Source organism: Chlorocebus sabaeus, chromosome X (assembly GCF_047675955.1).
Source record: "Chlorocebus sabaeus isolate Y175 chromosome X, mChlSab1.0.hap1, whole genome shotgun sequence".
In the NCBI taxonomy this organism is placed as follows: domain Eukaryota; kingdom Metazoa; phylum Chordata; class Mammalia; order Primates; family Cercopithecidae; genus Chlorocebus; species Chlorocebus sabaeus.
Window position 1 is genome coordinate 139464039 of NC_132933.1, and position 130736 is coordinate 139594774.

Genomic DNA, 130736 nt, shown 5'->3' on the forward strand with positions numbered 1-130736 from the left:
ACTTCAATGGAAACAATGGCCAGTAAATACAGAAAGTCTTGAGAATAAAAAAAACCACATGATGTGACTTATGCCTTTACCTTTTCTCAGTTTAGAGTGTTAAGATGCGTTTTTGTTGTTGTTGTATTGCAGGGTGCAAATTCAAGTGTCTCCATGGCAAGAAAGTGGCATAAATGAGTGAAGTTCTACCTATTATTGCTTTGATGGAGCGTCTGCCCATTGTGACAGCTTCTGATTACTCAAAAGAATCCAGAAATCTGTATTTTTATTGAAAGACTTCTAATTTTTCAATGTTAGCTCTTTTTAAAATAATTACATTGTAATAAAACACAACATTTAGCCATACTTTAATGGTCTACAGTTTGAGACCTAAGGGACTGAGATCTGTTAGACTTGGGGACTGATGTCCTACAGTTTGGGACTTCTGGTTCTTGGTTTTGTTTTCAGCACCATCTGATGTTCAGGCTGTCTCATATGTGAACGTGAGGAAAATTAACCAAAGTTTAGAGTTAGAGCCATCTGGTAAACATTTTACTGAGTTAATTGATGTGTGGGGAGGGAAGGGATGAGTTAAAAGAAAACTACCTCCCCCCCATGCCAAACCACTCATTTAGAATAGTTTGTCTTAGAGCAGCTCTTTTCAAGTGACTGCTATTGGCAAACGTCAGTTAGCAAGCACAATCTGAAATTCATATGTGATTATCTAATCTAGCTCTCTTGTTGGAGAATAATAAAGTAATTGGAAAAAAATGGCTTGATTTGATATGAGACAATCACAGATGATTGAAGTGATTTTATCTGAGGTATATATAGATGTTTTTCACATCCAGTATCCCCTTTCCTCTCTAGTTTCAATAATTTCCCCTTCATCAGTGAATTTAGTGCTTGATTGTTTTTCCATAAAAGAAAATGAAGTATATTATTCCACCTTTCCTTGAATGAAGGCATTATTTGGTTTCTTGAATTTCTAGCAGTCTGCTATAGTAACTTATGTAGTAAAAATCGTGTGTGGTGTGTGTATTTGTGTATGTATGATGCACACACACAAAGAGAAAAAGGGATAGAGAGAGACACAGAAAGAACTGAAAGACAGAAGCATACAATTGTGTTGGAGCAGTGAAGGTGATTTCCGTTTCTTCTGTAGGATGGCTGGCTGCTGCTGGCTTAGGTTTAAGTGGCTTAGGCCTTGCCTTGTCAGGTTACAGAAGTAGCATCATCATTTTTTTGCAATATACAAACTGAAGATACCATGGATCTTTTCATTTAAAAAAAAAAATCTGTTGGCCGGGCACAGTGGCTCACACCTGTAATCCCAGCACTTTGGGCGGCCAAGGTGGGCAGATCACGAGGTCGGGAATTCTAGACCAGCCTGGCCAACACGGTGAAACCCCATCTCTACTAAAACAAAATACGAAAATTAGCTGGGCATGGTGGTGGGCACCTGTAATCCCAGCTACTCAGGAGGCTGAGGCAGGAGAATCACTTGAAATCAGAAGGCGGAGGTTGCAGTGAGCCAAGATTGCACCACTGCACTCCAGCCTGGGCAACAAGAGTGAAACTCCATCTCAAAAAAAAAAAAAAAAAACTATCTGTAGGATTCAGTTCTTGAACTCAGAGAACTTGTGTTTCTGCTCCTGTTTTGTAACATGCATCTGCTATGTTTTGAATGTGTCTCTCAAAGTTCGTGTATTGGAAACTTAATCCTCAATGCAAGTGTTGTGAGGTGGGGCCTAATAAGATGTGATTAGGTCATGAGGTCTCTGCCCTTACGAATGAATTAATGTCATTATCATGGGAATGGTTTAGTTATCTTGAGAGTTGGTTTGTTATTAAAGTGAGTTTGGCCCCCTCTTGCTCTGTTGCTCTTGTTCTCCCGTGCTCTTCCGCCTTCTCCCATGGGATGATGCAGCACGAAGTCCCTTGCCAAATGCTGATGCCATGCTCTTGGACTTCCCAGCTTCCTGAACCAAACCATGAGCCAAATAAATTTCTATTCATTATAAATTACCCTGTCTATGGTATTCTGTTATAGCAACACAAAACAGACTAAGAAAATGTCTTTTAATCCTCAAGTTTTCTCATTCTTGGAGGTATCTAGTGGTGTGCCATTAAATGTTTAGGAACTGGCACTCAAGAAATAAACAACACAAACAACAAAGTAAATAAACGAACTATGTAGACTTTGCCAATTCTCATGGTATAAATGCTCACACCATGGATGATTTCAAACTACTAACATAATGTGACTGCTGAGCTCTGCGGAGACGCACAATTGGCTCTCATGAGTGGATAGGATCTGGCTCCATCACACTGGGTGTAGCCAAAAGAACACTAAACAGAATTAAGAAGACCTGGGACAGTGTCTCATCTGTAAAATGTGCATAAAATAACAGCTCAGATTACCTCATGGGGATATGTAGTCATTTTCAAGTGGAAATACTAAAGAAAAACTGTAAAGAACTTTGAAAATATTTATACAAATATAAATATCATCATTACCATCCTTGGAGAGCCCCAAATTGCTCAATACCCAAAAGTTTTTTTAAAAAAAAATGACTTGGACTGCATTAGGTACTGCTTTTAAAAATGTGTTTTGTATCTTCTGGTCATAAAAGATTCAAACTATGTGAAAAGAGCCAACAGCCCATTTGACTTTAAGTTAAGAACAATGAACTCATCAGAGTTATTTTTACATGTATTGTAGCTTGGCCTAGAGCCACTGGTCACAAGAAAGCATGAGTGTGTTCTGGGCAGCATTTCTGCCTTAAGCAGCTTCAAGGCAACACCTCCAAGACAAGGCGGTTCCCTTTGCAAATCTTTTCATGGTTTACAGAATTTTAACTAATTAATGTTTACCTTGGTTTTGTAAACAATATTACACAAAGAGAAACCCTCTTAATAGGGATATCCTCTCTAGAAGTGTCTTTTTTAGAAGAGTGCTGTCCGATGAAATATACTGTGAGCCATGCATGTAATTTTTCTTTTAAGACAGTCTGACTCTGTTGCCCAGGCTGGAGTGCAGTGGCACAATCTCGGCTCACTGCAGCCTCTGCCTCCTGGGTTCAAGTGCTTATCCTGTCTCAGCCTCCCAAGTAGCTGGGATTACAGGTGTGCGCCATCACGCCTGGCTAATTTTTGTATTTTTGGTAGAGACAGGGTTTCACTGCATTGGCCAGGCTGGTCTCAAACTCCTCACCTCAGGCAATCCACCCACCTTGGCCTCCCAAAGTACTAGGATTACAGGTGTGAGTCACAGCACCTGGCCATGCATGTAACTTTATTTGTTTAATAGTCACATTTAAAAAAGTAAAAGAAATGGGTAAAATTAATTTTAATAATATCTTTCATTTAACCCAATATATCTAGAATATTTCATTTAGCCCAATTTATCTGGAATATTATTTCAACATGTAATCAGCAGCAGGCATCCCTTACCTGGCCACCCCCACCCTTTCCCTCAAACTGCCTTTGAAAAATCTCTACTAAAAATACAAAAAATTAGTCGGATGTGGTGGCGGGCACCTGTAGTCCCAGCTACTCGGGAGGCTGAGGCAGGAGAATGGCATGAACCCAGGAGGCAGAGCTTGCAGTGAACCGAGATCACACCACTGCACTCCAGCCTGGGCGACAGAGCAAGACTCTGACTCAAAAAAAGAAAGAAGAAAGAAAGAAGAAAGAAAGAAAGAAAGAGAGAGAGAGAGAGAGAGAGAGAGGAAAGAAAGAAAGAAAGAAAGAAAGAAAGAAAGAAAGAAAGAAAGAAAGAAAGAAAGAAAGAAAGAAAGAAGAAAGAAAGAAAGAAAGAAAGAAAGAAAGAAAGAAAGAAAGAAGAAAGAAAGAAAGAAAGAAAGAAAGAAAGAAAGAAAGAAAGAAAGAAAGAAAGAAAGAAAGAAAGAAAGAAAGGAAGAAAAGAAAGAAAGATCCCTAACCTACAAGCTTTGGAAAAGAGTGATTTGAGTACTAACTCTGTATCCCACGTGGCGTGCCCAGCTTTGTGTCTATTAAACTCTCTGCTACACGCCATGGTCTTTCCTATTGCAGTGGGTAAGAAGAACCCCTTGGGTAGTTACAATAATCTCTTGATTCCAAGAAAACCCATTGTTTAAGGAAACTGTCTTATTCTGACTACAGGAGCTTTTGTTATGGGAATTGACAATGCAGGGAAAACTCTCTCTAACTTTTCCTTTTCCATTATCCATTAATTGGGTTGTCAGGGCAATCTAGATTGAGTGTACCTATAGTTTGTAGGATGACCAGCCATACTGATTTGCCCAGGACTGAGGGTTGTCCCTGTACATGGACTTTGGTGCTAAAACTGGGAGAGTCCCAAGCAAACTGGGATGAACTCATCACCGTAAATTTAGAGAAAATGTTTTAAGCACTGCTGGGAGAGCCTATGTGGTGTGTCCTTACAGCAAATATTTGGGTAACAATCTCAAGATTGCTTAAACTCTCCATGCCTCAGTTGCCTTCCTGGCCTCAGTTCCATATTGGTAAATAAAGATCATAAATATAACCTATCTCATCGGGTTACTGTGAAGATTTGACGTATATTTAAGGTGTCTAGAGAAATGTAAGTTGCTTTAAACAGACTTGGCAGATAGTCAGTGCTCAGTTCACGTTTATTATTAGATTTTTAATTTGTTTCTTGAGGTCAGGATGCACATCTAATATCTTGGCATCACCCCTTCCCCAAAATGCTTAATACGCTGCCGTAAGTAGAATAAACACTCATCAAATATCCATTGATGGCTGAGCCCAGCAATCCCAGTTGTCCTGGCTCTGGTCTGGATGTGGAAGCCAGTCTCTGAGGCCTCCCAAATATGGTCAATGTGGTGCCTCCCAGTTCAGAATAGGCACTGACTGCTTCAGGTCCTGGTTTCTGGCCTGTCTGTCATCCTGCTGTGAAATATGACATCATTAGATGGTGTCATCTCTGGCCAGAACCCGAGTACTATCTCGAATTGTTTTCCCATGATTATCTTTGCAAAGCCATTGGGTTCTGGCTTTTCCAAACAGCACAGCCAAAAAGAAGGCTTCAACATGGGATTTAAGCTATATGGCATCAAGACTGGTTACCTTCCCACTGCCAGCATCCTTCTGCTCTTTTGTTTCCAGCAGAACCTGCCTCCCATGCTGGAGACAGATAATGCCAGAGACTCACTTTCCCAGCTTCCCCTGTGTCTAGAGCAGGTGACCCATTCCTGGCCAATGGGACCAAAGAGAATACCTGCCAAGGGATTCTGGGACAAAGTTCCTCCCTCCTTTTCTGATATTTGCTACTTGGAGCTGAGGGGGCCATTGCAAGACCATGACAGAGAATCAAGAGAACTACAAAGAAGATGGAATTGGATGGAACATAAAGAACGAATATGTGAGTCACTGCTGCTTTGAAGTCATTTAACTGCTGAATTAACTAAGTCTGGAACCTCCTGCCTCCAGACCTCTTATTATGTGAGATTTATCAGTAGACCCCTGTTATTTAAGTCATTTTTAGTTGGATATTTAGTTTCTGCCCTGGAAAATATTCTAACTGACACAAATGAGTTCTTTGATGGCCCTAGGAATAATTGGTCCTTAATTAGGCATAATCCCATGTTCTTTCTTCAAGACCCCTGCTGCCAAAAGCCAAAGGTAATCTGTCACTTCTAGAACTTCTCTGGCCGGCCCCTGCAGACAGTATAGTTTGATGGTTATGCGCACAAATCCAGGAGTCAGATCTTGGCAAGTGTGAGCTTTGGCAAGTTACTTAAACTCTCAGTATCTTTATTTTCTTCATCTGTGACCTGGGACTGATGATAATAATGCATCTAACTTGTAGAGTTTTGTGTTAAATGAATAAACACACAAAAAGTACTTGCCTGGCTCATAATATGCACCATAGGTGAGAGCTGTTTCGCTTATTTACTATTCATTTTATGTAACCTTGTGCTGTTATAGATTTACACACACATACACACACACACTTCTTCCATTACTCTTTCATGTCTCAATGGTTGTACTTATCATCCATAAAGAGAAATTCCATTTTCTAAAACAGCACATTTCTAGGAGCCAGGGAATATGCTTTTTCACTCACTAGCTGTGCCATGAGCACTTCACTTATTTTCTCAGTATTTAGGTTTCTTTATTTGAAACAGAAAGCTGGCCAGGTACAGTGGCTCATGCCTGTAATCCCACCACTTTGGGAGGCCGAGGTGGGTGGATCGCTGGAGTCCAAGGTGGAAGGATTGCTTGAGGTCAGGAGTTCAAGATCAGCCTGGACAATATAGTGATACCTCATGTCTACTAAAAATCAAAAAAAATGAGCCAGGCATGGTGGCATGCACCTGTAGTCCCAGCCACTCGGGAGGCTGAGGCTGGAGAATCACTAGATTTAGGGAGGCCAAGTGAGCTGTGCAGTGAGCTATGATTGTACCACTGCACTCCAGCCTGGGTGACACAGTGAGACCCTATTTAAAAAAAAAAAAAAAAAAAAAAAAAAGGAAGAAGAAAGAAAAAGGAAGGTATTGTCTTTATTTCAGTTTCCCCCAGAAAAGACCCTGAAAAAGTGATAGTCATTTACTTGGGAGGTGATTCAAGGAAACTCCAATAATGGAGTGAGAAGATGAGCCTGGAAAGGAAGGAAAGGCAGGGAAGCCATTAAAAGGTACATTATCAAGCTACTTCCTGCTATGGACAAAGGGACAACAGGGCTTCATCCCACGAAGAGCTCTCAGCATAGACCACCCCATGCCTCAGAGGTACGCCCCCAAAGGAAGAGCCTGCTGGCTATTTAAGCACCATCTCCCTTCAGGCATTGGTTGAGAGCTGCTGGGGATGGTGGTGCATTCAATCTCAGGCTCTCCTCCCTCTGTGGGTGGGCTGAGCAGGCCCAGCCTCAAGAGGAAATTGGCAGTCAGCTGAAAGTGGGTCAGCACATACCACAATGGGAAGGTCTGAGGGGGAGCCTCTCTAGGCTAAAGTGGTGATTGATTCAACTCAGTAAATATGTTTTTGCGGGGGAGAGAGGGAAGTGGCAGAAGCTATTCTGTCCAAAGAACTTTGCTAGCTAAGCAACAGGATATGAAGATGAGTAAGAAATGGTTCCAGACTTTAAGGGTGTCACAATTCAGTGGCAGAGACAGGCATGTTAACAAATATTATGTTAACAATCTTTACCGTGTGAGGAGTCCAAGACTAGAAGTTTGTTTATTTTTACCTAACAGATTGGTAAATAGTGAGGCTATGGGAAAACAGACACTCTCATGTATGGTTGCTAAGAGGAACGATTTGCCAATGTTTTTCAAAAATACAAATGTGTTTGTTTACCCTTTGACCCAGCAATCCATCTTCTGGGAATTTATCCTATAGATCTGCCTGTACATGAACAAAATGATGAATGTACAAGGTGATTCACTGCAGCATCATTGTAATAACAAAAGGCTAGAAATAATCCAATCGACCATCAGGAGGGACTGGTTAAATGCAGTGGAGTAATTTGCAGCTGTATAAAAGAGTGAAGGAGTCTTCCCCAGAATATATTGTTAAGTTAAAAAAAATCAAAATGAAAAGGCAGAGTATATATGGTGAGATAGAGGATTCAGAACTGATCAAGGAAAGGACATGACCACAAAATGACAGTAGCACAAATGAACTTTGTTTGGGTGGTGCTTGGTTGGGATACCTGAGTGAAGTTCTTCACAGCAGGAGACCTTCTAGAAAGAGCAGCATGGAGCCACCACCCAGAAGAGGAGGAGAACAAGGGCATTCCGAGGGGAGAGGGAAATTGGAGAAGCGGCTCCTGCAGGTAGATGATGTTACCCAGTAACAAGGTGGGGAGTCTTTGGGTGAGAGAGCTTGAATGGGCAGCAGTGGCTTGGTGTCTTTCGTATCCCCAAGGTTCATCTTATCTATGGCTTGCAGATGTTGGGTACAGCTTCATGGGATGTGCAGGGCAGGCAGGCTTTAAATAGCTAAAAATATGGTTATTTGGGCTACATTTAAGGCAACCAGATGTATATGAATTTGAGTTTAGTGCCACAGGGCTTTGAGCTAATTGTCCTAGCCTGCTGTGAAGAAGTAAACAACATGGGGACCAATATCCAGGGTCCCCCACTTTTAGCCCATTTATATAACAGCATGTAACATGTTAGCTCTATGTAAGAATGAGGGAGAAATCAGAACATATATGTGTTTGTACATAGTTCCATAAAGAAACATTGGAAGCATATGCAAGAAACTAATAAAAGGAATGAGGCAAAAGGATGGAGGACAGACCAGCTTATGGATGCCAGTAAGATTTCTAAATATATTTTTATACCATTTTGACTTTTGAACCACGTGAAGGTCTCACTTTAAAAAACAAGTAAAATTAAAGCAAACAAAGAAGAGGGTTGTCCAAAGTTCACAAGCATCATGGAGGCAGGTGGTTAACACTGTTGGAGGGATGGGAGATTATGGTTTTAATGCAATCACATCATTCAGGTATTTATTTGCTGTCCACCTTGTCCTAAAACTTTAGTTCTGGCACGTAGTAGGCACGTGGCAAGTATCTTTTTGAATTAACAAGTAAGCAATGCAGAATTTGAGAAGCTAGTTTTCTGCATCTTTCTTTCTTTCTTTTTTTTTTTTTTTTTTTTGGAGAGACAAGGTTGCAATCTTGTCTAGGCTGGAGTGCAGTGGTGTGATTATAGCTCACTGCAACCTCAAACTCCTGGGCTCAAGTGATCCTCCCACTTCAGCCTTCCAAGTAGCTGAGACTGCAGGCATGCCACCATGCCCAGCCAATTTTTAAAAATTTTATAGAGAAAGGATCTCACTATGTTGCCCAGGCTGATTTTGAACTCCTAGCCTCAAGCAATCCTCCTGCCTTGGCCTCCCAAAGTGCTGGGACTATAGGCGTGAACCACCACACCTGGCCAAGAAGCTAGTTTTCAAGTTCAAATGCAATTTCTAGGGGCATTTTATAAAGTGTAAGTTGCTATTCAAAGAAAATAATTGTTTTCATGTTTCTTACATTCCCTACAGAGCTTAACAAAAGTATCCTGCACTTCTTAGACCCTAAGATATTTATTGAACAAATGATTTAATTAAGAAATAATTTCCAGATTTCTGCTGTGATGGTACTTTTCCACTTAAGAGGCTTAGTTTTAAGTAAAATTCAGTTTCAAAAAGCCCTTTTTTTCGATTATTAGTTTATTCAACAAATATGTGTTCAACGCTTACTATGACCATGACTGACTGAATAGCCACCAAATACATGATTAAATCTCAGACTCTTTTTTTTTTTTTTTGAGACGGAGTCTTGTTCTGTCGCCCAGGCTGGTGTGCAGTGGCGCGATCTCAGCTCACTGCAAGCTCCGCCTCCTGGGTTTACGCCATTCTCCTGCCTCAGCCTCCCAAGTAGCTGGGACTACAGGCTCCCGCCACCTCGCCCGGCTAGTTTTTTGTATTTTTTAGTAGAGACGGGGTTTCACCAGGTTAGCCAAGATGGTCTCGATCTCCTGACCTTGTGATCCGCCCGTCTCGGCCTCCCAAAGTGCTGGGATTACAGGCTTGAGCCACCGCGCCCAGTCAAATCTCAGTCTCTTATCACACATCAGATTTTCATATCATTTATGGCATATGTAGGTATGTCAGGCAGTAAAGAAAACCTGTAGAATTTATTCTTTTTTTTTTTTTTTTGAGATGGGGTCTGCTATGTTGCCCAGGCTAGAGTGCAGTGGCGCAATCTGGGATCACTGCAAGCTCTGCCTCCCGGGTTCACGCCATTCTCCTGCCTCAGCCTCCCGAGTAGCTGGGACTACAGGCGCCCGCCACTACTCCTGGCTAATTTTTTGTATTTTTAGTAGAGACGGGGTTTCACCATGTTAGCCAGGATGGTCTTGATCTCCTGACCTCATGATCTGCCTGCCTCAGCCTGCCAAAGTGCTGGGATTACAGGCGTGAGCCACCATGCCCGGCCAGAATTTATTCTATCCTTATGAACAGTGCTTGCTTAAATGTAATCCTGAAGTTTTTTTGTTTTGTTTTTGTTTTTTTTCTTTACTGAGTACAAAAGAATATTCGTTTCTGGAAGAAGATATTTGCAATACATATATCCAAAAAGGATTTATAACCAGAATATATACAAAATTTCTCCAAATCAATAAAAGAGGACAAAAAACAATTTAAAAATGGGCAAAAGATTTAAACAGGCACTTTATAAAATAGGATATCCAAATGGCCAATGAGCATGTAAATATGGTGTTCAACATAACTGTTAATAGAAAAATGTAAAGTAAAACTACAGCAAGATATCACTACATACATGAGAATGGGTAAAATTTTAAAATCTGACAATGTCAAGTGTTGGTGAGGATGTGAAGCAACTGGAATTCATATACTGCTGGTGGGAATTTAACATGGTACAGCTCCATGGAAAAATGTTTGGAAGTTTCTAATAAAATTACCACTTGACCCAGCTATTTTCAATGAAGACGTGTCTGCAAAAAGATTCATATATGAAGGGCAACAAAGGCCTGGTCCAAATGTCCCTCCCTCCTCTGGGCTCTTTGTGGGCATTTGTTTCATACCACTTTCACCAATACACTTGATTGGGTGTCTATTTCTTAGCTGGATTATGAATTTTCATAGAGCATAAATGTGATGTGTGTTAGCTACTGCAGCTACCAGGCATTCTTTTTAAAAAATCCCCAGAGTGTGGCCAGGCGCAGTGGCTCAAGCCTGCAATCCCAGCACTTTGGGAGGCCGAGACAGGTGGATCACAAGGTCAAGAGATCGAGACCATTCTGGCTAATATGGTGAAACCCTGTCTCTACTAAAAAAAAAAAAAAAAAAAAAAAAAAAAATACAAAAAACTAACCGGGTGAGGTGATGGGCGCCTGTAGTTCCAGCTACTCAGGAGGCTGAGGCAGGAGAATGGTGTAAACCCGGGAGGCGGAGCTTGCAGTAAGCTGAGATCCAGCCACGGCACTCCAGCCTGGGCGACAGAGCGAGACTCCGTCTCAAGAAAAAAATAATCCCCAGAGTTTAACTTATGGCCTGCTGCCTAGTAGGCACTCAATAAACGTTGAATTAATGAATCACCTCCATTTCAAACTAGTCATTTAAAAAAAGAGCCAGTGCCATGTTTTTACCCTCTGCTAGCATTGCATGTAGTGCCCCTTTAGGCTAGTCTGTGCAGGATGGGAGCATTTTCATTGAACTATATGGGTTTAAATAACCATATGCATGATGCAGAAATTAGAACTTGAAAGTGATAAACAGTGTCTGATTCAATACACAGTAGCCTAAATGTAAGCCAGTCATGGTGAGTTATGCCCTGTCATATACATACGTAAATATACATATACATATGTATGTAAAACGAAGCAGAATCAGTAGTTCTTATGGGCAGCTAACTGTGCTTAGCAGCTGCCAAAACTTCACTAGAAACCCCTGAGCGGTCAGACTCGTGGTGCCTGGAAAGCAATCCGAAGTAAATTAACTAGTGATCATACAATATTCTTATTCTCCCGGATCATCTGTTTGCTGGCGTGAAGAGTGGGTGGGAGGAATTGTAAAAGAGAGAAAAATAAAGCATCAGAAAAAGCTGTAGAATACAGCAAGAATATCTTTCCCGGAAGGTCTCTGGGCCCCATATCCTAATTATTTTGTTCCATCCTCCCCACTGAATACAGAATTTCTGAAATAATGCGGGAGTTCAGTTGGTGCAGTTTAGTCCAGCTTGAATTGAGAATAACTCTTTGTTCTTAAAAGACTCTACAGTGTACCAAGAACAAGGAAACACTTTGGAAATAACAATTCTGTGATGCCTCCCAGGAATAGATGATAATCCTAAAAGCATATTTCCATTTCTAACTCCAAGGGCACTTTAATAATGGAAGTCATGTAAGTAGCTAACCTTGGAACATTTAAAATCTGAGTACAATGTCTATGGCATATTCATATTTTAACAATCATTTTTAAATACTCAAGATTCTACCAAAGTCTATTTTTCTTTCTCCACGATTGGATTGTCACATCACGCTTCATTTATTTCACATATGTGTGAGATAAAATTAAACTCAGAATGATTTTCTGCTATTTATTGTTTTGACATACTATTTTTACATTTAATACTGAATGTGAAAAAAAAACCTCTAATGCCATTTTCTTTAAGAAACATCACACGATCTTGCTGAAATGTTCATTAATATTGGGTTAATGGAGCTTTGGATTAGTATCCTAAAAATTTCGCTGTTTTAAATTTTCAAAATGCAAACAACGACCTTTCCCCTTTGAGTATTTTCAAGAGATAGCTATGAATTAATTAGTCATTTTTATAAACACGAATGTTCTTCTCTAATTTGTAAGCCAAAGAAAAGTTACTTTTTTTTTTTTAACAAGTTCCAATCAACCATATGACTTCATACAGTTTTAAATTCGGGGCCCTAAATCTGATTCTCAAATTCTTGTTCCAGGGTATGTGACAGAGCTCCCTCCTGGTGGTTTTTAAAGATGCTGGAAAGAGTGGTGGAGACATGGAGGCCTTAGAAGAAGCCCTTGCAGTGTTGTCTTGCGCTTTCCTGGGGACTGTTGGAATCTGCTGCAGGGATGAGTGAGTAATTAGACTGTGTCTCCTCTGAGCTGTTTGACTGAGCTATACATTTTGCCTCGTTTCCAAATCCTCCTCTGTGTGGTGCGTGATGTGTACTTCCTGCTGCTTGGCCGGCCTGCCTGAAAACCACCACACCATCACAAACTACCAGTTTTAATAAAATTACAGAATTCAAGTGACAAGCACAACTGGCCTACACAGCTGTGGGAACAAATACAACTGATTTGAAGTAAGCATACAGCCCAACTGTGTGAGAGAGAAATGCTCAAGGTTGACAGAGAGAGTGGCCTATTGGCTATAGGTGTTCAGTGTTCTCTACCAGTGTGCAGAAGAGGGAATGGAGGCTGGTGAATCCCTGGTTTTGGTTTGGCAAAGTGTCATACCAGAGCTTCTGATGTACTTAAGGCAGGGCTGGTTTTGGAGAAAATTGTAAAGAAATGTGCTCACTTCATGTTTTGGGGAGTTTTATTGAGGTATAGTTCATAAATAGGGATTATATATATTTAAGATACACAACTTGATATTTTGATACATGTAGACATTGTGAAATGATCATTACAATCAACCAAATTCACTTATCTATCACCTCACATATTTTCTCTTCTTTCTTTCTTTTCTTTCTTTCTTTCTTTCTTTCTTTCTTTCTTTCTTTCTTCCTTCCTTTCTTTCTTTCTTTCTTTCTTTCTTCTCTTTCTTTCTTTCTTTCTTTTTTCTTTCTTTCTCTCTCTCTCTTTTCTTTCTTTCCCTTCCTTCCTTCCTTCCTTCCTTCCTTCCTTCCTTCCTTCCTTCCTTCCTTTCTTTCTTTCTTTCTCTTTCCTTCCCCTGGCCCCCTGCCCTCCTCCCTTCCCCTCCCCTCTTCTCTTCTCTTCTCTCCCTTCCTTCCTTCCTTCCTTCCTTCCTTCCTTCCTTCCTTCCTTCCTTCCTTCCTTCCTTCTCCTTCCTCTCTTTCTTTCTTTCTTTCTTTCTTTCTTTCTTTCTTTCTTTCTTTCTTTTTCTTTTCCTTCTTTCTTTCTTTCACTGAGTACACTTGATATCTATCCTCTTAGCAAATTTCCAGTATATAACACAGTATTATGACAACACAAGTAGTCACTCTACTGACTGTATACCTTTTAGACTCTGAGCACTTATTCAACTTGTATAACTGAATTTTTATCACCTTTGACCAATATCTCCCCACTTTTCCCCCACCTTAGCAACCACCATTCTACTCTCTATTTCTAAGAGTTTGACTATCTTAGATTCTACAAGAAACACGCTCAGTTGGTTTTGATGCCCTGATCTTGCAGCATTTCTCTGCCCACTGGCAGACACTCACAGTCCTTGAGTTCCCTAGCTTCTCAGGGCCTCCCACCAAGTCTTTGCACCCAGGACAAGACGCTGCCTCAATGCTTCTAGATCCCATTTCAGTGGATGGGATTTTAGGGCCTGAGAGTACAGAATTTTAAAAAATAAAGTAAGTGCAGAAGTATGAGTCTCTAGAATGCATTTCCTTGCAGTGTACTGGCTTTTGCTTGATCACCCTTCATTATTTGCTAGATACAGAGCTAAGTCCTCATACAAGGAAGAGTTGCAGAAAGAGAAAATGAAAGCATCCTTGCCCTTTGGTAGCTTACATTCTAAGAAAATTTGAAATGCATGTATAATTTCTAATTAACCTTTAGGAATAAAAACAAACGCGGAAACGAAGTGTGGCCGTTTTGAAATGCCCTTTTCTCTCAACAGTCCTTGTGATTTCTAGGATTATTGGGTTTTCTTCTTAGGCTATCCCATTAAACCATGCAAGGTAAGGTAATGGAGAACCAAAAATGTCCCAGTTTCTTCTTCAATAAGTGGGTCTTTGTAGGTTGAGTCCCAAGGACCTTGCCAACAGTAAATGATCATATACTTGTTGATGTGTATTATGATTGTGTGTGCTTATTTCTTTTAATCTTGCCTCCTCGGCTAGACTACTGTTTCTTTTTTTTTGTTTTGTTTTGAGACGGAGTCTCTGTCACCCAGGCTGGAGTGCAGTGGCACAATCTTGGCTCACTGCAACCTCTGCCTTCTGGGTTCAAGCAATTTTCATGCCTCAGCCTCCTGAGTAGCTGGGATTACAGATGCCAACCACCAGGCCCAGCTAATTTTTTGTATTTTTTAGTAGAGACAGGGTTTCACTATGTTGGTCAGGCTGGTCTTGAACTCCTGACGTCAGGTGATCCACCCACCTGGGCCTCCCAAAGTGCTGGGATTACAGGCGTGAGGCACCGCGCCAGGCCCTAGACTATTATTTTTCAATCATAGTACCTTTTCCATTTAGAGTCCACACAACTTCAGATCTTTGTCCCTAATAGGTGTATATTAAATGCTAATTTACATATGTTATGTATGTTATGGCAAACTGAGCAAGTATGGTCATTACAGGCAAATGCTTCACCTGTGGCTGTGATTTCCACATTGCTGTATACACAGCACATCTACTCCCGGGCTTGTTCCATTTTCAGACCTTGTGTGATGACCCTCAGCACAACAGAAAGTTCTCCAACTGGTAAACTTTCCCTATGTGACTCCTGACCCGTGCCAAGACTGGCCCAGAGACTATCGCCTGCCCTTTCTTTCTTTTAAGCCCTCCTAACAATGACCGTGCTGTCTCTCCTAGTATTCTGTGTGCTTCTAACATTCTGCTTTAGGAATACAGTACTGTCTTTCAAGAGGCTGATTAGAAGGAAACAGAAATTGGGCAGTTGAAGATGATTCCTAGTCATGTTCTAAAAATAACAGATTGTTGAGGCTGTGTTGGAAGTAGGCTTCTTGAAATGCACACACTGCCCTTGTCTGATCATTGTCTACTATGTTGAGTAAGGTGCTTTATGCACAAGAACATACAGGCCCAGAGAGATCCATTGCCACCATTTTTAGTTAAAGGTCATAATAGCGTAGCCCCAAGGGTTTCACTTTTGAGTCTGTCTCAGTGGAACTGATCTTGGAAATTGCTTCCTCTCACAGTCTTGTCATATCCCATTTTCAATTCGCCCTGCACACTGGCAGATAGCATCTCTTTGGAAGATGGATGGGGGCTGCAAATGGGTAGGGACTGCGGGCTGGGGGTGAGCCCCTTCTCTGAGCTCCTCTTGTCTTCACCAGGCTTTTAAAGTGCACAATCATTTTTTCTTTTATTATATAAAGGTGGCAGGTTTATGTACAGTTAAGGAAGATCCTTAGCAGGTGGCTAGATTTTTATTTCTGCTCGCTGCAGGTGGAATGGGGAGAACTAAAAGGATAACATAAATTAAAACCCAAGCAGGTGGTTTCATGCTCGGGGACCGAGTTGGAAACATTGCTACTTGGAGGTGATACAAAAATTAAAATAAGGAAACATGGACATGCTTCGATTACTGTGACAGATAATGTCAAGAACTTCTTTCCTGGCAGGGTAGATTCTGATGTGGACTAAAATTGATTTGTGTAGTTATTGCCTTATGGTCTGTGGAAAAGTAAACATCCAGACCAAAATAATCTCTCTACCTATGGATCCAGGAGTAGTGAAAGGAGACGCACCACCCCTGGCCTTTGGAATTGTGTGTCAGGTTGGAGCCACAGTCTTACTCTTGGGAGTGGGCAAACCCTATCATCAGGCCCTGTATGGAGGGAGTCATCTCCTCCACAACCCAGGACTCTTTACACAGGGAAGAATACCACCTTTTGGCAGAGGCAAGAGCACTTCATGTTAGTGACCCTTCATGTGATGGGGGATAAAGGGACAACACTCTTGTCTCCTGGCATCCAGTAATTTTCATCATGTTAGAATAAAAGGAAGATGCCATCGAGACAAACGAGGAATTATTCTTAGTTTTGGCAAGCCCTAAAACAGTGATATGGGGGCTGAAAAGTTCACATGGAGTAGAAAGTATTGCCATGAGATCCGGCCACTGCACTCCAGCCTGGGCGACAGAGCAAGACTCCGTCTCAAAAAAAAAAAAAAAAGAAAGTTATTGCCAAAGTAATTGATCGCACAGGCCCATGATCCCACAGTGCATAGATTGACTCTGTAATTCGGTCTCCATAGAAGTTGATTCAGCACCACTTTTGCACCGAGTGGGTGTGGCTGTCACAAAGAGAAAGCTAGTGGGAGCAGAGATAGTTGATTTATGTAACAACTTTCATGCCTCATAGAATGTTCCATTCTCTAGAAAAAATAATTACCTGCTTATGAGCAATTCTTTGGAGCAGAGCTCTGCTGCTTTTCTGCATAGTACAAACTGTATTTATTTCTAACTTTTGCCTCTGGGCCCTCAATTTGTAGTCCAAATATACTACAGAAACATGAGACTTTTAAGGCAGCCAGGCACAAAATGTCGAATTGAAGGAAAAAAAAAGCAAGTTTAAAAAAGAGAAATCATGAATTGTCTTCTTGAAAAAATGACATGCATAGCCCAATTATTCTTCAATTCCTCCATAGCAATTTGACCTGATACTCATTTTTAAAACACAGCTCTCATTCTGGGTATCCTCTCAGCTTTCTAGGATAGGTTCCTGAAACAAAAGCCAAACAAAAGCCAAACATTCTAATGAAACATGGCCACAAACACTGGTGCAAGAAGTCTCCAAATCACTCAAAAAAATGTATATAGCATGATTTGTAGGGAGTACTTTCTAGACGAATGAGCTTTGGGCTTGTTTTTGTCACTGGAAGGAAACGATTGTCTGACATCTTTGGAGATGGAACGTGGCTCTGAGCAATTAAATTATTTTTGACAGAACTGCTTAAGGCAACTTCATATGGTTAGGGGGAAGCCCTTTGAATTATTGAATTGCCTATTTTCCTGCACACAGAATTTCTCACATGAACCAGTTTACCATGGGGACAAATAAAGTACAAAACAGGAAAAAAAAAAAAAAAAAGCAGAGACAGTTTTTAAGAAGGAATATTTTCTAAGAACCTGGGTGCTGGGGTTTGGAGTTAATCAAGTTTACCAACTTCTCATCTCTGTTCCATGAGGGACTAAAAGCTGGCATTCATGAGATTACTGGAAATGATCCACACACAAAGGAATTTGATAAATGCTAGCTTGGTACCCACTATAATATGTGTTTTGGGTAAGAGAGGAGAAAACGGAGAGACAATGGCAAAATGTACAAAGTCAGCAGTTCTGACTAGGAAGAGGAAGCAATATTCATTCAGCTCATTTGCTGCTCAAAACAAAGAGATCTACTTCATACTAACAGAGTTGTATGGGGGCCTCCTTATCTCTGTGTCTCAGGAGTTGGGGTCTGGGGCCTTGGGTCTTTTTCTGCTCCAGCAGGAGATGCTCTGCTTTGGTTTGCAGCAATAGCAGACCGATGGGGAACCTGGTGCTGTTTGGGGCTCTGCCTGTTTGGTGGTAACTTCTCAGATGAACAAATGGGCTCCTCTCTGCCTGCAGAGAGCTGTTATCATATATATGACTCTCCAAGAGAGCAGCCAGGATAGGCCTTAGGCATCATTAAAAAAAAGAAGTTGGGGCTGAAGGTGGCTCATGCCTGCATTCCCAGCATTTTGGGAAGCCAAAGTGGGAAGATTGCTTGAGGCCAGGGGTTTGAGACCAGTCTGGGCAATGTAGCGAGACCCCATCTCTACAAAAAAAAGAACAAAAAATTTTTTAAAAAATTAGCCAGGCATGATGGCCTGCATCTGTGGTCCCAGCTACTCAGGAAGCTAGGTTGGGAGGATCACCTGAGCCCAGGAGGTTGAGGCTGCAGTGAGCTGTGATGGTGCCACTGCACTCCAGCCTGGCTGATGGAATGAAACCCTTTCTCCAAAAAAAAAAAGAAAGAAAAAAGAAAAGAAAAGAAAGAAAGAAAGGAAGAAAGAGAGAGAAAAAAATAAAATAAAAGAAAAGAAATGAAAGGAAAGAAAAGAAGTTAACTAAGTTGACTCTCACCCAGAGGCTTTCCCTTCCCTGTGGCCATTAGCTCTTTCTCCTAGCAGTCTATTAAGCTCATAGAGTATGTATTAGTCTGTTTTGCATTGCTATAAAGGAATAACTGAGACTGGGTAATGTATATAAAAAAAGAAGTTTAATTGGCTCACAGTTCCGCAGGGTGTACACAAAGCATGACACCAGCATCTGCTTCCGGTGAGGACCTCAGGGAGCTTACAATCATGGCGGAAGGTGAAGAAGGAACAAGCTATCACGTGGTGAGAGGGAGCAAGGGAGAGAGGGAGGTTGTAGTCTCTTTTTAACAACCAAAGCCTGCTGAACTCATTACTTGGGGGAGGGCACCAAGCCATTCATGAGAGATCCACCCCCATGAGCCTCACCTCCCACTAGACCCCACCTGCAACATTGAGGATCACATTTCAACGTGAGATTTGGAGAGAACCATATCCAAACAATATCAGAGTTTATTCTCATTCAATGGTTAAAGAAGGATTTCAAAACTTTGGCACTACTGACATTTTGGGCAGAATCATTCTTCGTTGTGAGGAACTTCTGTGTGCACTGTAGGATGTTTAGCAGCATACCTGGTCTCTGCTCACTAGATGCCAGTAACAACTAATAATTTATAAATCTGTGTCTGTCTCATGCAATATTTGGAACATAGATACACTAAATAATTAGTTGCTATTTATTTGAAATCTAAATTGAACTGAGTATCTGTATTTTATCCGGAAACGCTTCTTGGGAAATAAAAATTGCCTAGCTTGAGAACCACTGGGCTTAGGTATTTTCTCTTTGAGAGACCAAAGGAATCAATTTCTAACTGTAAAACTTCCACTTCCGCAAGATGGAGGGTGAAGATATAAAATGGCCAGTAAGTACACGAAAAGATGCTTAGTATCATTAATCATTAGGGAAATGCAAATAAAAACCATAGTGAGATAACACATCACACCCACTTGGATGGCTGTATTCAAATAGACAACAATAGCAAGTGTTGATGGGGAGGGGTAGCTGTTTGGAAAGCTGTCTCCAAACAAATTTTGCTCCTGGCCTCACAACACATACCTCTCTGGACTAATGACATGATGAAGGTTAACCTTCCCAAAATGGAAGAAAACATACCATGAGAACAAAACATGAACTAATACCTTCAGAAAAAATCTCTGCTACAAATCGAGCAGGTTCCCTTGCTTTCTCTGCTTCAAGTTTTCCTTGCTTCCACCCACCCTCCATATCGCTAAGACAGTGGTTTTTCTAAAACAGGAACCTGACTGTATGGCCCTACTCCTTGAAAATATAATGGCTGCCAATGACAATGGCAGCGTCCAAATGCCTTCCAATGGCAGTCAAGGTCTTCTGCAGTGTAACTCCAACTCGTGCTCCCAGTCTGTTTGTTAATAACAGTCTCTTTCGCATATAATTCGTGTAGCCTACAATTCACCCACTTGCAAGGTACAATTCCATGTACTTTTAGTGTGGTCAGAGTTGTGTAACTGTCATCCCAATCAGTTTAGGACACTTTCATCAACTCCAAAAGAAACCCCGTATCTACTAGCAGTCACTTCCCATTTCCCCCCAAAATCTTCCCCCCATCCCTTGGCAATCAATATGCTACCTTCTGTTTCTGGCTTCTTTTCATATATTTTTAATTAAGGTAAATGGAAATAGACTAACGCTTTTTGAGAGTTTTTCTGTACCTTTGTTCAGCTCAGCGGATCCCCTGGGAAGTCTGAGGGTAGGTTAGGAGGGACTGAAATAAACAAGATATTGTTTGTATTAAAGGTCAGACCTGTGTCGGCCACACGTCTGAAACATTTCACCCCCTTATCTACTTTTATCTCAAATATATGTACTTAGTGTATTTCCCACAGTTCTTATCAGTCCTGTACTAACTAGTTACCACTTGTAGGATTAATTATCTTGTCATAAAAGGCATTAGCTGAAGTAGAAATGTTCATAATCAAAACTCTTACTTTACAGCCAATGTGTAAAAATGCTAGCTTTAAGGCTAGCGTGAATTGATGTGATTTAAAAAGCTTTATTCCACTGTCTAATTGTGAAATAATATCGGCAAGGCTTGTTAAAAGCAACAAAAAAACAATTTGTAATCAAAAAAAGCATTTGTAATCAAGATCTCATTTCTGTGTGTTTTTCCCAACATAGTACAACAAATAATAGTAGAGGCCCTCTCTGGAGGCTTTCATAAACTTCTCAGCCTAGATTGTGGGAGACTGAGGCCTGTAGACCCGTCTCAAATCACAAAACCGTTCGACTGATTCTGGCTTAAATGGCTCTACAGCTGAACACAGAAGGAAACAAAGAGGAAAAAGGTTAGTAGTGACATCAAATGTGGAGTCACATGATTTTAAAGTTACTTATTCATTCAGTGTGAAATAATTACTTCATTAAAAGCAATCCTCCAAACATAATAGTATTAAATTACAGTGCTCAAGGCTCTACATGCTCCTGGGTAAATTGAAGACCCTCTAGATTGAATTCATTTTTCATCCTCTACTAGGTTTGTATTGGCTTTTTCTAGCCAGAGGACTAAGAGGAACAGAAGATAATGAAGGAGACTGGGAAGTTTCCATCTATATAAATTCTCATGACTTGCAAAGCTAGCTCTTTCAAAATTAAGACATGAAAGGTATTGAATAAGAGTTTACTCTTCTGTTTGGATATTCCCCAAACAGAAATTATATAAGGAGCAGCAGTATTTGCAGTGATCGCATCAGTGGTCAGCAATTTAAGTTTAATTTTTGTTAATAATGGTCATGTCTACCACTGACAGAAGAAAAGCATTAAGAGATCATCTTGTCCTGCCTTGAGGCAGGTAAATGTCTGAATCATCCAGAACAGATGGCCTTTCTTTCCTAAAGGTTCTAGGGGGTTAAGTGGGGGAGGGAAACTGCAGCTTAACTTGATGAACAAGAGAGTTTAAACAGCAATTCAACTCAATTTTTACCCATCCTTCACTTTTGTCTGATTTCTCTAAGTGACCTAAATTCCCTAAATGATCTTGTCCACCCAGCTGAGAGACAGAAAATAGGAACATGGAGTTATAGTGCACACTTTCTTGTGTTAAAAATGAAATTTCATTTTATTTAGGGTAGTTTTGCCTCAGGCTATCTATTGCCAGTGTTTGTAATTACGTTTCCTAGATGATATGATCATGGTAATGTCAGAGGTGTTTAAACCAGAGCAACTCCATCTTGAATAGGGGCCGGGTAAAATAAAGCTAATAAGTTAAGACATTTTAAATTACAGGATGAGACTGGAGGTCAGCACAACATACAGGTCATAAGGACCTTACTGGTAAAACAGGTTGCAGTAAAGAAGCTGGCCAAAACACACAAAAACCAAGATGGTGATGAGAGTGATCCCTGGTTGTCCTATACTCCCACCAGCGCCATGACAGTTTACAAATGCCATGCCAACATCAGGACCGTACCCTATATGATCTAAAAAGGAGAGGCATGAATAATCCACCCCTTGTTTAGCATGTAATCAAAAAATAACCAAATAGCAGCCCTCGAGGCTGCTCTGCCTATGGAGTAGCCATTCTTTTTATTCCTTTACTTTCTTAATAAACTTGCTTTTACTTTGCACTGTGAACTCGCCCTGAATTCTTTCTTGTGCGAGATCCAAGAACCCTCTCTTGGGGTCTGGATTCAGATCCCCTTTCCGGTAACAGTAATGTGACTGATCACCTGTATGAGAATATCCAATGTATTAACTATGAAAATAAATGTTGCTTAATAATAATACTTTAAAACATTAATATTTAATTTTTAAAGTGCTTTCCAGAATACACGGAACTCCTCCATATTATATTCATTTAATGTTCAGCAACCGTCTAAGGTATATCTGGGAATTCCAGTTGCATAGATAAAGAAAATGAAATCTCAGGAAAGTTAAATGACTTAGTAAAAATAACTCTGCTAGAAAATATCAGTACTCTAATCCAGGGATTAGCAAATTACTCAACTCTTTGGCCAAATCCAGCCTGTCACTTCTTTATGTATTGCCCTCAAGCTAAGAATCATTTTAACATTATTAAATTATTTTTTAACATTCTATGACATTGGACTATATGAAATTTAATTTCCGTGTCCATAAACAAAGTTTTGTTGGAACCCACATGCCCATTTGTTTACATATTTTCTATGGTGCTTTTTCATGCCACAATGGCAGAGTTGAATAGTTGTGACAGGGACCAAATGGCCCACAAATCCTAAAATATTAACTGTCTGACCCTTACAGAAAAAGTTTACCAACTCCTGCTATAATTCAACCTTAAATTGTGCCCTTGGATGACTTTTACTAGATGGACATATGGAAAACAATAATAAAAGAAAGACGGTTCTTTGGAATTGGCATTGACCTTGCTACTTTGTCAAACACGCAATCAAACCCATGAAATGATTTCAATAGTATTCAATGATCTTTTGCAAGATCACAAGACCATAAACTAAACAATTGTTATTTTCACTCTGTGTTCCCAGCTGCTCTAAAAACATTTGAATTATTTGGAGTCTTTTAAAAAAGACTATATCAACACAAAATCATCAATATTTCAGGAATCATTATGGAATTTTTAATATGCAAATCTGTCCATAGCATCTGTTGAGACTTCTTTGAGAGTGGTTTTTTATTATTATTATTATTATTATTTTTGAGATGGAGTCTCACTCTGTCTCCCAGGCTGGAGTGCAGTGGCGCGATCTCGGCTCACTGCAACCTCCGCCTCCTGGGTTCAAGCAATTCTCTGCCTCAGCCTCCTGAGTAGCTGGGATTACAGGTGCCCACCACCAATCCCGGCTAATTTTTTTGTATTTTTAGTAGAGATGGGGTTTCACCATCTTGGCCAGGGTGGTCTTGAACTCCTGACCTCATGATCCACCCACCTGGGCCTCCCAAACTGCTGGGATTACAGGCGTGAGCCACCGTGCCCGGTGCTATTTTTAAGGGGGAAATTAAGTATGCATGGTTTAGCAATTTAGCTTAACCCTCACTCTGCCTCTTGAAGTATTCAGTTGGCTACTTCTAAACAGCCCACAGGCCTTTCATTTTGTTCTTAGAAATACTTTATTCACCCCATTTGCCAAACCAACGGTACACATAGCTGGTTTAGAAAATGTGACATGAAAATGATTTTGTAAAATTGAAGGAAAATAATGCTTGCTTTTCATCACCACACGAGGGAAACTCCCCTCCCCAACACCCTCCCTCCCACTCCCTTGACCCGCTGCTGCCCCAGTTGAATAGTCCTCCACTTCATCAACACCTCAAAAGGAAAACCTCCAGGCCATTAGCATCATTCATCTCTGGGAGATAACTCTCATTCATCCTTACCGAGATAACTCAGTTTTGCTTGAGTAGAGTACTTGAGTTGCTAAAGAAATCATTTTACTGAGACATAATTTACTTACAATGAAATATACTGATTTTAATGTTTACTTTCATAAGTTTCACAAATGCACACATGCATGTAACCTGCCTCATCAAGATATAGAACATTTCTAATCACTGCAGAAAGCATCTCCCCTGCCACTTCGGGTTAGTAACAGCTACACCTCCCTACCCCCAACCCCAAGCAACCACTTATCTGATTCTATTACCACAGATTAGCTTTATCTGCTTTAGAGCTTCACAAAAATCCAGCGGGTTCATTTTGTCCACTGCCCAGACAGAGCCGATTTATCAAGACAAGGGAATTACAATAGAGTTTAATACACACAGAGCCGGCTGAACGGGAGACCAGAGTTTTATTATTACTCAAATCAGTCTTCCTGAAAATTTGGAGACTGGGGTTTTTTGAGGATAATTTGGTGGGTAGGGGGCCAGGGAGTAGGGAGTGCTGATTGGTCAGGTTGGAGATTAAATCATAGGGGGTCGAAGCTGTCCTCTTGCACTGAGGCTCCTGGATGGGAGCCACAAGACCAGATGAGCCAGTTTCTTGATCTGGGTGGTGCCAGCTGATCCGTCGAGTGCAGGGTCTGAAAAATATCTCAAGTATCAATCTTAGGTTTTACAGTAGTGATGTTATCCCTAGGAGCAACTGGGGAAGTTTAGAATCGTGTGGCCTCTGGCTGCATGACTCCTAAACCATATTTTCTAATCTTGTGGCTAATTTGTTAGTCCTGCAAAGGCAATCTGGTTCCCAGGCAAGAATAGGGTTGTTATCATCTTTATTTCAAAGTTAAACTATAAACTAAGTTCCTCCCAAAGTTAGTTCGGCCTATGTCCGGGAATGAACAAGAAGAGCTTGGAGGTTAGAAGCAAGATGGAGTTGGTTAGGTCAGATCTTTTTCAGTCATAATTTTCTCCTGTTACAATTTTTGTAAAGGTAGTTTCAGAATCATAGATTATAAATTCTTTTGTGCTTGTCTTTTTTTTTCTTTTTTGCTGAGCAGGTTTTAAAATTTGTCCATGTTGCTATATGTATCCATAATTTGTTCGTTTTTTATTGCTTAATAGTAAGCCATTGTAAGAATATACCACAGTTTGTTTATCCATTCTCTCGATGGACATTTGAGCTATTTCTTATTTTTAGCTATTATAAAGCTGCTACAAATATTTTTCTACAAGACTTGTTGTGCACATATGTTCTCATTTATCTTGGATAAATACCTATAGATGGAATTACCAGGTCATAGGGTAGGTATATGTTTAACCGTTTAAGAAACTGCCAAAGGGTTCCACAAAATGGTTGTATCACTTTAAACTCCTTCCAGCAATTTGAGAGTTCCATTTGTTCCACATCCTTGCTAACAGTTGATAATGTCTGACTCTTTAATTTTAGTCATCTTAGTGGGTGTGTAGTGCCATCTCATTGTGGTTTTAACTTGCATTTTCCCTGATGCTTAGAACTGTTGAGCATCTTTTTAAAAGATATGTTTATTAGTCACTTTTCTTTCATGAATGTCTGTCCAAGTCACCCCCATTTTTTATTAAGCTACTTTTTATTGTTAAATTATATGAATTCTTTATATGTGTATATTTTTTTGAGGCGGAGTTTTGCTCTTGTTGCCCAGGCTAGAGTGCAATGGCATGATCTCGGCTCACTGCAACCTCTGCCTCCCAGGTTTAAGCGATTCTCCTGTCTCAGCCTCCCAAGTAGCTGGGATTACAGGCACCCACCACCATGCTCAGCTAATTTTTGTAGTTTTAGTAGAGACGGGGTTTCACCATGTTGGCCAGGCTGGTCTCGAACTCCTGACCTCGTAATCTGCCCACCTGCCTCGGCCTCCCAAAGTGCTGGGATTACAGGCGTGAGCCACCACGCCTGGCTGAATTCTTTACATTTTTAACATGTAAGTCTTTTTCCAGTTTTATATGTTGCAAATATTTCACCCAGTATGTGGCTTGTCTTTTCATTGTCTCAGTAGGGTCTGTTGAAAAGCAGTTTTTAACTTTAATAAAGTCTAATTTATCAATTTTTCCTCTCATGGCTAAAGCTTTCTGTGCCCTCTCTAAGAGATCTTTACTTCCTGCATGGTTACAAAGATATTCTCCTGCCTTTATTTTAGAAGCTTTATAATTTTAGCATTTATATTTAGGTCTATGATTCATCTTGAATTAACTTTTTGCATGTGATGTGAGGTAAGAGTCAAAGTTCTTATTTTTAAAAATATGTACATCCACTTTGTGTAGTGCCATTTGCTGAAGATGTATTAGTATTTTCATTTGCATTATTTAGATGAAGAAATTGAGACTTGAAAAAGCCAAGCATTTTGCCAAGTCACATGGCTGTCCACGTGACTCCAAAATCTATATTCTTTCTCCCATCACAGCACTTTCTATGTCAGTTATCAATATGACAGGACGTCATCAATCCCTCTCATTCTGTCCCTTTCCTCCTGAGCAGATGAGAACAATATACTCTTCACTGTTTCACTAGTCCTTCTTTTGTGGCATCCCCAACCCCTATGACCAATTCTTTAAGCCTGGCCATGATGATCTTTCAAAATTTATTACATACTAAATGTAGTACAGTGAATGAAAGGAAAAACCCACTGAAGACACTGTGTCTGTCAGTCAAGAAAATGAACATCTTTATATGAGAGATTAGGTTGATAGGCATTAATTAGCCGTTCAAACTTTTCTGCAGAGATCCCATAAACTAGTACAAAACACTCAAGGGCTGAGAGGACGAATGAGGAAGAGTGGAATTTTGAGGACTTGTAGATTCCAATGTTATGTCTGCAGATGTTTGTGCTAACCCAAGTTTGAGAAATCGTGTGTTAAAAGTCAAACACGTCACACAGGCAGATCACTTGGCACCAATGCAATGATTAAGAGAAATGCAAACGTGCACCTTGAATTTGAATAGCAGTATGTGGTTGTATGATGGTTGACCAGGTAATCTAGAATATGCTATGTTATTATATATTTTTTGACATTTTAAAAATAATTTTTAGTTAAGCATTATAAATTAATAGAAAATAGGAAAAAAATAATGTACTATCCTAGATGTATTTTTTTTTGTTTTTTTGCAATTCTTTTTTTTTTTTACTTTAAGTTCTGGGATACATGTGCAGAATGTGCAGGTTTGTTACATAGGTATACATGTCCCATGGTGGTTTGCTGCACCTATCAACCTGTCATCTAGGTTTTAAGCCCTGAATGCATTAGTTATTTGTCCTAATGCTCTTCCTCCCCTTGCGCCCCACCCCTCAACAGGTCCTGGTATGTGATGATCCCCTCCCTGTGTCCATGTGTTCTTATTGTTTAACTCCTACTTATGAGTGAGAACATGCAGTGTTTGGTTTTCTGTTCTTGTGGTAGTTTGCTGAGAATGATGGCTTCCAGCTTCATCCATGTCCCTGCAAAGGACATTAACTCATCCTTCTTTATGGCTGCATAGTATTCCATGGTGTATATGTGCCACATTTTCTTTGTCTAGTCTATCATTGATGGGCATTTGAGTTGGTTCCAAGTCTTTGCTATTCTAAATAGTACTGCAATAAGCATACGTGTGCATGAGTCTTTATAGTAGAATGGTTTATAATCCTTTGGGTATATACCCAGTAAAGGGATTGCTAAGTCAAATGGTATTTCTGGTTCTAGATCCTTGAGGAATCCCCACACTGTCTTCCACAATGGTTGAACTAATTTACACTCCCACCAACAGTGTAAAAGCATTCCTATTTCTCCACAGCCTCTCCAGCATCTGTTGTTTCCTGACTTTTTAATAATCGCCATTTTAACTGGCATAAGATGGTATCTAATTGTGGTTTTGATTTACATTTCTCTAGTGACCAGTGATGATGAGTTTTTTTTTTCATATGTTTGTTGGCCACATAAATGTCTTCTTTTGAGAAGTGCCTGTTCATATCCTTCACCCCCTTTTTGATGGGGTTGTTTGTTTTTTTCCTATAAATTTGTTTAAGTTCCTTGTATCAGCTTAAGGAGTTTTGGGGCTGAGACGATGGGTTTTCTAAATATACAATCATGTGGTCTGCAAACAGAGACAATTTGACTTCCTCGCTTCCAATTTGAACACTTTTATTTCTTTCTCTTGCCTGATTGCCCTGGCCAGAACTTCCAATACTATGTTGAATAGGAGTGGTGAGAGAGAGCATCCTTGTCTTGTGCTGGTTTTCAAAGAAAATGCTTCCAGCTTTTGCCCATTCAGTATAATATTGACTATGGGTTTGTCATAAATAGCTCTTATTATTTTGAGATATGTTCCATCAATACCTAGTTTATTGAGAGTTTTTAGTATAAAGGGATGTTGAATTTTATTGAAGGCCTTTCTGCATCTATTGAGATAATCATGTGGTTTTTGTCATTGGTTCTGTTTATGTGATGGATTGCATTTATTGATTTGCATATATTGAACCAGCCAGGGATGAAGCCAACTTGATCATGGTGGATAAGCTTTCTGATGTGCTGCTGGATTCAGTTTGCCAGTATTTTATTGAGGATTTTCACATCAATGTTCATCAGGGATACTGGCCTGAAATTTTCTTTTTTTGTTGTGTCTCTGCCAGGTTTTGTATCAGGATGATGCTGGCCTCATAAAAGGAGTTAGGGAGAAGTCCCTCTTTTTCCATTGCTTGGAATAGTTTCAGAAGGAATGGTACCAACTCCTCCTTGTACTTCTGGTAGAATTCGGCCATGAATCCATCTGGTCCTGGGCTTTTTTTGGTTGGTAGGCTATTAATTACTGCCTCAATCTCAGAACTTGTTATTGGTCTATTCAAGGATTTGACTTCTTCCTGGTTTAGTCTTGGGAGGGTGTATGTGTCCAGGAATTTATCCATTTCTTCTAGATTTTCTAGTTTATTTGTGTAGAAGTGTTTATAGTATTCTCTGATGGTGGTTTGTATTTCTGTGGGGTCGGTGGTGATATCCCCTTTATCATTTTTTATTGTGTCTATTTGATTCTTTTCTTTTCTTCTTTACTGGGCTAGCTAGTGGTCCATCTATTTTGTTAATCTTTTCAAAAAACCAGCTCCTGGATTCATTGATTTTTTGAACAGTTTTTTGTGTCTCTATCTTGTTCAGTTCTGCTCTGATCTTAGTTATTTCTTGTCTTCTGCTACCTTTTGAATTTGTTTGCTGTTGCTTCTCTAGTTCTTTAAACTGTGATGTTAGGGTATTGATTTTAGATCTTTCTAGCTTTCCGTTGTGGGCATTTAGTGCTATAAATTTCCCTCTTAACACTGCTTTAGGTGTGTCCCAGAGATTCTGGTACATTGTCTCTTTGTTCTCATTGGTTTCAAAGAACTTGTTTATTTCTGCCTGAATTTCGTTATTTACCCAGTAGTCAGTCAGTAGCAGGTTGTTCAGTTTCCATGTAGTTCTGCAGTTTTGAGTGAGTTTCTTAATCCTGAGTTCTAATTTGATTGCACTGTGGTCGGAGAGACTGTTTGTTATGATTTACATTCTTTTGCATTTGCCGAGGAGTGTGTTACTTCCAATTACGTGACGAATTTTAGAATATGTGATATGTGGCACTGAGAAGAATGTATATTCTGTTGATTTGGGATGGAGAATTCTGTAGATGTCTGTTAGGTTCACTTGGTCCAGAGCTGAGTTCAAGTCCTGTATATCCTTGTTAATTTTCTGCCCTGTTAATCTGTCTAATATTGACAGTGGGGTGTTAAAGTCTCCTACTATTATTGTGTGGGAGTCTAAATCTTTTTGTAGGTCTCTACAAAGTTGTTTTATGAATCTGGGTGCTCCTGTGTTGGGTGTATATATATTTAGGATACTTAGCTCTTCTTGTTGCGTTGATCCCTTTACTATTATGTAGTGCCCTTCTTTGTCTCTTTTGACCTTTGTTGGTTTAAAGTCTGTTTTTATCAGAGACTAGGTTTGCAACCCCTGGCTTTTTTTTTTTTTTTTTTTTTTTGCTTTCCATTTACTTGGTAAATATTCCTCCATCCCTTTATTTTGAGCCTATGTGTCTTTGCATGTTAGTTGGGTCTCTTGAGTACAGCACACCAGTGGGTCTTGACTCTATCCAATTTGCCATCTGTGTCTTTTAATTGGGGCTTTTGGACCATTTACATTTAAGGTTAATATTCTTATGTGTGAATTTGATCCTGTCATCATGATGCTAGCTGGTTATTTTACACATTAGTTGATGCAGTTTATTCATAGTGTCATTGGTCTTTATATTTTGGTGTGTTTTTGCAGTGGCTGGTACCAGTTTTTCCTCTCCATATTTAGTGCTTTCTTCAGAAGCTCTTGTAAGGCAGGCCTGGTGGTGACAAAATCCCTCAGCATTTGCTTGTCTGGAAAAGATTTTATTTCTCCTTCACTTATGAAGCTTAGTTTGGCTGGATATGAAAACTCTGGGTTGAAAATTCTTTTCTTTAAGAATGCTGAATATTGGCCCCCACTCTCTTTTGGCTTGCAGGGTTTCTGCAGAGTGATCTGCTGTTGTTCTGATGGGCTTCCCTTTGTGGGTAATCTGACCTTTCTCTCTGGCTGCCCTTAACATTTTTTCCTTTGTTTCAACCTTGGAGAATCTGATGATTATGTGTCTTGTGGTTGCACTTCTTGAGGAGTATCTTGGTGTTCTCTGTATTTCTGAATTTGAATGTTGGCCTGTCTTGCTAGGTTGGGGAAATTCTCCTGGATAATATCCTGAAGAGTGTTTTCCAACTTGGTTCCATTCTCCTCGTCACTTTCAGGGACACCAATCAATCATAGGTTTGATCTTTTCACATAGTCCCATATTTCTTGGAGGCTTTGTTCATTTCTTTTCATTATTTTTTCTCTAATCTTGTCTTCACACCTTATTTCGGTAAGTTGATCTTCAGTCTCTGATATCCTTTCTTTGGCTTGATTGATTCAGCTATTGATACTTGTGTATGCTTCATGAAGTTCTCATGCTGTGTTTTTTAGCTCCATCAGGTCATTTATGTTCCTCTCTAAACTGGCTATTCTAGTTAGCAGTTCCTGTAGCCTTTTTTGAAGGTTCATAGCTTCCTTGCATTGGGTTAGAACATGCTCCTTTAGCTCAGAGGAGTTTGTTATTACCCAGCTTCTGAAGCCTGCTTCTGTCAATTCTTCAGTCTCATTCTCTGTCCAGTTTTGTGCCCTTGCTAGAGAGGAATTGCGACCATTTGGAGGAGAAGCAGCATTCTGGTTTTTGGAATTTTCAACATTTTTACACTTGTTTTTCCTCATCTTTGTGGATTTATCTACCTTTGATCTTTGAGGCTGATGAACTTTAGATGGGATTTTTGTGGGGGGGTCCTTTATGTTGATGTTGTTGCTTTCTGTTTGTTAGTTTTTCTCCTAATAGGCCCCTCTTCTGCAGTTCTCCTGCAGTTTGCTGGAGCTCCACTCCAGACCCTGTTCACCTGGGTATCACCAGTGGAGGCTGCAGAACAGCAAAGATTGCTGCCTGCTCCTTCCTCTGGAAGCTTCGTCCCAGAGCGGCACTGGCCTGATGCCAGCCAGAGCTCTCCTGTATGAGATGTCTGTTGACTCCTGTTGGGAGGTTTCTCCCAGTCAGGAGGCCAGGGGGCCAGGGACCCACTTAAGGAGGAAGTCAGTCCCTTAGCAGAGCTGGTGCACTGTACTGGCAGGATTCCTCTTGTCAGGATCAGCTGCTCTCTTCAGAGCCAGCAGGCAGGAATGATTAAATCTGCTGAAGCTGCACCCACAGCCGCCGCTTTCCCCAAGTGCTCTGTCTGAGGGAGATGGGGGTTTTGTCTGTAAGCCCCTGACTGGGGCTGTTACTTTCCCCTCAGAGATACCCTGCCCAGTGAGGAGGAATCTAGAGAAGCAGTCTGACCACAGCCACTTTGCTATGTCCATCCCAGACCTCGCAGCCTCCTTAGCACTGTCAGGGGAAAGCCTCCTACTGAAGCCTCAGTAATGGAGGATGCCCCTTCCCCCACCAAGCTCAATCATCCCAGGCCAACTTCAGACTGCTGTGCTGGCAGCTAGAATTTCAAGCCAGTGGTTCTTAGCTTGCTGGCCTCCATGGGAGTGGGACCTGCTGAGTGAGACCACTTGGCTCCCTGGCTTCAGCCCACTTTCCAGGAGAGTGAACGATTCTGTCTTTCTGGGGTTCTGGGCGCCACTGGGGTATGAAAAAATACTTCTGCAGCTATCTCAGTGTCTACCCAAACAGCTGCCCAGTTTTGTGCTTGAAACCCAGAGCCCTGGTAGTGTTGGGACACAAGGGAACCTCCTGACTTGCAGACTGCAAAAACCGTGGGAAAAGTGTAGTAACCCAACTGGGTAGTACAGTCCCTCATGGCTTTCCTTGGCTTGGGTAGGGAGGTCCCTGGCTCCTTGCACTTCCTGGGTGAAGCAACTCCCCACCCTGCTTCTGCTCGCCCTCCGTGGGTTGGATCCACTGCCTAACCAGTCCCATTGAGACGAACTGGGTATCTCAGTTGGAAATTCAGAAATCACCTGCCTTCTGTGTTTGTCTTGCTGGGAGCTGCAGACTGGAACTGTTCCTATTCAGTCATCTTGGCCCCTCCCTCCTGTTATTATATTTTTATGATGAATTTAGGATGAACAAAATTTAATAATTCCCATAGGGAACTTTGGGACACCTGAGCATATGTCCTTGGATGTCATCTGAGATAAACAGATTTAAGGGGAACAGGGGACAGAGTAATCCAAGAAGGGGAAACAAAAGACGAGAAGACCCTGGGAGTGGTGGTAAATCAATGTCTGATTGGCTCGTTCTGTTGTAGGAAAATCTGGATTCTTGTCACAGACCAGGAAAGATTAGGCTCACAGACATATAGAAGGGTGAAAATAAATGGATTTATTGGGCAGAAAGAAAAAAAAATGGGAAACAGGGACTCTCAGCAAAGTGAGAATCCTGCTAGCAGGTTTCCTGCTTCACTGCTTGAATCCCAGGTTACCACCCAGGAACAGGAGAAGCCAGGCTCTTCCCCCCTGCAAATGGCTTGAACTTTCCAAGGCTCCACCCTAGTGCGCACCTCTCCCAATGCAAAGGCTGGCTGGGGATTCTCCGGGATGCCCTTTTTACTTGGCTGTCTCAATTCCTTTAAAGTGAGTGGCGTGAGCCTGGGTTATTGTGGCTCTCTAATGAAAGAAGGTGACACCCAAAGACACAAGGATCTAAAGGAGAGAAGCAAGATGTGTGGAAAGGCAGTTCCATTGAGTCGACCTGTACCCATTTCCCCTTGCCAGCTCATCCCTCATCCTACCTGCCTCAAGAGGCAAAGAGATTTTTCTTTGATTCTACAGAGTTGATTCCTGTGTGTTTGGGTCAAACCTGAAGGCGTTCATCTCATGTATCAGAGGGCCTCCCTGCCTTTCACAGGGGACTCACTTAGTTCTGCCTTCCTTTTGAGCACTTGCAAAAACCTAACCCCTGCCTCAACTTTGTCCACTAAAGGTAGATGTGCAAATGTGAGCCATGTGTGCCATTTTAAATTTCCTAGGACCCATATTAAAAAGGTTAAAAGAAACAGATGAAATTGATTTTATTTTATGTTTTTATTTTATTTTAATAATATATTTTATTTAATCCAATATATCCATAATGTTATCTGTTCAACATATAATCAATGTAACAATTACTAAGGAGATATTTGGTATTCTTTTTTCTGATACAAAGTGCTCAAAAAGCCAATGTGGAGTTTATACTAACAATACATCTCAATTCAGACTGGCCACATTTTGAATGCTCAGCGGCCACATGGAGCTAGTGGCTTTGTCATAGACAAACTTCTCCTATGGATGAAAGGCTGCTCCCTTCTTCTCTCACATGGTCCTTTCTTCCTCTCTGAGCTGAGGAAGAGAAAAGAAGAAAGGGAATATTTAATATTTACTGGGCACCAGCTACTCTTTGTTAGGTATCATAACAGGGGACTTCTCATGTTCTCTCTTAGAAACCTCTTATCTTATTTATTTATTTATTTGAGATGAAGTCTTGCTCTGTCACCCAGGCTGGAGTGCAGTGGTGCAATCTCAGCTCACTGCAACCTCTGCCTCCCAGATTCAAGTGATTCTCCTGCTTCTGCCTCCCAAGTAGCAGGGATTACAGGCACGCACCACCACACCTGGCTAATTTTTGTATTTTTAGTAGAGACAGGGTTTCATCATGTTGACCAGGCTGGTCTCAAACTCCTGACCTCAAGTGATCCACCCTTCTAAGCCTCCCAAAGTGCTGGGATTACAGGCATGAGCCACAGCATTCAGCTTATCTTCCCGTTTAGACCAATAGGCAAGCCATGATTCCAAATTCCATATGTTTGGCTACATCAGTGGTAAATCCCAATAAACATTGGATCCCAGAGATCAAGGTCTTTGGGGCCTCAGTGAGGTAGAAGCAATGGAGGGCAGCCTGTTTTAGCCTTAGATTAGCAAAACTATGGTTTGGTTCCAGTAGTGTCTTGTCAGTCTCTTATGTCTGTATAAAATCACAAAGACCCAGGAAAGGCCAAAAGCCAAAGCCTTTGACAGTTCAATGTAATTATCCTGGTGAGGATTGTGTGGCTATGAATTGTTTCCCACAGGTGACTCTTGCATCCTGTCATGCGTCTGGCTATGTTTCGTTAAAATGTAAGACACTACATATTTTATGTATAATATTAACTTTGCTTGGTGGTCATTATCTGTAGTTTCTTATGCTCTTAGCTATAAAGTCTATTCATTATTGTTATGACCAAGTAATTCATTTATTTTTTCATGCTAGTGAGTCTTCAACAAGCCTTCCACATTTTAGCTGTGTTCCATAATGGACTTCTCATTTTTCATGCAGTGATAGCCACCCTACTTCAGAATCCTAGGGTGCTGGTGAAAATGCTCCAGGGATGGAGACATAGATAGTCAGGTGTCATTTCAGGAAGGCAAAAGCCATTTCATTGTTTAAGAGCTTTCCATTTTCCCCTTAGTTTCCTTGGTTACACTCAATATTTTGGGTTAATGGATGCTCCTGCTAATATGCTGACCTTTTCAATCAATACATTTAGCTTCAGGCATTCTTGAAGTCAGTTCTCTATGCTGACTCTTCAGCAGCCTCTGCATTAGATTAGAACCTTCCTTCCCTCATCAATATACCAATTTTAGATGCCGACTTGCAAAGGCATTGTTTTATAAAACAATTACTTTAACTTTGGTGGCTTGAAATTTCACCAGACATTCCAAAATCTTCTAAAATTTAAAATGTCTCTATTCTTATAAAGCTACCTACAGGAAGATAATTTTTAAGGAAAACCTGGTCTGGGCTACATACCTATTCTTAAGACAAGCAAGATTTTTCATTATAGTCAAGATTGATTGACCTGTCTATCGAACAGACTACTGTAGGATAAAGCCTTATAAATAAATGACTAGCATGGATTTTTATCTCACCACCACCTTTTATTTTAGTGTTTGAAATCATGAGTGCTAATAGTATAGTTTATCATGATAGAAGCATATTTTAGACTTCTAAGTTTTAAACCTTAAATTTTCTCAATGCATCATAAAATAGAGCAGTGTGGTTTGCATTGACTTAAGTAGAAATTGGGCATTTTTATTCTGGTAAAAAAGTGCCTGGGCTTGGAAATGGATGGTGGATATAGATCTTAGCACTACTGCTTATAGCGTGGAAAGTCTTGGATGAGCTACTTAAATTCAGAAACAATTCACTTAATCACTGTAACTAAAATTTTCACATCTCTAAAATGTTAACTTATTCTTAGCACTACATGAGAGGCCTGAAGAGTGTATCTTACAGAATATTAAAGAATTTAAATGCGAAATGCCTTTTAAAATATGCAGATTTAAACTTATTAGAGCACCAGGTGGGTGGCCAGGCTTGGTCGCTCACACCTGTAATCCCAGCACTTTGGGAGGCTGAGGCAGGAGGGTTGCTTGAGGCCAGGAGTTCAAGACCAACCTGGCCAACATAGTGAGACCTCGTCTCTAAAATAAATAAATAGATAAATAAATAGACACCAGGTGGAAATAATGGTGGTGAATAAAGCACACTAGTTGTCATTACCACATTTCTAAGTAGGGACCAGTGCAATCACCCCTACATAGTAATACACATTACATTGCACATGTCTACTAAGTTCTTGTGTCCAGTTTCCCAGGAAATGCAACAAGTTACAGGTGAAATGAGAAAGTAATGATCCTATGAAGACTTGGAGTTTTTAAGAAACACTGAAAGGATTTGTATGAAAAATGAGAGATCCTCAAGTTTTAAAGGTTGATGGCAATATAGAGTGGGAAGAGCAAGTCTGGGCCCAGTCATGGAGACACTAGAGAACTAGGAAGACAATGAAGAAAGAGAGCTATTTCTTCAAATTATTTGTAAGGAAGGAAAAGAGAAGATGTCCAGGTAGTAGGACTGGGATGAGGTAGTGAAGCAAAACTGAGTCTCTGAACTCTATCTGACTAGGGACTTGATTTTTCCAGAAAGTAGGGTAATGCTGAATGTGCACTTGGATACCTATCAGTCTAAGCTAGGTTTTGGGGGCTGTTATCAGCTAATGTTTGTGTAGTGTTTTTCACCTCACCAATCATGTCAACTAGGCATTGCCTATCCATTTTATAAATGTTACATCCATTTTATAAATGGATAGACAATGGACTCAAAGATGTTAGTGACTTTAATGTCACTCTGACTGAGACTGCTTGTTGCCTACCTAATATTCACTTTTCCTTACATCTTTAGTCAATGAGTCTTGATATTTTTCAGGGTGGCAGCCTAACTAAAAGAGTGTATTTCCCAGCTAAGCATGGCATTATAACTGAATTCTGTCCAATCTGAAAGCTATTGGATGTCACTTTCGGAAAGCCTCCTTAAAAATGAATAGGACATGCCTCTTTTTGCCTTACCTCTTTTACCTTCCTGTCCCCTGGAATGGCAGCCAGAGTAGCCATACTGTGACAATGAGGATGCAAACCATGTATGTATGAGAATGGTGAAGCAGATAGAAGGACTCTGACTACCCAGTGACTTTGTTAAGGTACTACATCGGCCTGGACTGACCACCACTGGACTTTTTTTTTTTTTTTTTTTTTTTTGAGACTGAGTCTTGCTCTGTCACCCAGGAGGCTGGAGTGCAGTGGCATGATCTTGGCTCACCACAACCTCTGCCTCCAAGGTTCAAGCAATTCCCCTGCCTCAGCCTCCCGAGTAGCTGGGATTACAAGTGTGTGCCACCACGCCCAGATAATTTTTTTTTTGTATTTTTAGTAGAGACGGGGTTTCACCATGTTGGCCAGGCTGGTCTCGAACTTTGGCCTCAAGTAATCTGCCTGCCTCAGCCTTCCAAAGTCTTGGGATTACAGGCGTGAGCCACCATGCCTGGCCTCACATCTGGACTTTTTAATAATCCCTGGAGGCTATCAGAGTTTATTAAAAGACCCAGAGGTTATGATTAGACCAAATTCAGTTGGTCTAATCATAACCAACATAGTCACATAGCTAGGACTTGTAGAGCTTGGACTTTAAGACATCTAACTTTTGCTATTTCCACTGTGGACACGCACCCAGGCAGGTCATTTAAAGACGACACTTAAGTGGAAGAATAATCAAGATGTAAAACCACTCAAATAGTTTCATAAATAGTTTTTGGGGAACATAGAAGTTACTGGTCTTATAGAAGTCCTGTGGTAGAAAATTGTTTTATTCAGTTTTCACTTTAGAAGTTTAAAACACATTTAGGTTTTCTCTTCTCTGGTTCATTTCAATAACTTTCCCTCCTTATCTGACTCTTAGTCTTGTTGGAATCTGGACATGTGGTTGCTGTGTCTGGATTGTGAGAAATATAAGAATGCACGAAGCCAGTGTGGTCTTCTCGCCCAGCCGACTAACAAATGACTCATGCATTCCAGTAAAGCTGGAGCGGGCCTGGCCACCAAAACCTGACCCCTGAGTCATTTCAATCAACTGCGAATGCCCAAGGCAGCTGCATGAATTTGCTCAAACATTCTTTGGAAGGTATATGCTAATCCTTTCTTCCTAGATATAAATATTAACTCATCCGTGCCTGTAGTACTTGTGGTCTCTGAACCCTACTTTTGGAATGCAGTTGGGGATATCAAGTTTGCAGGCTTGAGACACTGCCAGGTGACAGTTTGCTTCATTTTTCCATGGCCTTATTTAATCTTTTATTACTTTTTTTTATTTTGGTAGCACATGGCATTCATTTATGCACTCCTGGGTGAGCAAAGTTCTTAGGCAGTTAACCTGAGTGACAAGGCACAAATCAATGGTCACTTCTTCCCTTCACAATGGGAAATTATTGACATAACCCTACTAGTTTCTGGTTCAGCAGGGATGCAAGAGGTTACTGAGAACAGTGTCAATAACCTTGCATGATGCGCTATTTCTTTTTCTCTTTTTATTAGGCTGTTTGCCCCCCTCATCATGCCCTTACAAAATTATCCTCGTATTTGTGTCATCAACCCTTTAACCGATTTCAACACACTTCCAGGAAGATTCAGTGGGTGTTTCAATCTACCATTTTGCAAGAGTGTCTTTTCTTACCTATCCATAAACATAACTAATCTTTCTTTCATATCAATCTGTACTAATAGTACATTTGTAGCTCATGGAATCTAATAAGGATTATGTAAATTTCTGCCTATTGATTTTTTTTAAGTCCTCCAAACTAGATAAAAGGAAAAGCTTTTATTTTCTGATGTCCCATTTAATAATTCAGTCTTCTTTTTCTGCAACTTAAACTCCATATCTACTATAATCTCTGCTTCATAGAATAGCTATTCTCGTAGATACTTCAAAATTTTTTTCAGAAGGTCAAACAAGAGCTTCCTGCAAGATATAAAGGTGAGAGAACATTTAAACAGGCATCTCCAGTCATTGATATGTTACTTGCTTCCTTGAAAATTCCAATTATCTTGTGTACATGTTTTAAATTGCAGACGTTGCATTGGATAGAGATATCAGATTCACTGGGAAAGAGAGAGAGGGGCTAAATTTATTTTAGCTGAGATTTCTGCCACAGGCTCTTCAAGTTGAGCACCTTCTCTCACTGGGTAGAGAGGCTAATTTAGCTTCATAAATGATGATTTTCACAACACAGATGCAATGTACCATGAATTTCACTAGTTTAGAAAGCTAGTTATTATGTACCTTGTGTTTTATAAGTTCCAAGAAAAGGAACCATTAACCATCTTACTTTTATCAATCAAAATAATTGGATTGAAAATAACATGAAATTTTCTGAGTAAATCAGTTATAATAATTGCTTTGTGATTTACGAAATATGAGTGGGCTGTTGAGAAATACACTCTCTGGTTGATGGACCATATATTATGCTAGCTGTTCCTTAAGGCTGCTCTTCTGAAAGCAGGTCTATTTGCTGAAAGAAGTGGACTGAAATGGGAAACAAATTGTGCATTAGAAGGCACTAGAATTATGAATGTCAGTCTGGAATGGAAAACATATAATTCAGAAACATGCTTCTTGGGAGGATAGACAAAGCATGAGGTCATAGGAAGGAAGGGCAGAGATGGGGAATAAATGATTAACAAAAAGCTTCTGAATGCTCTGTGGAACAGCCCCAAGTCCTTTCATAGATCAGTTTTACATTGCCTTAACTTTCCAATGGGGGCGTGGGGAGGCCCATGGGCATTTTAGAAAATGATAAAGTTTGCATTCATTTTTTTCATGATTAGTATTTTCCCTTATTCTTCATTGCCTCTTCCTGAACATTCTCTGTGGTATTATTAGAACTCTTATTAAAAACAAAAAAAACTCTTTCCAGCTCATGCCATTTCACCCCTGTACCGCCTTCTGTCTCTCCTACTGACCTCCTGGTAACTCTCCATCATTGATGGAAGACTTTTGCACCTTACCCACAGTCTTCCTTCCCACCCCAAAACATGTTGTCTTCCTGGGTAGCTTCAACATAGTAATTAGCTATACTATTTTGGAGACTACCACTGAGGCAGGAGAATAGGGCCTGAAGGCAGGGAACCTAAGGACGTCCTAGAGCTTAATCAAATGGAAACACTTCAGCTATGACAGGAAATATCCTCTTCATTTACATAGGGCATACAATAAGTAAATGACTGATATGGTTTGGCTGTGTCCCCACCCAAATCTCAACTTGAGTTGTATCTTCCAGAATTCCCATGTGTTGTGAGAGGGACCCAGGGAGAGGTAATTGAATCATGGGGGCTTGTCTTTCCCATGCTATTCTTGGGATAGTGAATAAGTTTCAGGAGATCTGATGGGTTTATTAGGGGTTTCTGCTTTTGCTTCTTCCTCATTTTTCTCTTGCCACTGCTATGTAAGAAGGGCCTTTCACCTCCTGTCATGGTTCTGAGGCCTCCCAGCCATGTGGAACTGTAAGTCCAATTAAACCTCTTTTTGTTCCCAGTTTTAGGTATGTCTTTATCAGCAGCCTGAAAATGAACTAATACAATGACTTTGTAACTGTACTTCATCCTCTTCATTTACATACGATGTACTCCAAGTAAATAACTTTGTAACTTCACTTTAGTCTCTTCATTTACATAGGGCGTATACCAAATAACCAATGGAAACCTCTAGAGGGTATTTAAACCCCAGAAAATTCTGTAACTGGGCTCTTGAGCTGCTTGCTCAGGCTGCTCCCACCTTGTGGAGTGTGGTTTTCTTTTCAATAAATCTCTGCTTTTGTTGCTTCATTCTTTCCTTGCTTTGTGTGTTTTGTCCAATTCTTTGTTCGAAACGCCAAGAACCTGGACATGCTCCACCAGTAACACCATCTGATATTCACCCTCCTTCTAACTTCCTTCTGAAAAACTACCTCTTCCCCCGACTCTTATTTCCTTACTGTAACTTGCAGCATTTATCACTCTTGCAGTCTCACATCTATTTCGTGTTACTTGATTTTCTGACTTCCCCGTTAGAGTGTCAAGTAAGCTTTATAGAGGAGGAGACCATATTTGTTTTTTCACCATTTTATCCCCAACCGTGATTACAGTGCCTGGCACATAGTGAGTGCTCAATAAATACTTATGGATTGAATGAGTGCATCCTTCATCACAAAGCACGATGCTTATATAGAGAAGTCTTGACCATCCAGACTGACTGGGGAAAAAGCCTGTCTAATGATATAGAACAGATTGGAATTTTAATTTTAAGATAAGCAATTTATGATTATAAACATTCAAGTACCTTCAGTGTATGACAGGTCAAATCTTGGGCAAAATGGTGAAGCAGACATCAATCTCCTTTTTTTGTTTTTTTCACACTTTTCCTCCTCTTCAAGGACTTGGAGTCTTGTCATTTTTCTATTCTATCAAAATCTGCAGGGTGTGACAAAAGTTGCTGAAACCTCAGTATGCACTTCACTCAAGGTCTTCCATCTTGCTTGACCATTTCCATTTATGTATTTCTTGTTCAGAAAGGGAAAATTTTAAGATTGTGGAGAAGTTCATATGGAGAAGAACTGAGGCCTCAGGCCACCAGACATGTGTAAGTCATTTTGGAAGAGCAAAGGTACCTATCTACTCTGGGTTTGTGTATTAGTCCCGTGTTTCTGATGCTTTCACGTTTTCAAGCCTTGCTGACCCTGGAGGGACAGCCCCTCCCAGTGCTAGTCAATTCCTAGAGATAGTGAAGGGCTCACCTGCAAGTGTGTCTTTCAGATGCAAACCAACCAATCCAAAGCCCATACCCTCAACCACTTCCTTTATTGAACTCTTACACTCCACGTGGTCCTGAATGGCATGGCGTCTCCATCTTCTTCGGAAGTGTAACCAACCATCTTTTCAATGGCAATCAGATCTGTTGGCCTCACCATATCTGAATAATAATAAACCTACATTTGAAAACAGCATGCCACCTAGAATGTTTAGGTAAGCATGACTTAGTTGAGGGTGAGCTAATGAAGTTCCTTAGGAACACAAAGAAGAGCCATGTACATTTGTCTTTGAGTGGGGCGGCTTAACAGGATAATTGAGGAGCCTGTGGAAATCACCACGTCATCCCCACAATCATCTTGAATCCCTTAGGTTTGAGATGAAGATGTGAGTAGGATTTCATGGAGAAGAAGTGAAGTATCTGAGGGATTCCCAGAGAACAACCAGGGGCAAGGCCAAGGGTGGATTTGTGAGAGAAATATCCTCAGACACTCCTTCGATTTCTACTAACGCCTCTCAAGCCACCCACTTATCTAACACTCTTCAATATGTGCAATTGGCATTATCTTTTTTAAAAAAAATTTATTTCATTTTGAAACAAACACAAACTTGCAGAAGAGTTGAAAGAAGAATACAGAACTGTTTTTCCCTGAACAAGTTCCCAATCTGATGCTCCAACCCTCCCGAATCCTATAAAAAACAACATTTTCCTACACAACCACAATACAACCATCCAAGTCAGGAAATTAGCACTGATACATTAAGACCCTGCAATCTGCAGGCATCAACGAAGTTTTGACAACTATCCCAGTAACGCCATTTATCACAAAAGGATCAGTGCAAAGTCACATGCGGAACTCGGTTGTCATATCTTTTCCATTTCCCTCAGCTGAAACAGTTCCTCAGTCATACTCTGAATTCCATGACTTGGACACTTTTGAAGATTATAGGGCAGTTATTTTATTGAATGCCTCTTGATTCGGGTTTGTCTGAGTTTTCTCAGGATTAGATTCAGGTGGGCATTTTCTTAGTCATAGGGAATGTGAGCATAAGAACACCTCCAGCAGCCTTTGCTATTTTTAATGACCTGTAGCAAACAAGTGTGTGTGTGTTGGGCAAAATGAGTCCCTGGGAGGTGATTGTTTTCAGAATGAGGTGAAGTGTATACATGTTTACATGTGTATACACTGGATAAGTGTACATAAGTGAGTGTGCATGTATCCACTCCAGCAATAGTCGATGAAGGAGCCTATTCAGGACTCAATACCGCTGGAGTTATTTAGAGCTTGAAGAATCCTCACTAAACCTATATCTAGTAGTCTGCTAGTTGACATGCATGATGTGAAGAATATTTTATTGGCAAAATGAGTGGTGGTCATGAAAAGCCGTTGGTGGGGGATAATGTACAAAATGCACCACTCTTTATGTCTAACAGTTTATTTATTTTAAGTTTTTGTTTTTGAGACAGAGTCTTGCTCTGTTGCCCAGGCTGGAGTGCAGTGACGTGATCTTGGCTCACTGCAACCTCCGCCTCCCAGGTTCAAGCAATTCTCATGCCTCAGTCTCCTGAGTAGCTGGGATTACAGGCACGCACCACTACTGCCCGGCTAATTTTTGTATTTTTAGTAGAGATGGGGTTTCACCACGTTGGCCAGGCTGGTCTCAAACTCCTGATCTCAGGTGATCTGCCTGCCTCGACCTCCCAAAGTTCTGGGATTACAGGCATGAGCCACCACACCCAAACCCAACATTTTATTTTTATTTTTTTAATTTTTAATTTAGTTTTTTTTTTTTTTGAGATGGAATCTCTCTCTGTTGCCCAGGCTGGAGTGCAGTGGCGTGATCTCCTCTTATTGCAACCTCCGCCTCCTGGTTCAAGTGATTCTCCCACCTCAGCCTCCTGAGTAGCTGGGACTACAGGTGCCCGCCACCATGCTCAGCTTTTTAAAAAAATTTTTTGGTATTTTTAGTAGAAATGGGGTTTCACCATGTTGGCCAGGCTCATCTCCAACTCCTGACATGAAGTGATCTGCCTGTTTCAGCCTTCCAAATGTTTGGGTGAGGGAGAAGGGACAAGATGGAGGAAGGTAAACAAGAAGGCACCGTCCCTGTTGCTTCTGGGTTCTTCATCACCAACTTACGGGAGTGTGGGAAAATGCAGCCCGTGCCCGGGAAAATGCAGATCAACTGAGCAGGCGCCCTGGGATGTCAATCTGAAGAGATTGAAACTTACCTGGCCACGCCTATGGAGATGCCCCTATCATGCCCTTATCCCGCCCACTGCCCTCCCCCTTCCAGTACCAATGCATAAAAGTCCGCTGCCGGCAGGAGCCGGCGTGACTTCTTCGGCCCTGCATTCGTGGACCGGAGAACCTCACCCGAGAGCACCCACGTGACTTCCCTGGCCCCCCACACCTGAGGACCAGAGAACCTTGCCCGAGAGTGTGCGCATATTTGCAATAAAAGACTGCCACTTTCTTATGTACTTTGGCCTCATGTTTAATTACTTAGCTCTCCTAAATTAAGTTACATTAAATTAAATTAAGACACCAAAGTGCTGGGATTACAGGTGTGAGCCACTGCACTCAGCCAAACAGTTTAAAACAATATGTGTAGTTCTTGAGGTCTTGAGATACAATGTCCCAAGGCTCTCCTCTTCTCAACACCCCCTGACTATCGCTTGAATCTATCCAGTCCTGTTGGCCGAATATCTTTGTATTCACTTCAGAGTAAGCCTCTCACATAAGGTGCTAGTGGGTGTGTTCTGGGGGAGAGTGGGCAAACCCTGTACTATGGAACAATGTGATGGTTTTGCATGCCTCCTTGCTCATAAGTATTTACGGGTTTGGCAGACCTTGGTCTGCCATGGTAAGATGACTCTTCAGTAGTGATGGTGGAGTAAGAAAACATAGCTCACACTACCAGGTGTAAGTTAAATGACACCACAAGGAAACATGCAGATAAATCCATTATGTAGAACAAGGCAGTTCAAATGGACTCTTTTGATAGTTGATGTCATGAAAGGAAAAGTGGGGAGGAGTGCTATGGATTGAAACTAAAGGAACATACTGTCTAAATGTTTCTATGAACCATGATTAGATTCTAGTTGAAAAAATAGCTATGAAATCCAAAATATTAGGTAATTAGAAAAAATACGGCCTGGCATGGTGGCTCACGCCTGTAATCCCAGCACTTTGGGAGGCCGAGGCAGGTGGATCATTTGAAGTCAGGAGTTCGAGACCAGCCTGGCCAACATGGTGAAACCCCGTCTCTACTAAAAATACAAAAATTAGCTGGGTGGTAGTGGCACAGACCTGTAATCCCAGCTACTTGGGAGGCTAAGGCAGGAGAATCGCTTGAGCCTGGGAGGCGGAGGTTGCTGTGAGCCGTGTTCATACCATTGCACTCCAGTCTGGGCAACAGAGTGAGACCCTGTCTCAAAAACGCAAAACAAAAAAACCCCAAAAGCTTTTATTTTGATATAATTTTACTTACAGAAAAGTTGCAAGAATAATACAAAGAATGACCATATAAACTCCACTCATAATTTCCAAGTGTTAACATTTTACCATATTTACTCTTTTCGTCTCTCTCTCACACACAGATGTACATGCATACACACACACACACACACAAAATATGTACATTTACATATTTAATTTTTTCCTGAACCATTTTGAAGTCCACTGCAGGCATGATGCTTCTTTCCTTCAGTGATAATTTCTAAGAAATAAGGATATTCTCTTACATAACCACACTAACAATATTTAAAATCAGGCAATTTCCATGGACACTATACTGTTATCTAATCTATAGACCTTTTTCAAATTTTGCTAATTGTCCCAATAATGTCCTTTACAGCAAAAGAAAATTTCAGATCTTATAAAGCATTCAGTTGTCCTGTGTCTATAATCTCATTTAATCCTAAATACTTTCTTAGTCCTTCTTAGCCTTTCACAACAATGACATTTGTGAATACAGATTAGTTACTCTGTATAATGTTCTTTAGTTTGAGTTTGTCTATTTTCCCATGATTAGACTCAGGTTATGCATTTTTGGCAGGAATAGCACAGAAATCATGTGTTCTCAGTGCATCATATTGTGGGTCACATTTATGTCAGTTTGTCCCACTTCTGATGATGCTGAATTCGATCACTTGATTAAGATCTTGTATGACAAATTTCTCTACTATAAAGCTACTTACTATTTTCCCCTTTGTAATTAATGAACATCTTGTGAGGAAAAACTTTGAGACTCTGTAAATATCCTTTTACTCCTGGTGCTAGGCAGAATGGCCTCCCAAAGATGGCCATGTCCTAATCCTGGAACCTGTGAATATGTTACATGGCAAAGGGGAATAAAAGTTACAGATGGAATTAAGGTTGCTAATCAGCTGAGAGGAAGATTATGCTGGTGGGCCCAAGGTAATCGCAAGGGTCCTTAAAAGTTCAAGAGGCAGACAAATGAATCAGAGTCAGAGAAGAAGTTATAATGACAGAAGCAGAAGCAAAATCAGAATTATGCAAAGTGAGAAGGACTTGACCCATCATTGCCGGCTGTGAAGAGAGAAGGGATCATGAGCCAAGAAACATGGGTGGCCCTTTGTTTTAAAATGTGGATCTTATTATCATTCAGATACAGTGAGGCCAACAGACCAGAAGATTATTTCCATTGAAAAAATACTTTGTTATACTCGCAGATCCCAAGTGCGGACATGCCAAATGATGGGGGCTACATGAGGAAGCACTGGGCTTGGTGTTTTAGTTCGTCCTCACACTGCTATAAAGAACTACCTCAGGGGCTGGGCGTGGTGGCTCAAGCCTGTAATCCCAGCACTTTGGGAGGCTGAGGCCGGTGGATCACAAGGTCAGGAGTTCGAGATGAGCCTGGCCAACATGGTGGAACCCCATCTCTACTAAAAATACAAAAATTAGCTGAGTGGTAGTGGCGTGGACCTGTAATCCCAGCTACTCCAGAGGCTGAGGCTGGAGAATTGCTTGAAACTGGAAGACAGAGGTTGCGATGAGCCGAGATCATGCCACTGCACTCCAGCCTGGGTGAAAGAGCGAAACTCCATCTCAAAAAAAAAAAAAAAAAAAAAAAGAGAAATACCTCAGGCTGGGTAATTTGTAAAGAAAAGAGTTAATTAGTTCACAGTTTTGCAGGCTATTATAGGAAGCATAATGCTATATCTGCTCAGCTTCTGGGGAGGCCTCAGGAGACTTACAATCATGATGGAAAGGGGGAGCAGGCATGTCACATGGCCAGAGTGTGAGCAAGAGAGTGAGGGAGGAGGTGCTACACACTTTTAAACAACCAGACCTAACAAGAACTCACTATCATGAGGACAATACCAAGGGGGATGGCGCTGAACCATTAATGGTTTAACTGCCCCCATGATCTAATCACCTCCCACCAGGCCCCAACTCCAACATTGGGGATTACATTTCAATATGAGATTTGGGCAGGGACACACATCCAAACTTTAACAGTTGGTCAGGAGGCAGAGAGTGCAAGGTGAAAACATGGGCAAGAGCCTTTATTGTGGTTTCCATTGGAAGAAATGGGTGAGGCAGGGTAAGCAGGTTTAGATCAACTAGTTTGAATAATTTCAGTGGACTCTGAGGTGTAAGGGCTCTCTCTAGTGTCTGGTACCTGGACTGGGTGATTAAGGCAGGGTAGTGGTGGCCCAGAGTGTCAGAGCTCAACAGAGGAGGTAGTTGTGGGTGTGGGCTTTGGATTAGTTGGTTTGCATTAGAAAGGCACACTTGCAGTCAAATCCTCTACTATCTCTAGGGATTAGCTAGTCCTTGGAAGAGCTCCAGGGTCAGCAAGGTCCCAGGATATCAAAGCATTAAAAATAGAGAAAATAAAAATATGCTATTAATACACCTCTAGAAGTTGGAAATGGCAAGGAAAGGGCTTCTTCCCCAGAGTCTTCAGAAAGGAATGCAGTCCTGCTAACATGGTGGCGTTAGCCTGGGGAGACTTGCATTGGACCTCTAACCTACAGAATTGTCAAATAATAAATCTGCATTGTTTTAAGCCACAAAATTTGTGGTAAGTTGTCACAGCAGTAGTTGGAAACTAATACAATATACTCCTCAAGCTTCCACCCACTAATTTTAGTATCCATTGATGATTCTTGCCTAAATCAATTATTATTATGATGGTAATTTTTCTTATCCCATTGTTCCTTCTACTTCATAGGTGGTTTTCTACTACAAAGACAATGTTTTTTCCCCTTGCCTCCCCACCATTTATTTATATAAATATGGACACACAGGTCCTTCTTTTGTTTAATGGACTATACTCCTTTATTGTCACTATTCATTTTGATGCTCAAATTTTTCCTAATTTCATCAGTAGGAACACCCTTAAGCTGACTTCTGTGTCTTTTTGACTTGTCAGTTGGAAAATTTGCATGTGAAGGCCATGTAATGGGATTATTATTAATCTTCTTAAGTATGACAATGGTATAAAGTTATATAGGAGAATGTCCCCTTTCCTTGGGAGATATATTTAGGGGTGAAGAGTGATGGTATTATTTGCAACTTACTTTCAAATGGGTCAGCACCTCCAAAAAGGCGATGTTTTTATATGCTTTGTGCATCTGTGTCTCTCTCTCTCTCTCTGTGTGTGTCTGTGCAGGGAGAGAGAGAGAATTAGCAAATTTGGCAAAATGTCAAAATGATCAAATCTAGGTGGAGGATAATCAAGTGTTTATTGTGTTATTCTTTCAATTTTTCTGCAGGCTTAAATTTTTTTACAATAGAATTTAGGGAAAAATGCAAACAAAGAAAAACAGCCTTAAGGAACAGCTGATTCATTGTTCTCAGAACATAGTTGTGCATATAGCATACACTTCATGATCTTTCCCTTAGGTCCAGGGTACAAAAAGAATAATTTTTTTAATGAACATTTTAAAGTGTCAGCTTAAATCTGGCCTCTGTGATTTAATTAAATGGAAAGTTTGCCCATAAAGTGCCTGAAAGCAATGACCTCATTAAAGTATGTAAACGCTGTTCCTCAGATCTCATTTACACTTTTTTATTTGTTCTTATGGACAAAGTTATTTTATAATCCAATCCCTGTCTAAATCACCATACGTTTTAGATTAGCAATGACCCATAAAGGGAGTTTTAATATGTAGTTTATAGAAATCCACATTCCAATGAAAATCCAACCAAAGGGGAATAAAATGCAATGCAAAGCTTATTAAACTATTTGAAGTTTCTTCTACCCAATTTTTCAGAGCTTTTTATACATGACTAGACTCATACATTTATAATCATTGAGGTTTGGCAGGTACAGAGAGCTGATATGAAGTGTTGCAAGAAAACTGATGAAGGAACCACCCAGACAGTTGCCCTGTGGTAGCTTTAAAACAGGTCAACAAATTCTTTGAAACTTTTCCCCTTCAAGAGTGGAGACCTATTCTCTTCCACTTGAGCATGGGCTAGACTAGTGACTCACTTCTAACTAATAGAATATGGCAGCAGTGGTGGCGTGTGGCTTCTGAGACTAGATGGTGTCAGCATGGCAACTTCCTCTTTGCTGTCTCTCTTATATCATAGCTGCCATGCCATGAAGACACTCAAGCAGCCCTATGAAAAGGTCCCCTTGGTGGGGAACTGAGACTTCTTGCCAACAACCATGTGAGTAACCCATCTTGGAAGAAGATCCACCAACCCCAGTCAAGCCTTCAGATGACTGTCGCTCTAGCCAACATCTTGACTGCAACCTCATGAGAGACCCTGTGCCAGAACCACCCAGCTAAGCTGCTCCTGAATTCCTGACCCCAAGAAACTGAGATAATAAATGTTTATTATTTTGAGCCATGATATTTTTGGGCAATTTGTTGCAAGGCAATAGATAACTAATACAGGTTCTCATAATGTCATTATTTGGGTCCAGTCAGCATGCTTTAGTATCTGGGAGTTTTTTTTCCCTCTTGTTCATAATCTAACAGCAATATAAGAAATACAAGAAAAAAACACTAAAAAGACTTCCCTGGATTCTCCTGGTATTGGTGGAGGTAACATTTGACTCTTTACTTCTTCCCTGCTGAGTCTGAAGGGCTTTTGCTTGAAGTAATTTGCCATTTTGGAGGAGGAGCACTATTTGGCTAGCGTGTGTTTTAGTGGCAGAAAGTCCCTTAGGAAATGAATAAACCCAGAGTCTCCAACTCACTTAGTAAAGGATTGCATTGAATCCTGCAACCGTCCTGTGATGTAGGCACTACTTGCCTGATTTTAAGACTGAGGGAATTGAAGTATTATGTGTCAGGGATATACACAAATTTGGGGGAATATGAAAGGTCTTGGAGGCTGTCTTCATAAATATCCAGTTACTTCTGCGTCATGGAAGAGAGGAAAAAAGAAAGGCATTAAGAAGGGAACAGATATAATGTACTGAGTATGGGGAGAAAGGTACTCTCTTTTCTCCCAAATGAGAGAATTATTTCCTGAAAGGCTGGGTGAAGGTCTAATCAAGTTGACATGGTCCTCAATCCCCAATTCCCTTGAGGCCTTGGAAACCCAGCCAGCCGAGGCCTGAACAATGAACCTCCACATGGCTACTTTCCTTTGATCTTCTGCTTCCTTTGAACAAAGTAGCAGAAGGTCTTGAAGGGCAAAAGTGGCCAATTTCTAGGTTTTCAAAGACTCTGGGAGCTGGTGAATGAAAAGGGATGTTTGTAGCTTTATATTGTGTCAGGAATTTGATAACCACTATCTGGGGATGTTATATGACATGGTTGAACCCGAACAGACACTGCAGACATGGTGGTCTGTTGTCAGTCCTACAGCAAAACGACATTCACTATTCTGCCCAGGTTTTGAAAAGGAAAGTACCAGCGATTTGAAGTCAAACAGATTCTCGTCACTCCCTTAGTCCTGGTTCTGCTACTAACCAGCTGTGTCCCTTCACTATGAATCTTGGTCTCTTCATCCACAAATGTAGATAAAGTATTTTCTCAGATTTTTTTAGCTCTGACATTTTAGGATGACATGATTCCTCCAGGAAGCTCCAAAAGGCTCCAGTTCCATAAAGTAAATGAATCCTAGTTGTTTTATTTGTACCTTGTCAGAGGTGTTTGAACCAGAGTGACTCCATCTTGAATAGGGGCTAGGTAAAATAAGGCTAAGACCTGTTGAGCTGCATTCCCAGCAGGTTAGGCATTCTAAGTCACAGGATGAGATAGGAGGTCAGCACAAGATACAGGTCATAAAGACCCTGCTGATAAAACAGGATGTGGTAAAGAAGCTGGCCAAAACCCACCAAAACCAGTGGCAATGAAAGTGACTTCTGGTCATCTTCACTGCTCATTATATGCTAATTATAATGTATTAGTATGCTAAAAGACACTCCCACCAGTGCCATGACAGTTTACAAATGCCATGGCAATGTCAGGAAGTTAACCTATATATAATATATAGTTACCCTACATGTGTAATAGTTGTTATTATCAAAATAATTCCCCTCTGATTAATGTTATGGTAGATTTCATAGTCTTTAAAAAATACGGTGAAGTCCACATTTAAGCGAAACTGAGTAACTCTGAGTAGGGCATTTTGGAAATAATTTCTCTCTGAAAGCAGATTGGGCAGCCTGAGCACCAACAAAGAGTGTTGGAAAAAGGAGTATCTTTTTTGTGACTTAGTTATTAACTTAATGAGAAGTCAAAACAGATATAGGGAATATTTACTTTTAACTTCCCCAAAGTGACAAAAAATAAACAGCCATTTAAGGTGAAAAAACGTTGGTGGCTTTTCCCCAGAAAGTCCTAATGTATGTCTTCATTTTAGTTTATGTGTTCCTAGTAAAAATGACAGAAACACTGAGCTAGGCTTCGGTGGTTATTTAAAATTCAGCATGCTATGAGCTTTCTATGATGACAGACGTGTTCTATATCTGTGCCATCCAGTATAGTAGTCCCTAGCCACATTTGGTTATGTACTTGAAGTGTGGCTAGTGTGATTCAAAAACTGATTTTTAATTTTATTTAATATTAATTAATATATATTGAAATTCAAATAGCCACATTTGTTTAGTGGCTACTGTATTGGATAATACTAACCTAAAGCCTTGATATGCTGAAGATGTCTTTGCAAAAATTATAACTGAGGAAATTATGACAGTGAAAGAGATTAGACCTAACCAATTCCATCTTGCTTCTAACCTTTAAGTTGTCCTCGTTCATTCCTGGGTGTAGGCCAACTAACCTTGGAAAGGAATTTAATTTATGGTTTAACTCTGAAACAAAACTGATAATAGCCTTTGCCCATTTGAAGCCAAGGCTGGTTCCTCAGTCCCTGCTCCCAGGGTCTCTGACCTTGTTCCTGCTGTATGTGCTCAGCTTGGGTTAGGATAACAAGGCATTTTACAAAGATCAATACGACCCACACTATTGTGAGCTCCTCACATACAGTATCTCATTTAATCCTCGAAAGATCTCTGAGATGTAGCATCGTTTTCACTCAGTTCGCTGCTAAGGAATATGAAGTTCAGTGAGGTTAAATTGCTAAGGCCACACTGTTACTAACAAGTAGAGCTGGAATCAAGCCAGGATCTTTTAAATTTTATTTTAGTTGTTCTGAGATGGCGTCTTGCTCTGTCACCCAGGCTGGAGTACAGTGGCACGATGTCAGCTCACTGCAACCTCTGCCTCCCGGGTTCAAATGATTCTCCCACCTCAGCCTCCCAAGTAGCTGGGATTACAGGCATGCACCACCAAGCCCCGCTAATTTTTGTATTTTTAGTAGACACAGGGTTTCACTGTGTTGGCCAGGCTGGTCTTGAACTCTTGAACTCAAGTGATCCACCTGCCTTGGCCTCCCAAAGTGCTGGGGTTACAGGCAAGAGCCATCGTGCCCGTCTCTGACCCACCATATGACACACCCCAGATTCTGATTTGCACTTTTGGCCAGTACCTTGGGGGAATCCTATATTTTTGATCTGATTTGCAAATCGTGCTTTGAGAAACATGACCCATATTCTCCTCATTCTGAAAAGAATTCCAAAGTAGAGTTGCCTTAAACCAGAGGTTCTCAACTGGGGGTGATTTTGCCCCCCAGGGGACATTTGGCAATGTCTAGAGACATTTCTGGTGTTAAAATTAAGTTTGGCCTAAATCTGGCTCCTTACATATTTCAAGTTTGGTCTAAAGGTTTCTCCGTACATACTGAACTGTAACCTAACTTGATATGTAAACAGAGTAACTTACCCTTGTACCAATCACAGAGTTTCAGCCAATCACGGGCAGCCAACTGTTCAAACCCTGTTCAAATAAGGCAAACACCGTGCTATAAAACCAATCCAGCAGTTTCTGTACCTCACTTCCGTTTTCTGTGTGTCACTTTCCTTTTTCTGTCCGTAAATGTTATCCAACCATGTGGCAGATCTTCGGGTCTGAACCTATTGTGGTTCTGTGGGCTGCCTGATTTTAGAATTGTTCTTTACTCAGTTAAACTCTATTAAATTTAATTCGTATAACGTTTAACACTGGTCGTCACAACTTGTGGGGAGGTTGCTGCTCGAATCTAGTGGGTAGAGACCACAGATATACCCCATGTTGGGGTGGGGGCTGGTACTGTCCTGTGCACTGTACGTGGTTTAGCAATATCCACTGTGCATTTTCCCCAAATGTTAATTAGTTCTGAGGTTGTGAAGCCTTGTCTTTAAGCAAAGCCAGGACCTCTGGTGTCCCTGGGAAAGGTGACAACAACCTGAATGTAAAGTGAAAAAAATAACAAATTTCATCGTTGACTTTAAAGAAAACCAAAATATTTCACCCCAAAATATATTTCTTTGACATATTTTGAGATGGCTGTTCAGAGCGCCTGCAAACAGAAGCAGCCCTGCAAAGCTGTCTTTTGTGGGGACAGATTTGCATCTGTAGAGAAAATCTGCACTGATGCAGACAGGCTTTCTCTTAGCTCTGCCTTGTCTGGATCTAGGAAAGATGAACTGACAGTCTGACACATCTAAAGGTCTGAAAGAAACATTTACCATCTATTCTCTCTGAGGGTTGCTACCTGTGAGGTCTTATCTATGTAAGGAGACCAACTTTGCCAGCCAGGCCTCCTCTTCTCCTTCTCCTATAACTTGTTTTGCCAACATAGCGTGCTTTGCAGTCTCCCAAGTCCCCATTCATTCTGTAACCTCAAGGTGGTATAAAAGCATAAATTAATTATCTGGCCATTTCTTTGAGATCTCATATTTTGTAGGACTCTCATGCACGTTAATAAATTTGTATGCTTTTTGTCCTATTAATCTGCCTTTTGTCAGTTGATTTTTCAGCAAACCTTCAGAGGGCAAAGGGAGAAGTTTTGCCTTGGTCAAAACATTGGTTTCAAGCAGCATAGATTCCAGTGATTTACAGAAATTCAAGGCAGTGATTTCCAGCCTTATCAGAACAGTGCTCCCCTTTAATAATAAATAGTTGTAGGAAAACTAAAAATGAACTAGTTACAAATGCCAGTAGATTCAGGTGTGTTATATTGAGAACTGGTGGTGTCAGGATTTTCCAGAACAATGAGTGACTTGTGCTAAAAGTTCCATACAGGGCAAAACACAAACTTTTGATTCATACAGTAGTTGATTTCCAGAAAAATTCAGGGTTTATTAAAATTGCTAAAAATACTTTTGTGCTTATTTGTAAAATGCTGTGAGCATCTATCCTCAGATAATCTTGAGAAGGTTTTTACACACAATGCAGGTCTAGCAGGACATCCAGAAGCCCTGAAGGACCGAGAGGATCCTTCTTTTCTCTGGACTTTATGACCAATGAGGGTTGCTTAAAATCCCCAGCTGTGGCTCATGAATATCTAAGGCACCCCCTCCCTTGGGTATGCTAACCAAAAACACACAATAAAATATTCTAATTTCCCTCTAGCACTTGAGGCCAGGAGTTTGAGCCTAGCCTGGCCAACAAGGTGAAACCTCGTCTCTACTAATAATACAAAAACTAGCCAGGCTTGGTGGGCCTGCAGTCCCAGCTACTCACGAGGCTGAAGCAGGAGAATCGCTTGAACCTGGGAGGCAGAGGTTGCAGTGAGTCAAGATCATGCCACTGCACTCCAGCCTGGGCAACAGAGTGAGACTCCATCTGAAAAAAAAAAAAAAAAAATCAAACTTCTTTTTTTTTTTTTTTTTTTTTTTGAGACGGAGTCTTGCTCTGTCACCCAGGCTGGAGTGCAGTGGCCAGATCTCGGCTCACTGCAAGCTCCGCCTCCCGGGTTCACGCCATTCTCCTGCCTCAGCCTCCCGAGTAGCTGGGACTACAGGCACCCGCCACCTCGCCCGGCTAGTTTTTTGTAATATTTAGTAGAGACGGGGTTTCACCGTGTTAGCCAGGATGGTCTCGATCTCCTGACCTCGTGATCCACCCGTCTCCGCCTCCCAAAGTGCTGGGATTACAGGCTTGAGCCACCGCGCCCGGCCAAAAAAATCAAACTTCAAACTGTACCCTCAATGCTGATCACCTCTACCATGAAAGATCTGGATGGTGAATCTTTTCAACATCCCTCTCTGTTGGGTGTGTGGTCCCTGGAAGTATTCCTTTTTTCTTCATATACTAAATTGAATGATTTTGGCACAGAATAAAAACATGACGTTTAATGGACAGAAAACCATGATGGAAAATGTTATGCTGGTAGCTACTATGTAGAACTGATGGGCCCTGACCCCTGATGCCAAATTTTAAGTATTTTGAATGTTTCTCAATATACTCATCACGGCTAAAATTATGAGGAGATTCGTGTTTGGCTTCCATGGTCTCTTCCCGCATCCCTCAAAGTTTTCAGAATCTGAAATGATAGGCTCCACACCCTGCCTTCCTAGGGGCCCAGAGCAGCACAGGGATCTCTGCCATATGCCTGTGACCTGGGTTGCCCAGTGACTCTGAAACACTCATAAGCAGATTTGCAGCCTTTACAGAGAAAGAGGGGAGCTTGTTTTCACAGTTGCTGTCTTATCTTCTCCCTTGCACTTTTGGCAACCCATACGTATTGATACCTTTTCATATTCAGGCAGAGAAAGTCACATCTGGCTGCCTTAGTATGCTGATAAATGTTTATAGCACTTACCACTTGCCAGGGTGTAAATACTCCCACATTGTCTGACGTGAAACCACCAACTAGTTATCACTGAATGTGGAGTTGGGGAAAGAGGTATTAGCACACCATTAGATGATATTCCCATTATTCGGATAAAATAGACATAAATAACCTCAAGAGTATAGTTAATAGTAACATTCTGAAATTATTTTAGATTTATAGAAAAGTTGCAAAGGTAGTACAGAGGGTTCCCATATACCTTTTACCCAGCATCTCCTAATGTTAACATCTTATATAACCATGATACTGCAAACCAAAAATAAAATTCTAAAGCCCCTGAACCATCTAAATGAACCCCTCCTTTTGGCTAAGGGCATTCCAGAGTTAACCTGAAAAACTAGTTCAGGCCGTGATGGAAGAGGGGGCTGGATAAGCCTCATTATACCCCTCCAGCATTAATATCAACACAGACCTTAAGTCGAATAAAAACACATTTACAGTCTATTTTCTCTGAAGCCTGCTACCTGGAGGCTTCATCTGCATGAGAAAACCTTGGCCTCCACAACCACTTATCATAACCCAAACAATCCTTTCTACTGATAATAACTTTTTCAACCAATTGCCAATCAGAAAATGTTTAAATCTACCTATGACCTGGAAGCCCGAGCCCTGCTTCGAGTTGTCCCACCCTTCCAGATTGAAACAGTGTAAACCTTACATGTATTGATTGATGTATTATGTCTTCCTAAAATGTATAAAGGCAAGCTGTACCCAGACCACCTTGTGCATGTAATCTGGACCTCCTGAGGCTGTGTCATGGGCATGTCCTTAACCTTCACAAAATAAACTTTCTAAATTGATTGAGAGCTGTCTCAGATACTTTTGAGTTCACAAAACATTAATCAAAACTAATGAGTTTACACTGGTAACAACATATATCCCTTTGTGAGAGAGAGGTGATGTGTCATACTTAGCAAAAAGAAAACTCACACATTTCTTAGTCTATGAAATTTACACCATAGCTTGGAATGAGGCATCTTGACTCACTGTGATGAACTTTATTTCTCAGAAAAAAAAAAATTAGTTCCATGAAAATCTGACTACGTATATAGAATTTTGTTGCTCTGATGAATTTCATCTATATTCTGTCAAGACAAAAAATATGTCTAAAAACCTTTGAGAATGGGCAGCCGTACAAGAGTGGTAAGCAGGAAAATAATATGAACAGATTTCAGTTTTAAGAAGGCTATTCTGGAGGCTACTGTGGGGACTCAGAAAACAATACCCCAAAATAAAGGCTCCAGAAGCAGCCTTAGAAGCAGATGTTGTTCTCTGACCTTCCCCTGCCCTCCTGTCTCTCAGTCCCATTCTCCCCAGAGGAGCAATAGAAGCTAGAATCCTTCCCCAAGGCAGGTTCTAGAAACCAGAAACCCTGTTCCCCAAAGCCAGCCATAAAACATAAAAACATTAACTTTCCCTCCCACCTTTCTGTGTAAAAACTGGCCATACAGAAATGATCTGACCTGACTAGTTTGGCTGTAGGTCCTAAAACCCCCATTCCAGAGAGGGTCCTGCCCCATACGCAGAAGGGAGGAATGCTGCTCAGAGAGGTCAAGAAGAATCTAGACAGACAGGCCTTGTTGGGTTTCCCTACTCACTCTATTAGCTTTAGATCACAACATTTTTGTCCAATCACATTTCTGCACAGCTGTCCACACTATGTTGTACCTAAGCATAAAAATGGCCAGTTTGCTCTGTATCTTTGGGTCTTCATTCTAAAGGTTCCCATGTCACATAAAACTATGATCTCAAGTAAATTTGTATGCCTTTTCTCCTATTAATCTAATCTGTCTCTTGTCAGTGATTTTCAGAGAACCTTCAGAGGGCAAAGAGGAAGTTTTCCCATCGCTCCGACCCTGTGAAAAGAATGCACTGGAGCAAAGAAACCGGAAGATAGCTTAGAAGAAACTATTGTAACAGTCCAGGCAGGACTTACTGAAGGTCGAAATTGAGGCAACAACAATGGGAATAGAGAAGCGATGGTTTCAAGCAATGCTAAGGAGATGGAATCTACAAGACTCCATTGATTCCATAAGGCCCCAGTGACTGATTGACAGTAGAGTTGGGTACTCAAAGTTAGGTTTCTGACTTGAAGGGAACATTGGAGAGGGGACAGGTGTTGAGTTGAAACGTTGCTGAAATGCTTGTGGGATTACCTGTGTTTCTGAAATGTTGTTTAAAGTGTTTGTGGGATTACTAAGAAACATGAGTAGATCAAGTTAATCTTCAGAAACTTTTTATCACATGTTGGGCTATGGGATCAATTTACTGGACTGAACTTCCTACATTAAAGTTCCTTATCATTCCCTCTATCATGTAATTTAGAGAGCAAGCAGAGAACAAAGACACAGGTCAACAAGCTTCTTTAAAATGTCACTTGCTCTCCTTCTCTATTTCCATTTACCCTGAGAATAAAGAAGAATAAAGGGGTGGGAAAGGCCTATCCTCATTCCTCTTGCTCTTTCCACAGAGGACAATGAGGCAGGACTGAGCAGTGTCTTCATCCCTCGTGGAATTCCAAGGTGGACACCATCTGTGAAACGACTTCATGTTGGCCTGAACTTGCTAGGAGCTTTTAGCCACTCACTTGGGTGTAATCCAACACATGACGTAATAGTCGGCCGTCTGGATTAATCAGTCCCAGCTGTTGGACGCTCTGCTCTGTGTGGGGGTTCAAGCCTCTCCATCTGTTCCTGGGGCCTCTCCACTTATCCCTTCTCTGCTTGAGCCTCTAGCCATGACAGATGGCTGTTTCTCAGTATTACAGATAATTTTTCTCTGATCAGTGTCTCAGCTCCAATTTGTGCTTAACATTTTTAACTGCCCCTAATCACTGCCATCACCTTAGGCATTTATGGAGATTAATTTATACTACGTATGCATATGAATGTGTCTGCATGCATATAATGACCAGCACACACATACATAATTTCATTCTATTTACCATTCGCACACAACAACTAGCATTGTGGTCATGCTGGATGCCCCTCCCTCACTGGGTTATTTCTTTTGGAGAATCTATCTAGATGATCTTACTCACTGGAAAGGCATGATACGAAGGCAACTCAGCTGGGTGAAAACGTGGTTGGAGCATAAGAGTCCCAGCATCAAACATTAATAGAAACAGCAGTAGCAGCAGTGTATTTCTACAGCACTCTTAAACTCGGCCTGGATTCTCTACAATGGCTGTGGGTAGAAAAAATAGCAGGGCCTCTGACGAGTTGTGGATCATCTCCAAAACCCCTCTCCACCACATTTATGAGTACTTGAAACCACAAAAGTTATAATCTACCAGTCCCAAGAGCCTATTCTATATCCTGCTGCTCCAGCCAGGCAGCTTCATTTTTGGCTCTGAGAACCACATCTCTGTAATTACAAAACTCGAGTTCAAACAATGTGGGGATTTTCGGGAGTGGTTGAGAAAGACTGTCAATAGAGAGACTGCACATGGCAGCTGTAGCCCAAGCCAGGGAATATTCTCATCAGCAAACCACAGAACAGGCTTTGGAACAATGTCTTTTACCACACCTGCTATCCCAGTCATCTTCACACGTGAAAGGATAAAATTTACACAGATGTTTAATTTCCTCCAGGGAATATTTCAAAGCAATGATAGTTTTCATTTATTACTTTATGTCTAATTATTAGCACTGTTCTTTTTTTGGCCAGTGATGATAGTAGTGGTTTCCTTTAAGACTGGATATCTAAAATAATCTACTTTATATCCCTTAGCAATCTTTATGTTTCATATATTTGATAAAAAAAAATACTATTGCAGTGGTGGTCAACCAGGGTTGATTTTGCCCTCCAGGGGACATCTGGCAATATCTGGAGACATTCTGGTTGACACAACTTCTGTGGGGGTGGAGGTGCTCCTGGTATCTAGCAGGTGGAGGCCAGGGATGCTGAACACATCCTACTGTGCACAGGATGGCCACAGCAAGGTATTGGCTGGCCCCAAATGTCAATAGTGCCAAGGTCAAAAGCTCAACTCTACTGGATCATATGTTAATTATGCCACTGCTGTGCTGTCAGTAAATCTGACAGATGTTGTTCTGTGAAAAGGGGAGCTCGAGGGTATGGAATTCCAGGTGCCAGGCAAGCCTTCTTCCAGAATATTTTCACCTGGATGAAGGCTCACCCCAGAAATAAAAAAATTTTACTTTGATCTTCACTAAATTCTGAGGACCAGCCAGAATATAGGGGCTGGCATAAGGTGATGGGATTGTTTGCCCTGCCGGACAATCTAATTTGGATCTATTTTTGGTGGATGTCTTGGGGCCTGGTGTCTTCTTCTTCCTCTTCAGTGCTCTTCTCAAGACTAAGGATTTTCTTAACCTGTAGTCTCTTGTACAGCTAATCATATACTCTTTAAGAAGCAAACAAAATTGATGTGCATAAATCAAGTGCAAAATTGATTTAAGATTGATTTCTTTGGTTTTAAACAAAATAAGAGTGGCCAGGCACGGTGGCTCATGCCTATAATCCCAGCACTTCGAGAGGCTGAGGTGAGTGGATCGCCTGAGCTCAGGAGTTTGAGACCAGCCTAAGGAACATGGCAAAACCCCATTTTTACCAAACATACAAAAAATTAGCCAGGCGTGATGGCGCATGCCTGTGGTCACAGCTACTCAGGAAGCTGAGTTAGGAGGATCACTTGGGCCTGGGAGGCGGAGGTTACAGTGAGCAGAGATCGTACCACTGCACTCCAGCCTGGGCAACAGAGCAGGACCCTGTCTGGAAAAAAAACAAAAAAAAAGAGAGAGAGTGTGGCAAATACTGGGCATGGGAGGCATGCATGACCGTACAAAGATTTTCACCAGGTCTGCCCACCTTCTTTTTCTATTAAGCCATAAAACTTCTGAAGCCAGTCTTGCCCACAATATTCTATTTTCTAGAATCTGCAGAGTCAGAGTTCAATGAAGGATTTTTTTTTAAAAATTGCAAACCAAACTAAAAATAACCTAAAAACTTACCTTTTTGAGAGTGATACTTCCAGATTGCAACGTTATATAAGGATGCTGTCTCCATCTTCTCAACCCCAGATGTCCTGCTGCTCCTAATGATAGAATACAGAGAGGCGGACCCTGTTTAGGTGGGCATGTGATGTTCTTTAAGCAAATGCCCAAAGAAAAGAACCAGTGCTCTTTGTTTTGTCTCTGGTCAGCTTCCAGTACTTTTTCTAGTTCTCTGTAAGTAATAGACTTTCTTTACGAACATTGTTAAATTAAAGCTGCTAATATTTTTAGGTGGGATAAGTGTGTTATGGTTATGTTTTCAAAAATGATCTTTATCTTTAGAGATAAATGCTTAACTATCTATGAATAAAACAATCCAATGTCTGGAAAGTAATTCACAATAACTCAGAGGGGCTGGGCACAGTGGCTCATGCCTGTAATCCCAGCACTTTGGGATGCTGAGGCAGGGGGATCGCTTGAGCCCAGGAGTTGGAGATTAGCCTGGGCAACATGGTGAAACCCTGTCTCTACAAAAAAATACAAAAATTAGCCAGGTATGGTAGTGCATGCCTGTGGTCCCAGCTACTTGGGTGGCTGAGGCAGGAGGATCGCTTGAACCTAGGAGGCTGAGGCTGCAGTTAGCCAGGTTCATGCCACTGCATTCCAGCCTGGGCAACAAAGCAAGATCCTGTTTCAAAACAAAACAAAACAAAGCAACAACAAACAAACAAGCAAAAAACCAAAATAGTTCAGAGGGAAGGGTATAAATGAAGTTGACCAAGAGTTGATATTTGTTTTAACCTGGTGATAAATACATGCTGGTGTATGTATGCTGATGGGAATGACCCAGTTTAGTTGGAGCAATTGATGACCAAGAAGAGAGAAGAAATAGCCTAAGAAGCAAACATTTAATGATGTCATGTGAGGACAGGTGGATTTCAGAGACTAAAGCCTCTTAAGTAATCACTTAAACTTGGAGTTTGAATTTTGAGCATGCTGAAAGCATTCACCCTCCACTCTGGTCATTTTGCCAGATATGGAAACATTTAGAAAATGAGGAAAGATGTTTCTAAGCCATATTAATTTCTATTTTGGCTAGATTTTGCTCTAGATCTTTTTTTCTTTTTTTAAACATATTGGGAGTCACATTGGGCATATTTGATACCTTTAAATATCAAGGGTTTATTTAAATGTTGAACCAATTCATTTGTTCTATAATCTTGACCTTATAAGGGTGATATCTGGGCCAATACTCAAAGATTTTATAAGAATACTTTGGTTGATGTCACTTTCTTCCACCCCCTCAAAATAATGAACTACCCAGAACTGTAATGTTTCCTCCTCCATTAGGTCAGGGGTGGGTGAAGCTTTCAAGCTGCTATCACTTTTTCCGAATAGTTTCACTCATTCTTACTCCTAATTAATCTACAGTATTATGTAGCAACCAAATAAATAGTCTCCTAAGGAAAGCATTCGCTCCTTGGCTGTTCTGAAAAACTCTGCTGACTCATTCGCAGTTGGGCTTGAAGAGTTTTTTTCAGGCTCATAATGCCAAAGAAGCTACACATTTTCTGAGAAACGCCTCTGCTTCCCTGACCTTAACTAACAGGGGAAGCTTTTCTTTTGGGTTTTCAGTGTCTGGGCAACTTACGGGGTTTAGCATGGTTCGGGGAGCCATTTCTAAAGAATATATTCTACAAGTTAAAGATTCAGTTGCTGTCTACCCCACCTCCAAATTCCTTTACATGTGTATCAAACAGCATTTTATGCTCAGGGCCTCGGTTCATGAGGACTGGTTTGTGGCCCTGCTTGTTGCCCTCCCTCACTGGGTATTTCTTTTGGAGAATCTATCTAGATGATCTTACTCACCAGAAAGGGGTGATAAGAAGGCGACTCAGCTGGGTGAAAATGTGGTTGGAGCTTAAGAGTCCCAGCATCAAACAGTGATAGAAACCGCAGTAGCAGCAATAACACTAAGATGTTCCAAACTATACATACACACAAATAATTCAAATAATAACAATAAGATGGACCTCAATTTGTGGAAGATACCTTCTGATGAAATCTTGCTAAATTGAAATTGGATTGTAAATGTTTCCAGCTGAAGTCAATGAAAGTGATTGCATCTTTCTACTGTTTATTCTTGATATGATGGTTTCAACTGATATGAGGTCAGGTGTTTGGACCTGGTCTAGCTTGTGCCCGTATTTTGTACTCAATTACCTAATTTATCCTAACACTATGAATCTACCCAATACTGATGTACCTACATGTTTGTACAAGTAGTCATTAAAATCATACTTGGTGGGGTAAATCAAAGTCAGTCTTCAGCTCAATGCCAATGGCATTTTTCTGTTTCTTTGATGGGAAATCCCACCCTTCAGAAGACATGCCTTTCAAGTGTTCAATGGTGGAGTTTTACTTTGACTTCCTGGTGATAGAGCTAGGAAGTCAATCAATCAATCTGGTCAATTAACAGAGGATACATGGAATAAACAAAAACAGCCCGGAGAATAGAGTAGTCTAAGATCTAGTTTTGACTATGTACTTTTATCTGGTCAAATCATTTCAATTCTCTGAACCTGTTTCCAGCTGAAGTCAATGAAAGTGATCACGTCTTACTATTGTATTTGTCTTCTGACCCCAGTCCTGGGGATGAATCTGTTTCAGTTAAAATTAACATTTTTGTTTCAGTTAAAATTAACATTTCATACAAGTCTTCACTATATTCCTCTGCATACATTTCCCACCAAATAACAGCTAGAATGAAGGTCCCCTCAACTTTGACAGAACATTTATAACCTCCCTATCACCACCACAAGATGTAGCATATACTAGCTATTTTTTCAAAAATTTTTTTCTTCATCTATAAAATGAGAGGTTAGAATGCTTATTCCCTAAGTTACTTTGATTTTTGCATTCTGATGGTGTATTTACTGAAGACTATTTACTAGGTACAGTGCCCTATAAGAAATGCAAACATTTTAAGACATAACACTTCCTTTCAGAATGCATGCAATCTATTTGGGAAAAAAATTTTTGAAAAAATAGCTAGTATATGCTACATCTTGTGGTGGTGATAGGGAGGTATAAATGTTCTGTCCTCAAAGTTGAGGGGACCTTCATTCCAGCTGTTTTTGGTGGGAAATGTATGCAGAGGAATATAGTGAAGACTTGTATGAAATGTTAATTTTAACTGAAACAAAAATGTTAATTTTAACTGAAACAGATTCATCCCCAGGACTGGGGTCAGAAGACAAATACAACAGTAAGGGGCTCTACAATCTAAAAGCTTCTAAAGGGTGTACAAATCGTTAGTCATTAAAGTCAAGCCTGGTAGAGTAAATCAGTCTTCAGCTCATTGCCAGTGGCATTTTCCTGTTTCCTTGATGGGAAGTTCCAAACTTCAGAAGGCATGCCCATGCTAGACATACTATGCTAGCAATGCAATGCAAGATGGGTCAGTCCCCAACAAAGCATATAAAAACTGTGAGGGTTTTTTGTTAAGTTGAGTTGCATGGGTCAGGAAAGACCTTCCAATGAGGTAAAAATTTAGATGGATCTGGAATGTTGGAGGGAGGCCATTCAGATAAAAATCATTGTGGTATTTGTGATATGAGAACTCTCCTTCCTGAAAGCTTTATCAACCATGGAAAGTTAATGTTGGAGGGAGACCCACTGTGACTGGTTGTTCATGATCACGGAAGTGGTGAGAAAATAGGTTGAAGCTCTTCTTTAGCTTAATTGGATCCTGTTGTTTAACAAGTATAGGAATCAAAAATAACAATTCAATGTTTTGTACATGGCTGTGTGGGCTCAGTAATCCATAGTTTCAAAAAATATGATTCTGATGTTCAGCCAGATTTAAGAGCCAATGCATTATTAGTCATATCTCCATGGAAGCACTGTGTTCAAATTGGGAACTTTAGTTCAAGGGAGAGATGTAGAACTTGGAGAAAATCCAGAGAAAAGCAATCAAAGCCATTAGAAGTTAGGATGGTGGAATTCTAGAAGAAATGGTAAATGAAATGAAGAACAGAATGCTAATGGAGAATTAGACTTTGAATATGGAAACCACTGTTATATGGGTGGTAGCTGACAGTTGTTCTCTGGGCATACAAGAGAATAAAAAAAGTGAGAGTGAGCAAAAATGGGAGCAATTGGGATTTAAAACAGATTTTCCAGCAAAGTCTTGACAAAATCTGAGAGAGAGTTGTTGGGAAGTTAAAGGTGGAGATTATGGTGTTTGGGTAGATTTTTTAAAGGTATAATTTGTATTGATGTCAAAAGGCAAGAAATAGACAAGGCAAAGTATCATTACTCCATATATATTCAAATTACTCAGGGCCGAGCCTTAATCTACATCTACCAAGGGACCCCAAACAAGAACACACTTAAATAACATAGATTTACGTGACTAAGGGCCCTGGACTCTCTTTGGTGATTATAGATACTTTCTGTGTACTTGGAGGATGAAGAATAGGGAGAGAGATGTCTTTTGTGTCCCTATGAATGTTGGAGGCTGGAAAAAATTGCACTGCATTAAAAAATTCTGACTCTCTAGCAATTGGTCATGATGAGGGTTCATTGCCATTAGTCAACAAAGTGGGGACTGAGCCTAGAATTAGATTAGGTCTGGAAGGGAGCTTGCAGACACTCTAGTTTAGTGCTTCCACAAGTGTGTTTGAGAAACAATCAGGGTGGGAATGTTAGGACTGTTCCACTAAAGAAAAAAAGGAATTCATTAGTCATATAAATTCTTAAAATGCTGTGCTAAAAAGTTAAACAAATTTATTTATTGCAGGGATTCTCAGAGGCTTGATTCTTCCAGCAGGGCATAGTAACAAGCATATGCAAGGGGTATCTTATCAGCACATCTCTCCATGAAATACTTTGAGACAAAAGGAATATTCTGGACCAACTCCCTCCTCTAGTTTTTAATAATAGCATCCTGAAGTTCAACAGAGGTAAAGAGAGTTACTCATATATAGACTTAGTAACAGGTCAAGGCATAGAAACAAGTCTGTCAAATTTTGGAGAGTACTTTTTCAGGACTCCACTCTGTTACAGTTATATACTTGCGTTAGTTAAATAGTTATCATTTCTAGGATGCATTTGGGACAAACCAACATGAGCAGTTCTTATATATCCGATGAAACATTGTTAATAACCAAAGCCAATGGGATCAATTGCAAAACTCATACCACTATGAAGACATCATGTGATGCTGACCAATGAGAAAGTTGTGATTGGAACTGATCTTGAAGCCACTATACTTGAAGACAGTCTCAGGTCAACATTTTAGCATGCACTGTATTATATTATTGCAGCACAAAGTTCTGCATGAAGGTCTTAATTTTCTATAGAAATTTCCTTTATGAGTATTACTCTGTGCTTCTAATACGTGGTTTGTGTGTACATAGAAATTTACCTCACGCACGGGATAGAGGGTAGAACAGATAATGCACTGCAGATGGATGTTGGGAGTAAAGTAAATTGCCACCAATTAAGTTATTTCTGATAAAGTGATTCTTTATGCCTTAACTATTAAAAACAAAGCAAAACAAAACAAAAACACCTCTCTGTGTCATTTCCCCCTAAGGAATAGAAAGTATTAATCTATGTATCTGAATAGCAACCACAGATCATTATTTAAGCATAAATTCCCTGCTGTAATTTGTGGTTTTGACCATTTTATACACAATGGAATTAATTTAATTTTGGATAAAAGATACAGAGTAGTAAAAGGAACTGGAACCAAATAATTGCTGTTTTTTAAAAAATTATGCAAGAGTTTTCTAGAGCCTTTGTTTTATAGTTTTTCAAAGCCAGCTATATTTGTGCCTGTTGGAAGAAGCTGACTCCTGCTGTGTGCAGCTTGGGTTGCAGAGGCAGCATATTCTGCTAGTATATTTTAGCTGTTTTTATGCCGAGATGAATAGGCTATTTGAAGTGAAAGGCGGACTGGTAGTTCCTATTGGAATGAAAGGATCATAAATCCATTCATGCCAAACTGAACACAGTTAGACAATGCACTGAAGGCAATTTTTATCTGGTAATTACTGTCTTTGTTCAGAAGCTTTGCCAATGCTAACTGATTGAAAAGCTCCCAGAACAAATAGTGAAAGGACACAGCTCCTTCATTAGCCTAAACTGCATTTGAATCAAGCCTGCCTTTGATGACATTTTGTTTTTCTTTTTAAACAAAGAGTTAATGTGCTTTTTAATTTGTGTATTTAAATTCTAGGGAGATGCGAAAGGATCATTATCTCCCATCTTCCTAACCTTGCCTAGAGTAGGCCTTCTGAGACCAACAGACTTTCCTATTTGAGAGCTTTGCATTTATGGCTGCTACCTGAAAGGGCAAGGGTCAGCAAGCAAGCCAGACGGCTGGAAAAGCTCCTGAAGACTGGAGGGATGAATGAGCATATTAAAGACTCTCTCTATTGGATAGAGAGCAAGTAACACCCAGATTAGCAAATTTCCTTTCTTTGGGGGTCATCTTGACTCTCTATTATCGTGGACGTTGACTTATTTGGCCCTTGCAGTCAATTGTCTTGTTCCTTCAGGATGGTAACCTCTTTATGCTGAAAGAGTGAAAGAAATAAAGAAGAAAATAAGGGGGAAGGGGGAAAAGGGAGAAGGAAGGAAGGAAGGGAGGGAGGGAGAGAGGAAGGGAGGGAGGGAAGGAAGGAAAACCGACAATTACTCTGGTCACCCAAGACTTCCATGCAAAATTATAGGTAAAATAAAATCTTTTCTGTCTTGTTTGAAGATTCATTTTTCAATTCAAATAACATTTGTGAAATACTCTGTGTGTGCCCAAAGTTACTTCTAGACTGTCTTTCTAATCTTGCCAATGATTTAATTGAGCTATGTGCTGCTTATGATGTGTTTCTGGTTGGCCTGGAAATACTGAAAGATGAAGATTGTAAATGAAAAGACATTCAGTGCAGTACTGTTAATTGATACCTACTTGATGGCAGTCATTGGAGGTAGAAGATGAATAAGTCACAGCTTCTCCATTAAAGAGGCTGTTAATTAAACAATATCAGTGTGTGCTAGTGGTCCAAATACTTATCTAGGTACTCACAGATGAGATAGGGAAGCAAAAGTCAACATAACATTTTAAAAATATGCTAAGGAATTAACCACTTAATAAAGTTTGTCCTCAATCAATATTGTGTGAGTATCTATGCTAGTCAATATTTAAAGATGAAGACCTTAAATGAAAAGCCATTAAATTCAGCTAATACTAATCGGTACCTCCTTTATGGCAATCATTGGTGGTAGAAGATAAGTAAGTCACAGCTTCTTCATTAAAGAGTTCACAGTCTAGCAAAGGAGCTTCGTAAGTAACTGTGCCATTGAATGTGGCTGTTGTAAAATCTAATGATGCAATGAAAACAGTTGTTAAACTGAAATCACAAATGTTGCTAACATGAAGGAGTTCACAAAGCTGATGATGCTGGAGAATGGCTCAAATCATCGGCAAAGCCAAAATAAGAATCTGGTAAAGTTAATTTGGGAAAAAAAGAAACTTAACAGGGATGATGTCAGAAGATGGGAGTCAAAAAACCAATTTGAATATCAAAGGCTTTGGAGAGGTCTGTGGGGAAACTGGTGAAACCTCCAATGTTTTTGTACAGATGACCTTACTTATGACTGTGCACGAAAGTCAACTGTGAAGACAGGGTGCACAACACTATCATACAGTTTTGCCAGAAAAACTGTGCCAAAAGAAAAATCAACACTTACGTCATTGCTGTTCATTTTAAGAGTGAGGATATGGCAATTATATCCTGAATTTTTCACAAATAAGAAAATATAAATGTATTTTCCTACTTTTTAAAACAAATTGCTTTTCTTTTTAGAATAAAATCCTAGTCTAATCTTTTTTCCAGTACTTACTGTGACATTTGGTTTCTATTTTGGGTGGATTAACTTTTTTTTATATTGCTCACCCATGCCTTTTATTCAAATATCAAAAACGTTAGCCTCTTCTTCACTTTAATTTTTCTTTCTAACTCCAGAAACTTTTTTCTTTGTGCTCTTGAGTCTCCTTAAGTGTGCTTATGGTTGTTGCATTCATGTTGTCATATGCCTCCTTTGCTCTTAAGTATTCTGTCCTAACTGATATTTCTCTTCCTAGTTGCTAGGTCCTATGTGATGTGGTACTGGTTTTCTTTGCCGACCCACTGGGAATGTTACAGGTGGTTTAATTTTAAATGGACTTTTTCAGAAACAAATTACGTTCAGGCAATGAAGGCTTTCCACATTTATGACACAATATGATAAGCATGTACATAGATAAGCAATTACAAACAAATAGAAAAATAGTTGAAACTGAAGGATTGTTCTTTTGAAATGCACTCAATGCCTGTACATTTCCTACGATATTGTACGGCAGTGCTCTTTTGAGTTAGATGTTCTCACAGTCCAACCTATGGGAAGAAGATGATGATGATAAATCAATGACCATATCTGGCTACTGATATCTGAACTGGAGAGATAAATACCAGCTCATGTTGTCAGTCCAGGATGCTGGGATACCGTAAAACAGCCCAGATATGCTTGCTGCCTCTGACTTCTGATTTAATCCTTGTTCTCAGGCTGCCCAGTCACATGATTTACCTTGGTCCTAGATAACCTCCAAGTTCACCAGGTCATACAGGGTCTTGAGGAATGCAGGTACGTAAGTCCCTCCTCTCTTTTTGGGAGAACTGCCAAGCCAGGGAATGAGTGGAGTGTTTGCTAATAATTCTGGAAAGGCTTCTTTAGGTGCAAGTATTTGCATTAATTCCAGTTACTTTCCTTCAGTTTTTAAGACCCTTGATTCTGAGTATTGGCAAGGGTGTTATGCAAGGCTGTTGCTTTGGTGATGTTGGTTTGGACAACCACTTAAGTGCTGGTGTTCTATTCTTCACAATAAATGGAAGTGTGAACATTGTGATCTTGGGCTCCAGTGGCCAAGAAGAGAGCAGACGCTCCTCTCCACAGGTTCTTATCAGAGATACTTAGAGCTTAGAGTTGGGAAAATTGACCCAGCAATATCAGGCTGCCATTTGTAAGCTTTCAGACTCCCATCTCATTCCTTTTTTATTTTCCTGCTGCTAACTCTTAGATGTGCTATTCCAACTATTATGATGCTGTCAAGAATTGGTAGTTTTAAGGCATGTTCATCCTGTAGCCCAATATTTCCAGCTTCCATTGTGGCCAATCATAGTATAGTTTCACTGCAAAAAGACTCATCTGACATTTAAAAAAGTATGGAAAATGTATATAACTTCATGGAAATCTTTTAGACTAAGGGGGGGTATGATTCATATCACACAGCCCCATTTCTAAAAATCACCAGAACCATTAACCTCTGCAGTGCCACTCAACACAGGGTGACAGCTCTCTAGTTTCCCCATCTCTAGAAACTTCCCCAAACTCTTCCCTGAAGCTCACTTATCCCTGCCTGTCCTCTGACTTGTAGCTTTTTCTTTTCGGGTCGTTTCTTCCTAAGAGCAGCTCCCTGCTTTTCCTAACATAAACCAGCGTAGTCTTTCCTTTCTCCTGACTTCCCTATTGCTACCCCTCGTCTGGTTCAACAAAAACTTGAAAACAGCATGTGCCTTGTAATGCAAGGGGAAAATAATAAAGGCTGTGAATGCTCATTTACCTTCGCGGTACCTGAATGTTTGTGCACTTTGAATATTTTGTCCCTGTGAGAGTCCCTTGTGAGAATTCTGCCACTACCTTGAGCAAAAATCCTTGTAAAGCTATTTTTCACGTGACACTGAAAGTCCTCCTGAAGCTTCCCTTTAAAACAGGCTCAGCAAACACTTTCTGTAAAGAAGCAGATAGTAAATATTTTTTGTTTTTCAGGTTATATCCATTGTAACTACCGAACTCTTCCGTGGTAGCCTGAGAGCCACCATAGGCAGTACGTAACCAAATGGTGGCTGTGTTCCAATACAACTTTATTTGCAAAAACAGGCTGGCGACCCCTGCTCTAAAACAGTGCTTCTCAATCATGGCTGGCCATCAGTATTACCAGAAGAGCTTTTTCAAATCCTGAGGCCTAGGCCATATCCCAGACCAATTAATTAGGACCTCTGCGGTGGGACCAGGTCATGCATATTTTAAAGTTCCTCAGGTGAGTCCAATGTGCAGCCAAGGTTGACAATGCCTGCTCTAAAACTCAGGAACCAGCCACCTGGAAACTGATGGGGATCTCAGCCTGGAGAGATACTGATCTCCCAATCCCACAAGGAGGTGGGTGGGGCCTCCTGTGAGCAGACCTATTCCTTTATCCTAGTGTGTCCTAAAAATGTGGTCATTTTCCACATGTACATGAAAGGCTAAGAAGCATCCACTTAGGAAATAAGCAGCCACAAATGCAAACACTATGTTAAAGTTACTGGCACTTCAGCATACTACAGGCAAGTGCCACCAGTTAGCCAGGCGTGGTGTCACGCGCCTGTAGCCCAGCTATTTGGGAGGCTGAGGGGAGTGGATTGCTTGAGCCCAAGAGTTCGAGGCTGCACAGTGAGCCATGATTGTGCCACTGCACTCCAGCCTGGGTGACAGAGAAAGACCCTGTCTCAATCAATAAATCAATAAATCAATAAATAAAGTTATTGAAATTCCTTGGATAGTGATACATGGAATAGTTGTTTCTTTGATAAAGCTAAATTTATTTTAACTATTCACTCTCATCTAAACTGAGAAATATTAATACATTCAACTGCTACTTTTTCTTGGTCCTACAGGCTACATATAAAACTGATTTTAACAGGATTGTCTCTCTCTAGGAAGATGAAAATAAACTGTATTTTCTGTAAGTAAATCAGAAACCCGTTCCTCAGTTCACGGCTGTGTTGCTTTTTAAATCTTCCAGAGCATGTCTTAGCTGGTGACAGTGGAGGACTGGGTTAGACTAATACTTCTCTGTTTTAATTGGAACCTGGGTTCAAGCAGATGGAAATGGTGTTTTAAGTTATTCTGAAGCCGAATTGTCTGTGACTATTTAACTTGAAGTATAACACTTTGTAGAGACAATCTCTCCATGGATAGGACTCCACTGTACCTGATTTACTGCTTCTCGGCTGTCATTTAAGAAGGACTTGCAGCTGGCCATCAGCCAGGAAACAAATCCACTGCTTTTCTATTCCTTGGCAAGCCTTGGCCTGTCACATACTTTTGACTGTCTTCGAAACATCGACCTAACAAGACAGTCATATTTCAGTGCTAGCAAAGACACTTTGAGCTAGGATTATGAGGATGGAGGAGACAGTAAGCCCCAGTGCACATCCCTTTCTCCCTCCTCTTGGTCCAAGGAGCACATGCTGCCTCATGGACTTTGGGATCAGTCTTTGCAAAGCCAGCTCATTGCCTCATGCATGCCTTGGCAGTAGTTCATGCCACATGCCCTCCCTATGCCCCATTTGGTTGATTCCAAAAAAGGTAAGAGTTTATTGCAACAGGCTGAAGGGCTGCTAAAGGGAGAAAAGAACACCAGTTGAAGGTCTTTCTGGCATCTCAAAAGGCTCTTGGAGAATTTCACATGAGGACAATGACTCAGTGTGGTCCTTTCCAGATTTTCAGTTCTTTCCATGGCAGCTCTAGGAGAACAGAGACCTATTTGAAAGGCTGGCAGGGCTTTTTAGTTATGTTAGCAAAGAAATTCATATTACCTTGAGAAAATATTAGTGGTACACATCAAAACTGGGGAAGGGGATCTGATGGAGATTGGGAAGGGAGATAAAGTCCACTCCTTTTTAGTGTTCCCACCGGCACCCGTGGCAGTGCTATTGAGTCCCTTGGATTCCTAACCCAAGTGATTTTGAGTAGGCCTAGAATTTGCCCAGATGTTTTGCAGTGGTAAGTTCTCATTTCAGTGAAGACTTGAATAGTAATGGAAGTAGAAAAAAATATGCTACAGAGGGTAACAGGTGCCATTAGTAATTTTGCTCAGACTTTTCTAGAAGACTCACTTTTTGTTCTTTGCTTAGTCAAGGCCCATCTTTCCTACTCACTTCTGTCTTAACCTCAAAGCATTCCATAACTGCCCCAGGCCCCCGTAATTAGCCTTCTTCAGACCTTCATATTTGTTCCTTAAATGAAAACAGCTGCTCTATTCAGAGGAGCCATGAAGACACTGGCCTATGTATTCTGATTTTCCTCCTGGGATAATCCCTGAAGCACTTTCATGAAACTCCCAGGGCTCTAAAACAACAAATTTGAAAAATCTTTGACCCCTACCATTTTCCTAGCATGTAGCATAAGATACCTTGTGTTGTGTTTTATCTATTGATTTTCTATTTTACAGAAGTAGTATATATTTACCAGTATTTGGAAGATACAGGTATATGAAAAGAAAAAAATGAAAATGGTTGTCATTCCAGACTCTGAGATGAACACTAGCAACGTTTTGGACTTTTCCATTTTGATCATTAATCTATGAATTTGTATGGGTATCTATGCTCATAAATATTGATTTAAAGCTAGCGTTTTATTTCAACCTAATACTTTAACATGAATAATTTTAATGTCATTAATTATTTTTATCCAAGGTCATTTTTCATCTTTAACAAACTTACTGAGGTATAATTGGCAAAAAGTAAGCCACACATAGTTAAAGGTTATATTTTGGTAAGTTTTAACCTATGCATATACCCATGAAACCAACACTGCAATCAAGATAATGAACATGTCCATCTCCCCTAAAAGTTTTCTTGTGCCTCTTTGTAATCCCACTTTCTTCTTTCTGTCTGCACCCACCCCAATCCCTACCCCAGGTAACCACTGAAATGCTTTCTGTCAGTATAGATTAGTTTTCATTAGAATTTTATATAAATGGGCCAGGCACAATGGCTCACGTCTGTAATCCCAGCACTATGGGAGGCCGAGGCAGGTGGATCACCTGAGATCAGCAGTTTGAGACTAACCTGGCCAACATGGTGACACCCTGTCTCTACTATAAATACAAAAATTAACTGGGCATGGTGGCAGGTGCCTGTAATCCCAGCTACTCGGGAGGCTGAGGCAGAAGAACCGCTTGAACCTAGGAAGTGGGGGTTGCAGTGAGTCGAGATTATGCCACTGCACTTCAGTCTGGGTGACACAGCAAGACTCCATCTTAAAAAACAACAACAACAACAACAAAAACAGAATTTTATATAAATGGAATATTATACTAGGCATTCTTTGTGTCTGTATTCTTTCACTCAGCATACTTATTTTGAGGTTCATATTGTTGCCTGTATCAATAGTTCAATCCCTTTTATCACTGAAGAATATTCCATTGTATGGATATACCACAATTTATCCACTCACATGCAAATAGGGACATTTGTATTGTTTCCAGTTTTGGGGGCTATTCGAAATACATCTTCTTTTAACATTTATGTACACATGTTTGTGAGGCCATATGCTTTCTTTTTCCTTGGATCTGAGGTAATTTTAATGGCTGCATTATATTCCATTGTATGAATGTACCCTTGTTAATCTAACCCCTATTTCTGATGTTTAGATTGACTCATGATTTGGGTTCCCTTGAAAGTAAAGTCTGAGATCTAAGACAAGGATTTGCACGTAATTTATATGAGAGCAGTAGAAGAGAGGGGTAGGGAGAGTAAGTCAAGGAAAGGAGCAAAGTCACAAAGCTGTGTTAGTGAGCTACTGATCACTGTGGGCAACTGAAGCTCAATCCCATGGGGTCCCTTGGAGGAATCATGTAGAATAGTCCTCAAAATGGTCTCTGGATGGAGAGGTTGGAGCATTCATTCTCCATTTATTTCTCTCATTGGTGGACTGTGGTCCCCTGGGAATATTGACTACCCCACTTTTCTGTGCCACATCCAACACAGGCAAAATGGCCTTCTGTGGCATCCAAGAAAACTCTGAAGCAGAAAAGCCTTGAGACAGCAAGGTAAGCCCACAGTGAAAGGCTGGGACCATGCATGAAACTGTCCACCATAGGTGTACTAAGAGCAAGGGACTGAGGGCAGTGGTGTGAAGAATCTATCTTGCTTCAGTGGTGTCGTATTTTGCTGTTATACACAACACAGCATCAAACATCTTTGCACTTAGACTTTTTTTTTTTTTTTTTTTTTTTTTTTTTTTTTTTGAGACAAGATCTCACTCTGTGTTTCCCAGGCTGAAATGCAGTGGTGCAATCACAACTCACTGCAGCCTTGACCTTCCGGGCTCAAGCACTCCTTCTGCCTCAGCCTGCTGAGTAGCTGGGACTATAGGTGTACACTACCATGCCTGGCTAAATTTTTTTTTTTTTTTTTCCATTTGTTTTGTAGAGAGGCCGTCTCACTTTGTTGGCCAGGCTGGTCTCGATCTCCTGAGCTTAAGCAATCCTCCCCCTCAGCCTCCGAAAGTGTTGGGATTACAGCCGTGAGCCACCGCATCCAGCCTGCACTTAAACTATTATATTATGTTCATAGAAATGGAGTTGCTACATTAAAAGATATGTGCGTTGAAAGGGTTTTAATTCTAGTCACCACATTACTCCTTGGAAAGGCCTCAGTTTACCTCTCATATGTTGTATACGAGGACACCTGTTTCTCTGCTCTTTTGCCAATACTGAGCATTTTCATTAAATGAACAAAGAGAAACCTTGCTAATGGTCAAAATGATTTACTATTTTATATTCCACTTAATTACAGGCCCCCACATATCAAGAGACCACACCTTATTCATCAGACACTGGATTCACGAATGAGCATATTTAAAGCAACCATCAAAATTTGTCCATGGTGATGGGACTTTGGGCCTGTAAAAAGTAGCCTATGGACAGACTGTGTAATACCCTAGTTCCTGAGCTGTCTTTCCCAGTTAACCCCTTCTGATGTGACTTCTGGATTTGTCAGGTGATTTCTGCTCTGCTGCTGAACAGAACTGGGCCCTGCTCAGTGTCTCACTTAACCTGTGCCTTGCTGGTTCGGTGCTGGGTCCATGCTTGCCCTCGCAACTGACCTCTGTCCTTTATGTCTCTGCAAAAATACTGTGTCTCACCTAACAGCTTGTCTTCACTGGAGCCTGCCTTGTAGTTAGGACATGTGGGACTTTTTGACCTTTCATAATACTGGAAGTCAGGCCAACGACCCTGGCTGTAGACATTACGTCTGATGGGACTCAAGAGGCTGCCCCAAGACCCCAAATCTTAACTAATTAAGATACATGAGGAAGAGATCTTTTGAGAATAGAGAGAGAGAAACACTTGCTGGCATTTCATTTTGGGCACAAGGCATGACTGTGCATCCCAGGCTGTGACCCAAATGTCTGCCTCAGAGCTTCTGGGCTCTTCTCTGTTTTGGGCTTTCACCTGTTGGGTTGGCACTGCCTGTGGCCCCACACGTGGCTCCTCTCTGACAGCTGTGCTCCAGCAGGTGGTGTGAGCCACCCTCATCACCTGCTGTCTGCACTGACATTTGATCACTTGAAGCTGTTCCTTTGCTTCCATGTGCACATTTTGCTCTCCGTCAGCTTGCCAGCCAGCAGTACTTTTTAAATCTGTGACATGCATGTCCAACTTCCTAGGGCTGACCACAATCATCCCCCACTTCAACACCCACAGATGGCTGTATTTCAGGGCTTCATTTGGCCTGCCATTTGGCTTAAGAGAAAGGGTGTGGAGAAAAGTCCCGGACAAAGGATAGGAACAGCGCCAAATCAGAAAGCCTCTGAAGAGACCGGACAGCATTATTGTTTGAGAGAATCAACAGTCCTGATATCAGAGACCCACCCTACGGGAATCCGAACAATTTCCTTTTCTAAATAACCTCGACTTAATGAACAGCAATTTTTCAGTTTTAAACTGTGTTTTGCTTTGTTTTATTTTGTTTTTGCTTTGTTTCATTTTGGTTTTTGACCACCATACAGACTATGATGGCAGGTCAACCGACTATGGACCATGATGTGCATTACTGACAGAATTGAAATTGTTTATAAAGGCATGTCCAGTAAATATGGTACTGCTGTGAGGAAATAATAGAAAAGAAAGAGGTATAGAGAAAGAGAAAATTGTATACCCTAAAAAACTACTATTAGCAATAAGAGAGTGCAAAAGAAAGACAACAATATAAAAAACTATAGCTGTATCATTAAACCAGCAGTGCCCAATAAGAAAATATTATGAAGCCTAGAGGAGAGGCCAATTCTTCACGCTCTCAACACTAAGAATTTATTGGGTAAAGTATAACAAAATTACTTCTGAAATAATAGAGGAGTTCAAATATAAGAATGTGACATTCACAGATACCAGAAAAAAAAAAGAAAAATCTCCAAGCCAATAAAAAATAGTACAAAGGATATAAGTAACAAAAAGAAACCTAAATAACCAGTAAAGATACGGACATCATTACTAATCACAGAAATTCACATCAAAACAACAGTGAGAGTGTTTATCACCAACAGATTATAAAACAAACATTTTAATTTTTGACAATATGAGCTAGAGATGAGGATTTAGAAAAGAAAATGGAAACTCCCTTTGACTGCTCATGGAAGCAGTGCTTCCCAATTATTCATGGTGCAGAATCAGGTCCTTTTATTTTTTCTTCTGATAAGAAATTATTATATAACTGGTCAAATGCAGCATATTGTTTTCAACATCATATTTTAAAAATAACTTTTTTTTTCATTTATTCCTCATATGTCTTCTAAGACACTAATCCTAAAATATATTGATTTTCGCAGTGAAAAGCTTTTGGCATCACTTAACCCATATTGTTCAAATGGGCCTTTTCCACAATTTGTTTTAGCATTACTATTGTTGTTATTTTAAAATAATCAGGTATTTCTTTTTAGTCCGATGCTTTTGTAAAATATAAAAATCATGTTTGGATATCATAGAAATATCAAATTATGATAAATACTTCTAAACACTTAATCTTAATGTCTGTACTTACCATAGACCAATAAGTCATGGTTCATGGACCAGACTCTAAATTTTTATGGTCAAAGAATGAATTGAAAGTATGCTAAAATTAAGCTAAATTAAAAAAAAAAATTTACCTTATACTTCGACAACCTACTTCTAGAAATCTATCCTAAATAAATGTTGGTTTAAGACACAAGAAAACAAACTAGAAATATATATTAATAGGAGAAAGGATGATTATAGTCTAGCCATATGGTGGCATATATAACTGTTAAAACGAATAAACAATATTTACATAAAATTGGAAAGAAGTTACACAAATGGGCTCACATTATTCAAACATGCATATGTTTGAAAAGCATAGAACACACATCTAGAAATGCATGTATTTATGTGTACAAGTGCGCATAAACACAAACCCTAAATTGTTAGTGGTGTTTACCTCTGGCGATGGGATTGGTGGGAAATTTGCATGTGCTATTTTATAACGAGTAAGTATTTCTGTTTAGAATCTCTTTATTTTCTGTTTAGAATCTCTCAGTTTGTCAATACTGGAACCCTACTGACATAATTGCTGCAATTTTCATTTTTTCCTGAGTATGTGGTCAACAACAGACAGTAGCCTGTGAGGGAAACCCAAGTGTCTGCTCAAAGCTGGAATAGGAACCCCAGACTTCTAGGAGAGCAGATGTTTCTAAACACAAGGCCACATCCAGAAAGCAGCAGTGCAGATCTTTTAGGGCCTCCCAAGAATCTAGCATAAGGCACATTCTTTCAGGCCCTAGTCAAGTTCCCTGCTGTGTGCCAGGAGCTGCAGAGACCAGACACAGAGTATCAAACATGTTAGAACAGGATGGGCTGTCTTCACAAGGAGCTTACCAGCTGCCTGGAGAATAATCCAGACAAAACACAAAGGAAGTCCTTTAATGAGCACCCACACTACAGGACAAAGAACCAAAATAGAAACAGGATCCCATAAAATCAGAAAGAAAACAAAGATCCTTACTGCCATTGTATTAGTTAATACAATTCTAAAACAGATATAGGGACATGGCTATTGGAAATGAGAAAACAAAAAGTATTATTAGAGATGATATAATTGCCTACTGAGAAGCCCCAAGATAATTAAAAAGTGGCTATCTTTATGGGAGTTTAGTAAAATGGCTGGTTAAAGATAAGTGAACAAAAGTAACCAGCTCTCCTGCTCTCCCTGAAGTAACTAACCAAGATACATGAGGTGTTGGGGGGAAACAAGACTCCACCCTAAAATGTCTAGACATAATGTTAATTTTAAAACTGAATCTGTGTGACGAAAATTACAAACTGCTACTGAGAGAGTTAAAAGAAAACATGAATAAATGAATATAGAATAAGATGATTGAATGAACACAGAATAAGAAGACTGAATATTATCGAGGTAAATTTTTCCCAAATTAGCATATTGGTTTAACACACTCCAAGAGTAATTAATTGAGCTGCTCTGATTAAAGCACAATATAAATTTTGAAAAATTATGTGAGAGGACCCTGGTTCAATACTTTTTATTTTTTTAGAGATGCGACCTCGGGCCAGGTGTGGTGGCTCACGCCTGTAATCCCAGCATTTTGGGAGGCTGAGGCAGGCGGATTGTTTGAGGTCAGGAGTCCGAGACCAGCCTGGCCAACATGGTGAAACCCCGTTTCTACTAAAAATATAAAAATTAGGCAGGCATGGTGGCGCACCTGTAATCCCAGCTACTCAGAAGGCTGAGACAGGAGAATCGCTTGAACCTGGGAGGCGGAAGTTGCAGTAAGCAGAGATCACACCACTGCACTCCAGGCTGGGCAACAGAATGAGACTCAGGCTCAAAAAACAAAAAAAAAAGAAAAAAAAAGAAAGCATGAGATGGGACCTGAATGTGCTGAATGTGTTTCTCAGTTTGGAGTATAGTGGCTATTCACAGGTGCAATCATAGTAGCACACTGCAGTCTCAAACTCCTGGCCTCAAGCTTCCTGCCTCTTAATACTTCTTTTAGAAAGAGACACATTATTTCATTGTTCTACATTTTGTGTTTACGTATACACACACAAACACACACAGACACATTAAAAACTACAGAAATGAGATCATATACTGGCATGGAAATGAATATATATCATCAACGAAAAGAAAGTGATTGTAGAAAAAGAGTCCTGATATATGAGAAGATAACAGATAATAAAGGAAGACTCACAAACCAATGGGTCAAGAGATTGTTGTCAAAGAGTTGAAAATAATTGACTCTGGGGGAAAGTGTTACATTCAGATCTCACATCATGCAAAGAATAAAATGCAAATACTTTTAAGAATTAGGTATAAAACATAAAAGCAGGTCGGGCATGGTGGCTCACACCTGTTATCCCAGCACTTTGGGAGGCTGAGGCAGGAGGATCACCTGAGGTCGGGAGTTCGAGACCAGCCTGACCAACATGGAGAAACCCCGTCTCTACTAAAAATACAAAATTAGCTGGGTGTGGTGGCGCAGGCCTGTAATCCCAGCTATTCTGGAGGCTGAGGCAGGAGAATCAATCGCTTGAACCCGGGAGGTGGAGGTTGTGGTGAGCCAAGATCGCGCCATTGCACTCCAGCCTGGGCAACAAGAGAGAAGCTGCATCTCAAAAAAAAAAAAAAAAAAAAAAAAAAAAAGAATTAGGTGTAAAACATAAAAGCAAAAATAGTGGAGAAAATGTTGATAGGCATAGAAAATATTTTAGAATAAAATTCTCATTTACCATCGTTATATGACCTGTAATATGCCTAAGAATACATTTATACAAGGTATGCAAAATCTTTTATGGAGAAAAATACAAAAGAGTACTGAAAGATACGTAAGATGGCCTAAATATAAGCAGAAATATAGCAAGTTCATGAAAGGAAAGACAAGATCGGGAAGATGATGCTTTTCAAACTAATCTACAAATGCAATGTAATTCAAATCAAAATCTAGACAGGATTTTCTGTGGAAACTGATGAGCTGACCTTAACATTCATATAGATGAAAAAGAGACCATAATAGCTAAGACACATGAAACTTGCCCGACCAAATATCGAGACTTATTTTTTAAAATATAATAATTTAGATAGCATGCTATTTGTGCAGAGTTGGACAAAACAGATCCAGGCATATATAGAGATTTGATGTGTGACAGAGAAGATCTTACAAATCAGTTGGGAAAGTATAAACTATTCGACAAACAAGTCTGAGAAATTAGTTATTCTTCCGAAAAGAAAATTAAGTCACTAGCTTATACCACACAAAGATAAATTCCAGACAAAGATTTAAATGTCAAAAGAAACCATGTAAACTTCTGGAATAAAATAAAGGAGAATATCTTTACAATCTTAACTCTTCTACAGACAAGCACAAGAAAACAAAACCCTTAATTAAGGAAAAGATAGACAAATATAACTACACTAAAATTATAAACTTAAATACAAGAAAAAAGGACCTTAAAATTAAAAGGAATTATAGACAGGAAGAAGATATTTGCAATGCATATAATCAACACATGTTAGTATCTAAAATATGTAAAAAAATGTTTACAATTCAGCAAGAAAAAGACAAATACCCCAAATGGGCAAAATATATGAAAAAGCAAATTCACAAAAGAGGAAACTTGAATGCCAAATGAATGGAATGTTACTCTATTTCTCTAGTTTTTAGGAAATGCAAACTAAACAAGAATATGCCATTTCACAGCCAACAGATTTGCAAAATGAAGGAAAAGAAACTTTCATACACTGGTGCTATAAGTTGATAAATCATGCTGGAATGAAATTTCTCACTCCACCTTTGTGAATCTGTAACCTACAGAGGTTATCTGACATGTGCACAGGGAATCACACACCAGATTGGTTTTTGCAGCATGTTTGTAATGGTGAAAAATGGAAGTAACTTAAATGTTCATCAACCGAACAATAGATATGTAGATTGTACTATATTCAGCGATGGAATATTACAGAGCAAATCAAACGAGGGAACTAGAGCAACATAGGTAAGATTCATCAAAACAACCAGTGAAAAGGCAAGCTCCTCATAATGCCTGATAGGATGCCATTTTCAAAACTAGAGTCTTACTGTGGATACATGCTTTTATGGTAAGAGTGCAAAATATGGAGAAGATTGATCCAGATGGGGGTCATCTCTATAGCAAGAGGAAGGGTATAAACCAGGAAGAGGGCCTGGGGAATGTCAAAATGTTAACATCTGATACATCTGAGTGTTGAGCACATGGTTATCTGTTATATCACTCTGTATGTTAATACATGTTTAAAACATCTATCAATAAAAATGGGGAAATTGTTGATTGTACTTTATACATTTTATTTTTTTTAGAGACAGGGGTTTTGTTCTGTCACCGGGGTTGGAGTGTAGTGGCATGAACACAGCTCACTGCAGCTCAGACCTCCCTGGGCCCAGGTGATCCTCCCGCCACTGCCTCCCGAGTAGCTGGGACCACAGTAGCGTGTCACCACACCTGGGTAGTATTTTCTATTTTTTATAGAGATGAAGTTTCATCATGTTACCCAGGCTGGTCTCGAACTCCTGAGCTCAAGCGATCCACCCACCTTGGCTTCCCAAAGTGCTAGGATTACAGGCATGAGCCACCATGCCCAGTCTCTATAAGCTGGTGGGAGGTTTATGTAGGAATCTTATTTCCCTTAGTACCTCTTCCATTACCTTTGCTCCATAGCAATAGCTATTCCCTGACTTCTTAGTCTATGATAAGGATGACTGGCATTTTTTCAATCTTACATAGAGTAAAAATTTTAAAAAAATCTTTAGAAAATTTTGCTATTCTTTTTTACCATTATATAAATTCTAAACTAAAAACTGTATTTGCTGTGCAAACACAGTTTCAAATATGTGTGCCATCCCTTCCCCACCCCCTAGCTCCAAATATATTGTAGCTTCTAAGTCTATCCTGGATAGAAATTCTGAGGCCAGCAGTGTGCACAGCTTTCCAAACATCAAGGAGGCATGTGATTGGGAAGTTTTGGATTGTCCTTCTCCATCAATGGCCAGAATTATAAGTGGAGAACTAAGAACTCAACAGTGCATGGAACAAAGCTATTCATATATGTGAGCATGAAACATCTTGGACATGGCTGATGTATAGCTTCCATCTGGCATTTTCGGTATTATGTAAAATTGTTATGTCAGCAACAGATGGCAAAGCTAAGTGTTAGGAGATATTACTTATGCCCAGTTATCAGGTTTGCAAATCTGAACCTGAAACAGTTCATGGGTCTGTGGAAATGCATTGCAGTGCTAGATTTTCTTCTGTTGAGCTGCTTTTCAGAGTATTACTTTCTTGCCTGTTTCTCTTTTCCTCATTACTAACAAACCTTGATTTTGTTCTGATATCCTCATCAGAGCTCCTGAGGTGACTTCCCCACTGTTAGTCCATCAAGTCCTTGGCCCATGTTTTTTGCAAACTGAGGAAGGACTTACAACTTGCGCGTGGGTGAAATGTTTCTATCTCCTCTCTCTTGTGTGTAGCTTCTAGATGTGATTTCTTCCAGCAGCCATTCAGTGACCGTGAGGAAAACTGCTTTAGGGGGAAGCTGATGCTGAGGAAGGTAGAAAGGAGGGTCTGAGAAAGTCTGAGTTTTTGCCATTAATGAACTGTTGATGGTCTATAGACAACTTGAGCACTGGACATGGTGTTTTAGTAGATGAAATACATCCTTATTGCTCAAGTATGTGTGAGAAAGGGTTTCTTTTTTCTTCTTTTCTTTTTTTTTCTGAGATGGAGTCTTGCTCTGTTGCCCAGGCTGGAGTGTAGTGGCGTGATTTTGGCTCACTGCAACCTCTGTCTCCTGGTTTCAAGCGATTCTCCTGTCAGCCTCCTAAGTAGCTGGGATTACAGGCGCCTGCGACCGCACCAGTCTAATTTTTGCATTTTTAGCATAGATGGGGTTTCACCATGTTGGCCAGGCTGGTCTCGAACTCCCGACCTCAGGTGATCCACCCTCCTTGGCCTCCCAGTGTTGGGATTACAGGCATGAGCCACTGTGCCCAGCTGAGCCAGGGTTTCTTTTACTTAGAGACCAAAGTATCTTGATAGAAGGAGAAACTTCAATATTTGTTAATTTGAAAGTCTCCTTCTATAAAGTTTATGGAATATGATGAAAAGGAACCACAGATAGCAATCAAGAGCATTTGACTTCCTGTTTCCCCACTTGGAGATAACGCTATTCATGTTTGACAAGGCAGGAGCTCTGAAATCCAGTCCAGCCAGGACAGCACACTGATTACATATCTTACATTTGTTTAACACTTTACAGTTAAAAAAAATATACACATATATGTAAGTGTATGTATGTATGTGTGTATATATATATTTATATATTTCCCATTTAATTGTCTCATCAACCATGTGAGGTGAGCTGTTTTGGCGTTTTTTAAAAAACTGGAAGTTCAGAGACATTATCAAAGGCAAGCAGGTTAGAAACAGGTCTCCTAAATTTAGGACCACTGAATTTTCTGCTGAGTTCTGATTACTTTTCAAATACTCTGTATTATGAATAGACGTTTTCTGTAGAAATACCATATCAATACTTAATCATGAGATGATAAATGTTTTGGAAATTGTAATGGTCAGGCTGGCACAGGTTATCCTCTGGTAAAAAATGTCCCCAAATCTTAGTGCTTTTACAACAGCAAAGGGCTATTTCCAATCATGGGTTGGCAACAGCTCTCCTCCATATTTTCCTCACTCCAGGCCCCAGGCTGATGAAGCTATTTCTATTTGAACCACGGTTGGTCATGATGGCAGAGGGAAATGCTCATGGCGAACCATGTGCTGGCTCAAAATCTTCTGCCTAGAAGTCCCACACGTCGTGTCCACTCCCATATTTTGGCCAAAGCAAGTCATATAGCCAAATCAAACATCAATAGAGTGGGGAAGAATGATCCTCCCCTAGAGAGTACTAGTGACAAGCTGGGTACAGGGGCTTATACCTGTAATCCCAGCACCTTAGAAGGCCAAGGAGGAAGGATTGCTTGAGCCTAGGAACTCGAGACCAGCCTGGGCAACATAGTGAGATCTCCACCTCTACAAAAAAATAAAAAATATTAGCTAGGCATGGTGGCACACATCTGTAGTCCCAGCTACTAGGGAAGATTGTTTGAGCCCAGGAGTTCAAGGCTGCAGTGAGCTATGATCGTGGCATTGGACTCCAGCCTGGGAGACAGAGCAAGACACTGTCTCAAAAAGCAACAAAAACCAACAGTAATAACGACAACAACAAAACCAAAAAAGAGAACACTAGTGACTATTTATGAGCACGAGATACGTTCCATATTTCAAATGAGCTTCTATTCTAATTCTGTGTCCCTAGATGCAATACCACTCAGCCTTGAGAATGACCAGGTTAAGGGGCTGTGGCATCACTTACAATTGGATGTAACCCACAGTTGACCTAGGAAAGTTTCTCAAAGCATACCCTCAAGGATACTAGCTGTGTCAAACATCCCTAAAAATGGGTTATGTGGTCTTTTGATTTGCGAAAGTGCTATATCCCAAACTCTTGGAACTTTGCAGTGATAATAATACATTCAAGTCTCCAAGAAGTTCTGTAAAATACTGGACTTTGTTTAATCGGAAACTTTCTAAATTTTTTTGATCCTGAAGCCTTTAATGTCTTCCATAATTTTATTTATTATTTGCTTTGCATAACACTTATTGGCATCCCACAGTACCACTATTCCCTGATCACAGTTTGGGCCAATTTGCTGCAGTAAGACTGGGCTTGCGGTCAGGTCCCTAGGGTTTTAGCTTCACCTCTTTCACCAAATAGTGTGAACTCGGCATATCATTCATAATTCTGTTTTAATTTCTACATTTCTTAAACAGAATTAGTGTTATCCTCTGAGCTCCTAATGAGATCATTAATGTGAAGACGACTTAAATAATATAGTGTTTTATATATGCAAAGAATCAGCCTTGGACAAATATTTCAAAAAGACCCACCTTTTTATCAGAGTCCTGACTCTTCTCCTTGCACTTCCCACAAGCCCGGGTCTTTGGGCCTGTGTCAGAATAGGATGAACTAACAAATGTGCTTGACCTGAACTCATCTTCATGGTTGAGCGGTAAACATGGAGCCCTCCTCTCTTTGATGTTTCACAGCCAGCTGGGCTCTGGCTTGAAAAAGCAAAACTAATCACTGCAGGCTGTTGGTGCAGCAGTAATAGTATTTTGGTCTTCTAGATGTGCCTGGATGAATGGGACTACTGAGGTGAAGGGAGACTTGAGGGACCATACATCTACCATAGGTGGGGCAGAGACAGAGCCTGAATTCTCATTTCCCATAGTAAATGCACCAGGGCCATGCAATGAAGATTAGGGGAGGTCCCAAGACCCTCGCCCACCCTCCTCAGCTTATTCTACACATGTGGAAATTGAGCTCTTGGAAGAAGAATTCCCTTGCTGTGAGTCCACAGAAAGTTGGTGATGTGGTAGAACTAGCAGTCTGGATTTCTCCCTTGCAGCAGACGTCTTGTTCTAGCCACTTCCTTTCCCTGTTCACTGTGCATGAGGATAGCTTGTAACAAGATTTCCTACTTCTGAAAGATTTATTTGAATATACTTGTAGTGGATCAGGAATTTTCCACAAGTTGAAGTGACCTATATGTCATTTTGCCGATAAACACAAAATGAAACAAAAAAACTGTAATCTACTGTGGAATTGGGAATACTGTCCCCAAGGCATCTGTGGAAACCAGTTCTTTGGGAGTGGGGCTTGGTTAAGAGTCTACGGGAGTCTACGGAGCAGTTAGAGGGTCTAGAATGAAGGAAGGAGGAAGGCGAGAGAAGGGAAATAATTCAGGGTGATGGGATTCTCTGGCAATGTGCAGAGCCCTGGGGAGATAGATGTGCTGTTGATGAAGTTTGTGAAATGGTAAGATGTGAGCTGTCTCTACACATCAGTGAGTTCTGACTGGCATGGAGTGCACAATAAGACAATCCATGACCTTAGAGATTTAGCTTCAAGCCCTGGATTTTTTGGCAGCCAGATTCAGCTTTCCCAAATAAGATTTTGTAGGTGATCTCTGTTAAAGCCAGAGAGAAAAGCGACAGCAGTTCTGTAACTGCTGATAGGGAGGCTTTGTGCTTCGGTCTTTCTCCTTCTATCTGCATCTCCCCAAGTGGATATAAAAGGAAGCCTGGCTGGGCAAGGTGGCTCATGCCTGTAATCCCGGCACTTTGGGAGGCCAAGGCGGGCGGATCACAAGGTCAGGAGATCGAGACTATCCCGGTTAACACGGTGAAACCGTCTCTACTAAAAACACAAAAAATTAGCCTAGCCTGGTGGCATGCGCCTGCAGTCCCAGCTACTCGGGAGGTTGAAGCAGAATTGCTTGAACCCGGGAGGCAGAGATTGCAGTGAGCCAAGATTGCACCACTACATTTCAGCCTGGGCGATAGAGCAACACTCTGTCTCAAAAAAAAAAAAAAAAAAAAAAAAAAAAGGTGTGAATGTGTGCTTTGAAAGGGAACATGTATCTTTTTATGAATAATGTCACCTAATTCTTAAGCTACTTGGGGAGCATAATACACTATCTGATCAATTTGTGCATTCAGGACTAAGTCCTTTATAAGGGTGGTGGTAAATTTGCTTTCAGATGTATTCCATTGAGGATATAATTAGCCTTTGATAATGAATGGAAAAAATCCATTCAAAATAAAGATATCACTCAGAAGGGTTCCAACATATGGCCTGAACTTCACATACTTAAATTAATTTACCTCAACCTGCATTTCTAAGGTCTTCCCCTCCCTCTCTTTCCTCTTCACTTTTGGCTATAGTCATGTGACTTTTCAAATATACACAAAGATATTACCAAATATGTTCCCAGACATGTAGAGGCAGCATGTTGTAGTAATTAAGACTACGAACTCTAGACCTAGGCTCTTGGATTCAAAGCCCAGCTTTGACAATTACTGTTCCTTTGGGCAAGTTACTATTTCTGTGCCTCAACTTATCTGCAAAATAAGGATGGCATTAATAGTATTTATCTCACAGGGATGTTGTTAGGATAAAATGAAGTAATATTTATACAACTCTTGGAATATTGCCTCATAGATGGTAAGTCCTGTGGGCTTATTAAACAAAATGCCTCTATTTCTTTCCATGTGCTTTTCCTTCTGCTCAGAATGCTTATCTACCACTTCTTCAGCCCTTACTGTACTCCCATCACTTTTTAAACAGCTCTACGGAGGTATCATTGACACACAGTAAACTGCACATATTTAAAGTTTTGACATATGTACACATTCATGAACACATCACTCACAAAAGGTTTCTCATGTCCCTTATACTTCTTTTCTCCCTCTGTGTCCTCCCACTTGGCAATCACTGATCTGCTTTCTGTCACTGTAGACTTCCTTGAATTATCTGGATTTTTATATAAATGCAATCATACAATATGTAGTCTTTGGTGTCACTCTTTTCACTTAGCATAAACTTTTTGAGTTTCATCCATGTTGTATGTATCAGTAATTAGTTCTTTTTTATTGCTGAATAATATTCCATTCTATGGATAGACTACAATTTGTTTATTCAATTACCTGTTGATAGATATTGGGACTTTATCTATTTTGTTACAGTTGTTTTCCTAGTGCCTCAAACAGTGCCTGACATGTAGTAAGTACTCAATAAATAGTACTTTAAAATAAGTGAATTAAAGAATTCCTTCTGGTGTGCTTCACCTTGTCCTTAAAACAATTATTGTTGCTATGAACAATATGCAGCCATTACAAACCATGCCTTCAAAGAATACTGTATCATACGTAAGAACACAAATTGTTGCTGATAATAGGTCAGATGAAAAAGACAAAGCCCCAGAGCATATAAAGGCCTAGAATGCATGGAGCAGTGTATTATATATATATAAAATAAACATAAGTAATCTCTTTGACTTTATTTTTACTACTTCCCATAGTTTCCAAATTTTTGACAATGAAAGATTAAACTTTTTTTTTTTTCAAAAATGCAATTATATTTTTAAGAACAATCTGGCTGGGTCCAGTGGCTGATGCCTATAATGCCTGTAATGCCAGCAATTTGGGAGGTCCAGGCGGGAGGACTGTTTGAGCCCAGGAGTTCAAGACCAGCCTAGGCAACATGGTGAAACCCCGTCTCTGCAAAAAAATACAAATACTATCCAGGTGTGGTGTCCCATGCCTGTAGTCCCCTTTATCCTGCACAGGTGTTTCTCCCAATACATCTCTAGCACACCCAATTTCTCTCTCTTCTCTTTTTTTTAATTTTTTTGAGACAGGGTCTCAGTCTGTTGCCCAGGCTGGAGTGCAGTGGTACAATCATGGCTCACTGCAGCCTTGATCTCCTGGGCTGAAGTGATTCTCCCATCTTAGCCTCTTGAGTAGCTGGAATGACAGGCATGCACCACTATACCCAGCTAACTGTGTGTGTGTTTTGTTTTTATAGAGACAGGGTTTTGCTATGTTGCCCAGGTTAGTCTTCAAATCCTAGGCTCATGTGTTCCTCCCACCTCGGCCTCCCATTGTGCTGGGATTACAGGTGTGAGCCACTGAGCCCAGCTGCACATTCAATTTCTAGTTTCATCTTGGTGTCTGCTTCTTGGAGCCAGACTGAGACACTGAATATTAAGTGTCTAGTAGAGTGCCTAAGAAAAAGTAGAAACTCAATACATTTTGTTTTTAAAAGATTATTTCTCTTATTTACTCAAGATCTTTAATGTGTATCTCATCTATAGCTGTTGTCACACTTCACAGATAGTTGAAGGTTTTCTGATTTTAGAAATTGTGATAAAATATGTGCAACATAAAATTTGTGATTTTAACCATTTTTAAGTGTACAACTCAGTGGCATTAGTTATATTCACAAAGTTGTAAAACCATCACCATGATCTGTTTCCAAAGCTTTTTCATCACCCCAAATACTCTATTACTAAGCAATAACTCTTCTCCCCTCTTCCAGTCCCTGGTAACCTTCATTATACTTCCTGTCTGAGTTATTACTTATTTCCCATGGTTAACTGAACTCAAAGGCAGCACTTTTGTCCTAGTTGTCTTTGTATTTTAGGTTGTGTACTAAATCTTAATGGAAATGAAATGAAAAATACAAACAGGGATGTACACTACTCAAGTGATGAATGCACCAGATCGTTTAACTTGATTGTAATTTTTATTGAAGTTACTATCTCTCAATATTTTTGCTTCATAGTAAAACTTGTAAAGAAAAAAGGGGGTTTATGTGCATGCAGTTTAAGTTATATCTACCTTTTTTCCTTTGTGACCCCTTTCTCTCCTCTACTGCATTTTCTAAAGATCACCACACATGATCATTTAAGCAGAACGCAGGTTGTAGGTCAACAGATGATTTTGTAACAAGGGGCAAAGGAAAAAATGTAAAGCTTCCCCTTTCTCAACATTAGTTAGCATGGGAAAGTTAACACGATGTGCTTCAGAGGGTTCATTAGAGGGGGCTTTCCTTTATGTGGCATTTGACTTTGTTTCTACTCAAATAAAATGAACTGGCAAAATATTTGAGCAGAAATGTATATGCCTTTCTGAATAAAAGGAGCCTGGAGGTTGCCGTTTCATCTTGTTGACTGTTTCGTTTGTTGTGCAGAAGCTTTTTAGTTTGATGTGGTCTCACGTGTTCATTGCTTATGTTGCTTGTGTTTTGGGGGTCTTATCTAAAAATATTGCTGCCAATGTCAAGGAAGGCTTTCGCTGTGTTTTCTTCTAGGAGTATTACGGCTTTAGGTCTTTAATCCATTTTGAGTTATTTTTTGCATATAATGTGAGATAAAAGCCCAGTTTCATTCTTTGCATGAGGGTATCTAGTTTTCCCAAAACCATTTATTAAAGAGATTGTTCTGTTCCCATCACGTATTCTTCGCACCCTTATCAAAGACTAGTTGACTGTACATGTGTGGGTTTCTGGGCTTTTTATTCTGTTCCACTGATCTATGTGTCTGCTATTACAATAAAATCAGTATCTCCAAGAGATACTTGAGCCTCCATGTTCATTGCAACATTATTCATAATAGCCAAGATATGGACACAACCTAAGTATCTGTCAATGGATGAATGAATAAAGAAAACGTGGTATGTAAATACAATGAAGCCAGGTGTGGTGGCTCACTCATGTAATCTCAACACTTTGGGAGGTCGAGACAGGCAGATCATATGAGGCCAGGAGTTCGAGACCAGCCTGGCCAACATGGCGAAACCCTGTCTCTACTAAAAATGCAAAAATTAGCCAGGCATGGTGGCGGGCACCTGTAATCCCAGCTACTCGGGAGGCTAAGGCACAAGAATTGCTTGAACCTGAGAGGCAGAGGTTGCAGTCAGCTGAGATTGCACCACTGCAGTCCAGCCTGGGTGACACAGTGAGACTTTGTGTCAATAAATAAATAAATAAAATAAAAACAATGAAATACTATTTGATCATAAAAAAGAAGAAAATCCTGCCATTCATATGGGAAACATTATAAGTGAAATAAACTAGACACAAACAGTTACTGTATGATCTGAAAGAAACCAAAATATCTCACAACAAAATATTATGCATCTCTATTGCTCACCATATATGAAAATTAACTCAAGATGGATTAACAGCTTGACCCGGTGCAGTGGCTCATGCCTGTAATCCTAGCACTTTGGGAGGCCAAGGTAGCTGGATCGCTTGAGCCCACGAGTTCAAGGCCAGCCTGGGAAACATGGCAAAATCCTGTCTCTACTAAAAATACAAAAACTGAGGTGGGAGGATCACCTGAGCCTGGGAAGGTCGAGGCTGCAGTGAATGTGATTGTGCCATTGTACTCCAGCCTGGGCAACAGAGTGAGACCCTGTCTCAAAAATAACAAACAAACAAAGATGGATTAAAAGCTTAAATCTAAGGCCTGAAACCATACAAATTCTAGAAGAAAACCTAGGCAAAATTATTCTGGACACTGGCCTAGGCAAAGAATTTATGACTAAGACCCCAAAAGCAAATGCAACAAAAACAAATAGGACCTAATTAAACAAAAAAGCTTCTGCACAGCAAAAGAAAAAATTATCAGATTAAACAGACAAGCTACAGAATGGGAGAAAATATTTGCAAATTATGCATCCCGCAAAGGAACGATATCCAGAATCTACAAGGAACTCAAAGAAATCAGCAAGAAAAAGCAAATAATCCATTAAAAAGTGGGCAAATGACACAAATAGATATTTATCAAAAGATGATATACAAATGACAAACAAACATCAAAAAATGCTCGGCCAGGTACAGTGGCTCCCACCTGTAATCCTAGCACTTCGGGAGGCCGTGGTGGGTGGATCATCTGAGGTCAGGAGTTCAAGACCAGCCTGGTCAACATGGTGAAACCCTGACTCTACTAAAATACAAAAATTAGCTGGGCATGCTGGCGGGTGCCTGTAATCCCAGCTACTCGGGAGGCTGAGACAGGAGAATCTCTTGAACCCGGGAGACGGTGGTTGCAGTGAGCCGAGATAGTGCCTCTGTACTCCAGCCTGGGCGACTGAGCGAGACTCTGTTTCAAAAAAAGAAAAGAAAAACTGCTGAACATCAGTAATCATCAAGGAAACACAAATCGAAACCACAGTGAGATACCACCTTACCCCAGCCAGAATGGACATTATTAAAAACTCAAAAAAACTATAGATGTTGGCATGGATGTGGTAGAAAGGGAATGCTTATGCACTGCTGGTGGGAATGTAAATTAGCACAACCTCTAATGGAAAATGGTATGGAGAGTTCTCAAAGAATTAAAAGATCTACCATTCAATCCAGCAATCCCACTACTATCTTTCCAAAGGAAAAAAGTCACTATATAAAAAAGACACCTGCACACATATGTTTTTTGCAGCACAATTCACAATTGCAAAGGAATGAAATCAGCCTAAGTGCTCATCAACCAATGAGTGGAAAAAGAATATGTGATATATATATGTATATATACTTGAGTGGAAGTGGAGACCATACGGGTATGCAAAGGCATACAGGTATAAAGGACATTGGAGACTCAGAAGGGAGGTAGGAGGAGGATGAGGAATGAAAAACTACAAATTGGATACAATGTACACTACTCAAGTGATGAATGCACTAAAATCCCAGACTACCACCATGCAATTTATCCATTTAGCCGAAAACCACTTGTACCCCTAAAGGTACTGAAATTAAAAAAAAATTAATATATGCTCTTTGACATATTTTGAGGTGGTTGTTCAGAGGGCCTGCCGACAGAGGTGGCCTGCAAAGCTATCTTGTGTGAAGGCGATTTGCAACTGTAGAGGGAGTAAAGTGAACAACAGATGGCTATCAGGTATTCTTTGAAACACCACCCCACTTTCTGCCCCTGGATCTAGGAAGGATCACCTGGGAGTCTGACACTTTAAAGGCCCTGTAGAAACATTTATCACAGGCTCCCATCTCTTCTCTCTGAGGGCCTATTCCTGTAAGATTTCATCTGCATAACAAGACCACCTTTACTAGCCAGGCCTCCTCTTCTCTCAGTTCCATAACCTGTCTTGCCACCATAACCCGTTTTGCTATAATCCAAGCCCTCATTCTTGCTGTAACCTCAAGATGGTATAAAAGTGTCAACCCTCTGGCCATTTCTTTGAGTTTTTATAATTTGTATGACTTCCATACACATGTGCACACAATAAAATCTGTATGCCTGTTTTTCCTGATAATCTATTATCAGTTTGTTTTATAAACTCAAATGATTGAAACTTCAGGGAAAAAATTTAAACTTTCCTACAATCTCACTTATATGTGGAATCTAAAAAAAGTCAAGCTCATAGAAGCAGAGTAGTATGCCAGGGGCTGGGAGGTGAGGAAAATGGGGAGATGTTGGTCAAAGGGTACAAACTTTCGGTTATAAAATGAGTAAGTTCTGGTGATCTAACATACAGCATGGTGATCATAGTTAATAATACATTCTTGTTTACTTGAAATCTGCTAAAAGTAGATCTTAAGTGTCCTCACCACACACACACACACCCCACACACAAATGATAACTAGATATGGCGACGGATGTGTTAATTTGTGATAAACACTTGACAGTGTATGCCTATATCAAATCATCACATCGTACAGCTTGAATATATAAGATTTTTGTTTGTCAATTACACCTCAATGAACTAGAAGAAAAAGTAAAAGGATCCTGGATCACTTCAAAATATAAGCATGGCCACGACTGTGTGAGAAAATCAATAATGCAGCTAGGTACATGTTTGAGTTTAGAGTCTCTGCACAGGTTGGGTCTCCAGGCCTAATGAAGGTATCCTAGAGCAAGTAGTGGGAAACATCACCACGTTGAGCCTGCTTGGAGTTGGGTGGGTTGGAGTCAACTGTGTGGATGACATACCACAAACTCCGGCTTGATTTGGAGACACATCTCTGACAAGGTAATGATTTAGAATAGGGTTCCTCAACCTTGGCACCATTGCCAGAGCATTCTTTGTGATGGGAGCTATCCTGTGCATTGTACAATGTTTATAGCAGCATCCTTATCCTCTACCCACTAGATGCTGGTATCACTCCACTTGCCCACCCTTACGCTGCCTCCCCAAGTGGTGACAACCGAAAATGTCTAGGCATTGTAAAACGATGTCCTGGGGGCGGGGCGGGGGGGGCGCAAAATAGCACCTGGTTGAGAACCATTGATTTAGATGAGAATGACCATGAATAAATTTCGCCATTGTATTATGCCTGTATTTCTGCATTTTGAAAGTGGAGATACTGTTTTTCCAGGTGTTTCTTCTAAAGATTTTGTTTGGATTTCTGCATCAGAAAAAGGAAATGAAAAGAATGCCTTTAAGAGTCTCCTATTCTCTCATATCCTTCCTTCTTCTTACTCATGCTTACTAGTTTTTTTCCCCTCTTCCTACTGAAAAATAAGTAACGTTTTATTGAATTGGTTTAGGTTTGCAGTTTCTATTTTCCTGCTTCACTAAGTATATATCAATAGATACACACTTTGCCACAACAATAAACAAAAAATACTTTCTGACAGGTGATTTATACTAGGCTGGACTTCATTTTACGAAGCATTCCAAGGGGGCTGGGTGCGGTGGCTCACGCCTGCAATCCCAGCACTTTGGGAGGCTGAGGTGGGCAGATTACCTGAGGTCAGGGGTTCAAGACCAGCCTGTCCAACATGATGAAACCCCGTCTCAACCAAAAACACAAAAAATTAGCTGGGTGTGGTGGTGGGTGCCTGTAATCCCAGCTACTTGGGAGGCTGAGGCAGGAGAATCGCTTGAACCCAGGAGGCAGAGGTTGCAGTGAGCCGAGATCGCACTACTGCACTTCAGCCTGGGTACGACAGAGCGAGACTCCGTCAAAAAAAACAAAACAAAACAAACCCCTCCCCCCCCCCCCCAAAAAAACCCAAAGCATTCCAAGGGATTTCATTTTATGAAGCATCACAAAAGACTTCATTTTCTGAGCATCAGGAAAGTTTTAAGGTATGTTAAGTCCTCTTCAAGCAAAAGACTGTTGGGCTGAAGTCCCAGGCCTTCTGGTTCCGTGAGGACTTTCTGTGGCTTGGAGGAAAAGCGGAAACTCTCTCTCTCTGGGCATTCTCTCTGCCTAAGCCCATCAGGGAGCTACATAAGCTTAATTAATGTTTGTAAAACATCTTTGAGATGAAAAACACCATTAGCTCAAACCACTGCTATGAAAAGTATTGTTTTCGAAACTGCATCCACACATTAGCTGTCTTAACTAGTCCTGAGGGAGACAGAAAGAACCAAAAGTACCAAATGGTGACAGAGATGATGGAGGCCCCAGTGGGACTCCTGGCTCCAAGGAGGAGCAGTGCTGGATGGATTCATTCCTATGTGTGCTGTATGTGTCCTGCTTTCCAGAGCAGCCTCCAGCAACTGATTATTTACGTGGGTAAATAATGAAAAATGTTGTTTTATGCCCCGGATGTTGCTGAAACAAGAAATCAAGACAGGCTCATATCCAGGGTGAGAACCAGGAGACAGAATTGGCTAGCTGGTGAGTGTGCATCTGCTAAGAGATTTAGACAGTAAAGGATGACTGGTCAGAGGCCATAAAGCCCAGGAAATGTCCTAAACACAGGACTGCTGAGCACAAACAAAGCCTTTGTGTCGTATAGAAAAGAATCCCCTCTGGGCACAGACCTTTCCCAGAGCCATGGTGAGACAGCCAGGTGGGAAGGGCTCCCTGGCAGAGCCTCTGACCTACCTGCACACTGGAAGGAGTGTGGGGTGGAGCCACAGAAGTTCCAGCTTTTGCAGGGGAGAGGAGCCTTGCCCCTCCTCTTCCTTGGTGGTACCTGGGAAGCCCACGGGCAGGAAGCACACTCTCCTGCTTCGCTAGGTGTCTCTCCTTTTCTTCCTTTTCACCCAATAAAACCCTGCCCTACTCACCCTTCAAATCATCTGCAAGCCTAAATTTTTGTGGCAGTATGACAAGGACCCCGTCTTCAGCTGAACTAAGGAAAAGTCCCCAAACAATGGGAAGAAAGGCAGGGAGTAGACATCCATGTTCCTGGCGTGGATTGTGGAGGGGTACCATGGTTCTGACCAGATGTGTATCAGGAGCTTAGAATTCATAAGCAGAGAGGTAAAGCAGAGCTGAATTGAGGAGGTGTCCCTTCCTTTGAGCTGGCATGGTTTGGTGAGCAGGGTGTGACCTGGAATTCGGCCCTCGATCTAGCTTCTACAGCCTGGCATCCTGGTGTGGTGCATAACCTGTGTGGCCAAGTGCTGGGGCCTTAGAAGACCAAGCCTAGCAGGATAGAGTTGCACCTCTGAGCTGCATCTCTTTAAATTGCCTCAGAAAGAATCTGGAAGCTGCTGGAATACCTACTACCAAGGTCCTCCACCAGATTTCTGGCATCTTGCCCTTCCCTCCCTCTTCAGTTAGTTAGTCCCAAATCGCTACTCCCTTGTCTGGAGACTTGTCCCAACTACCTTTAAACTGTATAGTCCTTCACTAACGTCACTGATGACAAGAGGAGAGCTTGATAAAACTCATAAAGCCTTGCATTTATCTGTGAGTCTGTTATAAAGTTCTAAAATTCAGCACTTTATCTTTCAATACTTTAGGGGAAAAAGTTATAAATACGTCTGCTTCTGAGAACTTTAAGCTTCATGTTAAGCTTGAAGTCATGTAATAATTTATCATTCATTCCAGTGTTGGTAAAAAACATACTTTTCCATAGAGTCCTGGTGTCTGTGGATTTATTAGAGGAGCCACAGTATTTTTAAATATGAGAGCTTAATCAGAGAGTGATTTGCTGGCCTATGGGTTTGAATACATTTGGCACAGACAAGTGAGTGAGGTCACTTTGCTGTCTTTTAAAGACTGTCCATTGCATTTCAAAGGAAACCCAAGCTCCTCCTCACAACAGGCAGGGCCTTAAAAACCTAGCTTTTGCCTCCCCTTGGGCCACTTTCATCCCTGCACACTGCCCTTCATCCACACTGCCTCTCTGTCCTCTGGACATGTTGCTTCCCCTTGCTGTTCTTACAATGCTTACCCCTTCACTCTTCATCCGACTGGCTCCTTCTTGTCATTCATTCCTTCCTCCCCTCAGAGAGAACTGCCCTGACCACCCAAATGAAAGAAGTCCTTTTCCCAAATTACTGTCACCTTACTTTAGGGTATTTATTTTTAATTTAAACAAATTCAAATTTCTATTTTTTCATCTTCAGTGTCCAGCTGGAAAGGATATTTATAGCACTTATTACTCTGTAGTTAATATATGTCCTCACCTCTATATTCTCTATTATGTCCAGGGTGACTATGTAATGTATTATCCAAACTGAGACACCCTTGAGAGTGAGAGCTATTAATAATTATAATGAGACAATGAAATAAGGTGAGACTCTCCCAGGGACACAAAAATGTATGGATCACTGGAGCTGAACCCATTAGAGAATGTAATCTTCCTCAGGGCATGAACTTTGTGTGGCTTCTTCACTGTTGATCATCAAAGCAGGGAACTGTACCTACTACCTATAGGTACTTACTGTTAAATGAACAAATGACTTCTATATGCATAGATTTACACGTTTAAATCTTCCTTGTCATTTTTGCATTTTTCCATATATTAAATATGAGTGTATATATTTACAATGTCATTTTAAGGGAAAGAAATCAGAAAATTATATGAACCTTATGTTCCCTAGATGATATGTATAAATGTGGGTAATGACTGATAACAGGGAAAAATAGTGTTTATATATTTTAGAGATGGTATAATGGTTGGTTTTTTCTTTCTTTTTCAATTTGTTTTATCCCTGTGACATTATATGTAAAATTTTCAAAAACTAAAAGGCAAAAATGGAAAAATGAAAGAATGTTTTCTTTAACATATCTGACCCTAAGCTACATCTCTAGCTCTGACTTGCCTCTGTTTTATGAATTCCAAGCTCCTCAAACATATCTAGCCAGAACCATGGTACCCCTGCCATAATCCATGCCAGTAAAATATATGTCCATTCCCCTGCCTTTCTACCCATGGCTTAGTTCCAATAGAGGTTACATGTGAACATCTGATGGTGGAACCTAAATCATGCTCACACAGGAAGTCTAAGGAATGAAGTTGATAGCTTTCTTTCCATTGCACACTGAAAGAAAGAATGGTTGTTGAATGAGCCAATCCATAAAGAAGCATTCATTTACTTCGACACATATTGAGTGCCTACTATGTGGATGGCCCAGAGGTGAGAGCAACTTGTTGAAAGTTTTTTAAACCCTCATTTCTTTAACCTTCTTTTTCCATAATTATCTTAATCTACTATTACAGGTTAACCCCTTTAACTTCTCTTTTCCAGCAGAATTATACTATACGGGTCTTGGTCTGACATATTTTCAATGGTGTTGAAATACAAAGCAGTGATTCCACACCCAGATGAACAATAGTTGTGAAATGGATCCTAGAAGAATGGTAAAATCAGAGGAGAATGGAAGGTCATGGGTTTCCCACTTGGCTGAATTAAAATTCAGACTAGGCTGCTTCCCTTCCCCTTTGTTGGAGACATTGATAGCTGGGGGTTTAAGACTGAGACCCAGGCTTCCTTTGAATTTCAACAAAAAAGCAAAGTGCATGATGGGGAGTCTGACCAATTGGATATATATTTCCTGAAATGTACTGATTTAAAGAAGCTCTTGAACACTTGTTTTATTGCTTTTCAATTGGTCTCAGGTTTTCAATAAAGAAAATAGAGGCCGGGTGTGATGGCTCACGCCTGTAATCCCAGCACTTTGGGAGGCTGAGGCGGGTGGATCACGAGGTCAGGAGATTGAGACCATCCTGGTCAACATGGTGAAAACCCTTCTCTACTAAAATACAAAAACTTAACTGGGCATGGTGGCACGTGCCTGTAGTCCCAGTTACTCAGGAGGCTGAGGCAGGGGAATTGCTTGAACCCAGGAGGTGGAGGTTGCAGTGAGCCGAGATGGCGACACTGCACTCCAGCATGGCAACAGAACAAGACTCCATCTCAAAAAAAAAAAAAAAAAAAAAGAAAGTAGGATAGTGGAAAGAGTACTCGTCACTGCAACTTGTTACCGTGATTAACCTCTCTGCATGCAGGCTCTCATTCACGCTGGTGTTGCACTAGCTGATCATCAAGTTCTTATCTAGCTCTTATTTGCTATGTTCAATGGTGTAATTTAAATAAGTTAATAACCAAATTAATAATTGAATAAGAGCTATTCGAGTCCCTCATTAATCTACACTGAGTTTCACATATTTTTTTCTAACATATCACCTAATATCTATTTATATCAAGAGGGTGACAGTACAAATGTTTTTATCCATAGTATGCACACCAGTATTCCTCTTCCTTGGCTCCTTTAACCCTCTAACTGATGACTGTATCTACAGCCTAGTTTTCTTTAGGAAAAACCCCATTTTACATAATGTATGTCTATATTGGCAACTCTTAGATGTTAAAATATTTAATAAACATGAGCTTAAGACTCCGAGTACAAATGTCATTGCATAGAAATCAAACAGAAAGAAATGGATATAATCAAACATGACTGTGGGCCGGGCACAGTGGCTCATGCCTGTAATCCCAGAACTCTGGGAGGCTGATGAGGATGAATTGCTTGAGCCTAGGAGTTCAAGGCCAGCCTGAGCAATGTGATGAAACTCTGTCTCTACAGAAAATACAACAATTAGCTGGGTATAGTGGTGTACACTTGTGGTCTCAGCTACTCAGGAAGCTGAGGTGAGATGATTGCTTGAGCCTAGGGGGTCGAGGCTGCAGTGAGCCATGATTGAGTCACTGCACTCCAGCCTGGGTGACAGAGCGAGACCCTGTCTCAAAAAAAAAAAAAAAGGACTGAATAGTATGTAATATTAATGTTAGAATTAATTTAATAAAATATAGAGTTGACAAAAAAGTCCATTTTTCTTTCATTCCCATGGACACCAACATTGATAGAGACACCATCATCTCTTGGCTGGGTATCTGCAAAGCCTATGGTCAGTAAATGTTAGGAACACCATTATCCCTTTCCAGAATACCTAAATAAATCTGAGGATAAAAAACAGAATTGTGGATACATAATTTCTTGTTAGGATGGCTGCAAAACCACATGGTCAATACTGAAGCTAGTGAAACACTATCTGTATCCTGGAAAATTGCAAAAATTCATGGTCAGTACCATGGTTAGGGCCACTATCATCTCTTAACTGGACACATGCAATATCGCATGGTAACTAATGTTGTTAAGGACACGTCGCTCTTTACCCGGACAACTAAAATATCCTAAGACCACTAACATGGTAAGGGACAGAACAACTTTTATCTGGATACATGCAAAATTCAGAGGTCAGCACTGTATATACAGACACCATCATCTTCTAATTAGATACTTGCAAAAACCTCATGGTCGCTAATGTATTAGATAAACACCATCTCTAACTTGATCACCTAAAAGGGCCAAAATAAACATCACAGTAGGGGCACATCATTCCTTGCCTAACTGCAAAATCCCGTGGTCATGATCTTGATTAGGGACACCATCAACTCTTATCTGGATGCCTGCGCATTTCCGAGGAAAACACCTTAGTTACAGGCATCTTCATAGCTTAATAGGATATCTGCAAAATTTCCCTGGTCACTATGGTGGTTAGTCAACATAACTTACAAGAATACTAGCAAACAAATTTGGTCACTATGTTGGCTTAAGAACACGTGTATTGCTTACCTGGATATCAGCTTTGGTACTAACATCATCTTGTATTTGGATGCAAGCAAAATCTTGCCTTCAGTACCATAGGGAGGCTTTCAATAATCTTTTAATTGGAATTTACAAAAACCCAAAGAGACAACAGTGCTTAAGGACAAACCTATAACCTGGACACCTGAAAATTCTATGGGCACTATAAACTTAAAAAAACCCATAAAATCTACCTAGATACTAGCAAGTATCCAGGATCAACATTGTAGTTAGAGACACCAGTAACTCTTGAGTGGACATCTGCAAAAACAGCAATCAAGAGATGACGGATCAACTAACAATAATACTTCATTTGTGATTTTGCTGGAATCAGTTAAGAGATGATATGGGCCTTAACCACGGTAGAGAAAGCACCATCATCTCTTAATTGAATCTTTAAAAAAAATCATGATAAAAATTGTGTTAAGAATGCATGTACCATACAAACACCTGCAAAATTCTATGGTTACTTGATAATTATGGGGCCCTTCAAATCTACCTGGAAACATTCAGGTGTTCCAAGTCGACAACCTAGTTAGAGGCATATTCTTGTCTTGACAAGATAACTGCAAAAAAAGTCATGGTCAATATATAGGTGTTGGACAAAATTATAACTTACTTGGATACCTGAATATATTGTAGTCACTACTAAGGTTAAACACATACCTAAACTCAAACAGAAAGGCTTATTGCTTCAGAGTGTTTATTGGGACACTATCATTTCTTACTTGAATACCTGCAAAAAACCTCTGATAACACAAATGTTAGGGATACCATGTATACTCACCAAGATATCTGAAGATCCCATGATCTGTAGGATGCTTAAGGCCCACATAATCACTTGTCTACAAGCAAAGCCCCCATTAATGGTCATTATGAAGTTCAACATGATCTTCTGGCTGGAACCTGAAAAACGCATTGTGACAAATGTGATACAGACACACCTTTTCAACTTGGACAATTGCAAATAATCTTATTCACTCCCATCATTGCAGGATACATCTCTACCTGGAAACTTGCTGTAATACGAGGTCTATACCATGGTTAAAGACACCATCGTTTTCTGACTGCACACCTTTAAAAATACCATGGAAATACTGTGATGCAGAACATATGAAAATTACCTGGATGCCTGCAACTCATAAAACACCCACAGTGTAAAAAATAAATTTTCTCTAAAACACAAAACAATAGGGTAACATGGTTACTAGAATTGTTTTTTAAAAAATCACATGGTAAACAAGTTTAGGCAAACAAACATCACTTATCTAGATATGTAAAGACCAGATGATCTGTGATGTTAAAGTGCACATCATCACTAACCTGGATACCAAAACAGCTCCTGATAATGACCATTGTTAGGTTTGTTATAATCTCTTGACAGGAACCTGAAAAACACATTATGATATATATACACACACGTATAAAGGGATATAATGTGTTCTATCTATAGCGATGCTTGCAAATAACTTTATATGTATACACACACACACACACACACACACACACATAAAGGGATACAATGTGTTCTATCTATAGGGATGCTTGCAAATAACTTTGGTCACTTCCATCACTATGAAAACATCAACTCTACCTGGATACTTGTAGTAATACAAGGTCAAGACCATTGTTGGATAAGACAACATTTGTTTTAGGCCACCTATAAAAATCCCATGGTTACTATTGTGACTAGTAATTATAATTACCTGATATGTCCAATTCCTTATCACTCAAAGAGTTAAACAAACGTTTTCTTAAAATATAAAAAGGGGGGGGGGCGGAGCAAGATGGCCGAATAGGAACAGCTCCAGTCTCCAACTCCCAGCGCGAGCGACACAGACGACCGGCGATTTCTGCATTTTCAACTGAGGTACTGGGTTCATCTCACTGGGGAGTGCCAGACGATTGGTGCTGGTCAGCTGCTGCAGCCCGACCAGCGAGAGCTGAAGCAGGGCGAGGCATTGCCTCACCTGGAAAGCGCAAGGGGGAAGGGAATCCCTTTTCCTAGCCAGGGGAACTGAGACACACAACACCTGGAAAATCGGGTAACTCCCACCCCAATACTGCGCTTTAAGCAGACAGGCACACCAGGAGATCATATCCCACACCTGGCCGGGAGTGGCCCACACCCACGGAGCCTCCCTCATTGCTAGCACAGCCGTCTGTGATCTACCGGCAAGGCAGCAGCGAGGCTGGGGGAGGGGCGCCCGCCATTGCTGAGGCTTAAGTAGGTAAACAAAGCTGCTGGGAAGCTCGAACTGGGTGGAGCTCACAGCAGCTCAAGGAAACCTGCCTGTCTCTGTAGACTCCACCTCTGGGGACAGGGCACAGTAAATAATAACAAACGCAGCAGCTCTGCAGACGCAAACGACTCTGTCTGACAGCTTTGAAGAGAGCAGTGGATCTCCCAACACGGAGGTTGAGATCTGAGAAGGGACAGACTCCCTGCTCAAGTGGGTCCCTGACCCCTGAGTAGCCTAACTGGGAGACATCCCCCACTAGGGGCAGTCTGACACCCCACACCTCACAGGGTGGAGTACACCCCTGAGAGGAAGATTCCAAAGCAAGAATCAGACAGGTACACTCGCTGTTCAGAAATATTCTATCTTCTGCAGCCTCTGCTGCTGATACCCAGGCAAACAGGGTCTGGAGTGGACCTCAAGCAATCTCCTACAGCTACAACCTACAGCTGAGGATCCTGACTGTTAGAAGGAAAGCTATCAAACAGGAAGGACACCTACACCAAAACCCCATCAGTACATCACCATCATCAAAGACCAGAGGCAGATAAAACCACAAAGATGGGGAAAAAGCAGGGCAGAAAAGCTGGAAATTCAAAAAATAAGAGCGCATCTCCCCCGGCAAAGGAGCGCAGCTCATCGCCAGCAACGGATCAAAGCTGGACGGAGAATGACTTCGACGAGATGAGAGAAGAAGGCTTCAGTCCATCAAATTTCTCAGAGCTAAAGGAGGAATTACGTACCCAGCGCAAAGAAACTAAAAATCTTGAAAAAAAAGTGGAAGAATTGATGGCTAGAGTAATTAATGCAGAGAAGCTCACAAACGAAATGAAAGAGACGAAAACCATGGCACGAGAAATACGTGACAAATGCACAAGCTTCAGTAACCGTCTCGATCAACTGGAAGAAAGAATGTCAGCGATGGAGGATCAAATGAATGAAATGAAGCGAGAAGAGAAACCAAAAGAAAAAAGAAGAAAAAGAAATGAACAAAGCCTGCAAGAAGTATGGGATTATGTAAAAAGACCAAATCTACGTCTGATTGGGGTGCCTGAAAGTGAGGGGGAAAATGGAACCAAGTTGGAAAACACTCTTCAGGATATCATCCAGGAGAACTTCCCCAACCTAGTAGAGCAGGCCAACATTCAAATCCAGGAAATACAGAGAACACCACAAAGATACTCCTCGAGAAGAGCAACTCCAAGACACATAATTGCCAGATTCACCAAAGTTGAAATGAAGGAAAAAATCTTAAGGGCAGCCAGAGAGAAAGGTCGGGTTACCCACAAAGGGAAGCCCATCAGACTAACAGCAGATCTCTCGGCAGAAACTCTTCAAGCCAGAAGAGAGTGGGGGCCAATATTCAACATTCTTAAAGAAAAGAATTTTAAACCCAGAATTTTATATCCAGCCAAACTAAGTTTCATAAGTGAAGGAGAAATAAAATCCTTTACAGATAAGCAAATGCTTAGAGATTTTGTCACCACTAGGCCTGCCTTACAAGAGACCCTGAAGGAAGCACTAAACATGGAAAGGAACAACCGGTACCAGCCATTGCAAAAACATGCCAAAATGTAAAGACCATCAAGGCTAGGAAGAAACTGCATCAACTAACGAGCAAAATAACCAGTTAATATCATCATGGCAGGATCAAGTTCACACATAACAATCTTAACCTTAAATGTAAATGGACTAAATGCTCCAATTAAAAGACACAGACTGGCAAACTGGATAAAGAGTCAAGACCCATCAGTCTGCTGTATTCAGGAGACCCATCTCACACGCAGAGACATACATAGGCTCAAAATAAAGGGATGGAGGAAGATTTACCAAGCTAATGGAGAACAAAAAAAAGCGGGGGTTGCAATACTAGTCTCTGATAAAACAGACTTTAAACCATCAAAGATCAAAAGAGACAAAGAAGGCCATTACATAATGGTAAAGGGATCGATTCAACAGGAAGAGCTAACTATCCTAAATATATATGCACCCAATACAGGAGCACCCAGATTCATAAAGCAAGTCCTTAGAGACTTACAAAGAGACTTAGACTCCCATACAATAATAATGGGAGACTTCAACACTCCACTGTCAACATTAGACAGATCAACGAGACAGAAAGTTAACAAGGATATCCAGGAATTGAACTCATCTCTGCAGCAAGCAGACCTAATAGACATCTATAGAACTCTCCACCCCAAATCAACAGAATATACATTCTTCTCAGCACCACATCGTACTTACTCCAAAATTGACCACGTAATTGGAAGTAAAGCACTCCTCAGCAAATGTACAAGAACAGAAATTATAACAAACTGTCTCTCAGACCACAGTGCAATCAAATTAGAACTCAGGACTAAGAAACTCAATCAAAACCGCTCAACTACATGGAAACTGAACAACCTGCTCCTGAATGACTACTGGGTACATAACGAAATGAAGGCAGAAATAAAGATGTTCTTTGAAACCAATGAGAACAAAGATACAACATACCAGAATCTCTGGGACACATTTAAAGCAGTGTGTAGAGGGAAATTTATAGCACTAAATGCCCACAAGAGAAAGCAGGAAAGATCTAAAATTGACACTCTAACATCGCAATTAAAAGAACTAGAGAAGCAAGAGCAAACACATTCGAAAGCTAGCAGAAGGCAAGAAATAACTAAGATCAGAGCAGAACTGAAGGAGATAGAGACACAAAAAACCCTCCAAAAAATCAATGAATCCAGGAGTTGGTTTTTTGAAAAGATCAACAAAATTGACAGACCACTAGCAAGACTAATAAAGAAGAAAAGAGAGAAGAATCAAATCGACGCAATTAAAAATGATAAAGGGGATATCACCACCGACCCCACAGAAATACAAACTACCATCAGAGAATACTATAAACACCTCTACGCAAATAAACTGGAAAATCTAGAAGAAATGGATAATTTCCTGGACACTTACACTCTTCCAAGACTAAACCAGGAAGAAGTTGAATCCCTGAATAGACCAATAGTAGGCTCTGAAATTGAGGCAATAATTAATAGCCTACCAACCAAAAAAAGTCCAGGACCAGATGGATTCACAGCTGAATTCTACCAGAGGTACAAGGAGGAGCTGGTACCATTCCTTCTGAAACTATTCCAATCAATAGAAAAAGAGGGAATCCTCCCTAACTCATTTTATGAGGCCAACATCATCCTGATACCAAAGCCTGGCAGAGACACAACAAAAAAAGAGAATTTTAGACCAATATCCCTGATGAACATCGATGCAAAAATCCTCAATAAAATACTGGCAAACCGGATTCAGCAGCACATCAAAAAGCTTATCCACCATGATCAAGTGGGCTTCATCCCTGGGATGCAAGGCTGGTTCAACATTCGCAAATCAATAAACATAATCCAGCATATAAACAGAACCAAAGACAAGAACCACATCATTATCTCAATAGATGCAGAAAAGGCTTTTGACAAAATTCAACAGCCCTTCATGCTAAAAATGCTCAATAAATTCGGTATTGATGGAACGTACCTCAAAATCATAAGAGCTATTTATGACAAACCCACAGCCAATATCATACTGAATGGGCAAAAACTGGAAAAATTCCCTTTGAAAACTGGCACAAGACAGGGATGCCCTCTCTCACCACTCCTATTCAACATAGTGTTGGAAGTTCTGGCTAGGGCAATCAGGCAAGAGAAAGAAATCAAGGGGATTCAGTTAGGAAAAGAAGAAGTCAAATTGTCCCTGTTTGCAGACGACATGATTGTATATTTAGAAAACCCCATTGTCTCAGCCCAAAATCTCCTTAAGCTGATCAGCAACTTCAGCAAAGTCTCAGGATACAAAATTAATGTGCAAAAATCACAAGCATTCTTATACACCAGTGACAGTCAAACAGAGAGCCAAATCAGGAATGAACTTCCATTCACAATTGCTTCAAAGAGAATAAAATACCTAGGAATCCAACTTACAAGGGATGTAAAGGACCTCTTCAAGGAGAACTACAAACCACTGCTCAGTGAAATCAAAGAGGACACAAACAAATGGAAGAACATACCATGCTCATGGATAGGAAGAATCAATATCGTGAAAATGGCCATACTGCCCAAGGTAATTTATAGATTCAATGCCATCCCCATCAAGCTACCAATGAGCTTCTTCACAGAATTGGAAAAAACTGCTTTAAAGTTCATATGGAACCAAAAAAGAGCCCGCATCTCCAAGACAATCCTAAGTCAAAAGAACAAAGCTGGAGGCATCACGCTACCTGACTTCAAACTATACTACAAGGCTACAGTAACCAAAACAGCATGGTACTGGTACCAAAACAGAGATATAGACCAATGGAACAGAACAGAGTCCTCAGAAATAATACCACACATCTACAGCCATCTGATCTTTGACAAACCTGAGAGAAACAAGAAATGGGGAAAGGATTCCCTATTTAATAAATGGTGCTGGGAAAACTGGCTAGCCATAAGTAGAAAGCTGAAACTGGATCCTTTCCTTACTCCTTATACGAAAATTAATTCAAGATGGATTAGAGACTTAAATGTTAGACCTAATACCATAAAAATCCTAGAGGAAAACCTAGGTAGTACCATTCAGGACATAGGCATGGGCAAAGACTTCATGTCTAAAACACCAAAAGCAACGGCAGCAAAAGCCAAAATTGACAAATGGGATCTCATCAAACTGAAGAGCTTCTGCACAGCAAAAGAAACTACCATCAGAGTGAACAGGCAACCTACAGAATGGGAGAAAATTTTTGCAATCTACTCATCTGACAAAGGGCTAATATCCAGAACCTACAAAGAACTCAAACAAATTTACAAGAAAAAAACAAACAACCCCATCCAAAAGTGGGCAAAGGATATGAACAGACATTTCTCAAAAGAAGACATTCATACAGCCAACAGACACATGAAAAAATGCTCATCATCACTGGCCATCAGAGAAATGCAAATCAAAACCACAATGAGATACCATCTCACACCAGTTAGAATGGCGATCATTAAAAAGTCAGGAAACAACAGGTGCTGGAGAGGATGTGGAGAAATAGGAACACTTTTACACTGTTGGTGGGATTGTAAACTAGTTCAACCATTATGGAAAACAGTATGGCGATTCCTCAAGGATCTAGAACTAGATGTACCATATGACCCAGCCATCCCATTACTGGGTATATACCCAAAGGATTATAAATTATGCTGCTATAAGGACACATGCACACGTATGTTTATTGCAGCACTATTCACAATAGCAAAGACTTGGAATCAACCCAAATGTCCATCAGTGACAGATTGGATTAAGAAAATGTGGCACATATACACCATGGAATACTATGCAGCCATAAAAAAGGATGAGTTTGTGTCCTTTGTAGGGACATGGATGCAGCTGGAAACCATCATTCTTAGCAAACTATCACAAGAACAGAAAACCAAACACCGCATGTTCTCACTCGTAGGTGGGAACTGAACAATGAGATCACTTGGACTCGGGAAGGGGAACATCACACACCGGGGCCTATCATGGGGAGGGGGGAGGGGGGAGGGATTGCATTGGGAGTTATACCTGATGTAAATGACGAGTTGATGGGTGCAGCACACCAACATGGCACAAGTATACATATGTAGCAAACCTGCACGTTGTGCACATGTACCCTACAACTTGAAGTTTAATAATAATAAATAAATTTAAAAAAAATAAAAAAAATAATAATAATAAAAAATTGGATCTTAAAAAAAAAAAATAAAATAAAATAAAATATAAAAAGGGCAAATTCATGGTTTTGAGAATTGGTAAAGACTCTATAATTTCCTACCTGAATATTTAAAAAGAAATCATGGTAACATCAAGTGTTAGGGACACAACCATCAATTATACCTATATGAAGATCAGATAACCTGTGCTCTGGTTTAGGTCTCTCCATCATCATTTACCTCAAAATCAGCAATATCACATATTAATTACCATAGATAGGCTCACCATGATCTCTGGACATACCCTGGAAAACACGTTGTGGGAAATGGGTTTGGTACTAGTCTAATTCTACTTGTAGAACTACAAATTCCCTTGGTCTCTTGAATCTTTTGGGGCCCATAAACACTAGATAAGGGCAGAACTACAAAGTCAAACTATAGAAAGAGGCACCGTCCACTCTTTGACAGATACCTCCAAAAATCCCATGGCCAATAATGTGGTGATGAGCAATATGATAAAATACCAAGATACCTGTATATATGTCTATCAGTACAAGTGTTATATACACATTATCTCAAAAGAAAAATACATTAAAAACTCATGGTTTCTGCTACTATTAGGGATACTTTAATTTTTAAACTGCATACACGCCATAAACAAGGTTTATATAACGGTCCTGAAAACACCATTCATTACTTACATAACTGAAAAGACGAAGGCATCTAATGAGCTAGAGTCACACCACCTCATGCCTGTATACTACCAAACAACTTTTGGGAAGCCTGAAAAAGACAAACACAGTAACACTGTGTTAGAGGGACCATACTCACTTACCTAAAAATCTGAACAACAGGTGGTCTGTAGTGTGGTAAGACCCAATTTATCACTGACCTGGTTACTACCAAGAACCCATAAATGACCATTGTTAGGTTCACTATGATTTCATGACTACTGGTACCTGAAGAAACATATTCAACAATGAATATGTTTAATGAAACACGCTGTTTTACCTGCAAAAAAGGAGGGGGCACCTGCAACTTGTATCAGTCATTTTCCTCATTAGAGGAACCACCAACACTACCTTGATCTTAGTAGAACTTTGAGATCAACACCAATGTTAGAGAAACCATTATCGCTTGACTTAGAAATCTCATTGGTCATACTATAATGTGGAAAAGTAGGATAACTCACCTGGATACCGGCATAGCCCTCCTTAGAGACTAATGTTAAACACACATTATATCTTTTTTATTTTTTTAAGAGACAGGGTTTTGTCCTGTCACCCAAGTTGGAGTGCAGTGGTGTGATCACAGCTCACTGCAGCCTCGACCTCCTGGGCTCAAGCGATCTTCCTGCCTCAGCCTCCAGAGTAGCTCGTACTATAGGCACATGCAACTATGCCCAGCTTGGTTAGGTACTACACATTATATCTAAATTCTAAAATAATAAGGGCTAATGCTTACTAGCCTTGGTGGGGAAAACATTTCTTAACTGAATGCCTGCAAAAAAAACCATGGTAACACAAAAGGTAGAGGCACCATCCACACTTAATTATACATCTGATGATTAGATTGTTTTCTGAGTGCTTGCTTAAGGCCTACATCATTACTTACCTGGATGCAAGCAAAGTCTCGTTCTTGATCATGATGAGATTTACCATGACTTCTTGACAGGATCCTGAAAACACATTATGACAAATGTGTGTAGACACAGCTTTTTTTCTAGAACCCTGCAATTAAGCTTACTCACTACCACCATTGCAAGAACCATCAAGTATACCTGAAATCTTGCAGTACTCCAAGGTCTATAGCACTGTTAGAGATACCATTTTCTCTTTACTACTTACCTGCAAACAAACCCACAATTGCTACTATGACATGCAACTCCATGGTTAATTCCTTGGAGAGCAAATAGCTCAACAATCACAAAGTTAAACATACATTTTCTCTAAAATATAAAACAGCAGGATAACATGGTTGCTACAGTTGGTAAAGACTATCATTTCTTACCTGAGTACCTACGGGAAAAATCACATGCTAAAAAAGTTTAGGTAAATGTATACCACTTACTTAGATATATGAAGATCTGGCCGGGTGCGGTGGTACACACCTGTAATTCCAGTACTTTGGGAGACCAAGGTGGGTGGATTGCTTGAGGCCAGGAGTTCGAGACCAGCTTGGCCAACGTGCCAAAATCCCATCTCTAAAAATACAAAAATTAGCAGGACGTGGTGGTGCATACCTGTAATCCCAGCTATTCAGGACGCAGAGGCACGAGAATCGCTTGAACATGGGAGGTGGAGGCTGCAGTGAGCCGAGATCACCCCACTGCATTCCAGCCTGGGCGACAAAGCAAGACTCTGTCAAAAAAAAAAAACAAAAAAAAAGGATATATGAAGATCTGATGGTCTATGATGTGGTTAAAGAACACATCATCACTTGTCTGCGTAACAGAAATGTCTGCCGTACCAACCATTGTTAGGTTTATCAGGGTCTCACTACGGAAACCTGAAATACACATTGTGAAATATGTGCTAAAGGACACAAACATTTCCACCAAGACAACATCTGAAAATAACCTTGGTCACTCCATCATTACGGAACACATAACTCTACCTGGATACTTGTAATAATGCAAGATCAATACCACTGTGATCTACAGATATGTAGGTTTTCCCAATTTTTGTGTTGCCATATTTTGTTCAGGTATTTAGTTAAGGAATTATATTTTCCCAACCAATGCTGGTAAGCATTAGTCATTATTTTTAGAGTTTAGTTATAATGTGTTTAGTCTTATAGTGAGAGAGGGATATGCAGGTATGCAGAAAAACAGCAGATAAACTTAGCCACTTGCACAATTATGGGACATATCAAATCTATCTGCACAATTTCAGTGATACAGGGTCAAAATCTATGCAGAAATCCATTATTTCTTGACTGGACACTGGGAGAAATCCTACTGGCAGAACAGGGGTGGGGAACACAGTGATAGATACCTGGCTGGTTACCTGCAATCCCTCAACACTCTCAGGGTTCCGCATATACTTTTGGTGAAACAGAAAATGGGAAAACTCAGCCTATCTGGGATTGGTAAGGACTCAATCATTTCTCTCCCGAATACCTGGGAAAGAAATCACGATGGGAAGACATGTAGGATACATCATTACTGAACTAGGTCTCTATGACAGTTCCACGCTGCAGGCTGTGGCACTTACCTCACCCAGCAATGCCCACATTACCTAGGATTGAAAGGCCTGCTGTGATGCCCTGACACACATCTGAAAGACATATAGTGGTTGATCCACAACCTGTGCTACAAGGACAATCACAAATACTCTTGTTCACTGGCATCATTTCATGACTCATCAAGGTTACCTGGTAACACAAGAACTCTGAGGCTACAGCCTACAAGGGATACCTGCAGAAACACCACAGTCCACATTGGCGTGACAGACAATATGATCAACTACCTGGGCACTGGCATATCTGTCTATTGTGTGGAGTGTGAAATTTGCAAAAAACAAACAAACAAACAAAAGCCTTACCTCTCAATAAGCAAACAGTAAAATCTCATGCTTACTGGCATTGGGAATCACTACTTATTTTTTCCCAATGACACATATGCCAAACACAAGGTTACTCTACCAGACTCAAAACCACTATTAATTTTATCTACATGCAGGAAACACAGAATGTCTTTCATGAGATAATGTCACAACATCTCTTACCTCTCTACAGGAAGAGAACTTTACGGGACCCCTGCAGGAAACCATGGGAAAAACACTGTGTCAAGGAGAGCGTCCTCTTTGCCCAGGAAATCTGAAGTTTCAGGTGGTCTATATTGGCATAGGACTCATGTGATCAATTACCTGGTTACAATCCAGGGCCCCTGAATGGTCATTCTCAGGCCGGCCTTGATTTCATGTCTAGCAGCAGCAGAAGAAATGCATCTGACAGGTATTTTCCGGGATGCCACTTGGTGTACCTGAAAGATGAAAAAGACATGCACTACACAGCCTGGTCACTGCCGTCATCTGGGAACCATCGACCTTACCTAGATCCCGGCAGAACTCCAACTTCCACCCCACTGCTGGCACCATTACTGACTCCAGACTGAGGATGTGTCAGAACTATCATTCCATCCTGTGATCTGGTAGAGTAGGATAATTTACCTGGACACCCACATCTCCCTCAGTCAACATGGACTCAGGTTCAAGGCACATTTCCTAAAGTTGAACACAGCAAGGACTAATGCTTATCAGTCTTGGTTGGCAAAGCATCATTTCTTAACTGAATAACTGCAGAAAATAAAGAATAGAAAATGAGCTGAGGAAACCATGGCAGGACAGGGACAAGAGCCGGAAAGTCATCTGCATTTATCGGTGTATGGGAAGATTGGATAGTCCATGGCCTGCTTAGGCCCATGCCGTCACCCACCTAAATACAGGCACAGTCCTCTGCTCAAGCACAAACAGGTTTCCTGTGACCTTTGCAAGGGAACCTAAAACCACATATGTGACCAATGTGTCTATGGACACAGTCATCATTGTGGGAGCCAAAATTGTACCTGGATGTTTGCAAGTCCTCCAAGGTCTAGGCCATTGTAGGACATGCCATTTTCTTTGGCCCGCTTCTCTGCAAATCCACCGTGGTTACTCCTGTGATGCACAGTGCCATGTGAATTCCCTGGCACGTGTCAATCAATCAGCACTCACAGGGTACATACCTCATACGTTCTCTCCTGGACTGAAAACAACAGGATCACATGGCAAGGAGAATGGGGAGCTACTACCCTTTCTTACCGGAATACACATAAACCCATCACATGGTAAACCGTTCAGGGAAAGGAACCTCACTGACCTAATACGTTAAGATCAAATGGTCTGTGGTGTTTACAGCACACACCATCACTTACCCAGATAGCAGACATGTCCCCTGATCATGTCTCTGGTTAGTCAGGATTTCCTCCCAGGAACCTGGAAAGCATACACTGAGATATATGCCTCAGAAACACATAAACTGTCCTACCAGGACACCTACAAATCACGCTGCTTACATCCATCACTGAAAGACTCTTACCTGTATGCTGACAGTGTCCCCAAGCTCAGGGCCATGATCCCAGAAGACAGCATTTCTCTCTACAGGACACCTGCAAAATGTCCATGGTCACTGCTGTGGCTGGGAAAGCCGGATCATTACCTGGTATTTGTTGTCCCACTGCACTCACAGGTTAGTCACATGCAGAGGGAAAACTCACGGTTTAGTATGCCAGGGAGTCTTACCATTTTTTCCTAGGACAACTGAAGCGAAATCTTGGGAACAACAGGAAGGATAGACACCATCATCACTTTCCTAGACAGCTGAACCTCACGTGGCCCATGCGTTGCTTTTAGCCCTCATCAGTGCTGACCTCCAGACCTGTTACCATATTCATTGTGATGTCATGGTAGGGGGCTGAAATAGGCACGAAGATATATATGTAGAAGGACACGGGGTTTTCCACCAGGACTCCAGCAAAGAACCTTGAGTTCTTCCAGCTTTATGGGACATACCACTAGACCTGGATACTTGCAGTAATCCTACGTTGACCCTGACAGCCGAAAACCATCATTTCACAACTGGACACCTCCACAAATCCTAGGGGCAGCAGTGGGGGTGGGAAATACAGTGATAAATACCTGGTTACCTGCAATCCCTCAACACTCACAGGGTCAGCATACACTTTCAGTGAAAGAGAAAATTAGAAAACCCAGCCTATCTGAGACTGGTTAGGACTCAATCACTTCTCACCTGATACCTGGGAAAACGTCACGGCAGGAAGACGTGTAGGGACACGTCATCAGTGAACTAGTCTCTGTGACAGTCCCACGCTGTGGGCTGTAGTTTAGGCCCGCATCAGCACTTACCTCCGCCAATAATGTCCCATGTTACCTAGTTTTGATAGGCTTATTATGATATGTTAATGTAAATCTGAAATATATATTGTGAATAGTGTGACTGGTACACATATCATTCTACCTATATACCTCCAATCTTTTCTGGTCACTTTTATTATTTTTGTATTCATCAAATGTACCTCAATACTTGTAGAAATTAGAGGAAAACTCCTTTTAAGAATTCTTGTACTTTCTTGATTAGATCCCTGCATAATTCCTGTTGTTAATTTCATGATGTTGCACAATACGGTTAATCTAGATGTCTGTGGATTTGTGTAGCCCTGTAAGTGTTCATTACTCATTATCTGTCAAGACATGCAATAAATTATCTTGATTATTTGTATTACTAGAGGCATATTTATTTTTAACTGCATAAATGTGAAACACAAGTTTAAGTTAATATTGCGAAAAACATTAATAAAGTTGATATCGGAAAATACCAAGGTGTTTTACATGTTAATACAACCTTACCTGGTCTCTTTAAACTAGCCCAAAAACCTGAATGGATTACCTACAAAATACACAGTAGCTTAAGCATTAGGGATCCCTTTTTACGTACCTAGAAAATCCAATGCTCTGCATTGTGTAATTACCCCCATTACAGGAAGCAAACAGTTATCACTACCTGTTTACAAGCAATGTTTCATTACTGAGCATTATGTGATTCACCTCATAGTTTCGACAAGAACCTGAAAAATCATATAAGACAAATGTGCTTCAAGTCACAACTTGTTCTCCCTGGGCACTTGCCTACAACCTTGTAATGCTTCCATTATTTTGGAATACACATCAACTCTACCTAGACGCTTGCTTTAATTCAAAGTCACACACCATCATGGGTGGTGATAATTGCACAGCTGATAATATCCCATGGTTGCTGCTCTGATGGGGAGCTACAAGATATTTTCAAGGACACATGGAAATCATTGACCACTCACCTGATTAAATGTAAATTTTCTGTGAAATACAAACTCTGTGATAATATGCCTGCTAGAATTAATAAAATACTATCATGTTTTGCCTGAATACGTACCAAAAATCAAATGGTAAAACTTACCTAGATATAAAAAAATCAGATGACTCATGATGGGTTAGGGTGTGCATCATCACTTACTTAGACCAGAAATGTCTTTACTGACATCCACTTTTAGTTTCGTAACAATTACTTCACAGGAACCTGAAACACAATGTGAATATGTGTTGAAGGATGTAATGTTTTCCAGAAGGACACTTGCAAATAACCTTGCAGAGTTCCATCCGTATGAGACAAATCAACTCTACCTGGACATTTGCAGTATTGCAAGGACAACACTGTTGTCATATCAAACCATCATTTCTTGAGAGGAAACCTATAAAATCACGTGGTTTCTACTGTAGTGAAAATCACCATGATCATTGCCTGGATACATGCAATCCCTCAAACTCAGAGGGTTTGCCATACATTTTCCCTAATACATGAAAAGCAAAGACTCATGGTTTCTAGAATTGATACAGGTTCTATGATTTCTTTCCTGAACCCCTGCAAAAAAATCATGGAAAGGGCGAGAAAGAGGTGCTTGGGGCACTGTCATCACTTACCTATGCACATGATGATCAGATGTGCTGTGCTGTGCTTTTGTCCCACACCAGCTCTTGCCTTGATGCCAGCAATGTCCCACCTTTTACAGACTCCTTGATTACCTTTCACAGACTCACTACGATGCCTTGACTTGGATCAGAAAAACACATTGTGGAAAATGCATTTGATATTGTGGAAAATGCGTTTGGTAAATATCTTCAGATACTTGAACACCTGCAAAGTCCTTTGGTCACTTGTATCATTTCAGGACCCATCCAAGCAACCTGGATGCCTGCTCAATTCCAAGTTCAAACTATGGTAAGAAACTCCTTCATCTCTTGAAGACATACCTGCAAAATGACCAATAACCTGGTGATAGACAAGACCATAAATTACCTGGATACCTGCATATTCATCTGTTGCTCTGAGTGATGAATATGCATTATCTCTAAATAAGAATACAGGAGAATCTTATGTTTACTAGTATTGTTAAGAACTAATTCTCTAACTACACACATGCCAAAAACAATGTTAATATATGTGTCTTAAGGATATCATTAACTGCTCAGATATCTGAAAATCAGAAGGTCTCTCATGAGTCAATGTCATATCATCACTTACCTGGACACCAGCAATGTCTCCTGTTAACAAACATATTTAGGTACTTTGCGATCTCTGGACAGGCATCTGAAAAGCATAATTTGAGATACATGTCGAAGAACACAACCTTTTCTATCAGGATGCCTGAAAATAACCTTGATCACTGCCATCATGCAGAAACCATTAACTACCTGAATATCTGAAGTACTCCAAGGAAGTGCCATTGTCAGATAAGAACATCGTTTCCCGACCACACTCTCAAAATTCCCATGGATACTACTGGAGGAGGAACACCACGATAGTTACCTAGATATGTGCAGTTCTTCATCACTAAAAGGGTTGAGCATACATTCTCTACAGAAGAAAAAAGTGAAAATTCATGGTTCCTCCAATTGTTAAGGGCTATCTCGTACTTAGCAGAATAGTTGTGATAAACATATAGCCAAAAAAATGTGACACCATCATCACCTATATACATGAAGATCAGATGGCCTAAGATCAGATGGCCTGTGCTGTGGTTTAGGCTCACATCAGCACTTACCTGGGCACCAGTTGAATTCCTGTGAATGACCATTTTGAAGTTCATCATGTTCTCTGGACTGAAACCTGAAGAACAAATTGCTACCAATGTTCCTATGCACACAATTTTTTGCACCTAAACGTCTATGGTCAAGTTGGTGGCTTCCTCCATGGCAGGACCCATCAACTCTACCTGATTACTTGTAGCATTCTATGGTCTGCACTACTGTTAGTGAAAACACATTCTGTTCACTGCACACTTCCAGAAGTCCCGGGGTTACATCTGAGAAGCAGGACATCATAAGAATTACGTAGATACCTGCAAATCCAACACTCACTAGGCTGAACATAAGTTTACATTAATATATAAAACAAACTTAACATAGTTAATAGTAATAGTAAGGAGATTATCATTTCGTACCTGAATACTTTAAAAAATCCAAAAACTGACAACAATAAGTAGAGGCCAACACCACCACTATGGCTCACATCATCACTTACCTGGACACCAGCAACGTCCCATGTTAACCACCATCTTTAGGTTCCCCGTGCTCTCTTGACAGGAACCTGAAAAAAACTTTAGAAAATACATGTTAAAGGACACAATTTATTTTCTATGAGGATGCTGTCAACTAACCTTAGTTAATTCCAGTATTACTGGATGTACTGACTCTACTTGAATATTTGTAGTACACCAAGGTAAACACCATTTTAGAAAAGACCATAATTTCTTGATTGGATAACTGCAAAGATTCCATGGTTACGAATGTGGTGGAAAGCACAATGAGAATTACTGTGACAATCCCTCAATACTCACGAAGTTATACAAATTTTCCCTAAAATGTGAAAAGAAAGAACTCATGGATTCTATTACTAGTAAGAACTTTTCATCACTGAATACATAAAGAAAAAAGAAACAAACACAGTAACGAGTATTTGGGACATCATTAATCACTTACCTAGATACAGGAAAATCAAGTAGATGTGCTGGGATTTAAACTTACCACATCAGTTACCTATATTCCAGCAGTGTCCCACATCAACTACCATTATTGGGCTCACCATAATCTTCTGACAGAATCCTGAAACACACATTATGAAAAATGTTATATTTGATATACATCTGATTATACCTGGTCACCTGCACATTCCCCTGGTCATTTCTGTCATTTTGGGATCCATCAACATTACTTGAACACTTGCAGAACTCCAATGTCAAAATCTAGTAAGAGACACTTTCCTCTCTTAAATGGATACCTGCAGAAATCCCATGGTCATTCTGTGGTGATGAAAAATATGATAAATTAGCTGGATACCTACAGGTCCATCTAACACTATGATTATTAAATACACATTAGCTTACATAAGAATACAGTAAAATCACTCATGCTTATTTGTACTGTTAGAAAAAATTAATTTCTTCTATGAAAACCAGCCAAAAAATAAGATTAGTATCAGAGTTGTCAACACCATCCTTAATTACCTGTATATCTGAAAATAGGAAGGTCTCTACTATATAAAAGTCGCATTAGTTCTTACTTCTATACTAGTAAAGCCATTGCCTGATAGCTGAAAATAAAAACATGGTAATACTAGTACTAGGGACAGCATCATCACTGACCTAGGTATGTGAAGATTAGATGTTCTGTAGTGTGAAAGACCCACATCAACACCTACCATGTTAACAGCCATTGTTAGGTTCACCACCATCTTTTGACAGGAATTTGAAAAACACATTTCGAAATATGTGTGAAAAGACACTTTTTACAGCATGATGCTTGCCAATAACTTTTGTCACTTCCATCATTATGGGACATATACACTCTAGCTGGACATTTGTAGTACTCCAGGTCAACAATGTTGCCAGATGAAACCATTCTTTCTTGACTGGATATCTGCAAAAATCCGATGGTTACTACTGTGGTGAGGAACACCATGAAAATTATCTGGATACGGCAATGACTCAACATCCACAGGATTAAAGATAAATTTTCCAAAATATGTAAAACTAAGAACTCATGGTTCCTAACATTGGTAAGGACTATGGTTTCTTATCTCAGTATCTTCAAAATAAACAAGCAAGCAAAAGTGTTAGGGGCACTTTGATCACTTACCTTCTTATATGAAGGTCAAATGTTTTCAGCTGTGCATTAAGCACACCTCATCACTTACCAGACACTCATAATGTCCACCATTAATGGCCATTGTTAAGCTCACTATAATCTCATGAAAGGAGCCTGAAAAGCATATTGTGAAAAATGTGTTTAAAACATCTCTTATACTACCTGGACACCTGCAAATACCCTTGATCACTTCTTTTTGTGACTCATCAATGCTACCTGGATAGTTCCAAAGGTGTGAAGTTAAACCCTAATAAAGACACCTCTCTCCTTTGAAGAAATACCTGCCAAAATCCAGCGGTCACTAGTGAGGTGATAGACAGTGTGATATCTTACCTGGATACCTGCAGGTTTCTCGACTGCTACTAGGGTTAAGTACAAATTAGCACTAAACAAGAATACAGAAAATCGCACGCTTATTCTTATTAGTGGAGCAAGTTCATTTCTTCCCTGCAAAACTATACCAAACCAGGTAACTATTACAGGTTTGATCACCATCATCAATTTCCTAGATATCTGAAATTCGGGTCTCTAGTGTATAAATGCCACATCATTTCTCACCTTTATATTAGTACTGTCCTTACCTGAACGCCTGTTTATAAAAACAACATTCTTGTAACCACAGTATTACAGGCACCATCAACGCTTACCTAGATAACTGAAATCTGAAGCTCTCTAAAGTGTAAAGGCTCACACCATCTTTTCCCTCTCTTTTAGCTAAGTCCGTGTTCACTATCATTGTTAGTTTCAGCATCATCCACTGACAGCACCTAAAAAAAAACCCCATGAAGGCAGCCATGGTTAGAGATATGTCTTTTTCTACCTAGACCATGCAACATCTCATGAGAATCACTAGCAGTAGGAGAACCATCAACTTCACCTTGATACTTGCAGAATATCAAGGTCAAAACCATGGATATGTCATAATCACTTGACTCGGTACCTGTAAAAATACCATGGTCAATACTGAGATGAGAAACACTATGAAAATTGACTTGGAAACTTACAAATCCCTCAGTCTTAGCCAGATTTCAAAACATTACCTCTGAACTAGTAAGCAGTAAGGGTGTATTCTTAAATGGGAATTATGGGAACATTATAATTTCTTACCTGAATATCTGCAAAACCCCAAAAAACACGGTAACACAAATGTTAGAGGTATCATCATCACTTATGTAAATTTCTGAAGGTCAGAATGTCTTCTGTGTGATAAGACTGACATCATCAGTTGCCTGGATACCAGCAAAGCTTCATGTTAATCCCATTGTTAGGGTTACTTTGATCTTTAGATTGAAACCTGAAAAAACACATTGCGCCAGATGTGTTTAAGAATGCAACTTTTTCTAGCAGAACATCTGCAAATTAACTTTTGTCACTTCCATCTTTACAAACTCATTAATGCTACCTAGATATTGGCAGAACCTGAAGGTCAACACATTGGTACAGGCACCATCATTTATTGTCTGGGCATCGATAAAAATCTCATGGTCATTACTGTTTTGACGAAAGTTATGATCACTTGCCAGATACCTGAAAATTTCTCATTCACTCCTAAGGTTAAACACACAATATCTCTAAACCAGAAAACTGGTTAAGCTAAGTCTCATGGATTCCAATACTTATTGGTAGAGCCAGTATCTTTTTTTTTTTACCTGAATACCTGCAAAACACATGATACCAACACATGTTGAGGACATCATCACTTACCGAGATGTCTGAAGAGCAGATGGTCTGTACTATGTTTAAGGTCCACATAATCACTTAGCCAGATTCCATGAAATGCCTACAAAAATGACCAATATGAGTTTCACCATTATCTCTTGATAGGAGCCTGCAAAACCATATGGCAGCAGTGGTGGTTAGGGATACATCTTCTACATGGACCTCAAAAAATCCCACGGTGACTAGTATTGTTACGGGAACCATGAACTCTACCTGAATCCTAAGGTTCTGAGGCCAATGCTGTAGTTAGAGACACCATTATCTCTTGACTACCTGCTGAGAAAACATATGGTGGTAACCCTGGTCAGGATGCATGTCCTTCCATCTGGCCCCCTGCTCATTCCGTGCATACACTCACTACGATCATTAGGGCATCACTAAGTGTACTTGGACACTTAGAGAAGTCCAAGGTCAACACAGTAGTTTCACACACTGTCTATTCACTGGACACCTGCAAAAATCCTATAGTTACTACTGTGGTAAGGGACTCTGTGATATCCTACCTGGATGCCTGCTATATCTTTGTCACTACTAAGTTTGAGAGAGATTGTCTCTGAACTAGAAAACAGTAAAATCTAATGGTTACTACTTTTGTTGGGCACACACATTTCTTATCTGAACACCTATAAAAACACATGGATGTGAAAAGAGTTCAGGACATCTTCATCAGTTTTCTAGATGTCTGAAGATCATTTGGTCACTAATGTTTTTAAGGCCCACATCATCTCTAACTAGGATACCAGCAAAGTCCCATCTTCATTGCTACCGTGAGTTTTGTTGTCATCTATTGAGTGGAACCTTCAAAATTCCATGGCTATTACTGTGGTCAGTGACATCAAAACTTACCCAGAGACTTCCAAAATCCCATGATGTCTGTTTGGTTAAAGCCCATGTTATTTCTTTCCCAGTTATCTGCCAAATCTTCTGTTTAGTACTGTGGTAAATTTCACCTTTATTCACTTACTAAAACCATGCTGACAACCATAATTAAAGAGACATTATATTTTATAGGACATCTGAAAATCAATGGGCACTGCCATGGTTCAAGTCACCATTATCCCCTATGGGATGACTCCAAAATCCCATATTCACTTTAGGTTTACCATCAGGTCTTGACTAGATACTGGCAAAACCACCTTGGTCACAATAGTGCTTTGTGACATATCATCTCTTACTTAAATACCTACAGACACCCATGGTCTTCATAAGGTTTGAAAACCTAACACCTATTTCATGGCTATCTACAAACTGCCCAGATAACTGCCATAGCTGGGCATATAACATGTTCCCGCATATACACAAAAACTCACGGTTAGAATCAACATGGATTTCATCTTTCATGAAAAACAAGAAGGCTTTCTTTGTGCTCAGCACTGCCTGAACAATCTGCTGCAAGGAGAATATTTTAGCCCTGTGGAATTAGCTTCAATTGCACATCAGCTAGATGAAGAAGAGAGGATGAGAATGGCAGAAGGAGGAGTCACTAGTGAAGACTATCGCGCATTTTTACAGCAGCCTTCAGAAAACATGGATGATAGCGGCTTCTTCTCCATCCAGGTAATATGCAATGCCTTGAAGTTCTGGGGTTTAGAGGTCATCCATTTCAATAATCCTGAATATCAGAAGCTCGGGATTGATCCTATAAATGAACGATCTTTTATATGTAATTATAAACAACACTGGTTTACTATTAGAAAATTCGGAAAACACTGGTTTAACTTGAATTCTCTCTTGGCGGGTCCAGAATTAATATCAGATACAGGCCTTGCAAATTTCTTGACTCAACTGCAACAGGAAGCATATTCTGTATTTGTTGTTAAGGGGGATCTGCCAGACTGTGAAGCTGACCAACTGCTGCAAATCATCAGTGTTGAAGAGATGGACAGACCAAAACTTAATGGAAAAAAATTAGCCAAAGAAAAAGACCATAGAGTCTATAAAACAATTCTTGAAAAAGTGTCAGAAGAAAGTGATGAGTCTGGAACATCAGACCAAGAAGAGCAGGATTTTCAGAGGGCCCTGGAACTAAGTCGCCAAGAAACCAATAAAGAAGATGAAGATCTCCGCAGGGCTATTGAACTAAGCATGCAAGGTAGTTCCAGAAACACATCGCAAGATCTTCCAAAGACATCATGTGGAACTCCTGCTTCGGAAGAGCCAAAGAAAATAAAAGACTATTTTGAAAAGCATCGGCAGGAACAGAAGCAGCAGCAACAACAGTCAGATCTGCCAGGTCACAGTTCATATCTACACGAAAGGCCAACAACAAGTTCGAGAGCAATTGAGAGTGATCTCAGGGATGACATCAATGAAGACATAGTACAGGCCACTGTCGACACTGTTTTAGAAATTATGAGAAAGAATCTGAAAATCAAGGGAGAAAAATAATGCCTTTAAAAATAATTTAGTCATACTTTCCAAGATTATCCTGTGCGATCATATCGTAGGATCCATTTTGGTCATCCGTCAAATAGATGAGGAAATAAGGCTTTTAGATGGTCTGCAAACAAAATGGTGAGAGAGATGTGGGACTAAATAATGACTGTTCAACTAGTAGCCAAGGAGACATTCAGCAATTAATTAAATTTAAAATAGCTTTCGAAATGTTCCTTTGGTTTTTTTTGTTTTTTTGTTTTTTGGGGTTTTTTTAGTGTGCAATATCTAATGTGTCTAAAGTTGAGGCATTTTTTGTGAATCTTTTTGTATACTAACTAATTAGCTCTTGCCATAGAACTTTTTCCATATGGTCTCTTCTATTGTAGGTAATGTGGCTCATTTTGGTTGCTTTTATTTCTCATGAACCAATTTAACCTTTCAGGAAAGTGTCTCTTGTCTGTGTTGATCATAGTAATGGTTTTAGAAGGATAAACAGTTTGCCTTCCAACTATGTACTGTGCACTTAAGTATATTCTTATGTTATTTCTTCTGATCACAATTTCTGCTACCTGGTCCTTAATTATTTTCCACAAGTCTTTTGAAATATGGTAATATTTTTCGAGGTTTCGTTTTTTACGCCCTATGTGGTAAGATCGTTATTTCATGACTCTGGTGCATTACTCTTTCTTTCTTTGGGGGGCGTGGTGAGGGGGGCAAAGACTTGCTCTGTTGCCCAGTCTGGACTGCAGTGGCCCAACCTCGGCTCACTGCAACATCTGCCTTCTGGATTCAAATGATTCTCGTGCCTCAGCCACCTGAGTAGCTGGGACTACAGGCATATGCGAGGATGCCCAGCTAAATTTTGTACTTTTAGTAGAGACAGGGTTTCACTATGATGGCAAGGCTGGTCTCGAACTCCTGCCCTCAAGTGATCTGCCTGCCTTGGCCTCCCAAAGTGTAGAGATTAAGGCGTGAGCCACTGGGCTAGCTGCTGGTGCATTCCTATATTCTGAAATCAGTCTTGCACAAATATTTGAGAATGAGTAACTTTTTAAGTCTGAACAAAAGGTAACATCAAGATTTCAGGACATATTATTGCTATCTAGATATCTAAAAAATCATATGGTCTGTAATATGTTTAAGGACCACATCATGTCTTACCTGGGTATCAAGAAATCCTATGTTTGCGCCTATTGTTAAATTCATCATCGCCTGTTGACTATAACCTGCAAAATCCCGTGGTTAGGGGCACCATGATCACTTATTTAGAAATCCCCAAAATCTAATCATGTCCACTTGGTTAAAGATCACATTATTTCTTTCCTCAATTCCTGCTAAATCCTCTGTTCATAAGAGTGGTTAAGATTGTCTTCATTATATTGCTGGAATTTGCAAAAAAAGCCATGGTGACAACCATAATTAGACACACACCACCTGTTACCAAGATATGGGCACTACTTGTGGGCATTACCACGGCTTAGGCCAACATCATTCCCTACTGGGTATCTTCAAAAACTTATATTCACCAGAGCTTTAAGTGAGATACTTGTAAAATACCTTGGCACTTGGTTACAAATTGTGACACATCATCTCTCATGTGGATACCTACAGAAGATCATGAGATCGACCAGATATAGAAATACCTACCAGACATGGATACCTACAAATTACTCAAATAAAATGTCATTGCTAAGGACACATCATTTATTTCCTGGGTAACTGTAAAATACCTTGGGACTACCATTTCTAGTAACATATTATTCCTTGATTGGATATCCTCAAAATCCCATGGTCACCACATTTTTAGAGACACCATTATCTCTTACCTGGTGATTTGCAAAATTCATTGTTCATTGGAGGGGTAGGGTCACCGTCATCTCTTAATTACTGATCGAATAATTTGCATCATAACCTTCACGGTTAAGGGGACCATCTTTTCTTTACTAGGCCCCTGACAAACCTTATAGTCATTTTGGGGTTAGGTTTGCCATCATATCCAGAATACAAAATGTCATGGTCACTCATGGGAAGGGACATCATCAGCTCCTACGTGCCTACCTGAGGAAACCCAATTTTGATACTCGAATTAGGGTCACTATCCACTCTTTTATGGATATGTAGAAAATACCATGGTCTCCCACAGGATTAGGTTTATCATTATTTCTTACTTTTATACCTTCAGTATCCTATGTTCACTTCCTAAGTAGAAATTCTCATTTCTTACCTGGATATTTACAAAATTCCACAGACATTACCATAGATATGGCCACTGTCATCTTTTCACCCTATAGCTACAAAATCCCATGGGCATTACCACGGTTAGGGACATGTCCATCATCTGTTTCTCGTATTCCTTCAAAATACTATGGTCACAATGTTGAGAGCCATGATCATCTCACACCTGAATCCCTACCAAATATGATAATCAGTGAATCTTGTGGACAGATCTCAAGGCTGTCCTCTGCCTGCCTGAGCCTGATTGGTCACATATGTGACCAATGTGTCTATGGATACTGCTTTTAATACCAGAACCCTGCAAGCCACCTGCTCACTATCATCACTGTAAGAGCCAAAAATCTACCAGGATGCTTGTGGGCCCTCCAAGTTCTAGGCCATTGTAGGACACGCCACTTTCCCTGGCCGGCTTCCCTGTAACTCCACCGAAGAAACTCCTGTGATGCACAGTGCCACGTGGGTTCCCTGGGTATGTGCCAATCAATCTGCACTCACAGAGTACATACATCTTACATTCTCTCTAGGACAGTTACCAATAAGGTCACATGGTGAGGAGAATGGGGAGTCACTACTCTTCCTTTCCATAACGGCCATTAACCCATCACATGGTAAACTGTTCAGGCAAAGGAACCTCACTTACCTAGATAGGTGGAGATCGCCTGGTCTGTGGCAAGTTTACTGCGAACACCATCACTAACCAGACAGCAGACATGTCCCCTGATGGTGATTCCTTTTTGTCAGGATTTCCTCCAGGGAACCTGAAAAACATATACAGACATATGCCTCAGAAACACACAAGATGCCGTACCAGGACACCTGCAAATCATGATGCTCACATCCATCATTCAATGACTCTTACCAGGATGCTGGTGGGGCCCATCTGGCTCAGGGCCGTGGCTCCAGAAAATAGCATTTCTCTCTACAGAACACCTGCAAAATGTCCACAGTCACTGCTGTGGCTGGGAACGCTGGATCATTCCCTGGTATTTGCAGTCCCGCCGTGTTCACACGGTTAGGCACTATCTCTGAAATACGCCGAGGAAAAACTCACAGTTTCTAGTATGCCAGGTACCCTTATCAATCCCAACCGGGACACCTGAAGTGAAATCATGGGAACAACAGGGAGGCCTGACACTATCATCACTTAACTAGACAACTGAACCTCGCGTGGCCCGTGTGATGTTTTTGGTCTTCATCAGCACTGACGTGCAGAGCAGCCGAACTTCCCATTAAGGTCTTGTGTCAGATTTATTGTGATGTCATGGTAGGAACCTGAAAGAGGTACGAAGAAGTATGTGTAGAGGGACATGGGGTTTGCTGCCAGCACTCCAGCAAAGAATCTTGATTATTTCCATCTTTACAGGACACACCCACTTGACTTGGATACTTGCAGTAATCCCAGGTCGACCCTGATAGCACAAAAACACCATTTCTCGACACCTGTAGCCATCCTAGGGGCAGCATGGGGGCGGGGAATGCAGAGATAAATACCTGGCATCCTGCAGCCCCTCAACACTCACAGGGTTCAGCATACACTTTCGTTGAAACGGAAAATGGGAAAACCTGGCCGATCTGGGATTGGTAAGGACTCAAATCATTTCTCAGCTGAGTACCTGTGAAAGAAATCACGGCGGGAAGATGTGTGGGGATACCTCATCACTGAACCAGGTCTCTGGGACAGTCCCACGGTGCGTGCTGTGGTTTATGCATGCATCAGCACTTACCTCAGCCAGACTCTCTCTCAAAAAAAGAAATACTGTGCTTAGAATACCGTCATCTCTGAACTACTGACGGAAAAATTACATCATAACCTTCACAGTTAAGGGGACCATCATCCCTTTACAAGACTCCTGACAATCTCATGGTCACTTTTGTGGTTTGGTTCGACATCACATCTGGAATACCACAAAATGCAATGTACACTAATATGGGAAGAAACACCATCAGCTCCTTAGTGCCTACCTGAGGAAATCCAACTTTGATACTCGAGTTAGGACCACCATTCACACTTATCTGGATATCTAAAAAATAGCATGGTCACCCACACCATTAGGTTTATTATCATTTCTTACCATTATAATTTCAGTATTCCATGTTCCCTTCCTAAGTAGAAACACTCATTTCTTACCTGGATATTTGCAAAATCCCATGGACATTACCAGAGCAATGGCCACTTTCATCTTTTCACTCTTCAGCTATAAAATCCCATGGGCCCTACCATGGTTAGGGACAGGCCCATCAACTGTTTCTCGGATTCCTTCAAAACACCATGGTCACCACAATGATGAGAGCCATGATCATCTCATACCCGAATCCCTAGAAAACGCTATGGACCCTGAATCTCCTGGAGAGACCTCAAGGCTGCCTACACACACTCTCACTACTGCCTGCCTGAACCTGAAACCAAATGTGTGACCAATGTGTCTATGGACACAGCTTTTCCACTAGGACCCTACAAACTGCCTGCTTGCTATCATCATTACGGGAGCCAATAATGTACCTGGATACTTGCGGGCCCTCCAAGGCCTAGGCCACTGTAGGACACGCCATTTTCCCTGGCCAGCTTCCCTGCAAATCCACCACAGTCACTCCTGTGATACATAATGCCACATGAGTTCCCTGGGTACATACCAATCAATCAGCACTCACAAAGCACATAGATCATACTTTCTCTCCAGGACAGAAATGAAAAGGATCACATGGCAAGGAGAACTGGGAGCCACCTCCCTTTCTTTCCATAATAGCTGTTAACCCATCACATGGTAAAGTGCTCAGGCAAAGGAACTCACTTAACTAGATACATTGAGATCACCTGGTCTGTGGTGAGTTTACCATGCACACCATCACTTACCCAGATAGCAGACATGTCCCCTGATCGTGACTCCTGTTTGTTGAGATTTCATCGTGGGAATCTGGAAAACATACACTGAGATAAATGCCTCAGAAATACACCAGGGACCAGGCATGGTGGCTCACACTTGCAATCCCAGCCGTGTAGGAGGCCGAGGAAGGTGGATCACCAGAGGTATGAAGTTCGAGACCAGCCTGCCCAACATGGTGAAACTGTCTCTACTAGTAATACAAAACTTAGCGGGGGATGGCGGTGCACATCTGTAATCCCAGCAACTCGGAAGACTGAGGCAGGCGAATCTCTAGAACACAGGAGGCAGGGGTTGCAGTGAACCGAGGTCACGCTATTGCCCTCCAGCCTGGGCGACAACAGCAAAACTCTATCAAAAAAAAAAAAAAAAAAAAAGAGAAACACACAAGTTCAGGTGTTCTAGTAGCACACCTGCAAATCACGATGCTCACATCCATAATTCAATGACTCTTATCTAGATGCTGGCGGGATACCCAAGCTCAGGTCCGTGATCACAGCAGACAGCGTTTCTCTCTACAGGACACCTGCAAAATGTCCATGGTCACTGCTGTGGCTGAGAACGCCGGATCATTACCTGGTATTTGCAGTCCCACCATGCTCACAGGGTTAGGTGTTGTCTCTGAAATATGCAGAGGGACCACTCACGGTTTCTAGAAAGCCAGGTACTCTTATCATTTCCTACGGGATACCTGAAGCGAACAACAGGGAGACTTGACACCATCATCACTTACCTAGACAGCTGGGCCTCACGTGGCCCATGCGATGGTTTTGGTCCTCATCAGTGCTGACCTGCAGAGCAGCCAAGCTTCCCATTAAGCTCCCGTGTTGGATTCATTGTGATGTCACAGTAGGAATCTGAAAGAAACAGGAAGACGTATGTGTAGAAGGACACGGGGTTTGCTGTCAGCACTCCTGCAAAGAACCTTGATTATTTCCATCGTTATGGGACACACCCACTCGACCTGGATACTTGCAGTAATCCCAGGTCGACGCTGATAGCAGAAAGCCACTGTTTCTAGACTGGACATCTGTAGTCATCCTAGGAACAGCATGCGGGCGGGAAATACAGTGATAAATACCTGGCTCCTTGCAGTCCCTCAACACACACAGGGTTTAGCATACACTTTCTGTGAAGCAGAAAATGGAAAACCTGGCCAATCTGGGATTGGTAAGGAGTCCATTATTTCTCACCTGAGTACATGTGAAAGAAATCATGGCGGGAAGGCATGTAGGGACACATATCTTCACTGAACTGGGTCTCTCTGACTGTCCCATGGTGTGGGCTGTGGTTTAAACCTGCAGCAGCACTTACCTCACCCAGACGCTGTCTCAAAAAAAGAAAAAAATAGATAACCTGATAGTTTTACATCCAACAAATACATAAAGTCAGAGCTCTTAGCTGGATACTTACAAAATACTTTGGTTACAGTAGCGGCAGTTATTTACAATTTGTGACACATCATCTCTCATGTGGATACCTACAGAAGGCCAGAAGATCTACCAGATTTGGAAAAACCTACCATACATGGAGATCGACAAATAACCCAGATTAAATACCACTGCTAGGAACACATCATTTCTTTCGTGGCTAACTGTTGAACACCTTGGTACTACCATTTCTAGTAACACATTATTCCTTGATTGAAATCTGCAAAATCCCACGGTCACCACATTTTTAGAGACACGATCATCTCTTACCTGGTGACTTGCAAATCCCTTGTTGTATCACGGTTAGGATCTCTGTCATCTCTTAATTACTGACCTACAAAATTTCATCATAAACTTTATGATTAAGGGGACCATCTTCTCTTTACTGGATCCCTGACAAATCTCATGGTCATGTTTGTGGTTAGATTTGCCATCATATCCGGAATACCACAAAATGCCACGTTCACTAACATGGTATAAAACATCATCAGCTCCTATGTGCCTACCTGAGGAAACCCAACTTTGATACTCGAGTTAGTGCCATCACCCTCTGTTATCTGGATATCTAGAAAATACCATGCTCATCCACATGATTAGGTTTATCATTTCTTACCTTTATAACTTCAGTAACCCATGTTCACTTCCTAAGTAGGAACACTCATATCTTAT

General features: G+C 40.5%; 1 protein-coding gene and 1 long non-coding RNA gene across 4 annotated transcripts; both read left to right on the forward strand.

Annotated features, from left to right (window-relative positions):
* Window positions 1–5258: 5258 nt before the first annotated feature.
* Window positions 5259–58443, forward strand: LOC119619957 (uncharacterized). Of its 3 annotated transcripts, none has more exons than XR_005236363.2 (3): window positions 5259–5371; window positions 12444–12580; window positions 57463–58443. It is a non-coding gene; the product is annotated as an uncharacterized lncRNA (long non-coding RNA). The 3 variants fall into 3 exon arrangements; XR_005236364.2 differs by lacking the exon at window positions 57463–58443 and adding an exon at window positions 49119–49378; XR_012091867.1 differs by lacking the exon at window positions 57463–58443 and adding an exon at window positions 41304–41404.
* A 59331-nt stretch (window positions 58444–117774) lies between these two features.
* ATXN3L (ataxin 3 like) lies at window positions 117775–124249 on the forward strand. Its single transcript, XM_037996052.2, has one exon. The coding sequence runs from the start codon at window positions 122471–122473 to the stop codon at window positions 123533–123535; it is 1065 nt and encodes a 354-aa protein (XP_037851980.2). The 5' UTR covers window positions 117775–122470; the 3' UTR covers window positions 123536–124249.
* Window positions 124250–130736: the final 6487 nt, after the last annotated feature.

Excerpts from the sequence above, each read along its gene's own strand:
- ATXN3L (XM_037996052.2), top strand. The coding sequence starts at position 122,471 with ATGGATTTCATCTTTCATGAAAAACAAGAAGGCTTTCTTTGTGCTCAG.